We start from the raw sequence: 144,179 nt of genomic DNA, 5'->3' as shown, positions 1-144,179 counted from the left end.
CATCACAAGACACCACAGCACAGACCGAGTAATCCACAAAGACTACAGGCCAGTCAAATCAAGCTACACACCTTTCAGAACGACTTTACCTGTGAAAGGAAATTCCAGACGATAATCAGTAAAAATATATGTGGAACTACAGCAAAATTTGTTGTCAGCAACAACAGAATCAACTCGGCTTCACGTTCAATTCAGTTCAATTCAGTATATAACTTTATTATCCCATTAAAGGGAATTACTTTGGCCTTTTTGCACACGTAAAACAAATGTAAATTACAAATACAAACTTTAAGTGTCAATAGTTGATAGCTACATACTAAAAACCTTACTAATACTATATGACAAACTGATCACTATACAACATTAAAAGTTATAAACAGAGAACGACGAAACTCCAACCAGATGACTTCCTTGCCAAAACGAATGACCTTCGGATTTCAGACAAGAGTGTCACGACAATCACCAGCACGCTACATACAGCACAACACTACACACAGAAATTGACTAGGAAATACTAACATGTACTTCGGAGTGAAAGCCTGACCTAGGATATTAAGAATGACAAACAAATCTTTGTCAAATTCGGCATGAAACCAGAAGCAATACAATTTGCCCAGAAGCTGTTGCCAATCTTCAGAAATACAGTGGTAGGCCTTATGTATCGAGGGAGGCAACTTTGAGACAGTTATCGAGGCGAGCCAGCGACACGGTGTTCCCCACTCGTTACGCAATCAAAGCCGGCATTCAGAAGGACGTCGAGAGATGACCTAGCCTAGACATAGTCAGAGCCAGTGTCGATCTACGCAATCCAAACAAATTCATTTAATGGAAAATGATCACTAAAGGGCTAGTTGTTGAGGATTTCAAGTATACGTTCCACGACTGCACAGTCTTCTCTCATCTTGAGATAAAATAGGTCTAGGCCTATGTCACGAGCACTTGACACAAAATCGGTAGGAGTAGTAACCTTTAGCCCACCACTGGGAGGGGAAATCTGAAAAATCTTTTGTGCCAAGTCATTTCAAGTCCTCTTCGATGAAACAACCTTCAAAATTTATGGGTACATTCCAAAATCAGCTAGACAACATTCTATAGGGGGGGACAAAACATCGACAGATTCACGAAACTACAAGCAAGCTTGCAGAGAGCCCAACACCTGGGTATTACCTTCAGCCTTATCTCCTTACACCAATTGTGGTCTTAAAATAATTGGCATAAGACTTCCTTTGGACTTCCACATCGGTTGTCTGTGCCTAAGGCTAGGACTGATCTTTTGGCTGTGGCTTGAAAATAATTAAAAGGAAAATAAATAAAAGGAAAATTTCATGAATTGAAACTAGGCCCTTGTCTAATTGCTGGCAGTCAGCTATAATCTAACTGGGCGGACACAGTAGCAAACATTTGGTATCACTTGACAGTTCTTAAAGAATTACTGGACATGTACATGTACTGTAAAAGTGTAGTGGTACACATGGAAATTGTTATGGCATAATAAACAGTACGTGCGTACGTGTATTTGTAACTCAAGCGAGTTAAACTCATCTGTCTCAAATTATAAGTCTTCAGTTGATGCCAGGCCCTGTTTACTTTTTACAGTGAGATGAAATAAGGCGCAACTTACCTTGTAGACTTGAAGGAAAAGACATGTGGCTTGTTTTTTTATGGACCAAACTAATTTTCGACTTGAATTGTGACTAGACAAAATGACTTGTGACTTGGTTTAGTTTGCAACAATTTACAAGTGACTTGACTTGGACTAACAAATACTGACTTGCTACCACCTCTGCCACAAACCCCAGATACCTGTGTTAGGGATAAAGCGGCCAAACTCTCTATCTGAAGCAGGAAGTGGGAGAAAATGACACAGATGTCAACTTTGAAGTGGTCTATGAACCAGTCTAGACGAAGCAGCTCTCCTTGACACTTTTCCAGCCACCCCTGGCTGGAGACTGGAACAGATGGCCCTATGAAGAGGATATAGAAAGTCCTAGAAGCAGACCCTGCAGTTGTCATTGACCAAACGAAAGAAAGGAAAAAATCCAGAAACTGCGTCAAAAAAAATATGCGCTTAAGTTTGGAAAAACCCCACAAGGGACCTACATTTATCCATTCGTAACCCAAAAGGGGCTCTACAGGCTTTGATTTAGATTTGGCTGTATTGACACGCCTTATTGCTACAAAAAAGCGACAAAGGGCCCTTCTTCTGTTCAGAGTAAACAGAGAAGCTGAAAATGTCTCGAAGTTGCTGAACAAAGCAGAGGAGATCGCCCGTCTCCAGATGAGTTAGGGAAACACCATCATCCAGGAGATGCTTATAGGATACCATTCATACCCACACCCAGCGATTAACACCACACCGTGCGAAGCGCTAATGAGCAGACCATGTCGAACAAATCTTGGCCGTTAACCTGGAAAACAACCCAAAATATTTTGGCATAAACAGCACAGTGAAAGGCAACAATAGAATATTGAAAACAAGAACAGAAATTAGCTCTAACTTCGTTGTTAGAGATGACGTCTCTCTCACACAGACAGATTTTAACGATGAAGTTGAAAACGAACAGGTAATCTACATCGCATACGTGTACATCAGAACATCACATGGGTGACGTTCTGCTTTTTAGCACACGTGGAAATTTCTCTGTTATGTATTAATCACAGTCCATCCCTTTGTAGAGATGACCTACCATGCATTATTTTAAGACGTAATGTTGGTTCTCGTCCTATTCCAGAAGCAATTAAAGGCCTTTGGCTTGCCCTTCCCTGGCACTCATACGTTGTGGATCTCTATTTTTCCCAAGAGGATGAGCTTCGTAGTTATCTGCAATATTTCTCTACGGAAAATGGCCTGCAAAATATCAATTTTCTTTCCAACTTTGCATTTAATACTTTTTCACTAATTTTCAATGATGTTACCCCTTAATTTGGCAGGTTCCTGCTAAACGCTAACATCGGTAACATTGAGTCCAATGCGTTCAGTGGGATGTCTTCTCTCGTATTTATGTAAGTTTTCGATTTTGATTTTGAGCGATTTTTGTATGTATTTTGTCATTTTTGTCGTAGAGAAGACCGGTGTATGCTTCTTTCCACAACGAGCCAATCGTTTTCTCAGTGCAAAAAGTCCTATCTCGGTTTGGAGTACTTTTGATAAAAACGCATTAAATGGTTTCTTTCCTCACAGTAATTGTGTTTTGCTGAATTACTCTATACAGGGAAATGTAACTTGTGGTAGATAACATATTTAAAATCATTTTTTTCTGTCTGAGCTTTGGTATCTTCATCGAGTTTCAGTGAATGAGGTTTTTTAATGGAACCACAATTAGCATAAACGGCGCGCTATGCATATTCCGGTCAATCATCATAACCTACAGGCTGAGATACGACATTGTATGTCCCATAGACACAACACGATGCCTCTTTACTAATAATTTAGGAGATTATTCTCGTTAAATCACCAATTAATATTGAAGCCCCTAATCAGCTCGAAGTTAAATGGAACTTCCCTCTTGCATTTAAAGCTTGTTGTTTAAAAGCGTTTGAAAGCAAATGCCACTGTGTTCAATATTCTTGTTTTTTCCGCAAAGTTTGCGTTTTTTCTCATAATATTCTCTACACTTGAGCATTTTTCAATTGTAAAAAATAAACGATATTAAGCAAGTATTTAATCTTGATCATTAGGCTTGACTTAGGGGCTTTCCGAATAACGTTCTTCAAGTTGTTTCATCGCAAAGAAATGAACTCTGACGAATTTTGAGATTCAACGTTTTGAACCAAGAAGGCTTTAAATGGCAATTTGCGTTACGTTCGCCCAGATAACGACGTTTTAGCACAAACTGGAAGGCGAGTTTTTTCTGAACACAAAGAGACTGTATTCATGTATCAGGCTACTTTGAATTGAAAAAGATGCAGAAGTTTGCAGTTCGGGGACATGATGAGAATAAGGATAAATCAACGTAATAAACGTTCATACAAATTCATGCCAGTTTTGGTTTAGAATAATTGAGAATTTGTGATCAATGATTTCTGAATGTTTAAAGCCTCATAAAAAGTTAAAAGTAAGATTTTAATTCCAAAATAGCCTGACACCGACCCACTGTAATAGATTACATCGGATACTATAAATCTCAGGCGATAAGAAAAAAAATGCCTTCTCTATGGCTTGTACTCAGTATATATCAATGAAATACGCCAGTAATCATTAGGTGAATCTTGAAAACCGCACATTTAAATTAAGAAAATGGAGTTATGGTGTTTTTGCTCTAACGACGCATCGACATCAACGCTAGTCCCATGGCGATTTGTTTAGTTTCGCATGGCTGCCAATTTTATTATCTGGGACAAATCTATAAGCTCCCATATCTGCCACGTAGTGGATTTTACTTGATTCATTCTTATATTTTGATTTGTCTGTTGTTTGATTTTGTTCGGTTTATCTGTAAGTTGAGTACACAACGGCTACATGCCTTGTTTCGTTGAGCGGACTGGATGCCCTTATATTCCTTATCTACGGTTTTGATATAATGCAACACGGATCAGAGATGTTTTTGCTTTTCTTAACTATTAGTTGGCTGTCCCCCGCAGTGTGATCTTTAATTAAAATATACGTTACATCTTTTCACTGATTTCTCGATTGTGTTACACTCTTTTTGTTTGACAGGAACCTGGAAGCCGTGAACATCGGTAACATTAAATCTAATGCGTTCAGTGGGCTCTCCTTGATTTTTTTTTGGTAAGTTTACTGTGATCATTGATTTGTGCTATTATAGAAAGCAATGGAATCCGAACACCAGCTCTCATAGGGATTTCTTGGTGCTAAATGTAGTCACAAAGAATAAGCATGAGGCTCCACGTTCAGAAAGCTGAATATAGCCTTTTAAAAGGAAGAATCCCAAAAAACGGAAGTTCTTAAGATCATGTAATTTTGTCACCACTGCAGCATGCATGCAATGTTGTTAATAGCATCTGCATTGTTTTGTGTGGGGCATCTCTGAATTGAAGTCAATACCAAAATCGATACGAAATTTTTTTGTCGACATAAACGTTACAGTGTTTTGTCCCTCCAACGATTAATTTCTCAAATACACTCGCAAATCCAGTTGATTGAGCATGCATCTTTCCCCTCTCTTTGAAAAGGGGGTGGCCCGTTTAATCAAGGCACCTGTGTTTTGTTTTGCGATAAACTAGAAAATGTGCCCTGAAAAGTTCACGAACATAAGCCTGTAATGAAATACATTGAGATATATGCATCCGTATCATGAACCGTTGTTCACTATTTCATCCTCTTGTTATGTCAGCTGAGTGTTTCTTCTTCTTGTCAGCCAAACTTGGTCAGTTCCATAGACCAAGACCATAGACCAAGCCTCGTGTAGGGTTTACACAGAATTTGGTTAAACGTTACCTGTCGGTGACGAACGGTCATTTGGTGAAATGTCTGGAGCGGCTTCCTCATGCTGATTTGAATTGCTAATTATAACAGAATATTAGCGTTAGTTGTTCCAACTCTGAACGAATTGAACCCGGCAGTGAGGAGTATTCAATCATGCGAGTGTCGTGGCTGTATACATGTAACGCTGATGAAAAACTGCTGCATTTCTACATTTGCTGCGTCCTTGATTTTTGACGGCAGGCTTTCATAAACCAAGATCTTCTGCCAAGTACATTTAAAGTACAAATATTTTGTTACCATTTTGGGCTCATGTGTCTGGTCCAATTCTCCATGCTATTGCATGCTTTTTGGTGAATTAAGTGATCACGCCGACCAGATCTGCTGGCGCAGCAGAGTTTTTTAACAAACGGTCCACGGAGAGGTATCACATTAACATAGACAATTTGCATATCTGTGACGCTCATTTGAGAAGACATAGTTGTGTGCCGCGAGCGAGTCAATGTTTCCCATGGGTCCAGTTTAGAACATTCCTACTAGCTTTTTGGTGAATTAAGAGATCACGCCGACCAGATCTGCTGGCGCAGCCTGCGGCAACACCTAGAAAGATGAGACAAGCCTGCCTTACTTTCCAACTAAAAGCGAAATTTTGGCTAAATTGGCGATTGGAAGTCAGGGTGACCAGGGCCAAATAGTCAGGACCGACAGCGAGCTCCAAACTGTTCAGTCTACGTGTCGAGCCATATTTATAACTCGTTTGGGGTCAGATTTGCACGATTGCTGAAGCCAGGCGCAACGCTCCCGATCTTTGGGACATCAAAGAAAGCCCGTGAACAAAGACGGAGAGGATAGGAAAATGTTAGGAAAAGATAGGAAATGCTTCCAAATTGGCCAAGGGCTATTCCTTTCATTATACATGTCTAGTGGGTATTACAGTAAGTTCAGTTGGATATGGGATATTGGAGAATGAGCATTCTCCTAGGTTTCTACAGCGAATGTCTCGATTAGGAGAGATTGAACATTCCTATGCGTTTCTACAGCTAATGTCTCGGTTAGAGAGATTGAACTTTCCTTTTGGTTTCTGCTTCGAATGTCTCGGTTTGGAGAAATTGAACATGGATGGGTTTCTGCAGCGCATATCCCGGTTATAGAGAGATTGGACATTCCCTTTGGTTTCTGCAGCGAATGCGTCGGTTTGGAGAAATTGGACATCCCAAAGGATTTCTACAGCGAATGTGTTGATTTCTTAGAGATTGGGGTCATGGTGTCCACAAATGTCATATAGGCAATCACATTCCCTTCTATTTGTTAATTAAGACATAAGCTCTTTAGTCCAAGGTTTGGCAATAACTTATAGGTGCAGATTTGCCACTTCATATGCGGAAATACCGTGGCAAAACAGGGTAACTGTGTAGACTTGTGTTAAGTCTGGGCTATTAATAATTCATGCCCGTGGAAATCATAAGGCGCAACTTACCTTGTAGGCCTACTTGAAGGAAAAGACATGTGGCTTACTTTTTTATGGACCAAACTGATTTGCAACTTGACTTGTGACTGGACCAAATGACTTTTGACTTGGTTTAGATTGCAACAATTTACAAGTGACTTGACTTGGACTTACAAATACTGACTTGCTACCACCTCTGTCACAAACCCCAGATAACCGTGTTAGGGATATAGCGGCCAAACTCTCTATCTGAATCAAGAAGTGGGAAAAATGACACAGATGTCAACTTTGAAGTGGTCTATGAACCAGTCTAGACGAAGCAGCTCTGCTTGACACTTTTCCAGCCACCCCTCGCTGGAGACCGGAACAGATGGCCCTAAGAAGATGATATAGAAAGTCCTAGAAGCAGACCCTGCAGTTGTCATTGACCAAACGAAAGAAAGAAAAAAAATCCAGAAACTGCGACAAAAATATGCGCTTAAGTTTGGAAAAACCGTACAAGGGACCTACCTTTATTCATTTCTAACCCGAAAGGAGCTGTACAGGCTTTGATTTAGATTTGGCTGTATCGACACGCCTTATTGCTACAAGAAAGCGACAAAGGGCCCCTCTTCTGTTCCACAGAACTTTCTGAATTTTCCAACCAAGACGCATTTTCCAACCCTAGATCCTCATTGGATAATGCTAGAGTAAACAGAGAAGCTGTAAATGTCACGAAGTTGCTGAACAAAGCAGAGGAGATCGCCCGTCTCCAGATGAGTTAGGGAAACACCATCATCCAGGAGATGCTCATCGGATACCATTCATACCCACACCCAGCGATTAACACCACACCGTGCGAAGCGCAAATTAGCAGACCATGTAGAATAAATGTTGGCCGTTAACCTGGAAAACAACCCAAAATATTTTGGCATAAACAGCACAGTGAAAGGCAACAATAGAATACTGAAAACAAGAACAGAAATTAACTCCAACTTCGTTGTTAGAGATGACGTCTTTCTCACACAGACAGATTTTAACAAATGAAGTTGAAAACGAACAGGTAATCTACATCGCATACGTGTACATCAGAACCTCACATGAGTGACGTTCTGCTTTTTTAGCACACGCGGAAATTTCTCGGTTATATATTAAACACAGTCCATCCCTTTTTAGAGATAACCTTTCATGCGTTATTTTAAGACGTAATGTTGGTTCTTGTCCTATTCCAGAAGCAATTAAAGGCCTTTGGCTTGCCCTTCCCTGGCACTCATACGTTGTGGATCTGTCTGTGTTTTTGCTAACCCAAATGTCATTTAAGTCACAAGGAATTGCTGTTAACATATACATTTGGTGTCACTGATGACTTCTATATTAATATTGTTAGAAATGTTATTTATATTCCCTGGTGCATTCGACACCTTTACGCGAGGAAACTTGTTTTGGGAGACCCTGTCATATCAATCGTGAATCTATTTCTTCGAACCAAAAGGGAGCTGAGTGCAATAATACTGGCCCGTGTAAATGGGAAGTAACGAAGAGGAATTCATCACCGTTTGTGTTTTGAAAACGGAAGGGAGTTGTGAGCATGTCTAGATTAAATACAGACAAATAAAGAGGCATACAGATTTAGAAACCGATCCGTCAATGCATCCCGTATACAAAAAGAATATGTTTAATTGCTGATGCCCAGCCCTGTCTTAAGATACTTAGCCTGGAGCCTCAGCCCTTCGACGCGCCTTTCTATACCAAGTTGTGCCATCACAGCGCAACGGAAGTGTCTTTCTCCTTCCATAAATTTCGTTTAAAGGTGCTCATTTCCCCTCTATTTTGCCCAAGAGGATGAGCTTCGTAATTATCTGCAATATTTCTCTACGGAAAATGGCCTGCAAATTATCAATTTTCTTTCCAACTTTGTATGTAATACTTTTTTCACTAATTTTCAATGTTGTTACCCCTTAATTTGACAGGTACCTGACAAACGTTACCATCGGTAACATTGAGTCCAATGCGTTCAGTGGGATGTCTTCTCTCCAAGAAATGTAAGTTCTCTGCGATTTATTTATGCATTTTGTCACTTTTTGTCGGAGAGAAGACATGTGTGTGCTTCTTTCCACAACAAGCCTATCGTTTTTTCAGTGCAAAAAGTCCTATCTCGGTTTGGAGTACTTTTGATAAAAACGCATTAAATGGTTTCTGTCCTCACAGTAATTGTGTTTTGCTGAATTACTCTATACAGGGAAATGTAACTTGTGGTAGATAACATATTTAAAATCATTTTTTCTGTCTGAGCTTTGGTATCTTCATCAAGTTTAAGTGAATGAGGTCTCTTAATGGAACCACAATTAGCATAAACGGCGTGCCGGTAAAACATCATAACCTGCAGGCTGAGATACGACATTGTATGCCCCATAGACACAACACGATGCCTCTTTACTAATAATTTAGGAGATTATTCTTGTTTAATCACCAATTAATATTGAAGCCCCTAATCAGCTGGAAGTTAAATGGAACTTCCCTCTAAGCCGTCGTCGGGAAACAACATCTCCTTGAGAGGATACGTTTCAAAGGGCCGATGAAAAGTGGTTTTTATTTTTTAAAATCGAAAAATTACCGTTTTAAACGATATATAGTATGTAAAAGTTGCTGCTTTTGAAGAATAAAAGGGAGGGAAAAATGTTAAGTTTTTAACAAACGGTCCACGGAGAGGTATCACATTAACATAGACAATTTGCATATCTGTGACGCTCATTTGAGAAGACATAGTTGTGTGCCACGAGAGAGTCAATGCTTGCCATGGGTCCAGATTAGAACATTCTTTCTAGCTTTTTGGTGAATTAAGAGATCACGCCGTCCAGATCTGCTGGCGCAGCCTGCGGCAACACCTAGAAAGATGAGACAAGCCTGCCTTACTTTCCAACTAAAAGCGAAATTTTGGCTAAATTGGCGATTGGAAGTTAGGGTGACCAGGGCCAAATAGTCAGGACCGACAGCGAGCTCCAAACTGTTCAGTCTTCATTTCGAGCCACGGTGTTTTCTCCCAAATATCTATAACTCGTTTGGGGTCAGATTTGCACGATTGCTGAAGCCAGGCGCAACGCTCACGATCTTTGGGGCATCAAAGAAAGCTCGTGAACAAAGACGGAGAGGATAAGAAAATGCTAGGAAAAGATAGGAAATGCTTCCAAAATGGCCAAGGGCTATTCCTTTCATTGTACATGTCTAGTGGGTATTACAGTAAGTTTAGTTGGATATGGGATATTGGAGAAAGAGCATTCTCGTAGGTTTCTACAGCAAATGTCTCGATTAGGAGAGATTGAACATTCCCATGCGTTTCTACATCTAATGTCACGGTTAGAGAGATTGAACATTCCCTTTGGTTTCTGCAGCGAATGTCTCGGTTTGGAGAAATTGGACATGGATGGGTTTCTGCAGCGCATATCCCGGTTATAGAGAGATTGGACATTCCCTTTGGTTTCTGCAGCGCATATCCCGGTTATAGAGAGATTGAACATTCCCTTTGGTTTCTGCAGCGAATGCGTCGGTTTGGAGAAATTGGACATCCCAAAGGATTTCTACAGCGAATGTGTTGATTTCTTAGAGATTGGGGTCATGGTGTCCACAAATGTCATATAGGCAATCACATTCCCTTCTATTTGTTAATTAAGACATAAGCTCTTTAGTCCAAGGTTTGGCAATAACTTATAGGTGCAGATTTGCCACTTCATATGCGGAAATACCGTGGCAAAACAGGGTAACTGTGTAGACTTGTGTTAAGTCTGGGCTATTAATAATTCATGCCCGTGGAAATCATAAGGCGCAACTTACCTTGTAGGCCTACTTGAAGGAAAAGACATGTGGCTTACTTTTTTATGGACCAAACTGATTTGCAACTTGACTTGTGACTGGACCAAATGACTTTTGACTTGGTTTAGATTGCAACAATTTACAAGTGACTTGACTTGGACTTACAAATACTGACTTGCTACCACCTCTGTCACAAACCCCAGATAACCGTGTTAGGGATATAGCGGCCAAACTCTCTATCTGAATCAAGAAGTGGGCAAAATGACACAGATGTCAACTTTGAAGTGGTCTATGAACCAGTCTAGACGAAGCAGCTCTCCTTGACACTTTTCCAGACACCCCTCGCTGGAGACTGGAACAGATGGCCCTAAGAAGATGATATAGAAAGTCCTAGAAGCAGACCGTGCAGTTGTCATTGACCAAAAGAAAGAAAGAAAAAAAATCCAGAAACTGCGACAAAAAAAATATGTGCTTAAGTTTGGAAAAACCGTACAAGGGACCTACCTTTATTCATTTCTAACCCGAAAGGAGCTGTACAGGCTTTGATTTAGATTTGGCTGTATTGACACGCCTTATTGCTACAAGAAAGCGACAAAGGGCCCCTCTTCTGTTCCACAGAACTTTCTGAATTTTCCAACCAAGACGCATTTTCCAACCCTAGATCCTCAGTGGATAATGCTAGAGTAAACAGAGAAGCTGTAAATGTCACGAAGTTGCTGAACAAAGCAGAGGAGATCGCCCGTCTCCAGATGAGTTAGGGAAACACCATCATCCAGGAGATGCTCATCGGATACCATTCATACCCACACCCAGCGATTAACACCACACCGTGCGAAGCGCAAATTAGCAGACCATGTAGAATAAATGTTGGCCGTTAACCTGGAAAACAACCCAAAATATTTTGGCATAAACAGCACAGTGAAAGGCAACAATAGAATACTGAAAACAAGAACAGAAATTAACTCCAACTTCGTTGTTAGAGATGACGTCTTTCTCACACAGACAGATTTTAACGAATGAAGTTGAAAACGAACAGGTAATCTACATCGCATACGTGTACATCAGAACCTCACATGAGTGACGTTCTGCTTTTTTAGCACACGCGGAAATTTCTCGGTTATATATTAAACACAGTCCATCCCTTTTTAGAGATAACCTTTCATGCGTTATTTTAAGACGTAATGTTGGTTCTTGTCCTATTCCAGAAGCAATTAAAGGCCTTTGGCTTGCCCTTCCCTGGCACTCATACGTTGTGGATCTGTCTGTGTTTTTTGCTAACCCAAATGTCATTTAAGTCACAAGGAATTGCTGTTAACATATACATTTGGTGTCACTGATGACTTCTATATTAATATTGTTAGAAATGTTATTTATATTCTCTGGTGCATTCGACACCTTTACGCGAGGAAACTTGTTTTGGGAGACCCTGTCATATCAATCGTGAATCTATTTCTTCGAACCAAAAGGGAGCTGAGTGCAATAATACTGGCCCGTGTAAATGGGAAGTAACGAAGAGGAATTCATCACCGTTTGTGTTTTGAAAACGGAAGGGAGTTGTGAGCATGTCTAGATTAAATACAGACAAATAAAGAGGCATACAGATTTAGAAACCGATCCGTCAATGCATCCCGTATACAAAAAGAATATGTTTAATTGCTGATGCCCAGCCCTGTCTTAAGATACTTAGCCTGGAGCCTCAGCCCTTCGACGCGCCTTTCTATACCAAGTTGTGCCATCACAGCGCAACGGAAGTGTCTTTCTCCTTCCATAAATTTCGTTTAAAGGTGCTCATTTCCCCTCTATTTTGCCCAAGAGGATGAGCTTCGTAATTATCTGCAATATTTCTCTAAGGAAAATGGCCTGCAAATTATCAATTTTCTTTCCAACTTTGTATGTAATACTTTTTTCACTAATTTTCAATGTTGTTACCCCTTAATTTGACAGGTACCTGACAAACGTTACCATCGGTAACATTGAGTCCAATGCGTTCAGTGGGATGTCTTCTCTCCAAGAAATGTAAGTTCTCTGCGATTTATTTATGCATTTTGTCACTTTTTGTCGGAGAGAAGACATGTGTGTGCTTCTTTCCACAACAAGCCAATCGTTTTTTCAGTGCAAAAAGTCCTATCTCGGTTTGGAGTACTTTTGATAAAAACGTATTAAATGGTTTCTGTCCTCACAGTAATTGTGTTTTGCTGAATTACTCTATACAGGGAAATGTAACTTGTGGTAGATAACATATTTAAAATCATTTTTTTTCTGTCTGAGCTTTGGTATCTTCATCAAGTTTAAGTGAATGAGGTCTCTTAATGGAACCACAATTAGCATAAACGGCGTGCCGGTAATAAAACATCATAACCTGCAGGCTGAGATACGACATTGTATGCCCCATAGACACAACACGATGCCTCATTACTAATAATTTAGGAGATTATTCTTGTTTAATCACCAATTAATATTGAAGCCCCTAATCAGCTGGAAGTTAAATGGAACTTCCCTCTAAGCCGTCGTCGGGAAACAACATCTCCTTGAGAGGATACGTTTCAAAGGGCCGATGAAAAGTGGTTTTTATTTTTTAAAATCGAAAAATTACCGTTTTAAACGATATATAGTATGTAAAAGTTGCTGCTTTTGAAGAATAAAAGGGAGGGAAAAATGTTAAGTTTTTAACAAACGGTCCACGGAGAGGTATCACATTAACATAGACAATTTGCATATCTGTGACGCTCATTTGAGAAGACATAGTTGTGTGCCACGAGAGAGTCAATGCTTGCCATGGGTCCAGATTAGAACATTCTTTCTAGCTTTTTGGTGAATTAAGAGATCACGCCGTCCAGATCTGCTGGCGCAGCCTGCGGCAACACCTAGAAAGATGAGACAAGCCTGCCTTACTTTCCAACTAAAAGCGAAATTTTGGCTAAATTGGCGATTGGAAGTCAGGGTGACCAGGGCCAAATAGTCAGGACCGACAGCGAGCTCCAAACTGTTCAGTCTTCATTTCGAGCCACGGTGTTTTCTCCCAAATATCTATAACTCGTTTGGAGTCAGATTTGCACGATTGCTGAAGCCAGGCGCAACGCTCACGATCTTTGGGGCATCAAAGAAAGCTCGTGAACAAAGACGGAGAGGATAAGAAAATGCTAGGAAAAGATAGGAAATGCTTCCAAAATGGCCAAGGGCTATTCCTTTCATTATACATGTCTAGCGGGTATTACAGTAAGTTTAGTTGGATATGGGATATTGGAGAATGAGCATTCTCCTAGGTTTCTACAGCGAATGTCTCGATTAGGAGAGATTGAACATTCCTATGCGTTTCTACAGCTAATGTCTCGGTTAGAGAGATTGAACTTTCCTTTTGGTTTCTGCTTCGAATGTCTCGGTTTGGAGAAATTGAACATGGATGGGTTTCTGCAGCGCATATCCCGGTTATAGAGAGATTGGACATTCCCTTTGGTTTCTGCAGCGAATGCGTCGGTTTGGAGAAATTGGACATCCCAAAGGATTTCTACAGCGAATGTGTTGATTTCTTAGAGATTGGGGTCATGGTGTCCACAAATGTCATATAGGCAATCACATTCCCTTCTATTTGTTAATTAAGACATAAGCTCTTTAGTCCAAGGTTTGGCAATAACTTATAGGTGCAGATTTGCCACTTCATATGCGGAAATACCGTGGCAAAACAGGGTAACTGTGTAGACTTGTGTTAAGTCTGGGCTATTAATAATTCATGCCCGTGGAAATCATAAGGCGCAACTTACCTTGTAGGCCTACTTGAAGGAAAAGACATGTGGCTTACTTTTTTATGGACCAAACTGATTTGCAACTTGACTTGTGACTGGACCAAATGACTTTTGACTTGGTTTAGATTGCAACAATTTACAAGTGACTTGACTTGGACTTACAAATACTGACTTGCTACCACCTCTGTCACAAACCCCAGATAACCGTGTTAGGGATATAGCGGCCAAACTCTCTATCTGAATCAAGAAGTGGGAAAAATGACACAGATGTCGACTTTGAAGTGGTCTATGAACCAGTCTAGACGAAGCAGCTCTGCTTTACACTTTTCCAGCCACCCCTCGCTGGAGACCGGAACAGATGGCCCTAAGAAGATGATATAGAAAGTCCTAGAAGCAGACCCTGCAGTTGTCATTGACCAAACGAAAGAAAGAAAAAAAATCCAGAAACTGCGACAAAAATATGCGCTTAAGTTTGGAAAAACCGTACAAGGGACCTACCTTTATTCATTTCTAACCCGAAAGGAGCTGTACAGGCTTTGATTTAGATTTGGCTGTATCGACACGCCTTTTTGCTACAAGAAAGCGACAAAGGGCCCCTCTTCTGTTCCACAGAACTTTCTGAATTTTCCAACCAAGACGCATTTTCCAACCCTAGATCCTCATTGGATAATGCTAGAGTAAACAGAGAAGCTGTAAATGTCACGAAGTTGCTGAACAAAGCAGAGGAGATCGCCCGTCTCCAGATGAGTTAGGGAAACACCATCATCCAGGAGATGCTCATCGGATACCATTCATACCCACACCCAGCGATTAACACCACACCGTGCGAAGCGCAAATTAGCAGACCATGTAGAATAAATGTTGGCCGTTAACCTGGAAAACAACCCAAAATATTTTGGCATAAACAGCACAGTGAAAGGCAACAATAGAATACTGAAAACAAGAACAGAAATTAACTCCAACTTCGTTGTTAGAGATGACGTCTTTCTCACACAGACAGATTTTAACAAATGAAGTTGAAAACGAACAGGTAATCTACATCGCATACGTGTACATCAGAACCTCACATGAGTGACGTTCTGCTTTTTTAGCACACGCGGAAATTTCTCGGTTATATATTAAACACAGTCCATCCCTTTTTAGAGATAACCTTTCATGCGTTATTTTAAGACGTAATGTTGGTTCTTGTCCTATTCCAGAAGCAATTAAAGGCCTTTGGCTTGCCCTTCCCTGGCACTCATACGTTGTGGATCTGTCTGTGTTTTTGCTAACCCAAATGTCATTTAAGTCACAAGGAATTGCTGTTAACATATACATTTGGTGTCACTGATGACTTCTATATTAATATTGTTAGAAATGTTATTTATATTCCCTGGTGCATTCGACACCTTTACGCGAGGAAACTTGTTTTGGGAGACCCTGTCATATCAATCGTGAATCTATTTCTTCGAACCAAAAGGGAGCTGAGTGCAATAATACTGGCCCGTGTAAATGGGAAGTAACGAAGAGGAATTCATCACCGTTTGTGTTTTGAAAACGGAAGGGAGTTGTGAGCATGTCTAGATTAAATACAGACAAATAAAGAGGCATACAGATTTAGAAACCGATCCGTCAATGCATCCCGTATACAAAAAGAATATGTTTAATTGCTGATGCCCAGCCCTGTCTTAAGATACTTAGCCTGGAGCCTCAGCCCTTCGACGCGCCTTTCTATACCAAGTTGTGCCATCACAGCGCAACGGAAGTGTCTTTCTCCTTCCATAAATTTCGTTTAAAGGTGCTCATTTCCCCTCTATTTTGCCCAAGAGGATGAGCTTCGTAATTATCTGCAATATTTCTCTACGGAAAATGGCCTGCAAATTATCAATTTTCTTTCCAACTTTGTATGTAATACTTTTTTCACTAATTTTCAATGTTGTTACCCCTTAATTTGACAGGTACCTGACAAACGTTACCATCGGTAACATTGAGTCCAATGCGTTCAGTGGGATGTCTTCTCTCCAAGAAATGTAAGTTCTCTGCGATTTATTTATGCATTTTGTCACTTTTTGTCGGAGAGAAGACATGTGTGTGCTTCTTTCCACAACAAGCCTATCGTTTTTTCAGTGCAAAAAGTCCTATCTCGGTTTGGAGTACTTTTGATAAAAACGCATTAAATGGTTTCTGTCCTCACAGTAATTGTGTTTTGCTGAATTACTCTATACAGGGAAATGTAACTTGTGGTAGATAACATATTTAAAATCATTTTTTCTGTCTGAGCTTTGGTATCTTCATCAAGTTTAAGTGAATGAGGTCTCTTAATGGAACCACAATTAGCATAAACGGCGTGCCGGTAAAACATCATAACCTGCAGGCTGAGATACGACATTGTATGCCCCATAGACACAACACGATGCCTCTTTACTAATAATTTAGGAGATTATTCTTGTTTAATCACCAATTAATATTGAAGCCCCTAATCAGCTGGAAGTTAAATGGAACTTCCCTCTAAGCCGTCGTCGGGAAACAACATCTCCTTGAGAGGATACGTTTCAAAGGGCCGATGAAAAGTGGTTTTTATTTTTTAAAATCGAAAAATTACCGTTTTAAACGATATATAGTATGTAAAAGTTGCTGCTTTTGAAGAATAAAAGGGAGGGAAAAATGTTAAGTTTTTAACAAACGGTCCACGGAGAGGTATCACATTAACATAGACAATTTGCATATCTGTGACGCTCATTTGAGAAGACATAGTTGTGTGCCACGAGAGAGTCAATGCTTGCCATGGGTCCAGATTAGAACATTCTTTCTAGCTTTTTGGTGAATTAAGAGATCACGCCGTCCAGATCTGCTGGCGCAGCCTGCGGCAACACCTAGAAAGATGAGACAAGCCTGCCTTACTTTCCAACTAAAAGCGAAATTTTGGCTAAATTGGCGATTGGAAGTTAGGGTGACCAGGGCCAAATAGTCAGGACCGACAGCGAGCTCCAAACTGTTCAGTCTTCATTTCGAGCCACGGTGTTTTCTCCCAAATATCTATAACTCGTTTGGGGTCAGATTTGCACGATTGCTGAAGCCAGGCGCAACGCTCACGATCTTTGGGGCATCAAAGAAAGCTCGTGAACAAAGACGGAGAGGATAAGAAAATGCTAGGAAAAGATAGGAAATGCTTCCAAAATGGCCAAGGGCTATTCCTTTCATTGTACATGTCTAGTGGGTATTACAGTAAGTTTAGTTGGATATGGGATATTGGAGAAAGAGCATTCTCGTAGGTTTCTACAGCAAATGTCTCGATTAGGAGAGATTGAACATTCCCATGCGTTTCTACATCTAATGTCACGGTTAGAGAGATTGAACATTCCCTTTGGTTTCTGCAGCGAATGTCTCGGTTTGGAGAAATTGGACATGGATGGGTTTCTGCAGCGCATATCCCGGTTATAGAGAGATTGGACATTCCCTTTGGTTTCTGCAGCGCATATCCCGGTTATAGAGAGATTGAACATTCCCTTTGGTTTCTGCAGCGAATGCGTCGGTTTGGAGAAATTGGACATCCCAAAGGATTTCTACAGCGAATGTGTTGATTTCTTAGAGATTGGGGTCATGGTGTCCACAAATGTCATATAGGCAATCACATTCCCTTCTATTTGTTAATTAAGACATAAGCTCTTTAGTCCAAGGTTTGGCAATAACTTATAGGTGCAGATTTGCCACTTCATATGCGGAAATACCGTGGCAAAACAGGGTAACTGTGTAGACTTGTGTTAAGTCTGGGCTATTAATAATTCATGCCCGTGGAAATCATAAGGCGCAACTTACCTTGTAGCCCTACTTGAAGGAAAAGACATGTGGCTTACTTTTTTATGGACCAAACTGATTTGCAACTTGACTTGTGACTGGACCAAATGACTTTTGACTTGGTTTAGATTGCAACAATTTACAAGTGACTTGACTTGGACTTACAAATACTGACTTGCTACCACCTCTGTCACAAACCCCAGATAACCGTGTTAGGGATATAGCGGCCAAACTCTCTATCTGAATCAAGAAGTGGGAAAAATGACACAGATGTCGACTTTGAAGTGGTCTATGAACCAGTCTAGACGAAGCAGATCTGCCTGACACTTTTCCAGACACCCCTCGCTGGAGACTGGAACAGATGGCCCTAAGAAGATGATATAGAAAGTCCTAGAAGCAGACCGTGCAGTTGTCATTGACCAAAAGAAAGAAAGAAAAAAAATCCAGAAACTGCGACAAAAAAAATATGTGCTTAAGTTTGGAAAAACCGTACAAGGGACCTACCTTTATTCATTTCTAACCCGAAAGGAGCTGTACAGGCTTTGATTTAGATTTGGCTGTATTGACACGCCTTATTGCTACAAGAAAGCGACAAAGGGCCCCTCTTCTGTTCCACAGAACTTTCTGAATTTTCCAACCAAGACGCATTTTCCAACCCTAGATCCTCAGTGGATAATGCTAGAGTAAACAGAGAAGCTGTAAATGTCACGAAGTTGCTGAACAAAGCAGAGGAGATCGCCCGTCTCCAGATGAGTTAGGGAAACACCATCATCCAGGAGATGCTCATCGGATACCATTCATACCCACACCCAGCGATTAACACCACACCGTGCGAAGCGCAAATTAGCAGACCATGTAGAATAAATGTTGGCCGTTAACCTGGAAAACAACCCAAAATATTTTGGCATAAACAGCACAGTGAAAGGCAACAATAGAATACTGAAAACAAGAACAGAAATTAACTCCAACTTCGTTGTTAGAGATGACGTCTTTCTCACACAGACAGATTTTAACGAATGAAGTTGAAAACGAACAGGTAATCTACATCGCATACGTGTACATCAGAACCTCACATGAGTGACGTTCTGCTTTTTTAGCACACGCGGAAATTTCTCGGTTATATATTAAACACAGTCCATCCCTTTTTAGAGATAACCTTTCATGCGTTATTTTAAGACGTAATGTTGGTTCTTGTCCTATTCCAGAAGCAATTAAAGGCCTTTGGCTTGCCCTTCCCTGGCACTCATACGTTGTGGATCTGTCTGTGTTTTTTGCTAACCCAAATGTCATTTAAGTCACAAGGAATTGCTGTTAACATATACATTTGGTGTCACTGATGACTTCTATATTAATATTGTTAGAAATGTTATTTATATTCTCTGGTGCATTCGACACCTTTACGCGAGGAAACTTGTTTTGGGAGACCCTGTCATATCAATCGTGAATCTATTTCTTCGAACCAAAAGGGAGCTGAGTGCAATAATACTGGCCCGTGTAAATGGGAAGTAACGAAGAGGAATTCATCACCGTTTGTGTTTTGAAAACGGAAGGGAGTTGTGAGCATGTCTAGATTAAATACAGACAAATAAAGAGGCATACAGATTTAGAAACCGATCCGTCAATGCATCCCGTATACAAAAAGAATATGTTTAATTGCTGATGCCCAGCCCTGTCTTAAGATACTTAGCCTGGAGCCTCAGCCCTTCGACGCGCCTTTCTATACCAAGTTGTGCCATCACAGCGCAACGGAAGTGTCTTTCTCCTTCCATAAATTTCGTTTAAAGGTGCTCATTTCCCCTCTATTTTGCCCAAGAGGATGAGCTTCGTAATTATCTGCAATATTTCTCTAAGGAAAATGGCCTGCAAATTATCAATTTTCTTTCCAACTTTGTATGTAATACTTTTTTCACTAATTTTCAATGTTGTTACCCCTTAATTTGACAGGTACCTGACAAACGTTACCATCGGTAACATTGAGTCCAATGCGTTCAGTGGGATGTCTTCTCTCCAAGAAATGTAAGTTCTCTGCGATTTATTTATGCATTTTGTCACTTTTTGTCGGAGAGAAGACATGTGTGTGCTTCTTTCCACAACAAGCCAATCGTTTTTTCAGTGCAAAAAGTCCTATCTCGGTTTGGAGTACTTTTGATAAAAACGTATTAAATGGTTTCTGTCCTCACAGTAATTGTGTTTTGCTGAATTACTCTATACAGGGAAATGTAACTTGTGGTAGATAACATATTTAAAATCATTTTTTTTCTGTCTGAGCTTTGGTATCTTCATCAAGTTTAAGTGAATGAGGTCTCTTAATGGAACCACAATTAGCATAAACGGCGTGCCGGTAATAAAACATCATAACCTGCAGGCTGAGATACGACATTGTATGCCCCATAGACACAACACGATGCCTCATTACTAATAATTTAGGAGATTATTCTTGTTTAATCACCAATTAATATTGAAGCCCCTAATCAGCTGGAAGTTAAATGGAACTTCCCTCTAAGCCGTCGTCGGGAAACAACATCTCCTTGAGAGGATACGTTTCAAAGGGCCGATGAAAAGTGGTTTTTATTTTTTAAAATCGAAAAATTACCGTTTTAAACGATATATAGTATGTAAAAGTTGCTGCTTTTGAAGAATAAAAGGGAGGGAAAAATGTTAAGTTTTTAACAAACGGTCCACGGAGAGGTATCACATTAACATAGACAATTTGCATATCTGTGACGCTCATTTGAGAAGACATAGTTGTGTGCCACGAGAGAGTCAATGCTTGCCATGGGTCCAGATTAGAACATTCTTTCTAGCTTTTTGGTGAATTAAGAGATCACGCCGTCCAGATCTGCTGGCGCAGCCTGCGGCAACACCTAGAAAGATGAGACAAGCCTGCCTTACTTTCCAACTAAAAGCGAAATTTTGGCTAAATTGGCGATTGGAAGTCAGGGTGACCAGGGCCAAATAGTCAGGACCGACAGCGAGCTCCAAACTGTTCAGTCTTCATTTCGAGCCACGGTGTTTTCTCCCAAATATCTATAACTCGTTTGGAGTCAGATTTGCACGATTGCTGAAGCCAGGCGCAACGCTCACGATCTTTGGGGCATCAAAGAAAGCTCGTGAACAAAGACGGAGAGGATAAGAAAATGCTAGGAAAAGATAGGAAATGCTTCCAAAATGGCCAAGGGCTATTCCTTTCATTATACATGTCTAGCGGGTATTACAGTAAGTTTAGTTGGATATGGGATATTGGAGAAAGAGCATTCTCGTAGGTTTCTACAGCGAATGTCTCGATTAGGAGAGATTGAACATTCCCATGCGTTTCTACAGCTAATGTCACGGTTAGAGAGATTGAACATTCCCTTTGGTTTCTGCAGCGAATGTCTCGGTTTGGAGAAATTGGACATGGATTGGTTTCTGCAGCGCATGTCCCGGTTACAGAGAGATTGAACATTCCCATTGGTTTCTGCAGCGCATATCCCGGTTATAGAGAGATTGAACATTCCCTTTGGTTTCTGCAGCGAATGCGTCGGTTTGGAGAAATTGGACATCCCAAAGGATTTCTACAGCGAATGTGTTGATTTCTTAGAGATTGGGGTCATGGTGTCCACAAATGTCATATAGGCAATCACATTCCCTTCTATTTGTTAATTAAGACATAAGCTCTTTAGTCCAAGGTTTGGCAATAACTTATAGGTGCAGATTTGCCACTTCATATGCGGAAATACCGTGGCAAAACAGGGTAACTGTGTAGACTTGTGTTAAGTCTGGGTTATTAATAATTCATGCCCGTGGAAATCATAAGGCGCAACTTACCTTGTAGCCCTACTTGAAGGAAAAGACATGTGGCTTGCTTTTTTTTATGGACCAAACTGATTTGCGACTTGACTTGTGACTGGACCAAATGACTTTTGACTTGGCTTAGATTGCAACAATTTACAAGTGACTTGACTTGGACTTACAAATACTGACTTGCTACCACCTCTGTCACAAACCCCAGATACCCGTGTTAGGGATAAAGCGGCCAAGCTCTCTATCTGAATCAAGAAGTGGGAAAAATGACACAGATGTCGACTTTGAAGTGGTCTATGAACCAGTCTAGACGAAGCAGATCTCCTTGACACTTTTCCAGACACCCCTGGCTGGAGACTGGAACAGATGGCCCTAAGAGGATGATAAAGAAAGTCCTAGAAGCAGACCATGCAGTTGTCATTGACCAAAAGAAAGAAAGAAAAAAAAATCCAGAAACTGCGACAAAAAATATGCGCTTAAGTTTGGAAAAACCCCACAAGGGACCTACCTTTATTCATTTCTAACCCGAAAGGAGCTGTACAGGCTTTGATTTAGATTTGGCTGTATCGACACGCCTTATTGCTACAAGAAAGCGACAAAGGGCCCCTCTTCTGTTCCACAGAACTTTCTGAATTTGCCAACCAAGACGCATTTTCCAACCCTAGATCTACAGTGGATAATCCCAGAGTAAACAGAGAAGCTGAAAATGTCTCGAAGTTGCTGAACAAAGCAGAGGAGATCGCCCGTCTCCAGATGAGTTAGGGAAACACCATCATCCAGGAGATGCTCATCGGATACCATTCATACCCACACCCAGCGATTAACACCACACCGTGCGAAGCGCAAATTAGCAGACCATGTAGAATAAATGTTGGCCGTTAACCTGGAAAACAACCCAAAATATTTTGGCATAAACAGCACAGTGAAAGGCAACAATAAAATACTGAAAACGAAAACAGAAATTAACTCCAACTTCGTTGTTAGAGATGACGTCTTTCTCACACAGACAGATTTTAACGAATGAAGTTGAAAACGAACAGGTAATCTATATCGCATACGTGTACATGAGAACATCACATGAGTGACGTTCTGCCTTTTTTAGCACACGAGGAAATTTCTCGCTTATATATTAAACACAGTCCATCCCTTTGTATAGATAACCTACCGTGCGTTATTTTAAGACGTAATGTTGGTTCTCGTCCTATTCCAAAAGTAATTAAAGGCCTTTGGTTTGCCCTTCCCTGGCACTCATACGTTGTAGATCTGTCTGTGTTTTTTTGCTAATCCAAATGTCATTTAATTCACAAGGAATTGCTGTTAACATATACATTTGGTGTCACTGATGACTTCTATATTAATATTGTTAGAAATGTTATTTACATTCCCTGGTGCATGCGACACCTTTACGCCAGGAAACTTGTTTTGGGAGACCCTGTCATATCAATCGTGAATCTATTTCTTCGAACCAAAAGGGAGCTGAGTGCAATAATACTGGCCCGTGTAAATGGGAAGTAACGAAGAGGAATTCATCACCGTTTGTGTTTTGAAAACGGAAGGGAGTTGTGAGCATGTCTAGATTAAATACAGACAAATAAAAGAGGCATACAGATTTAGAAACCGATCCGTCAATGCATCCCGTATACAAAAAGAATATGTTTAATTGCTGATGCCCAGCCCTGTCTTAAGATACTTAGCCTGGAGCCTCAGCCCTTCGACGCGCCTTTCTATACCAAGTTGTGCCATCACAGCGCAACGGAAGTGTCTTTCTCCTTCCATAAATTTCGTTTAAAGGTGCTCATTTCCCCTCTATTTTGCCCAAGAGGATGAGCTTCGTAATTATCTGCAATATTTCTCTACGGAAAATGGCCTGCAAATTATCAATTTTCTTTCCAACTTTGTATGTAATACTTTTTTCACTAATTTTCAATGTTGTTACCCCTTAATTTGACAGGTACCTGACAAACGTTACCATCGGTAACATTGAGTCCAATGCGTTCAGTGGGATGTCTTCTCTCCAAGATATGTAAGTTCTCTGCGATTTATTTATGTATTTTGTCACTTTTTGTCGGAGAGAAGACATGTGTGTGCTTCTTTCCACAACAAGCCAATCGTTTTTTCAGTGCAAAAAGTCCTATCTCGGTTTGGAGTACTTTTGATAAAAACGCATTAAATGGTTTCTGTCCTCACAGTAATTGTGTTTTGCTGAATTACTCTATACAGGGAAATGTAACTTGTGGTAGATAACATATTTAAAATCATTTTTTTCTGTCTGAGCTTTGGTATCTTCATCAAGTTTCAGTGAATGAGGTCTCTTAATGGAACCACAATTAGCATAAACGGCGTGCCGGTAAAACATCATAACCTGCAGGCTGAGATACGACATTGTATGCCCCATAGACACAATAATATTGAAGCCCCTAATCAGCTGGAAGTTAAATGGAACTTCCCTCTTGCATCTAAAGCTTGTTGTTTAAAAGCGTTTAAAAGCAAATGCCATTGTGTTCAATATTCTCGTATTTTCCGCAAAGTTGAAGTCAATACCAATATCGATACGAAATTTTTCGTCGACATAAACGTTACAGTGTTCCGTCCCTCCAACGATTAATTTCTATATATGCATATATTAATTTCTATATGCAAGATATATGCATCCGTATCATGAACCGCTGTTCACTATTTCGTCCACTTGTTATGCCAGCTGAGTGTTTCTTCTTCTTGTCAACCAAACTTGGTCAGTTCCATAGACCAAGACCAAGACCATAGACCAAGCCTCGTGTAGGGTTTACACAGAATTTGGTTAAACGTTACCTACCGGTGACGAACGGTCATTTACTGAAATGTCTGGAGCGGCTTCCTCATGTTGATTTGACTTCCTAATTATAACAGAATATTAGCGTCAGTTGTTCGAACTCTGAGCGAATTGAACCCGGCAGTGAGGAGTGTACAATCATGCGATTGTCGTGGCTGTATACATGTAACGCTGATGAAAAACTGCTGCATTTCTAAATTTGCTGCGTCCTTGATTTTTGACGGCAGGCTTTCAGAAACCAAGATCTTCTGCCAAGTACAAATATTTTCTTACCATTTTGCGCTCACGTGTCTGGTCCAAAATAAATTTTGAAAACTCCATGCTATTGAAACCGCCACTTTGCATGAAATAGGTGAACAAACGCAGGAAAGATGGAGAAAATAATCAGTGTCACCACAAAAGCAGGATATCATGACGCGTCAAACTAAGACTGTCACAAAAGTGATTCTACGCCATTTAGTCTCATGCTTTTCTTCAACTATGCCCGGTTTCTATAAGCCGTCATCGGGAAACAACATCTCCTTGAGAGGATACGTTTCAAAGGGCCGATGAAAAGTGGTTTATATTATTTAAAATCGAAAAATTACCGTTTTAAACGATATCCAGTATCTAAAAGTTGCTGCTTTTGAAGAATAAAAGGGAGGGGAAAAATGTAAAGTTTTTTAACAAACGGTCCAAGGAGAGGTATCACATTAACATAGACAATTTGCATATCTGTGACGCTCATTTGAGAAAACACAGTTGTGTGCCGCGAGCGAGTCAATGCTTGCCATGGGTGCAGTTTAGAACATTCCTTCTAGCTTTTTGGTGAATTAAGAGATCACGCCGACCAGATCTGCTGGCAACACCTATAAAAATTGGACAAGCCTGCCTTACTTTCCAACTAAAAGCGAAATTTACGCTAAATTGGCGATTGGAAGTCAGGGTGACCAGGGCCAAATGGTCTACATTTTAAGCCACGGTGTTTTCTCCCGAATATCTATAACTCGTTTGGGGTCAGATTTGCACGATTGCTGAAGCCAGGCGCAACGCTCACGATCTTTGGGACATGAAAGAAAGCCCGTGAACAAAGACGGAGAGGATAGGAAAATGCTAGGAAAAGATAGGAAATGCTTCCAAATTGGCCAAGGGCTATTCCTTTCATTATACATGTCTAGTGAGTATTACAGTGAGTTTAGTTGGATATGGGATATTGGAGAATGAGCATTCTCGTAGGTTTCTACAGCGAATGTCTCGATAAGGAGAGACTGAACATTCTTATGCGTTTCTACAGCTAATGTCACGGTTAGAGAGGTTGAACATTCCCTTTGGTTTCTGCAGCGAATGTCTCGGTTTGGAGAAATTGAACATGGATGGGTTTCTGCAGCGCATGTCCCGGTTATAGAGAGATTGAACATTCCCATTAGTTTCTGCAGCAAACATTGGAGAAATTGGACATCCCCATGGGTTTCGACAGCGAATGCGTCGGTTTGGAGAAATTGGACATCCCAAAGGATTTCTACAGCGAATGTGTTGATTTCTTAGAGATTGGGGTCATGGTGTCCACAAATGTCATATAGGCAATCACAGTCCCTTCTATTTGTTAATTAAGACATAAGCTCTTTAGTCCAAGGTTTGGCAATAACTTATAGGTGCAGATTTGCCACTTCATATGCGGAAATATTGTGGCAAAACAGGGTAACTGTGTACACTTGTGTTAAGTCTGGGCTATTAATAATTCATGCGCGTGGAAATCATGCATTAAACATGCACGGCAACTAATCAGGAGAGCGCGTTATCTTAGTTCCTGGTGCTGGCTGCCTGCGAGGGTTGCCGGGACTTCGTAAGATGACAACGTGCCGATAGGAGTTTTGCAGGGTTGTATCGTCCTGTTGACAAAATCAGGACAGACGTACTGCCGCTGCTGGTGGGGCCCCATCCTGAGTGCGCTTGGTGCGTGTTTGGTGTTAGTTCTTTAATTCCCGACCTTGCCAGCAACAGCAACATAAAGCCTCAGAACTCCGGCTGGTCGGGGCCGTGCTGTCTCTTCAAACTAGTTGGATGAATCCTCGTATTCCCCAGTTGGTCAATGTACTATGGAAGAGGTTGGCGTCTTAGGAACCGACATACATGTATATCTCTGGTATAAACAAACAATCAAACCTAAATCAGGCAGGTAATAGAAAATATGTTTTGCTGCCAGAACAGGGGGCAAAGGTCGCTAAGTGGTCAGTCAGTAGCTGTAATTTCCTGGAAAATGGACATCATTACATCATGTCCTCACTTTTTCACCAATTCAAGCCGAACTTTATCATTCTGGACCTTTTTTTTGCAGACTTGGGGCAAAGGGTACCTCTTGGTCTGTGTGGGAATCTTCATACAAAACACGGGAGAAGCTTCGTTTTGATGGCTTTTAAAGCGAATCATTATAAATGTTATCAGTTACAGCCCTCAAAAGCACCTGAAAGTGACTTTGCAAAATTCACGTAAAAATTGTCAGCAGTATCATTTCCCAATAAACATTCAAATGTTGGTACAGCGCATTGATTGGGCACCAGTATTTTTCAGTGAATTCAACATCGAATGAACATTATTTGTAGACAGAGGTCGATGTTTACCAAATTTCTATTGGTGGCATAGGTACCGTCGGCTATATTACTTAATTGAATGTTAATTAAGTATTTGATCAATTTATAAAATGATTCTTTCGGTCGAATTTTAAATATATCAGTTTTGTACTTTCTTTCATTTGCCAGGAATATGAAAAGTGTAAGCATCGGCACCTTAGAATCCAATGCCTTCAGTGGGCTTAACAGTCTCAAAACACTATAAGTTTTCTGTAATCCCTCATTTGCGTTGTCACAGAGAGCACTGCAAGCTGTTTTTCCATGACAAGCTATGTAATTTAATACCAATGTCCAGGGAAAGTGCTCGAATCGGGAGTTTTGGGTACCAGTTTTGTTGTCAGAGAGAACACCGTAACTTGATGTATGCCACAACTTGTATGAATTAACAACATCAGGTGCCCTATCAATAAAGTTGCTCTGATCCTTGTAAAATGAAAAAGACTTAAAAACTTTGCGAGTTCACGTCATTTTTCAGCATAAATGCAATGTCTTGAGCGACATCTCTGTGGATTTCACTTGCAAGATTATATACGTTGCGTCTTCCTTAAAGTCTTTAGGTAGTCAAAACTAATAATTCTTGTGTTACAAAAAATTTTTTTCAAAAAAGCAAAGAAAAGAAACTCTGTGGTTTCCGTCCTTCCAACGTTTATTTTTCATACAAAATAATACATTGCGGTAAATCTGGAAGATGGGTTTTATGTCATTCCTCCATAGTTTACAAGAAGTGATCCATTTAATCATGCCATACCTGTGCTAGTTGTCAATTTATAACACCCTGAAAGTGCACCTTTGATGCCTATTAGCATAAAAATTCTGAACCATATCGGACTATAAATAGTTCTCTCGTTATATATAAGTCCTTTGAATATGCAGCTTTAAACCGACGTAACGTTACTATGTTGACGTCATCACGATTTCGTTTTAATATTTACCTACAACACTTCCCGTCTATCCACTTTCTAAACGTGGACCCATTCGAACCGACAGTTCTCTGGTTAAAGAGTCACCATGCACCGTTAAGATAAAGCCACGCGTCTTTATATGATAATAACGTAACGTCAAGGTAACCACTATTTTACAGCCTACAAGTTTTATTTTTGTCACAAAACAAGCTTGCCAATAGTCAAACACTCCGCGAGGAATTCGAGACTCTAAGACCGCCACATTCATGAGGAAACGGCATGATTAGGCCTAGCCTTGCACAATGGTAGTAGGCCTACTACTAGTAGGCTTGAACTACATGTAGCCTAAGCCCGACCTAGGGCTAGGCCCGACCTAAATAGTGTCAGTGTTTGCGTAAATAACTGAGCTTCAATTAAATATGAGCTAAGTAACGTTTAGGGAAAGGTGAGTTTTTCAATATTCATGGAAGGAGAAGAATGCACTCTTAATTCCACACTCACCTTGGTATATTCAGCCTGGAAGTTCAAGAACAGAATTAATGACGGACGGGACTACAGCTAGTTGTTGCTAGACGCCATATTGCTTATTTGACATCGTTCCCATATGCTATGCATGCACGCGGCATTACATGACTGGTCATGCGCGCCTTTACTTATCGTACTGTACGGGAACTAAAACCATACGCTAAACATTGCTCTCGTTGATCTTCATGAGCGCAGAGAAAAAGGTTGAAGTGCCTTTTCGTGAAAACCTTGACCCATGGGCTTGCGTTTTCACGAAGGGGCGAATTTAAATTCACCCCTTCGTGAAAACGAAAATTGGCACTTTTGGACAAATCTACAAATTTGCCATTTTCATTTTACGGATTTCTGATGATTTTTTTATATTTTACTTTCACCGTATTGTAGATGTTGCACTATTTGATCGTTTTCACAAAAAAAATAAAAATCGACAGAGACACGATTTTTCATGAAATTCGCCTCTTCGTGAAAACGCTAACAGATTCTGTTGTTCTGTACTGTTGTGAAAATCACTAAACCACTGAATATGGGCGTTTCACAATAGCGCGCCATCAAGAGTTTGCAACGTACTGGCCAATCACAATGCACGAAATCTGTCGACCATTTCCAAACGCACATTGGGTCGACAGATTTCGGGTATTGTGATTGGCCAACGCGTTGCAAACTCTAGGAGGCACGCTCTTGTGAAACGACCCTATTAGATCAGTTTATCTGGTCTAATTGTTTTCTTTGGGATTCAAATTTAAATTTCTCTTGTCTAGGATTTCCCACCACTACTATCGATATCTAAAGTCATCATCATCATCATCATCATGACTATGTCAGTGAATCTGAAGTGTTTTAATTAAAGTAGGGTCAGGGTGAGGCTGCTGTGGGATGAATTTTCGCAGGTAGTGTATTAAAGGGTTAGGGCTAGGCTAGGGTTAGGTTGACCGTGGAATGAATCGGCTAGGGTTAGGATTAGGGTTAATGTTAAGGCTAGTCCGATCGTTGGATGAATCTCACGGGGAGGGTTAGGGTAAGGCTGATCTGGGATGAGTTTGCCAAGTAGGGTTAGGCCGACCTTCTGATGAATAGAACGGATAGGGCTAGGCTGATTGTGTAGGGATGAGGGTTAGGTCGATCAGGAGATGAATCTAACGGGAGGGGTTAGAGTAGGGTTAGGATTAGGCCAACGTTATATGAACTGAATGGGTGGGGTTAGGGTTAGGCCGACAGTCAGAGGAATTGAAACAGTCATCTTTCTATTTTCTCAATTTATGTGACGGAATGTTTCAATACATGTACATGTATATTAAACGAGTTTCCTCAGACTGGCCAATTTTTCTGTTATCATAGGCTCAAATACAAGTTGGGGCAAGGTGGTCGTGCTTTTCTTACCGAAAACGTGAAAAAAGCGCCTCCCGTGCCAAACTATTGGTCGCGCTCTATAACCTCCGTTTCCAACTTCTGTCTATATCGTACATTGCATAGTGTATTTCATGTGTTTTCCTGTACCCTTTATTTAACAGTGGCATAGACAAAGGTAGCGTCAATACCATCAGATCCCATGCCTTCAGTAATCTCTCACATCTCCAGCAGCTGTAAGTTTTTTTGATAAACATTTTCAACTAAGTGCTAAGAAACAAACCATGAACCACACGAAATTCTTATTATCACCATTGTGTGTTTCAAGAAAAGGTATTGGTAATTTATCACTTATTTGACCGTTTACAAATTCTCGAGTTATGATCATCGTTTTAATGTGAAAATTAAATGATTTAGAGTCATACTTTTTTAAATTAATAATACCCTGACAAGTGAAATGGGATAACTATCCGCATATTTCTGTTTATTGACTTGGGTTTTGTAATATGAAAGGGGAAGGCGTTGGCTTAATACTGTCACCCTGTGTGGGACCAACGGTCAGATTGGCGAAGTGTTTCGATGCATATTTTCCCCAGAGTTGACCCAATGGTAAAGTGAACTGGTATGAACCATATGCGACGGATTTAAGGATTATAAAGTGTAAACCCATTTGACAATGCACATTGTCCTAGTTCAAACATGATTTGTGTATTTCTGTTATGTTACAGTTTCATCAAAGATGCTGACATTGGCTCCATTGAAACTGATGCATTCCATGGAATGTCTAATCTGCAACATCTGTAAGCGTGTGATGGCCTTGCAGTTGTGTTTTTATGTGTTGTCTTTGTTCTTGATGTGTTCTTTGCTTTATGAAGGCGATACATCAGGTGTATTATTATTTTGAACCATTAATACGCAACTGTGCAGGTTACATAGCTGTACTTAATCGTTTCATTGAATTTTGCAAGCGAAATTTTCTTTCACGAGAATATTTTTACAGGTGTTTGAATAGTACAGTTCAACTTGAGGATTAAATAAAAATGAAATCTGACGTGCCAACAGAATGATGCCACGTGGAATTATGAGATTAGATTAAAAACGCACAAATACAACTCCAGGTTATATCACGAAGCCATTACGAAGTTAATGAGCAGGCGGTGCGATGTATTCTACACGCAATATTTCTTAGCCTATGGCAAATGATAAATTCCAGACAGTGCTCTGATGTGCAGATTAGGGAGAATATCAAAATCGCTGCAAATTTCCTTTGTTTATGTTCTCATTAATGTAGATATTGCAAACTACCAAATGATGTAGAATAAATTGCTTTCTCTTTATGGGGAGCAGCGCTCCCTAGAGAAGACGCTTATCCGAAGAGTTCAATCGATCCACCATATACAAGCTCTTGAAACCCTTCGTATGTCTACTTTTCATGCTAATCATGATGTGGAACTTTTGAATTTAACTGAATTTGTGTTGGGTCATTTTGGTCGAAACTCTCGTTTTAGTTAAAATGGTTGGGACATTCATATTTTAGATATCGACACGAAACTTGCGTCTTTTGCAGAGGTCCATTTCAGACCAAATTGGTACTCTGTGATGTTGCAGTTTATATTTTAAGATTACTCAATATACAATGAGATTTCACATAATGTTTCAATGAAAAAAAAGGCGTTTTGACATCTGTGGAGCATGTCCTGACCGGGAAAGTAGTTATAGAGGCCATACAACATCTGATAAAATACACCAACAATCCTGAAACACCATGGAAGTGGTGAACGGGGATTACTAAAGAGGATACGGCTTTTCAGACATAAATGTCGACCAAACCATGTAAGTTTGGATGCTTGCAATATTGATCTTTTTATCAATTTCAAAGATGAACAATGTGATCGGAATCCGACACACCATAAATCCTCCAGAACACTCCACTGGCGCTCTACTGACTGAGATATCCGGTCGTATATTGGCGACCCCACTCATTTGTCAATATTTTGAATGGGCAGTGGACAGAAACCATAAAACCCAAAACGCCATAGCAGGGATTACGTCGCTAATACGTAATAAAGTTATCATTCACTTGATTTGACAGTTTGGTGGCAGGTCTGACAATTGATCATATTCCACTCAACGCCTTCAGCGGACTTTCCAACCTCCAGTCGCTGTAAGTATGAGGTTTTCTCTGTTTTGTGTTAGTTTTATGCTGTTTTGTGGTAAATATCTAATCTGCCTGTTTCATTACACATTTTTGTGGTAAATATTTAATCTGCCTATTTCATTACACATAATACATCAAAAGACCTCTGGAGGGTCACAGACTTCTAACCTTGGAGCTGCAGTGGCAAACCGAAGTAGGGGGGTGAAACCTGCCCGCTGATGTTTTTGTGCATCAGCAGCTGTTTTACGAGGGGAAGGGATGAATTTAGGTTCAAGCTCCTACCCTATAGACAAAAAATATTGGATGTGGAACTACTTTTGCAGATATAATTTTTGCCTATGATTGCGTGCTTTAGCAGCCGAAAAAAAAAACAAAAATGCAGGGAAGGTTTTGGTATGAGTTGCCAATGACTTGGAAAGTGCGGTGCTCGTACTGGTCATTTCGACAAATGTGACTTGCAATGTTATTTCTGCAATTGCTTAAAAATAATGTTGATCTATGTTGTCAATATATTCAGTATGCTGTTAAATGTGTCGGGAAAGACCAAGACCAAGACAATTTCAAACATCGAAAAGGGTGCTTTTGGAGGGATACGGACTTCACACCTGAAGTGAGTCGTTAAATTTCTTTTCTGTGCGAAATATATCAAATTGAATAATTTTGCTGACCCTGTGTTTAATTTCAGCCTTTTTGATTTGTTTCAGACGCGCATGTTTTAGCCGTATGAGATCCACTTGTGGTAAACATATAGAGGAATCAATTATTTTTGTGAAATTGACAAGGGTTTTACAGTAAAAATTGACAAGGGTTGTACATTATTTTCCTGGATCAGCGAAACTTAAAAAGAAAAACAAAAGGGAAAAAAGCTCCAGGTCGATTTGCACCCAAACAACTGAATAACAGCACTTTCTAGCAGTTTCTAGGTGCATGAGGTAATTTCTCATGTACCACGGTGGACGTCGCTTATGTTCTTGTGATCCGGAACATATTGTAATATGTGGTATACAAAGTGACCATTTCCCAACTGATAAAATCGCGATCTGTTACCATGGAAAACAACCGGTCATAACTGCTTCAATCTACTTAGGTAACACCAATGTGACATAAAGTATGCCCAGAAATGGATTCGAATGACACAGTATGTCATGGAATATCTGGGTTATGCTCATCAATGGATTTGCTCTTTGAATTAGAAGATAGGATAAAATTTTTGAATTCGTTAGAGAGTTGCCATGAGAGTTGTCTAAACTCTTTTAACCCTAAAGGACCTCGGGGGAGGAATCCACCATCCATGATGATACCTTTACCAATATTGTCGAAGTGCTTGGGTATTTCGACACCAGTTTTGTGAAAATCAAACACATGAATGAGGCGCAGTACCCGTTGTCCGAGACAGGTCAGCCAAAAGTGTATGTGGTGCTCAGTGCACGCGCTGTGGCACGCATCCTTGAATGTTTAAGGAATCGTAACAACAAAACCATTTATTTCTGCTCGAGTTCAAACTTCCGATTTACAATGAGGTGAGCATCTGTAGGTTTATGCCAAGATTCAAAAAGGTACCTCAACTGGATGGGAGGGATCCCCCACACAGCTATGAAAGGGGGCCAACATAACTGGTAACCCGGCTGTTTTGGTGTTAAAATAATTAAACATTGATACCAAGTGCTTTCTGTGTCGCGCAAGACAAATTGTTGCTTCCTTGGGAGTGACTGCTAATTTGATTAATATCAACGAAAGCAGTAGTGTTTTCCTCAAACGATGTCGGTGCTTTTATATTATTTTGTTTGTACTTTTGTATTTTTCTTATCAAACCTAAGACAACTTATGTTTAGAATTCTTCAAAGTGCATTAAGATGTGTCTTTTTGATCAACATTGCAGTTGGACGATCGTTGATGATTACCGCCTGTGCTGTGTCGTTTCTGAGCTACCGAATTTTTCCATCGAGGACGACTGCCTGACAACAAAGGTTAAACCAGCTTTGAACCTGTGCGACAGCCTTATGCCAAACGTCATATTGCGAGTGGCATTATGGGTATTAGGAATAAGCGCCCTCATCGGTAATTTTTCTGTGCTGATTTGGAGGCTTAAGCGGAAAGGGAAAGAAGGGACAAAAAAGACATTGTCACTTATGGTTTGCAATCTGGCCGCAGCAGACTTTCTGATGGGTGTTTACATGTTAATCATAGCAGGGGCAGATCTAATGTATGGCGACCAGTACTATCTCTATGCCCCAGACTGGCGCGTCAGCATACCGTGCAAAGTCGCTGGAGTTTTGTCAGTTCTGTCGAGTGAGGCTTCGGTGTTTTTCGTTACACTTATCAGCATTGACTGTTTTCTTGGCATTGTCTTTCCGTTTAAAAAAATCGGTTTCAAGGACAAAACAACTAAAATCCTCGTTGTTGTCTCATGGTGTTTGGCGCTTTGTTTGAGTTTAGTGCCAACACTTTCTGTTGGGACTGATTCGGACGTATATGGACTTTCGGATGTATGTATCGGACTTCCTCTCACTACCAAGGCAGCATACGACCAATATGAGCCCCCACCTTTTCCTATCCTGATGGAGCTTTTCGGGTTTGAAAACATTCCTAAACCTGCAGGAGAGAAACCGTCTTGGATCTTGTCAATCGTTCTCTTTCTTGGCGTAAATCTGGTTGCTTTCCTGATTGTGCTATTTTGCTACGTAGCCATTTTCATCAGTGTGAAGCGGACAGCAAAAACTGTCCGAGTAAATGCACACAGGGAGCGTGAAATCAAAATGGCAATCAAGATGGCGTCGATCATTTTAACCGATTTCAGCTGTTGGATGCCAATAATAATCATGGGGATTCTGTCTCAGACAGGGAGGGTCAAACTATCATCTAGCATTTACGCGTGGACCGCCGTTTTGATTGTGCCAATCAACTCGTCGCTCAATCCTTACCTGTATACGTTTTTCACCGTGTGTTGCGCAACTAAATCCTAAGCAAACAACTTGCAAGTGTAAGCAAAACACGCAGAAAACAAAACCATGTGTACAAAGCAGAAGTTCAGACTCACAGAATAAACAGATTTCTGTCATATCAAAGTGAGGCGGAATCAATGGTTCGGAAAATGGTCATTTTTAACCTACACAAATGGTCGTGCAATTTGACCCTACCGAGGCCATGAGTTACGCAAAAAGCTTGGTAACCTTTCGTCTTACCGAGGCCATGAGTTACGCAAAAAGCTTGGTAACCTTTCGTCTTAATATTGAAGTTTAAAAAAAAAATTTTTTTTTGTAAGAGTTTGAATGCCTGTCTTGCAAAATACATATCTCAATTGAGCGGTAATTGAATATATTTATTTTAATCTAAGCCATACTGGGAGCTTAATTGTGTCTTAAACCGACTTAAACTTCAGGCACTGTAAGATGATAACGTATTGAGTGGTATATTTGTCACTAGTTCAGACATCACAGCATACATGCACTTGTATGATACTTGGAGTAAGTTAAAACAAATAACATAAGGGATGGCCTACTGCAGGCGGTGCACATTACTTGACATATCCTTGCCTAACTGGACATCCGATGACACAAGGTTTGGTTATTTGTGGCTATTTAGAAATAAGTTTATGGTGTCTTCTCCACTTATAAACATTACTCGCAATTCAGGATCAGTGCTGACATGACCCAGATATGGTACATCTGACGATTCATTCTTTCATTCATTCTTTATTTCCACCTAATTACAAACAGTACAGGTATAACAGAAAGGAAAATGGTTGTGGATTGGGCCCCATAGAAGCAGTGCTTGTCGAGTAGGGATACTATTAGGAATAAGCAGGGCTTATTTTCATTAGTGATTAATCAGAAAAGGTTTTTAAAGTTAGTAATAAAGCAATCAAGTTTGCATCGGGGGGTTTATATACAATCCCAGTTATAAGGTTCTTATGATTTTGGGGTGTGAAAATATCAATAAAAATGCATTCAAAAGATTTGTCTGAATAAGCGTTCAGGTCAGGTCTGGATACATATTGAAGATTTGTGGATAAATATGAGGCAACCCCTCCACCGCTCTGCCAACTCTGATTTTAGTCTGATGAGTATATCCAAGTATGGTTAAACTATTTATATAGGAATTTCCATTCAGCCAGCTCTCACAAAATCCGATGACAGAGAAATCATAATTAAGTGCACATAAAAGATATTTTAGGTGGTAAATTGCGGTAAATTACGTATATTTAAAGAAAGAAGTGAAAAATTATAATTATCTGTGGGGAATTGATTTTTAAAAAGTCCACAAACTTATCATATGAATAGTAACTAGAATGATTTACAATTTGATAACGATTATCTGGATCACTGACAAGGGGCAGTTCAAAAGAGTTAAGATAGTGAGTAATTACATATACTACGTTAGTAAATGGTGAATTCGTTAGCTCAAGACTGAATTCGCGGCCGCAAATTCCTCAGAATCCAAGGAATTGAAAGGAAAGATATTGTAAGACAGATAGGGCAAAACCAATTATCATCACTGTATGTTCAGTTATAATAGTCATTTAAGGTGGGTCCACAATTTACAGGAGTCACAGAAAATCCCATTTTAGTTTGTTCTCAACGGGTTACAACATACACTACATGGATACTTAACAGGCATTTATAACGGAACAATTTATACACATACCAATAAAAAATTCCATATAACAGGATGTGAATAACCATAACAGGGAAGGTCTAAGTACTCAACGAAAGGAAAACACTTTACACGTGTGCTAGGGGTGTCAATTAACGCAATTCTAAGAAAGGCAGAACATATCAAAGTCCTATCAGATGAAAAAAGGTACAAATATCATCACCACTTAACCTTGACATGATTAATCCAAGCTATGATTTATATATGTATTGGGCTATTCATGGGGGAGGGATTTTCACACCATTAATGTACAGGTTGCATTGCTTCATGATGTCACGGAGAAATCTTTTGGTTCTGAAATTTTTCGACGGGAGATCTCACATGACAAAGATTCCTAGGTTCGTAAAGGCTGCCTTGACAGTTTGCCCAGTTTTGCCCGACAGTTTTTATTTGTAGACGATAGGCAAATCAAGCAGAGATATATCTCGGTTTGTCGGTGGACTAATCAGGCTTACGACCAGTTCTGTGAGCGTTTTCAATTTCGGCGTCGGGCATTCTGAGTTTTTCAGCGAGAATCTTGTTCACCTCATTACAGGGATAAGCAGGATTCTCGGATCTGGTTTCAGGGTTACAAGCAAATCGGAGATTATAACTGTGGGAATGCCGTTCCGGCCTAAGGGCTGCTTCCTTTAAGTTTGTGACATTTATCGTCGTCGTTTGCAATTCGACAGTCATCTTGGAGATCTTGTCTATCAAGGATTCATTTTTCGCCTGTAGTTCTTCCATAGATTTGGACGAGAAGACAGAGATTCCTCCATTTCCCTCGGTTTGTTCTCAATACCAGTTATTCTACTCATGAGTGTTTCTTGGTTGAGGATTGCTTTGTCAGGCTCGGAAGTTGGATCGTTTGCCAGCCCCCTGATTTCTCGTTGTAGCGCTGCAATTGCGTTAGACTCGCGCACCGCACAGCGTCTGGTGATTGGTCGGACGGATCACGTGATGTTAGTGGCGCGGTTCCTGGATCCTCTGGATCTTCTGGACCTGCAGCCGAATGTTTCCGATCATTTCTAGGCATTTTTTAAAGGAACTTCAGCAGAACGTGAGACACCCCATTCAGTTTATCGATCAGAGGGCTGGCAGAGGCTTGTTTTCAGGTGATTTTTAGATGGTTTTGTGGGTCAACGATTATAGGTCAAATCGCGGACTTCCGCTTAGGGGGCGACTGAATCATCTGAACGCAAGTTTATTGAATAATTCTCAAGGTGAACTCTTCAATATCCCACCTTCTGAAGGACACATAGAAATGTAGATGTCCAAAGCAGTGAACTCTCCTCTGAGGGGGCGACTTGGTCAGGAGGCGAGTTTGCCAGGGGGCGACTTTGTATGGGGGAGACTCAGTTGGGGGAGTTGGCAAAGGGGCGAGATGGTAAGGGGGCGATTTGACGAGGGGGCGAGTTGACCTGACTCCCATCTGACTGGCGTGTTTTACAGAGTGCACCACTAGCACTCTCATTGAGAAATGTCTTTAGTCTGTCCTTCTCCACTCTCCAATTCAAGTCTGCAACTATTTGAGCATTGCGTTGTCCTGTTCTGATACTGACTACAGGAAAGTCACCTGACCTAACTCTTAATTATCAGCTTTGGCCCATGAGTTTGACAAGCAATCTAAGGTCCAGAGTTAGGGGCCGTTTTGGCTGAACTATACCACCGATTGTTAATTGGTTGGGTGACCTGGTCGACTGACACAATGAGCATGTTTGGGCAAATGAAATAACGGCAAGTTTAACTGAACTTATTAAATATACTTTTCTTTATCTTATATAACCAATAAATTTCAACACTTGAAATTTGTTTTATATTGTACAAAAATAACACAAAAGGCAATTACAAAAGAACACTTGAATAACCGGCACTCCACACATCGCAGAGTGCCGCGTATAGTTCGCACTCCGCAACCTATAACATGTATCCGCAACTGGGCACTCCTCACTCGAGTGACTGCACACAAGATATATCCGCCAATTGCGGGCGCTAACTAAGTCAACATAAAGGGTAACTCTTGGCGTTTGCTGACACTCTGGCTGTCCAGTATTTCACCACCTTCCTAGACGGTGATCTTCGGGCAGACCTCTGCAACTCTGCCCACAACCCTACCCACACGTCAGTGATGTTCTATTCACGATCCTTTCTTACCGATACTAAGAACAGTACACGTGATTAATAAGTCAACTACTGCGGATACGTTACGGTTACTTAAAGGGTAGCTGCAATCAGTGTTTTTGATTAACAAACATCTAAAATTTACCTTTATTCCTCAATAAACCTTATTTTCAAGGGTATTTTAATGCCTTTTGGTTTTTTATGGTAATGAGTATTTCCATATTCACGAGCAAACTGTGATGACATCTCAGGAAGAAGCTTCAGTGTAACATTTGTTTGTACACAAAATGCAGTCATGCGTTTTAGTAGATTTTCCTGGACTACGTTTTCTCTAGGACACACACAGTGCTGTTCACGCACCAGACCAGGCTACACCAGCCAGACACCGATTACACCACGCGCAGCATGGCATAGTCTAGACAAAACATAAAGTTGCACCAGTGGAGAACTACGTAACCAAATATGTAAATGTCGCTTGGATACCAGCACACTTGTCCCGCATTCTTTGCGCCCCTACATAAGTTAGATTATGTAATTTTTTACTGCAACCCTAACTTGTGTAAGCCATTCTGTTAAACACTTATTGCATTATCTGAAAAGAGGGGGCCAGTCCAAAGAAAACAAGGAAGCCAGCCGTGTAGATGGACATGATTTCACTGAGACATTCATTTCAGGTCTGTGTAAAGCTTCCTATGCTTGAAACATCATGTTTCTCACTTGTTTTTTTGGAAGTACATTATGGTTTTCCCTTTTCAGACGGATGGTTTGGCGGGGCACACTGAGCACATGCATTGCACATGCGTAGCACATGCATTGTCATCACGTGTTATCACTCAGAGTTTTGCATTTTATGCCAAACATCGAGTTTTCAGTCTTTTTGCACTTGTAGGAGGTAAACGAAAAAGCATTACCTGAAGAAAAAGGGAACAGTGGCCTCTAAGGGTTGGATGGAATTGTTACCAGTGAGGGTGCTGATATTAATTGTTAATTTCAAGATGAGATTTGTCCTTTTACGACCTTTTCTGGTCGAGGGATGCACGTGAGCTTATGAGCTTGAGTCCAAAGGAGTCGAATGTATGAGTGCTTGTACTATAAATTCAAACGTTGACAAGAATTAGTAGGCATTACTATAATACTTTCCACATCCACCATACGAGCACTAGGCCGCTCAGAAGTTTATAACCCGTGCGTGAGTCTGAACAACGACTCCCCAGATTTGTCTGTATGTACTTACAATTGTATAATCTTTGGATTAAATTATATTAGAAACCAATTTAATTGTTAACTGATGTTAATTCCTGTATTGTAGTGGCGTAGATCTGTGCAAGATATTGGGAGGGATTGGAGAAGGAGAAAGTTGTGGGGAGGAAAGTGGCATTAAAGTATGAAAAGGGGGAGGGGTTGACACATAAAGAGGTTGATGCGTTTATGATATTAATGTACATCTATAATATGTATTCTAAATGGTATATTTATGACTTTTGAAATTGTTTACATTGTTTGCGTGATATTGATTGCATTTTAGTCGTTGGAAGTCTAAAAAATTCTTTACAATCTACTTATTTTTTTGCTCACCACAAACTCGGGGTGTGATTCAGTAGCTCATCCCCCACCTTAACAAGTGTGTGGGGGATGTATCCCCCCCGGATGGACACACAATGTTGTGTGGGTTCAAGTTTGTAATGGTAACAGTAGTGCTGATATTAAAATACGAGTGACGCATGATGGTATATTCCGCTGCAGAGTCTTCTGAAAAAAAACAAGAAGGAAAAAATAATTTAAAAAACGGTCACACAAGAGTATTGTTTGAATCTATTGCAACAAGTGAGCAAGACACTATTGAGATAATTTACTGTATCTTAAAAACCCATTTTGAAGGCGATTCATGGCGTTGGGGTTTGGAATCAAAACTGCTAGCATGTAAACAGCTTGTCACAAAATCTCTTGACAATTATGCATTTGTTTAAAGCAGATTAAGAAGACAGTCAGAAGAATTACCATTGTTCGTACCTGCCTTAATTCCATCTATTCGGGCATTTGTTTCTGAAGAACCAATGAAATGGCATAATGTTCCTCGTAAATATAACTCTTGGGAGTCGGCAAAAAATCTGAATGCCACATGCACTGATAATTTAAAGACAAAGAAACGTTAGAATTTGAATTAAAACTCCAGTGTGTTACTGTGTACCAATATTTGGTTATACAGTTGAAACAAATATTGGTACATATATTGAAACTGGACGCATGTTGTGAAGAAAAGTATTTTTTTTAATTCACGCTGTATGTTGCCGGCGTCACTGCGAAGTATTATAAAAAAGAGGTCTTAATAATAAGCATTATAATTATAAGTAATCAATTTCCTCGGAATTAAATATAGACTCTTGAACCTTGCCGAGTATAGGCCTTATCAAAGTAGAAATAGATAACATTATTGTGGCTCTTAGTTGTGTTTTCAATTTGTCGGATATTTATACTGAATTGCATTAATCTGAAACAAGAAGGCATCTAACCTTTTGAATTGAAAGCAATATTAAGGACGCAGCCACCTTTTTGCCCCAGACAAAAACCGACTGACGTCAGTACAAAACCGTCTTTTCAGGAAATGTGCATACGGACAAACAGCAAGCTCATCCCCAGAGTTTACCTCTTATAATGCACTGCTCGACTAGGGAAAAAAGATTGGACACACAGACTTCACAGTTAAGCGTACAATTTGGTGCACAGTTCTTCACGCGTCTCGTAACAAGACGCTGTTTAATTTTGCATTACTATGTCATATATAGCTAAACTGCTCAGTCAGCTTATGAGCTTGAGTCCAAAGGAGTCGAATTAATGAGTGCTTGTAGTATAAATTCAAACGTTGACAAGAATTAGAAGGCATTGCTATAATACTTTCCACATCAAACATACGAGCACTAGGCCGCTCAGAAGCTAATAACCCGTGCGTGAGTCTGAACAACGACTCCCCAGATTTGTCTGTATGTACTTAAAATTGTATAATCTTTGGATTAAGTTATATTAGAAACCAATTTGAATTGTTAACTGATATTAATTCCTGTATTGCAGTGGCGTAGATCTGTGCAAGATATTGGGAGGGATTGGAGAAGGAGAAAGTTGTGGGGAGGAAAGTGGCATTAAAGTGTGAAAAGAGGGAGGGGTTGACACATAAAGAGGTTGATATGTTCATGATATTAATGTACATCTATAATATGTATTCTAAATGGTATATTTATGACTTTTGAAATTGTTTACATTGTTTGCGTGATATTGAATGCATTTCAGTCGTTGGAAGTCTGAAAAATTCTTACGCTCTACTATTTTTTTTGCTCACCACAAAAGTGGGGTGTGATTCAATAGCTCATCCCCACATTAACATGTGTATAGGGGGATGTATCCCCCCCGGAATGGACACACAATGTTGTGTGGGTTCAAGTTTGTAATGGTAACAGTAGTGCTGATATTAAAATACGAGTGACGCATGATGGTATATTCCGCTGCAGAGCCTTCTGAAGAAAACAAGTAGGAAACAAAATAATTAAAAAAATGGTCACACAAGAGTACTGTTTGAATCTATTGCAACAAGTGAGCAAGACACTATTGAGATAATTTACTGTATCTTAAAAACCCATTTTGAAGGCGATTCATGGCGTTGGGGTGTGGAATCAAAACTGCTAGCATGTAAACAGCTTGTCAAAAAATCTCTTGACAATTATGCATTTGTTTAAAGCAGATTAAAAAGACAGTCAGAAGAATTACCATTGTTCGTACCTGCCTTAATTCCATCTATTCGGGCATTTGTTTCTGAAGAACCAATGAAGTGGCATAATGTTCCTCGTAAATATACTCGGAGAGTCGGCAAAAAATCTAGATGCCGCATGCATGGATAATTTAAAGACAAAGAAACGTATGAATTTGAATTAAAAGTCCAGTGTGTTACTGTGTATAACCAAATATTGGTACATATATTGAAACTGTACGTATGTTGTGAAGAAAAGTATTTTTTTTAATTCACGCAGTATGTTGCCGGCGTCACTGAGAAGTATTATAAAAAAAAAGGTCTTAATAATAAGCATTATAATTATAAGTAATCAATTTCCTCGGAATTAAATATAGACTCTTGAACCTTGCCGAGTATAGGCCGCATCAAAGTAGAAATAGATAACATTATTGGGGCTCTTAGTTGTGTTTTCAATTTGTCGGATATTTATACTAAATTGCATTAATCTGAAACAAGAAGGCATCTAACCTTTTGAATTGAAAGCAATATCAAGGACGCAGCCACCTTTTTGGCCAAGACGTCAGTACAAAACCGTCTTTTCAGGAAATGTGCATACGGACAAACAGCAAGCTCATCCCCAGAGTTTGCCTCTTATAATGCACTGCTCGACTAGGGAAAAAAGATTTTTAATTTTCAATATGTCGGATATTTGTCGGATATTTATACTGAATTGCATTAATCTGAATCTGAATCGAAAGCAATATTAAGGACGCAGCCACCTTTTTGGCCCAAACATAAACCGACGGACGTCGGTACAAGACTGTCTTTTCAGGAAAATTCTATTTGATGCAAATATTCCAGGTTATCTGTCAGTTAAATTTATTCGGACACAGGAGTCAGTATTTTTAAGACTATGGCAAGCCTTCCTGAACAAAAGTCAATAATTTTAAAGGCAAACTGTTACTACTTCCACTACATGGTTGACTGAATAATGGCCCAACGGCCAAGCCTGTGTAATGGCAAGGCTGCTGTTTTGCCACCTGTTGTCAAGTCTGGTTAGTTTCCACAGTAGGTCTAAATGGTAAATAAGAGACCTGACGGCTATACGGCTACAGAGTTAAACGTTGAAGTTACTACTCTACTCCTGGATAACCCTCATCCAGGAAGGCTTATCGCCGACTCAAAACTTGTTGATTCCTAAATTGAATCATGTAAAACAGCAGATTTGCAATACTTAAATCTAAATATCTTGTTTCACCCCAAGCTGCACTGAGCAAACATCCGTGGATCATTACTACAAGGTACTGCTCTGGATAATGCAAAGGGTTTGGTTGGATGAACAGAAGTTTCTCACTATAAGAGTAGAATTCTCTGGAGTCAGCTCACGCCCCACTCACCATGTTTTGAGCCTAGTCTGTACGTGGGATTTCTGAAGTTAAAAAAAATCTGAAACACCAAGTAAGAGTTTGAAAAAGGGAGGTTTTCAAAACATACATTATTTTCAATGTGTAACCTTGGTACCTTGGTTGAACATTTTTGACTACATTTCCATGATTTGACATGTTAACAGTCTAATATTCAGTGTGCCCTCCCTTATTTCTGTTCGCTTAAACTGCTTTTTTTTACCCAAGCTGCCTTACAGACAAAATGTCATACAAGACCTGCCTTTGCAAAAGCATTTCATTCAAGTTGGTATGTAGCACCACACTGATGTTATGCACCACTGTAAAATTATGTTAAGTTATCATTCAGTGAGACAGTGTAATGTAGGCCCAGTGACAGAAATACCAATAAAATTCAAGGTGGCCTTCAACTTTTGCAAATGACTGTAAAATCCAGCACGGCTTCGGCTTCTCCAGGATAGAGCTACTGGCATGAGTGAGAATTCTGTGGGATGGGGATATATTATCCCCAATCAAAATGTATTCACTGACACTCAAAAGGGAGAAAAAAACACACCAGTAAGCCACGAGTACCTACTTTGGATGTCCTGTTTGCAGGACTACGAGTCATAGGCCTACATCGCCCTCTATAGTGTCATATGGTAATCCATGGCCAGACAGGTAACCCCTTAACAATTTTCCAATCCCATTCCCCCAATTCGCGCCAGTGGCTATTGGTGTTGACCAGTAAGGGCCCCTATTTGCCCAAACTGCAGGCAGACAGCAGTATCTCGGGGGAGGGTTGACGGATTTTATTAATATATATTGTTTTTTTGTTACAAAGAATTTACTTAGGCCTATCAGATATTACCTCCAAATCCCTACGAAAATATCAACATGAAATGAAAGCAAGGATGTTGGGACCATGAATAAGACTTTTGATTTTTCTCCCAAACAACATGTTGAATGAGCCAAATAGCCACTACGCCATCAAAAGCTAGACAGGGCCTACACTGCTAAACAAGCCTTCGGTTAGTTTGCATCATGACCACTAGTACATTTCCCAAACGTAGGGAATGTATTCGCGTTTTCGAATCCGCTTCAATTTCGTGTCGGCTCAATGTGAGGAACAGCTAAAGGATACCTTTCAGTGAATTTGATTATAGGCTACACAAACTCTCTTGTTCACTTTACAAGCTGATCAAATCATCGTCATCGGAGTCTTCACAAGCACACAGATAGTTCAATATCCATATGAAGTGAATGCCGTATTGAAAAAAAGTCTTTATTTGATAAGTCATTGGGAAGTGACTAAAGCCATGTTTGCATGTTTCCAGTAGTGTAGTTGGGGGTGGAAAAAATGTGAGGCAAACTGCAGGAAAGGGGTGCCTGATCAAAGAAGACTCCACATATTTGATTATAAATGACCTGAAAATTTTCTAAATCTGTCCACCACGGTTGCATCTGGAAGAGCATATTTTTATCCAATGATGTAATGTTAATATCCATATTTCAGTAACTATCAGCGAGAAAAGGCTAGGGTTCTTGACCCACTGTTTTCTAATTTTGTACAATTCAACCTTTATCTACACTTCAGGTCCTTTTGGCGCGCAAAGAAGTCTCCAGCATAAATAACCTAACAATTGTCCAGGTCTGTCAGTCGACGTCATCTGAAAGGGCACATGTTATTCTATAGAATGATGAACGTTTAATATCGTTATTTCATGTAGTGAGGGAAATATCTGCGAAAGAAGGAGAGACTTCTTGACCTACCGCTTGCTGTTTTTGTGCAATTCCACATTTCTCCGGTCCTATTACCGCGCAAAAAAGTCTGCATATATTCGAGTATAAATGACCTGAAAATTGCCTTACATAGTCAATCATGGTGGCATCTGAAATTGCACTTTCCAAAAGTGTGAAGGCGAGAGTTCTTGACTTAAATTTGTACAATTCAATCTTTATCTACACTAGTTGTTGGGTGTCTTCAAGGTGTCATGGCTCTGTAGTTGAGTTTTTGAGTAACTAGTAAGTATTTACCATAAGCTTATATAAGTTTAATTTATTTTGAAAGCTCTTTCTTTCCTCTTTCACCGATTACCAGCAAGTTGATGTCCATTTCACATAACAAACTGGTATTTAAAGTCAAATTAGCCCTGGTGTTCTTTAACGCGTCCCCTGATTCTTCCCAACAAGCTTGGCATGAGAAAAACATGGAGTCTACATGCACATCTAGGGATTTAGTGCCCTGAAATCATTAGCTTCTCTCAACCCCTAAAGAATCCACATACCCGCAGTGCAGTGTATTTTTCCAAGGGTCAAGCCATGGTTTTTGTAACAACATTTGACCCGTCATTTTGCCACCTGATGCCAATTATTGTAAAATCAAACATACCGCTTTCCCATCTGTTCCGTTGGACAGCTCAGTCAAAATGTAGACAAATTTTCCACCAACGTCCCGGATGTACTTTGATCGCCATGCGTGAGGCTGTGAAACTCAACTCATACATCACAATGAGTTGAAATAGAAGTGCGTCCCTGCATAAAAAGAGACGAGAACCATAGAATAAAAACATTGACACCCTGATGAGTTTTTTTGTACATGCATGATGCCAAAAAAGATCAGGCATAGGACGCCTGAGTGAGATTCAGGTTGTGCGAAAAATATCCCGCCTCTTTTTAGTGGGTTTTGGTATATAATCATGTGTATTACATGTAGTTAAGGTTAAAATGCTTAATAATATTTTTTGTAAAGGTAAATGTATGATATGATCTTTTTTGGTAAAATCATTGAATAATTACATGGAGGGAGTTATGTTAAACGAATCAAATCGGTTAGATGATACGATAAATACTGGACTCTCTGTGAAAATGAGAAAAAGGACAATTGGTAAAGCCAAAGTAAATTGAAAATGCCAGTTTTATGTTGTGTGAAGTAGAATAGAGGTTCAAATTTAGTGCATATGACGTGTCCTTTGTTGAAGTCATCTTATGTAGCGGTGTCATCATGATCCCTGATGATAATGCTGTACCCCTTGTGAGATAATAATTAATCTGGTTGGTTGAAAATAGGCTTCACATGAATCCCTGGGGCTACGACACCTTGTTTGTTTTATCACTTTTGGTGCCTAATTTATTTCCTTAATGTACTAATTGGCACGTATTTATTTCCTTAATAGTATTAATTTGATGAAGTGAGACGTACTTGTTATGGACAGAGTCTTTAGGAAAACGGTGTATCAGATTTAATCTTGACTTGAAGACCATACATTCCACATTATGCTCGTTGCGCGTACTCAGCGTGCTCCGCGTCAAATGGGCATGAACTCGCGCACCTATGCACTGAGTGCGTAACATCCGGTTCGTAAGTGACTTCGTCATACACGCGCACGCACCGCTGTTGCAAGCTTCCATTGGGCGAACAATCAAGTTGCACATTAACTTCCGGTTCCATGGTTCCATGTAACTCTATATGCAGTGGGCGTGGTTTAAACTGAACTGACGACACAATTACGAATTGGAGAGAGATCACAGCAAAGCTAGAGGTGTCAGGCCTATTCTTGTTCGCTACGCCAAGTTTGCACAAGAACTCGTAAGCACGTGTGTGTTACATGCATGTCATCCTGCGCTTATACATCGGGCCTTGTGGGGTACCGGAACAATGGGAAGTACCCGACAAGGCCAGTTTCTCCCTTGTGGGGTACCAATTTTGGTACCCCACAAGAATTTCACGAAACTTATATTTGGAAATAACTCAAAAAGGGGAAATTTTTGATGGGTAAAAATCTGTCGCAAATTGAAGTGCACTATATCTGGGACATACGGTCGAAATTTCAACCCAGGAGTTTTCTACACGAGAACAAAGGAAATACCCCACAAGTATAGCTGTGTAAGGGTGGGTGAACACACGTGCGCCTAAGTGTCGGCCAGGTTCCAAGTTGTTGGTGCATAATGGTGCAATTTATTTTTCGTGCCCTGCGTCACCTCTTCTTACGGTGTACTGTTTAGTGTGGCGCGCGTAAGTGACATTTATTCAAGTTAAAGTGGTCTCTTTTGATTATTTCAAGGTATCCTGAAATGGATATGGATTTTAAAAAATAGTATTTGAGATAGCTTGAAATCCATTTTACGATATCTCAAATTCATTTCTAGATATCTTATAATCCATTTGAAGATATCTCTAATTTATTTGGAGATATCTTGAAATGGATGTACAGATATCTGAAAACTGTTTTTACAATATCTGACAAATGGATTTCAAGATATCCTGAGATCGAATTGTAGATATCTTGAAAGTAATTTAAACACATCTTGAAAACGATTTCAATGTATCTTGAAAACGATTTCAAGATGTCTTGAAAACGAAGATATCTTAAAAGGCATTTATTTAAAGATGTCTTGAAATAAATTTAGAGAGGACTTAAAATGATTTGAAAATATCTTGAATATGAGCTCAAGATATCTTGAAATTGATTTTAAGATATCTTGGAATCAATGAAAAGACATGTCAAAAGCCTAAGATATCTTGAAATAATCTAACCGCTTTAACTTGAATAAATGTCACTTATGCATGGCATAATTTATAAATTCATAAATTTGAATTTAGTAGCGTAGGCCTATATCATATTTTATTAAAAAAAAAGAAAAAAACCAGAGCAAAGTTTACATATGGGAACTGCTCTTACATAATAAGTATAATCCTAGAATTTCTAACTCTTTAATTATCTGGCCGACCCTTCTTCCAATTTCTGACCAATTTCTTTTTAAGACTGTTGATGAAGTTCCCATTTGTGGTAGATTTGTAACCTTATAGATATTTCTCTGTGGTCCATCCGGCAATCTCCAAGCAGTACTCCCACCCCTCCAGGCAATATTTGTCAATAATTTTACTACTGCAAGTTTGACCACGGATTTTGGTAGTTACCACCCAGCCTGCATTAAATTATTACTCTCAGAATATTCCATCTTCAGTCTTCCTTCGGTCCAGTCTTCCTCGGTTACCATCACACTTTCAGTGATATCAGTCTGTGTTTCTAAAATAAAGCACTAGTGCTGTAGATCCTACTATCATTGTGACAGTGCATTTTCTTCAACTCAGTTTGGCCACTCGCATTTCCCATCAGATCCGCATATTACTTTAGCAAGCTTGTACAAGTCTATCGGCTCTTAGCGGAACAAAAGAAGGCGTGTTTTAAATTAAATTGAAAGTCTTTTCATTTTCTTTTCAAACTTCTGTTCATTAATCGACGACCTCTGAAGATACTTATTTCCACTTAAGGTCAACCCTGAAATGCAGTTTTGAGGCCCCTCGCCATTTTGAAATATTGATGCCTACACTTCCCGAAAAATAGACCGTTTTCAGACACAGATATCTTCCAAATATCACTGAGACGCTAGCTTGTATACTCTTTACCCGTCTAAATTTGACTTTTCTACAAATCTTCAAGTTCCTGGGCCGCAAAATGCTCTATTTCGTTGAGGATTTGCGTGCACACAAATTGTGATTTGGCTAGCGAGAGCAAGCAGTTTTCGGCCTATTTACTCTCCTGCATCCTTTAGAAAACGCCAGTTTTGACAATTTTCCCCAAAACGTGTAAAACAGAGGGGGAAAAGGTTCCAATATCGGTTTGGGGTGAAAAATTAGGAAAGGTTGTCTCTCATCCAGGTTATGGGCCTATGACCTAAGGGCTTATAGTGCAAAACTGCGTAGTTTGGCCGTTAGGCTAACGTCTGTGAATTTCCAACTTTTTCAACTGCTGGAAATAATCGCATGTGACTGCAAGCTAGGGTCAATTTCTGCTGCGCTGATGAGCGTCAGGGTTTTGCCGACTGTTGGTTCGAAATTCGCAAACAAGGTTTGCCCTTGACCGGGGTTGGGCGCAGTCCAGTACTCATGTTTTGAAACTTAAACTCTATGCTGGACCAATCAGGCCTTTGAGTTTCAAAATTCAAGGCAGCCTATCGCTCTCCTATCTTGTAATAGCACATTACACCCACCAGTCAAAATATTTAAATCGACCAAACGTTTTCAGACAAGCCAGTGGTTGTTTCCCAATCCATCAGCCTTGAATATGGAAATGAAATTTGCTCAAGTTACTAAATGGCGTTGACTTGAAAAAAAAAAGAAGACTTTCATCTATAATTGTACGTTTTTAGAATAGAATAAAAGATTTCAAAACATTTCACATGCATGAGGAAAGGTATTCTGAGCGGTTTCTCAACTTGGTTGAGTGCCAGTACTATCAAAAACAAAGCTGTCCGTTATATGTACGTGATTACTTTACTCCGCCCAACTGTGCCACCCTTGGATCTGTTACTTCTTAACCATAAACAATCACTAGATACGCTACTGCTTTTATATTGAGATTACTTATAATAGAAGAAATGTAACCCGAACACGGTTGGGATCCATTTTCATTTTCTATGTAGGAGATTAAGATTACAAATGAAGCCTGAAAACAGCATCCATCCCTTTGGTCACTGTATTCAAACCTACAAAATTGCCTTGTGGGTTCTGGGTCCCCAGGGACGTGAAAAGAAATGCGGCCAGGGGGGGGGGGGAAAACAAAAGTTATGCGGTGTTGACCAAGCATTCAGGCGCACGGACTCCTGAAATTCGCTACGAATCGCAGTTACCGGTTTCCATATAGGACTCTTCTGGGTCTCGGGTTCCCATCCCACTGCACTTCCTCCCTGCCCATCAATTTAACCCAAAAGGGTTTGAGCGACCATGCAAGGGAGGAAACGAGACAAGCCCCTAAGCCCTGGCGGCCGAGTCGGCCGTACGTCTCGAACCTGTATTAAGGCGCTCACCTGGACTTCGCGGACAGTCTCAAGAGCTTACCCGCTAGGCTAAGGTACTGATGGTATTTGACAGGGTGAATTTAGCGTCTCTTATAGTTACTGTCTGACAGCAAGCGCTGGGAAAATAAAAAGATACCGCTGGGATTCGAACCCACCGACTATCGATGTGAAAACCGCGCCTTTAACCATTTGGCCATTTCAAAGAAGTTGCGTTTGCTGTTCATATCAACTTAAGGAGATAACAAAACCATTAACCTTACTGTATAGAGCATGTTTCTGCGTAAAGACTGAGTGACGAAAACTCTACAGTAGTGAATCACGTAGCCAAAAATACATATAAAACAATGGTCGTCAAAATGAAATGTTTTTCCTGACAGCCTCTCAGTATTTCATAAACGCATTAACACGGGCAAGTGCCCGTACCGTGCACGTCTGGACACCCGTCTCCACGCATGAACTATTATGTTAATGCACGCGATTTTTTCTCCTTTGGGGGGGGCGTTTTCTTTATTTGCACAAAATGACAGCCGAAGGTTGGATCATGACCCCATCGTCTCGTCATGTTATAATTCCTTTTTAACATGTGGACCTTAAGTTGTCGTATTTTCAGTAGTGTGAAATGTCAGTGCGCTTCTTCCTATCAATACTATCTTGCGTTGAGGATTTCTCCCGAGGTAGCATCACAGTTGTGCCATGAATATGGAAAAACTCGTAGCATGAAAAAAAAAAGCAATAAAACACCCTTTGAAAATCTTGAGACAAAGTTGAAAGTAAGGTTAACTGAGACAGAAAGGTGCTCGTTGAAGTTTTACATTAAAGAAATTGATTGTAAGCTGTCCTTTGTTGCAAATTCAAATTGTCAAAATGTAACTTGATGCAAGATAGGTTGTCACTGAATATTCAAATTGTATACATCACATGATCGCGTCATCGTTTTATGCCATTTCGCACGTCAGTCTGAGTACATGCCAGTGTTGGAGCAAAGGGTTTGATCCTCAAGGCCAAGACTTTGACCCACAAGCCTTACGTCCAAGGCTTTATTAACCCTGAAGGTCAAGGTCCTGCATTGTACTACGTCTGTAAATCATGTCACATCATATCATGACTTGAGTATCGCCGGATTGGCAGTTGTTCTCAATGCCAGCCAAATTAGATTTATTATTTTATTACAGTGATATCAAATCGTCGGTTGTCGCCATGCTATGTGACTGTTATGCAGCATATAATTGTGCCGTCGCGTCGTGCCGTTGCATCGTATTATCCTGCCGTCGTGTCGCACTTTGGCGTCCGATCAAGCCTTGCGTCGTGCCGTCTTGTTTGCACATTGTGCTGTTGCGTTGTGCCGTCGCAACGCACGTTTGCGTCATGCCGGCGAGCTGTTGCGTCGTGCTATTGTAGTGTCGAGTCTTTGTCCTGCTGTCGCCTCACATTTGTGGAAAATAGACGCACCCTTACAGACGTCGCCCTGTTCCTACAGACTCATTAAAAATGTCTGTAGACCGACAATAGAGGCTGCAAGAACGTAGTCTCTATGCTCGAGTTCGGGTGTCCTGTTCTTCGCGTTCTCGCGCTCGAACGGCGGGAACACGACTCAAGAACAATGTTCTCGGAACAGAAGCACACACCACCTTGTCGTCAGGTTTTTACAGGAACACACGGAAGAACTCGTGAGATTTTTATTTTTGAACCAGCCGCCAAAAATAGCGAAATGGTTCACAAAGCCAGAGACACTTCTTTGTTATTTTCCATAACAAAGAAATGAATGTTCCTTTTTAAACAGAAAAAACTCTGTCCAATTTTCTAAAGTTTACTTTGAAAGAACGTACATGGATGCCGCCATGTTGCATGCAACAGCCAGCGATGACTGGTTGTACATTCCCGGCGTTCGAGCGTCCGACTAACGAGCACCAAATTGAGCTGTTCGTGAACATACAATGAAGCCTCCCGAACTCAGCCTCTGGTTGCACTCACAGGTTATTTATGTCTATGGTTGCGATACAGCAAATACGTGCCCATAAAAAACAGCGCAAAATCGGACCGAAACGGTGCCGCGCCGCCTGTTGACTCTCGTGGAGAGGTTGGCCTCCATTTTTCAGCAGCAAAACTATGCGCTCAGCTCTGAATGTAGCCGCCCGCCTCTATCCAAAATAGGCCCGCAATTTTGGGCTTTTTGTGAAAGAAATTCCCCGAACAGTAAACTATTAGTCCCAAATTCGCGATCTGTAGAAATATTTCCACGTTCCCTCCTGATTATGGCATGTCTTTTTGTAATATCTTCGTGGGATCACAAAATATTGATGAGCTCGCGCGCAGAAATACATGGAACATGGTGGAATAGATAAATACCCTAACTTCAAAACATCAGGAAAAATATTCACGAGAATCTCAGGCGTTTTAAATGCACTTCAAATTAAAGCCCAGTTCGTGATTTTCAAATTTCCATTCATTAACCGATGACCTCTGAAGATATTCATATGAATTTTATCGCTGGAATATTCTGTAACTGTGCATCATTAAATTCCTTATACCGAGGGGTGAATTTGGCCACACTTTTTGTTTTAGTCACGGGCCATCTATTGCACAGACATATAAACGCATAGACCACCAGGTCCTATCAAAACTACAGGGGTTTTTCGCGACCTGCGCGGCGCCCGTCTAAAATCAAAACTATGAAGCAAACTCACCCTTTGATATAGGGAATTTACGCACATTTAAAGAATTCCAGCCATAACATTCTACGAAGCCATTTTGATTGCAAAAAAACCTCTTACTTAATCTGGCCCAGAGGGATTCAAAACAACAGTGCGGTTGGAGCAGTTGAAAAGAAGAGATAGCTGTACCCGGCCGGGAAGAGCAAAAAAGGCGAACGTATTTGGGAGCACGTGTAAAAAAGTACCGGCACTGAACGTGCTGCCATCTATCATTTCGCCTTTGTTTGGCCATACTAGTTTTTTTAAAATCATGGGTATACGACCAAGACTTGGCGGTCTAGACATGCGTTTTTGTCTGCGGTCTATGGTACCAATCATAGACTTAACCAACGGGTTGTCAATAACGCCCTCTTTTGATATGCACGGAGAGGATAATGATCAACCGTTGCAAACGAGCGTGGGAACGGTTGCTATGTGTAAATAAAGAGCGTCCTCAATTGACAATATTGAAGCATTCACCTTGTACGAAGTTATACGTGTACGGTGTAGGCCTAGATTTCTTTCCCGGACTTTTGAAAAAGTTCTACAACATGTCCAAGAATACCGCCCCGAGTGTTGACAGTCACCAGTCAAACATGTATGAGATCAACATGCAACGAGAATCGTGGTGCACAGTGGAGATGAATAGTCGGCAGGACTGGTGCAGAGCCGAGCGGAAACACAGCAAGAACGCTTTCAAAAGCACCGTGTTCAGCGAGGGACAGTCACAGCCCGAAAGCGATTCCCGCTGTACCTTTGAAGTTAACGACAAGACGCACAAGGAGCGGAGGCATTTCCCGAACAAATCATGTAAGTTCTTGTGGGACATTGTGAACTCGATTACCACACAATGGAAAAAAAAAGAGCAAGCATTGCCCCTTTTTCCTTCCCACAATGCCTTTCTACTATTGTGCAAAATCACCCATGCAGTATTTGCGATAAGACTTAGACCTGGGCCTGTGTAGGCCGACAGGGTGTTGGTCACCTTGCCCCATTTGAATCTGAAAATTGCCTTTTGCCTTGTTTTTCTGGCCACTACATGTAGTACAAGCTTTCCGTGTCCACTTTGGCCCACTGAGTTGTCAGGTTGTGCTTGATTGTTTTTGAAAATGTTGATAGCAACGAGCAGCCCCCAACAGAATTAGGCCCCTACGATGATTTCAGATGTAAAATCACTAAATGACAAATTTGGCATAACCAATGCCCCTTCTGTATAGATGGTGTGGATTAACACGTTAGAATTGCACTACACCAAATATGCCCCATAGAAAACATTGATAGCGCCACCTGTTGACTCTTGGGAAGAGGGTGCCCTCCATTTTTTCACTGGAAATTCAGTTATGGCCAGATGATCACTTTTGTTTCAATTTTATGGGGGTCAGCCACAATTTTTATTTTACTTGCCTTTCCTCAAAGATACCCCTAAAATAGTAGTAAACTATACTGTACGGTACGTGTATGTGCTTAGCTCTGAATGTAGCTGCCTGCCTCTATCCAAAATAGGCCCGCAATCTGGGGCTTTTTTTGTGAAAGAAATACCCCAAACTGAAAACTGGAAATCAATCCCAAATTTGGGATTTATAGAAATATTTCTATGACTCTTCCTGATTTTGACATGTCTTATTGTAAACACCCCGTGAGATGATGAAATATTAATGATTTTGCATGCAGAAATACAATGATTTGGTGGAATTCACCCTTAGCCATGTGACAGTGGATTTGACAATAAAATGGAACTAATGAAAGAAAGGATATAATTGATTTCAACTGTCATCAAACTTTCCCCCATAGTCTCTCATGGATCGACCCCGGTCTTTTCTTCCATTTCAGTCCTTCCATTTGAAACATTTCACTATAGGAGCAGTAAAGTTTTTGGAATCCGTTACCAACAAACTTGACTTGTAAATTAGACAGGAACACAAAATTGAATTTTAATTAAAAAAACACAACAAAGACATCACCAGGCAGCGAGAGATCATCTTACCAGTGTGCACTGCCTGATACTTGAGATTGCTTGACATCACAAATGCAATATTCACATTATGTGATCAATAAAGAGTTGAAGTAAACCAAAGGTTTCGATAACTAGTATATTTTGATGCAACTAAGTATGTGCATTACAACTCTTTTCAACATAACTTCGCTCCTAAAGGCAAAGACCATCGCTGACTTTGCCTAATCGAAAGAATTAGATAAATTTGTTGCCTGGCCATGTTACTCTGTATTGCATTACTTTGCATAGGCTTGTAGGCAGAGATCTTATGGACCATTATGTACATGTAAGCTTTTCTTTGGCAAATTTCCTAAATTGGAATCTTTTGGGCATTAACCGTCCAGGTTGCAGCATCTGCCTATAAGTTCAAACCAAAACTAAAAGTAATGAAGTTTACACTGGGGGTGAAGTGGTGACCTCTAGGGTGAAATGGGGCAAACTGGGTATAGTGCAAATTAATTGAGCATAAGTGGCATGTCTGGGGGGCACACATTTTTCAGGGCACAACGAGAAAAGAAGTTACAGCTACATAGCTATTATTCACAGATTCCAAATGGAGGGAGCACATGCATCCACTTGGCAACCCCCTCTCCCGTTAGGGCAAAGTGAAATGGGGTGAAACTGTAAAGTCAGGTACTTCACCCACAGCTCAAGCCCCGTTGTCTCTATGATTTAATTGATTTGGGTAATGCTTATCAAAATACATGTAATTGCTTATTCTACAGACTACAGCCATCTAGACATTTAACTGCCAAAGAAACAGTGGGCCATGTGCAACACTTAAGTGAATGGGCAAGCTTCAAGTCATCTTCACTGGACACTGGGCTGACGAACTGGTGACGAACTATGCTGGTGTGTGCTGACGCAGAATTAAACTTTCTGCTGGCCTCAGGGTTAGTTTTTTGGTCAGTTTGTAGTCAAATCATCACAAGGCCTCATGAGACCATCAAAAGACTTCCAAAAATTCCACTCAGGCTATTTAAGCGCACTGCAACAAGGGCATCATTTATTTTACTTGTAACTGTTCATGTGGACATCTTGACAATACTAATTTTGGTTAATTAAGGGGGTAATACCTAATCTCTGTTTACTGCTGTATTATTATTGGAGGTCGGCTTTTATGACTTTAAGTCTATCACATGTATGTAGCTCTGGCCATACATAAGCACATGTACAGGGCGTACATTACTAGAAACTGGTTTCACTATAATTTTTTGTAATGCTTTGAAACACTGCATAACCATGATACAATCAAAGTGTACATATATTTTGTATATAAATTGCTTTTCATTTGTGTTTATTTTCTTTAAAATGCTTCTGAGAAGCCATGTAAGGGGTGAGATTTGTCCAGAATTTTCTTGAATTCCAAATTTCTTAGCAACATTTTCCTGATTTTGGACTTTTCAACCAATCTTAATATCTTGAAAATCCTGAGTTGATCACTAAGGCATCTTAGAAACTTAATATATAAGCTGATGTGGAATACAAGATATGGGTGTTTTTAGGACGCTTTCAGGCAAACAAAAATGAATACTACAGACTCTATGAGACCCTAAAAACTTCTGGTTATTATTTTGTAAAGATTTTATTTCCTACAATACAATGTGTAAACAATGTACACATCAATAGCTGACCTTACAAAATCTACATACATTGTACATTGTTTAAGCAAGATTGTGACAAGAGCATAGTATTTATTCAAATGCTGTAACTAATGTCTATCAGGAAGCCAATCAGCAGGCCTATTCTACATACATGGAGCAAAAGCTTAGCTACCATGCCGCAATTTATTAATGTTTTTAAAACGCATAGACCGCCAAGCCTTGGGTGTATCCCTATGATTTTAAAAAGTATGGCCAAACAACGGTGAAACGATAGATGGCAGCACGTTCAGTGCCTGTCCTTTTTTTACACGTGCTCCCAAATATGTTCTCCTTTTTTGCTCTTCCCGGCCGGGTACAGCTATCTCTTCTTTTCAACTGTTCCAACCGCATTGTTGTTTTGAATCCCTCTGGGCCAGATTAAGTAAGAGGGTTTTTTACAATCAAAATGGCTTCGTAGAATGTTATGGCTGGAATTCTTTAACTGTGCGTAAATTCCCTATATCGAGGGGTGAATTTGCCCCGTAGTTTTGATTTTAGACGGGCGCCGCGCAGATCACGAGAAACCCCTGTATTTTTGAATAGGACCTGGTGGTCTATGCGTTTATATGTCTTTGCAACAGGCAGCTCGTGACTATATCAAAAAGTGTGCCCAAAATAAACCCTCGGTATAAGGAATTTAATTATGCACAGTTAAAGAATATTCCAGCGATAACATTCAAGGAAGCCATTATCGATTGTGAAACTTCCTCTGTTTACTTACTAAATTTTGCCCATGCAGATTCGAAACAATTTTGCGGCTGCAACATTTGAAAAGAAGAGATCATATCAGCATTAAAGACGGAAGGTATTTTGAGAGCACATGTAAACAAACACATGCTATCTAACTGCACCACACGCAATTTACACTTGACACACTGGTGGACTTTGCGTTATGTCTGTAAATGGTATGCACCATATTAATACATCATAAGTAAAACTTATTGTGTACTATTTATGACACATTTCTGCCCCTCTCGCTGTAGGCAACGCAACTGTACGACGAAACGGTATAACGGCTTCCTTGCGTCGTGCCATCGCGTCGCATCGTCTCCGCGTCTTTGTTGCCATTACGCGGTTTGTGTACACGACGTCGCCTGTCACGTCGTACAGTGAGCCAGCTCAAGGTCAAACTGCGCCAAAATTGTTTGGCGTATTTATTTGTGCTAATATGAAGGTATTGGGGGTTTTATGACCAGCCAAAGACTATAGACATAATTCCAACACGCTGTGACGTCATTTAGATGCTGGATTTTTATTGGCTGAAATATGAGTGCGTCTTGTATTGTGTTTTTGACGAGAATTTGAAAATGTCTTCTTTGATTAAGTTTTTAGGTATTTTAATTGTTATACAAATGTATGTCAATGGTTTACAATCTCATTTGAAGCAATGTTCATAATATTTTATAACCATTATAATTTTGATTTTGTATTACCACCCGATCGTTGTTTTCAAAATGAAAACAATCAGAAGTGAACAAATTAACAAATTTTACTCAACACTATGACAAAATATTTATTTTGTCAAGGTATGAAACCAAAAAAATAAAGAAAAATTGATTCTAAGTAAACATAAGAATTAACCAATAATCATTCATTTTGCGGCGTAACTCATTTCTACCTGTTTGTGTTTGTTATTTAGTAGTTCAAATTAACACTTATATACTAAGCGCGTCAAAACAAAATATAGTTTTAGGCAATATCGGTTAGATAGCTGAATTATGCATGTTCACTTTATTTCCAGTCACATAGCATGGCGACAAGCGACGATTTGATTTCAATGTAATAAAATAACAAAAAGGCTCTCATTGAGAACAACTCCCAATCCGACGATACTCAAGTCATGATTGTTACTGAACGTAATCGTCAGTGCACTGGTATTAGACCTTACTTTTTAAAAGAATATTGCTACTATCCCTGAATGAACCAGGTTTTTCTTTTCGGACCATCTCACAGGCGGTGTTTGTGTATGTGGGGGATAAGCCCCAAGAACTCGGCCGTCCCATGCTAGATCAATCTAAAACTCGTGGTGCATTCAAAAACATGGCGTTTGAGTGCATCTGATTTTTTTGGTGAAGTTTTTTAGAAGCTGTATTTCAACACAACGTGATGTTTGTTGTTATGGTTCGCAACCTCAAAAGCGTCGGAAAGTGTCCGTTGAACACGTCATTGGAAAAGTTCACATTAAATTTTGGTGGACATATCTCGGGGGAAAAGGTGGTTTGCGAAAATTGTGAGTCCAATTTTCATAAAATTGAAATCGATGGGTTTTACAAAAATGTATTTGCAACAATATCAATGAAAACGTGGGGAATGGGTCGGGTTCTAACCCGGCTGTGTAAAGGTTAAAGGGATTGGCGTTTACTTATTTTGCTATACGGTAAACCTCGGCTAATAGGTCGGAATTGTAAACCCAGAAAAAACTTGAGAATATGCTTATTGTGTCATGCATGCACATTACAATGCAGCTATACTTTTAATGGCATGAGTTGTGTACCATTATTATGAAAATTCTCACAATAACCGGACCCTCTAGTTTCAAGTCACTAGGCATTTGTCAACCCACTTCTTGGTCCGTCCCATTACAAAATTCGATGAAAATAATTACAAATACATGTATTGTCAAAATACCGGTACGTGATCAGCGAGAGTTAAATTATAAGGGTGCTCTGGTCAAGTGAAGATCATGGACATTTCGGCTCTGAATTTGAAAATGGCACAAAGAACTCCGTATCAAAAACAGCAAGACTTTGGATATTCCCCAGCAATAATATCTTACATTTCTCTAGTTCTTACTTTAATTGTAGCTTTGGTACCTTGTATGTGTATTTGTTTTTTCGGGGGAGGGGGTGTAAACTTGTGGCTCAAAAACGGTCAGAAAGTGAAGGGAGTCGGGATGCATCGCCCATCTCAAGTTATATAAGCATACATGTGTATTGAGCAATATTAAAAATAAGGCAGCACTTTAGGATAGGTTAAAATAGGCCCAAGTATCTAGCCAAAACCTCCACACCCGGCAACGGTTTTGGAATCAATCATTTTCGTATACAGTCTAGCCGAAATTCAGTGGTTATGTCGGGGGTGGGTAGGACCGAATGGTATTGCTGATTCCAAATGTCCGATTCCGGGTATCAAAACGGGCCAAATTGCTCGTTCCTATGACGACTGATAAAATCAACGACAAGCAGACCTAAGGAGGGCCGTCATCATCGAATCCTCAATTGCATTTGGGAGCAAGGAATTAAAAAATCAGAAGCGACCACGGTATGTGGTAAAATGTTATGGACGAGCTTGAGGGTGCATCCTTATAGTTTGAAATTTTGTGTATGTATGCATTTAAAAAGCATTTTGAAAACAACATAAAAACGGTGAAAGCAATGGGTGGCTTTCGACATGACTGACAAAACAACCACGGTATATACATACAATGTATGTAGATTACAAGATAGTGGTCGTTAATGGAACTTTTAAAAGTCTCCAATTTTAATGTATGCGTTTGTAGCATGTGTCCTCTACAGTCACTTGTAAAACGGAAGGATGCAAAAAATTTATCTTCTTTTCCAGTTTTGATGATTGGTGATTGAAGTTTTAATGCTAATTAACAAAAGACAAATGCTTTGGCAAACGTTTCATGCACAACGGCTGTTGTTACGGGGTCCTGTCCGTCTCATCTGAACTATTACATGTATACATTTTTTATCGAGAGTTAACTTGATACTTGAAATAAACACCACACTATTATACACAAGCGGTATTGAGATTGTAAAAGGTTTATTTACATCATTTTGTAGACAATTTTGTAAAAAGGCTGTACACAGGCTGACACTGCCTGACTGAAAACATAACATGGAAATTCGTTTATAAAGTAAGTTTAATGACAAGGAACGAGGTTGATATTTTCAGCCAATGTTTATATTGTGTAGACAATTTCAGCTACGTCTGGCAGTTTATTGCACGATACTGCATGCATTAATATACCATATAATATGTTATTAATATAAGAACATGTAAGCACAACCTTTTTAAATAGTCATGCAATGCCACGTTGGATGCTGTTCCTACAAATGGATATTTTTACCGTCGCAAATTTTGTTTACTTTGGTAAATTGGTGGCGCTGAAATAAATCTTTTCCATTGTGCACATTTTGGATGCACCAATTAGATAATGACATCACAGCTGCAGTATCCTCATTTGGCAGGGAAGACGTGGGCAATTTCAAATTTGTTGAAGTGCACTTTTAATTTATAGGGCAACCTAAGTGATGGCACATAGCTTTCTTATACGTCTAAGAGTTGTGACAAGTTGCACAGAACATAAAGTTCCTGGTGAAAGCTCATCATCAACTCTTTTTTAACGGGCGAGAGTGTGTAACTTCATAAAGTAAAGAAGCAGAGGTGAAGTGTGGTTGACAGGTTTGGTGCCCTTTTTTGAAAGTGGGTATCTTTGTATGTAATGCATAGGCCTCATAAAGTGTATAATGTGTTAACCTTATTGTAACGTCCTTTAACGGATATTTGTAGGTTCCCAACTTTCCCTGAAAGTTTGATGGCAACATGGCAGACTTGTAATTATGGCGATACTACACGCTTTTTCGGTAACACACGCTCTATAAAGTATATTTAGATCGAGAAAATAATAAAACATACCTTTGTTATATGAAAGTATAGTTACAGTGACATTTGACACTCAATGCGTCTTGTCTTTGTTTTTCACGGGCCTCAACCCGCAAATTTGAACCTGTGCAGTAACGACATTAGACGAAGTTTTGATGTTGTCAGCAAGCATGTATTTCTGCCAAAACTGGTTAAAACCTGAAATGGAGTTTGATCTAAATAATTAGAAAAAAAAAGAACGCGCTCGAGACCACTGTAAGTTTTTGTGAATACTTGAAGATGGCGCAGTGTTGAAAGTGGATAACAGGGGGTTGGGGATTTTTCCTTGCGGGAAGATCAAACGGAACGACCGGCAGCAGAAATGGGAAAACCGATTTGTGGCAGCCATAACATTCTTTATACGTTCTTTTGAAGGGGAACTTTCGAGTACAAAAAAAAAACAAAAACAAAATTGCATGGCATTTTATACGGTATGCACTAAATTAACCCATTAGCACCTGTACATATACACAATATTGATATCTGCTCATTAGAGAATATTGTGAAAAATAGGAACTAAAGGGTTAAATGGATATAAATACTTTCTGCAGAACAGCTTCAGGGGAAAGGTGTGCGAATAAAAATTTGAAAAGCTTTCAAAACGTTCCTCAATGGGCTGTCCCTTAATGTATCCTTAAAATCGCCCGAAATAAATTTTAATGGTCTTAGTAGCAGGAAGGATTATGGCTCAGCGACTTGATATGCGACAGTGTAACTCAATTATCAAACCCACTAGAAGTCTGAAATGCGATGACGGGGATATCCAGCGGGAAGGGGGCAAACCGTTTTGTGAAAACTGAAAACTCCAGCACTTTAGAAGTATGGTAATGGCCCTTTTGTTGAGGATGTATTTGATCATTTAGTTAAAAAAGAACAATCATTCAAGAAAAAGAATCCCAATTTTACTCCCATGGACTAGAGAATGGTTTCCGCATCGATGTAAGAAACGCAGAGAGCAACGCAATCAAGACGCAAACCGCAACGCAGACAAATGGAAACATTTGGTGCGTTCGATTAGCTTCCCTGAATACACCAGTGTTAAACGCAAAGGAAGCCTCGAAATGAGGGTTATCGACCGCTACAGTGTACTCGCCAAAGCATTCTGGGAAAAGGTCAAGTCCTCGCCACGTTCTATCATGGACGTCCATGCACGAACAGTCCATCCGTAACGTCATTACGCTCCGGCAACCTCCAGAGACCCGCTCGCCAGCCGGGGTAGTAGTGGCTGACACCAGGGCAAGCACGAGGATCACGTGATGGCTGAACGAACGCTCACGTGTAAGTTTGATTTACACGTGTAAGCTAATCGGATGCATCCATGATGTTGGTCTCGCCGACAACTCAGACAAACACAAACCAGCTCGCGCACGATCGGCAAAGTTCAGTTAGGTTCAACTTTGCTGACTGTCTGCGTCGAGTTGCCGTGGTATTCCCATACAAACACGCCTGCTGACTTGACCGGCATACAACGATGTCCCTCTTCCTTTGTTTCACGAATTTTGCCCATTGTTCTCCTCGGTGCTTAAATATTACACCCTTATGATCAACTAAATAGCTGAAGATCAATGAAATGCATGAAACTGGAGTACAGGTTTGGCATCATGAGGCCGTACTGTCAATCTATGAGCACATTTTTCGCAAAGAATCGTGGAGTTTCAGACGCCATTTTGTTCAACTTTTAGGTGTACATGTAATGACATGCACCGTCTCTTCCGTTCGTGTCTGCGTCTTCATGTCCTGGGGACCGTCTGCGTTACAAACGACCATATGGAAACCAGACCTTAAACCTAAACATGTACATTACCACTACTGAAATGAATTATCGATTGGAAAGTACGATTAAACGGATGGGATTCGGAAAGAAAGCGTACACATTTCTGCATAAAAAGATAGAATGGATCCACAGCGAAAAGACAATGCCAGAATAAAAAGCGGCACTGCTGATCAATGCTAGACTGTTATTTTACTAGGAAAGTTAATGCTAGAAATTTGAAATTTATACTTATTCACACTTTCAAATATAAGTAAAAGCAAAAACTGGAGCTGCCCCTCAATTAGTCAGTAACTATCTTGGCCTTTTTCGCATCTTCCTTAGTATGAACCATGCGGACTTCTTCTTGCAGTTTCTCTGGACCGAGTCCTGTGTAAAATATGGGCACTCTCTCCCCTTTCGCTTCCCCCGTCTCATCGCTGGGTTCTGCCCCAGTCCCCTCACCGCGAATTAGAGGTGCATAAGGGGTCCTTGAGAGTGATTTGACAGCGGGGAGTTCCGTGGCGGATCCGCTGCACCCCGCTTGGTCCGTTCCTTCGTTTTTTGGCAAGCTATCGGGTGCTGAATTGGCGGTTGATGGATCGTCAGGCTTTGTGACCTCGTCTCTTCCACCTCTGACCGATTGGAGTTGCTGCTGTCGGTGAGTCAGGAGCAAGCTCTGCTTGGCCCACAGAAGTGCAGGCGTAGTGACGACCTCAGCAATGTGGCGCAGCAAACCACTTCGGTGTCGGTCCAAGCTCTCCAGTGACTTCTTGAACTGTCTCTTCTGGCGGTCCATGACGGCGGTGCTGTAGGCCCGCTCCCCGTCGATGCGCCGCATGACGTTGCTCAGCCGGCTGCGCTCCTCGTCGTTCAGCACGGAGACACGTGACGCAGTGGGTCTGGTCTGACGCACAATGTTCATGTACTTGCTGTACGTGGCCGACTCTGATTTGCCGATGTTCACGCCGCTTTCACCACTAAGCGCGCAGGCCTTTAGAGGATCCAGATACGTTTCTGTAATATGAAAAGAGAACAATCTTGTTTCATATCGGTGCTCACAAAATTGAATGTTTCGATCGTGTGATGCCAACCTTCAACAAAATGGATCCCCTTTTACCCTGCACAACCTCTCGAAAAACACGTAATGATGAGTATAATACGAATAATGGCGACAGATGCTTAAGTACCGTATATATGTACACGTGTGTATTTGGGAAGCCTGCAGGATATGGGTCGGATATACCGCAAGATCTATACTCGAGCTCCACATGAAAAAGAAGTTACAGGTATAAAGAAATAATGGCTTTGCAAATCACATATGTGGTCTTCACCTTTTTTAACTTTCAGTCTCAAATTCAACTTTACCATCCAGTAACAGATTTCTCCTAACCCTTACAACACAAGCAGGGGCATAAATCTGAGTTTCGGAGGTGGTGGCAATAATCCTGAAACTTGCCAAACGTGGAAATTTCCCCGGAAATGTGTATGTAATGGGGGGGGGGGGGCTCTAACGCTGGGGGCGCTGTCGTCTGTGTGCATGTCGGTGTATGCAGTAGTTGCCTGCGCTGTTTTGTCAATTATGCTCTACCTGTTATTTTCCATGACGTTGGCATTTTCGTATTAATTCCTAGCTTCCTCTTTCATTCTTCATTTCTAAAATTTTCACTCTACAAATCTAGAGAATGGCCCTTTGGTACACCCTGTCAAAATTGCATAGAGATAAACCCCAATCTCCTCGTGAAATACGCCATTCATCAAACACACGTTAAGATTATTACAATAAAACTCACAGAGACGACAGCACACACGACAGAAAGCAGAAGGGTGGATGACGATTTGTAAAACACAAGAGGCGACTCCTGCAATGGGCCGTGCTCTGCTCTCTTGTATCGCTGTTCTTAAAATGTTAATCGTTTAGCTGGAAGAGTTTGGTCACCACATGCGATGGAGGATTTGCCTCTTCATTCCCGAGACATGATTTATGATCAATTCACTAATGTCTCTGCATATCTCATCACAACGCTCCTGTTACACCATTAAATCTATTTATGCTGCGTACAATCAAGGATGTACATTTATTGTTACTAAAGAGGCTTTTCACTCTAACGGTTTAGCAGATGTCGTCTGAAATGCAATTGACTTGTACTTGGTATGTATTCTATTCACCTGTTCGGCAAAGTTCAGCTAGGCTCAACTTTGCCGACTGTCTGCGTCGAGTTGCCGTGGTATTCCCATACAAACACGCCTGCTGACATGACCGGCATACAACGATGTCCCTTTTCCTTTGTTTCACGAATTTTGCCCATTTTCTCCTCGGTGCTTAAATATCACACCCTTATGATCAACTAAATAGCTGACCATCAATGAAATGCATGAAACTGGAGTACAGGTTTGGTTTCATGAGGCCGTACTGTCAATCTATGAGCACATTTTCCGCAAAGAATCATGGAGTTTCAGACGCCATTTTGTTCCATGTTTTGGGTGTACATGTAATGACATGCACCGTCTCTTCCGTTTGTGTCTGCGTCTTCGTGTCTTGGGGACCGTCTACGTTACAAACGACCATATGGAAACCAGACTTTAAACCTAAACATGTACATTACCACTAATGAAATGAATTAGCGGTTGGAAAGTACGGTTAAACGGATGGGATTCGGAAAGAAAGCGTACATATTGCTGCATAAAAAGATAGAATGGATCCACAGCGAAAAGACAATGCCAGAATAAAAAGCGGCCCTGCCAATCAATGCCAGACTGTTATTTTACTAGGAAAGTTAATGCTAGAAATTTGAAATTTATATTTATTCACACTTTCAAATATAACTAAAAGCAAAAACTGGAGCTGCCCCTCAATTAGTCAGTAACTATCTTGGCCTTTTTCGCATCTTCATTTGTATTAACCATGCGGATTTCTTCTTGTAGTTTCTCTGGACCGAGTCTTGTGTAAAATATGGGCACATTCTCCCCTTTGGCTTCCCCCGTCTCATCGCTGGGTTCTGCCCCAGTCCCCTCACCGCGAATTCGCAGTGCATAAGGGTCCGTGAGAGCGATTTGACAGCGGGGAGTTCCGTGGCGGATCCGCTGCACCCCGCTTGGTCCGTTCCTTCCTTTTTGGAAAGCTATCGGGTGCTGAATTGGCGGCTGATGGATCGTTAGTCGGCTTTGTGACCTCGTCTCATACACCTCTGCTGTCTGTGAGTCAGAGGCAAGCTCTGCTTGGCCCGCAGATGCGCAGGCGTAGTGACGACCTCATCGATGAGGAGCAGCAAACCACTTCGGTGCCGGTCCAGGCTCTCCAGTGACTTCTTGAACTGTCTCTTCTGGCGGTCCATGACGGCGGTGCTGTAGGCCTGCTCCCCGTCGATGCGCCGCATGACGTTGCTCAGCCGGCTGCGCTCCACGTCGTTCAGCACGGAGACACGTGACGCAGTGCGTCTGGTCTGACGCACAATGTTCATGTACTTGCTGTACGTGGCCGACTCTGATTTGCCGATGTTCACGCCGCTTTCACCACTAAGCGCGCAGGCCTTCAGAGGATCCAGATAAGTTCCTGTAATGTGAAAAGAGAACAGTCTAGTTTCATATCGGTGCTCACAAAATTGAATGTTTCGATCATGTGATGCCAACCTTCAACAAATTGGATCCTCTTTTGCCCTGCACAATCTCTTGAAAAACACGTAACAATGAGTTTAATTCGAATAATAGCGACAGAAGCTTGAGTACCGCATATATGTACATGTGTGTATTTGGGAAGCCTGCAGGATATGGGTCGGATATACCGCAAGATCTATACTCGAGCTCCAAATGAAAAAAGAGTTACAGGTATAAAGAAATAATGGCTTTGCAAATCACATATGTGGTCTTCACCTTTTTTAACTTTCAGTCTCAAATTCAACTTTACCATCCAGTAACAGATTTCTCCTAGCCCTTACAACACAAGCAGGGGCATAAATCTGAGTTTGGGAGGTGGTGGCAATAATCCTGAAACTTGCCAACCGTGGAAATTTCCCCGGAAATGTGTATGTAATGGGGGGGGCTCTAACGCTGGGGGCGCTGTCGTCTGTGTGCATGTCGGTGTATGCAGTAGTTGCCTGCGCCGTTTTGTCAATTATGCTCTACCTGTTATTTTCCATGACGTTGGCATTTTCGTATTAATTCCTAGCTTCCTCTTTCATTCTTCGTTTCTAAAATTTTCACTCTACAAATCTAGAGAATGACCCTTTGGTACACCCTGTCAAAATTGCATAGAGATAAACCCCAATCTCCTCGTGAAATACGCCATTCATCAAACACACGTTAAGATTATTACAGTAAAACTCACAGAGACGACAGCACACACGACAGAAAGCAGAAGGGTGGATGACGATTTGTAAAACGCAAGAGGCGACTCCTGCAATGGGCCGTGCTCTGCTCTCTTGTATCGCTGTTCTTAAAATGTTAATCGTTTAGCTGGAAGAGTTTGGTCACCACATGCGATGGAGGATTTGCCTCTTCATTCCCGAGACATGATTTATGATCAATTCACTAATGTCTCTGCATATCTCATCACAACGCTCCTGTTACACCATTTAATCTATTTATGCTGCGTACAATCAAGGACGTACATTTATTGTTACTAAAGAGGCTTTTCACTCTAACGCTTTAGCAGATGGCGTCTGAAATGCAATTGACTTGTACTGGGTATGTATTCTATTCACCTGTTCGGCAAAGTTCAGCTAGGCTCAACTTTGCCGACTGTCTGCGTCGAGTTGCCGTGGTATTCCCATACAAACACGCCTGCTGACATGACCGGCATACAACGATGTCCCTTTTCCTTTGTTTCACGAATTTTGCCCATTTTCTCCTCGGTGCTTAAATATCACACCCTTATGATCAACTAAATAGCTGACCATCAATGAAATGCATGAAACTGGAGTACAGGTTTGGCTTCATGAGGCCGTACTGTCAATCTATGAGCACATTTTCCGCAAAGAATCATGGAGTTTCAGACGCCATTTTGTTTCAAGTTTTGGGTGTACATGTAATGACATGCACCGTCTCTTCCGTTTGTGTCTGCGTCTTCATGTCTTGGGGACCGTCTACGTTACAAACGACCATATGGAAACCAGACTTTAAACCTAAACATGTACATTACCACTACTGAAATGAACTAGCGGTTGGAAAGTACGGTTAAACGGATGGGATTCGGAAAGAAAGCGTACATATTGCTGCATAAAAAGATAGAATGGATCCACAGCGAAAAGACAATGCCAGAATAAAAAGCGGCCCTGCCAATTAATGCCAGATTGTTATTTTACTAGGAAAGTTAATGCTACAAATTAGAAGTTTATATTTTTTCACACTTTCAAATATAACTAAAAGCAAAAACTGGAGCTGGCCCTCAATTAGTCAGTAACTATTTTGGCCTTTTATGCATCTTCCTTTGTATTAACCATGCGGACTTCTTCTTGCAGTTTCTCTGGACCGAGTCTTGTGTAAAATATGGGCACATTCTCCCCTTTGGCTTCCCCCGTCTCTTCGCTGGGTTCTGCCCCAGTCCCCTCACCGCGAATTCGCAGTGCATAAGGGGTCCTTGAGAGCGATTTGACAGCGGGGAGTTCCGTGGCGGATCCGCTGCACCCCACCTGGTCCGTCCCTTCGTTTTTTGGCAAGCTATCGGGTGCTGAATTGGCGGCTGATGGATCGTTAGTCGGCTTTGTGACCTGGTCTCTTACACCTCTGACCGATTGGAGTTGCTGCTGTCGGCGAGTCAGGGGCAAGCTCTGCTTGGCCCGCAGATGCGCAGGCGTAGTGACGACCTCATCGATGTGGCGCAGCAAACCACTTCGGTGCCGGTCCTAGCTCTCCAGTGACTTCTTGAACTGTCTCTTTTGGCGGTCCATGACGGCGGTGCTGTAGGCCCGCTCCCCGTCGATGCGCCGCATGACGTTGCTCAGCCGGCTGTGCTCCACGTCGTTCAGCACGGAGACACGTGACGCAGTCTGGTCTGACGCACAATGTTCATGTACTTGCTGTACGTGGCCGACTCTGATTTGCCGATGTTCACGCCGCTTTCACCACTAAGCGCGCAGGCCTTGAGAGGATCCAGATAAGTTCCTGTAATGTGAAAAGAGAACAATCTAGTTTCATATCGGTGCTCACAAAATTGAATGTTTCGGTCATGTGATGCCAACCTTCAACAAATTGGATCCCCTTTTACCCTGCACAATCTCTTGAAAAACACGTAATGATGAGTATAAACCGAATAATGGCGACAGATGCATAAGTACCGTATATATGTACATGTATGTATTTGGGAAGCCTGCAGGATATGGGTCGGATATACCGCAAGATCTATACTCGAGCTCCAAATAAAAAAAACAGTTACAGGTATAAAGAAATAATGGCTTTGGAAATCACATATGTGGTCTTCACCTTTTTTAACTTTCAGCCTCAATTTCAACTTTACCAGCCAGTGACAGATTTCCTCTAGCCCTTACAACACAAGCAGGGGCATAAATCTGAGTTTGGGAGGTGGTGGCAATAATCCTAAAACTTGCCAACCTTGGAAATTTCCCCCGAATTGTGTATGTGTATGTAATGGGGGGGGGGGCTCTAACGCTGGGGGCGCTGTCGTCTGTGTGCATGTCGCTGTATGCGGTAGTTGCCTGCGCCGTTTTGTCTAGTTGCTCTACCTGTTATTTTCCATGAGGTTGGCTTTTTTGTATTAATTCCTAGCTTCCTCTTTCATTTGTCGTTTCTTAAATTTTCACTCTACCAATCTAGAGAATGACCCTTTGGTACACCCTGTCAAAATGGCATAGAGATAAACCCAAATCTCCTCGTGAAATACGCCATTCATCAAACACACGTTAAGATTATTGCAATAAAACTCACAGAGACAACAGCACACACGACAGAACGCAGAAGGGTGGATGACGAATTGTAAAACGCAAGAGGCGACTCCTGCAATGGGACGTGCTCTGCTCTCTTGTATCGCTGTTCTTAAAATGTTAATCGTTTAGCTGGAAGAGTTTGGTCACCACATGCGATGGAGGATTTGCCTCTTCATTCGCAAGACATGATTTATGATTAATTAACTAATTAATAATAATAATAAAGTTGTGATTTATCACTACTATCTCTGTATATTTCATTAAAACGCTCGTGTTACACCATTTGATTTATTTATGCTGCGTACAATCAAGGGTGTACATTTGTTGTTACTAAAGAGGCTTTTCACTCTAACGGTTTAGCAGATGGCGTCTGAAATGCAATTGACTTGTACTTGGTATGCATTCTATTCACCTGATCGGCAAAGTTTAGCTAGGCTCAACTTTGCCATACTGTCTGTGTCGAGTTGCCGTGGTATTCCCATACAAACACGCCTGCTGACATGACCGGCATACAACGATGTCCCTCTTCCTTTGTTTCACGAATTTTGCCCATTTTCTCCTCGGTGCTTAAACATTACAACCTTATGATCAACTAAATAGCTGACCATCAATGAAATGCATGAAACTGGAGTACAGGTTTGGCATCATCAGGCGGTACTGTCAATCTATAAGCACATTTTCCGCAAAGAATCATGGAGTTTCAGACGCCATTTTATTTCAATTTTGAGTGTACATGTAATAACATGCACCGTTTCTTCCGTTCGTGTCTGCGTCTTCATGTCTTGGGGACCGTCTATGTTACAAACGACCATATGGAAACCAGACTTTAAACCTAAACATGTACATTACCACTAATGAAATGAATTAGCGGTTGGAAAGTACGGTTAAACGGATGGGATTCGGAAAGAAAGCGTACATATTGCTGCATAAAAAGATAGAATGGATCCACAGCGAGCAGACAATGCCACAATAAAAAGCGGCACTGCCAATCAATGCCAGACTGTTATTTTACTAAGAAAGTTAATGCCAGAAATTTGAAATTTATATTTATTCACACTTTCAAATTTAACTAAAAGCAAAAACTGGAGCTGCCCCTCAATCAGTCAGTAACTATCTTGGCCTTTTTCGCATCTTCGTTTGTATTAACCATGCGGACTTCTTCTTGTAGTTTTTCTGGACCGAGTCCTGTGTAAAATATGGGCACATTCTCCCCTTTGTCTTTTTCCGTCTCATCGGTGGGTTCTGCCCCAGTCCCCTCACCGCGAATTTGCAGTGCATAAGGGGTCCTTGAGAGCGATTTGACAGCGGGGAGTTCCCTGGCGGATCCGCTGCACCCCGCTCTGTCCGTTCCTTCGTTTTTTTGGAAAGCTATAGGGTGCTGAATTGGCGGCTGATGGATCGTCAGACTTTGTAACCTCGTCCCATACACCTCTGCTGTCTGCGAGTCAGAGGCAAGCTCTGCTTGGCCCGCAGATTTGCAGGCCTAGTGACGACCTCAGCAATGTGGCGCAGCAAACCACTTCGGTGCCGGTCCAAGCTCTCCAGTGACTTCTTGAACTGTCTCTTCTGGCGGTCCATGACGGCGGTGCTGTAGGCCCGCTCCCCGTCGATGCACCGCATGACGTTGCTCAGCCGGCTACGCTCCACGTCGTTCAGCACGGAGACACGTGACGCAGTCTGGTCTGACGCACAATGTTCATGTACTTGCTGTACGTGGCCGACTCTGATTTGCCGATGTTCACGCCGCTTTCACCACTAAGCGCGCAGGCCTTGAGAGGATCCAGATAAGTTCCTGTAATGTGAAAAGAGAACAATCTTGTTTCATATCGGTGCTCACAAAATTGAATGTTTCGGTCATGTGATGCCAACCTTCAACAAATTGGATCCTCTTTTATCCTGCACAATCTCTTGAAAAACACGTAATGATGAGTATAATTCGAATAATGGCGACAGATGCATAAGTACCGTATATATGTACATGTGTGTATTTGGGAAGCCTGCAGGATATGGGTTGGATATACCGCAAGATCTATACTCGAGCTCCAAATGAAAAAAAAGAGTTACACGTATAAAGAAATAATGGCTTTGGAAATCACATAATGGTCTTCACCTTTTTTAACTTTCAGTCTCAATTTCAACTTTACCATCCAGTGACAGATTTCTCCTAGCCCTTACAACACAAGAAGGGGCATAGATCTGATTTTGGGAGGTGGTGGCAATAATCCTAAAACTTGCCAACCTTGGAAATTTCCCCCGAAATGTGTATGTGTATGTAATGGGGGGGGGGGCTCTAACGCTGGGGGCGCTGTCGTCTGTGTGCATGTCGGTGCATGCAGTAGTTGCCTGCGCCGTTTTGTCTAGTATGCTCTACCTGTTATTCCATGACGTTGGCTTTTTTGTATTAATTCCTAGCTTCCTCTTTCATTTGTCGTTTCTAAACTTTTCACTCTACAAATCTAGAGAATGACCCTTTGGTACACCCTGTTAAAATTGCATAGAGATAAACCCCAATCTCCTCGTGAAATACGCCATTTATCAAACACACTCTAAGATTATTACAATAAAACTCACAGAGAGGACAGCACACACGACAGAAAGCAGAAGAGTGGATGACGATTTGTAAAACGGAAGAGGCAACTCCTGCAATGGGCCGTGCTCTGCTCTCTTGTATCGCTGTTCTTAAAATATTAATCGTTTAGCAGGAAGAGTTTGGTCACCACATGCGATGGAGGATTTACCTCTTCATTCGCGAGACATGATTTATGAGTAATTAATTAATTAATAATAATAATAAAGTAGTGATAAATCACTACTATCTCTGTATATTTCATTACAACGCTCGTGTTACACCATTTAATTTAATTTATGCTGCGTACAATCAAGGATGTACATTTGTTGTTAGTAAAGAGGCTTTTCACTCTATCGGTTTAGCAGATGGCATCTGAAATGCAATTGACTTGTACTTGATATGCATTTTATTCACCTGAAACAACATACAATCCAAAGGTCGAAGTTTAAGGAATGATTTGTTTGAATTTCATTTTATACATGTGTAGAGGGGACTCTTTTCACTTAGTTGTTTTTGCTTTACCTGCTTGTGTATAGGAGTTGCCCCCCTGGTTTTAACATTTAATTTCTTGTTACCTTGCCCTGAATTTGCTAGGAGTGGTTTCCCCCCCTTTCCAAAATAATCCATAGAGTAAATATCCTGTCATGCCCTATTGCACAAGACCTGATGCATGTGAGTTCCTTAGATATAGTCAGATGCGGACCGGCAGCAGGAGAGACCACAGCATCCACCTTAACCTCTCTTTGTACTATGCAACTTCTGCCTTCAGCTTTGGTTTGCTGTAAACTTGGTGAGTTGAATTTGTAGATTATAAATTCTCAGGACTTTCTTACCTTGTATCTTGATTGTACTATTTTTGATGTTTTCGAACAAATGGAGTATTGAGATGAAAACTTCGATGGAACTCTTGGTTTTGTAAAGTTTTGAGTTTTTTTACATGTACGTACGCGGTACGTACTAGGTCAGCGAGCAGCTAATGCGCGCTGCGCTGCGACGACTGACAAACGCCTTGACCAAGGCTATATTCTCCTGGACGTGCTGTTGCAAAGCCGCCAGTATAACGCTTGACCTGACTCATGTCACAAGAAGCAGTCACAGTCACTGATGATGTAATATTTTTCCCCATTGTGTTGCATTTTCAAAAAATAAACCAGTAAACTGGTTTAAAGTTTAAAAACGAATCAATATTGTGATTTGTGAAGCTTTAAAAAGCAACTTCAAAACTGCGCCAGAGATCCGATGTTCAACCCTTTCAGACAGCCATTGCAGATCAAAATTGTTCCCTCGATCTTTGTCTTCCATCTTTGAGATGTCAACGTCTGCGTTTCTTGAACAAGAACTGCTATTCAGTGCTGGAGATGGTTCACTGATTTCAAACTCAACTTCTGTATCTTTGCCAGGCAAAGATTTCAAGCATGGGTTAACCTGCATTTTAACTAGCAACTTCCTGCGGGGAATGAATGGTATATGTGCCGCGTGTGAACAGAACAATAATAATACATTACCATGCAGGCCTTAAAACAGACCGAAAACTGCCTGATTTGCATATTAGAACATTTTGTGGCATTTGAACTGCGTGGTTTGTTAATGCTTTGCAAATGGTTTGCAAATGGATTGCCAGTTTGTATTCCCGAAATAAATTGGGGCACTCCTTTTGATTCCATTTCGCACTGGAGAGTGGGCATTGATTTTCGAAATGGTGATGGGCTTCACGCCTTTTTTTCTAGAAAGATCATCCAGTTTGCATGGGGGGTAGAAATATCTTTATAGGTCGTCAGCCAAGCCTGCTCTAAAATTCAAAAGAAAACGAAAGATTAAGAAATTAGCTCTTCTAGTTTGATTTGTGCTTTCAAAACTAGCGAAACTTCTTTGTATTTTTCCAGAGTGTTTGAGGCACTTGTCACTGTCTTCTACAGCAGCTTACAGAGTGGTCTTGAAACACATGTTTACATGCTGTTGGTAGAGGCAGGACAAAACTAGGCTTACGACATGAAGCATACATCACAGAAGCGCTGCGGGATACGTTGTACGTTGTGCGTTTTATAACAACACTATCAAAACATCTCGTTTAACGAAGCGCTGTTGTAAAAATGTACGAAACAATTAGGAGTCACGGAGAGATTCCTTTCACGTTTTGATAAATGCATCATTTGCAACTGACATCGTCCCAACAACCCGCCGGGAAGCAGAATCGATTTGTGACTGCGCGGCCTGAGTTGGCATAATAAACCATACGGAGTTTTGACGGCAAAACGCTCCAGTCGGCACTTCCCCCCTTTTATTCCAAAGGACCCGTGTGGAGAAATGTAGTGTGCATATGTTGTTACGGCCAATAATGTTACAATCGGTCAATAATGTAATACCGGCCGATAATGTGATAACACGGGGACCGATAATGTAATAACTGTAGATTTGCTAATTTCTTAGAAAGCTTTGGGGGACTTTGGTTTTCTTCGAGTTTACACTGCAGATCCCTCTTAGGCCCTATACTAAAGAAACTATAGAAAGCTCAAAAAACAAGCTATGTGTACATGAGAACGATGAAGAACATAATAAGGTGGAAAAGGAGTAGCTTGAGCCAGGATGAGATTTTGACAGGTTTGTACAAGGATATTTTTCACTTTCATCTATTTTCGAGGTTAGAGGGTAGGAATCACAGTAATACTGCTGAACTGAGAGTTTGGATGCTGACCTGCTGGGGGACACTCTGGCTTGCTTCTTAGGGAGTATTATATTCATTCTGACGTGATGAGCTCCTCATTAAATTGAGCTAATGTTCGTATACAACACAACAGTTTCGCACTACCCGCAAAGAGTCAAGCCAGTCGGACATGACATACTTCAGAAGATGCAGGGCTTTAAGAGATACATCTTCAAGGGCGCACCGCTACAAATAAATTCCCATAGACTGCAATGATAAATCCCCACACTTTGCAATAATTTTAAAAATACTCACAACTCTCACAAGTGTCCAGGCTGCACAGAAATACGATGATCGACATGTCCCCTTTCATTTTCCTTTCAATTTTCGGGGGGTTGACCAATGAATTTTTGAGAAATTTTCACCAGAAGCAGACCACCCCTAAAATGAAGAAAATGTCCCTGCCCAGAAAAGTAACCATTTTGAAAAACCATCCCTCTGCAAAACGGCCAAATAGTGGCATTTTCGGACCCAACTGCATCCAAATTACTCAGAATTTGAAGCCCAGAGTCCGGGCCAGGGGTTCAGTGCCATATTTCTCCAATTCCCCAATTTCATGGCTCTCAGGACTCTCTAATATAGAATATTTTGAGTGTATAACTTTTATTAATGAGCTCGGCGGACATATTTAGGGCCTTTTTGCAAGGGTGCACCCTTTAACAGCAGGCAACTTTCATATTTTGGCATGAGAGTCCAATCAGTGGAAGCAGAATGATCTGGAAAGTAATTTTCTGCAAAAAAAATTGAAAAGTACTGTTCCTCTGAGAAACCACAGGGCTTAAGGTGTAGGGGTGTGGCTATGGTGTTTCCCAGTTTTTTCAATGGGAATGCACGACTGCTGTGCATGTCTTGGGCATCCTGAGGGCACTCAATTTTGTCCTTTCCACGTCCAATTGAGAGAAGAATTCCCTCATTTACGCATGCATGTTATTTTTGGGGCCATCTGGGTTCATTTTGATATGGTTTTTTTTCCACTTTAGGGGCGGAGGGAATTTTTGAGAAATTTTCACCAGAAGCAGACCACCCCTAAAATGAAGAAAATGTCCCTGCCCAGAAAAGTAGCTATTTGAAAAACCATCCCTCTGCAAAACGGCCAATAGTGCCATTTTCGGACCCAACTGCATCCAAGTTACTCAGGATTTGAAGCTCTGAGTCCGGGCAAGGGGGCCAGTGTCATATTTCTCCAACTCCTCAATTTCATGGCTCTCAGGACTCTCTAACATAGAATACTTTGAGTGTATAACTTTTATTAATGAGCTTGGCGGACATATTTAGGGCCTTTTTGCAAGGGTGCACCCCTAATGTCACCCGACATACTGATAACGTCATCGTGACATGAGGTCAATTTTCGTCTATAGCATATCCCTTTTGTGATGTCTGCAAAGTCTTTACCCAACTTGACACGTTTTTAGAAAATATATGGGGCTTTAACTAAAGGGAGCACCTTTCATGTCACGCGATTTGTCAACTGATGACGTCATCATGACATGATGTCAGTTTTCTTCCTCAACACTTCCCTTTCTAGCTACATGTATTTGCAAAATCTCAACCCAGTGGGACATGTACTTAAGGGGATAGATGCATAGAGTTTGGAAGTTTGCACATTCAATGCTTATCAAGCCCAATGGGTGACTGTGCTGTTAATAGAAATCACCTAAACACTAAAAACAACATTTATGTAATGAGCCACCATAATTCATCTGAGTGTTTTATATACCTTGGGAAAAGATTATTTCTATTCAGTTATAATTTGACCAAAAAAAATGAAAAAAAATTGTCACTTCAAAAGCAATAAGGAAGGATATTCAAGGAAAATTCGAAGTAAACTTAAGTCCCCAAAGCCTTCTACGAAACAAGCAAATCCATGGTTATTACATTATCACCCTCCATGTTATTACGTTATAGGCCAGTTTTAGGTTATTATATTATCGGCCGATTGTTATTACATTATCAGCCGGTATTACATTATTGGCTGATTGTTACATCTGCCGTAACATGTGTACCACTTAATTAATGTGCATGTGGGAGACAAAACGCAGGAAGTGAAAATGAGTGGACTCCGCCTCTTTCACACGAAGTTCCACTCTCTCTGAAGAGGTTTAGAGCATTACTGGGTATGGGAAGGAACATTCAAGGAAACTGTCAACAAAAATCCAACAAAAAAGGTCGGTGATCAAGTGGTGAAGACATCCGTACCAGCAAGCAGGAAATTGTGACTTTTTTACATAAGCTGTCAGAGAAGCACTGAGTATACACCGTGCAGTGTTAATGAATATAGGCCTACTCCGGTGTAAGGGTAAACTCAATAAAAATCCATTTCAAACGTAGTGTTCAAAAGTCAAAACGAGTTCGTTCACCATAGTTTCTTCACTATACACTATACGAAAACACGGAATGTCCACAACAGAATGTATGCAAAGATGTGCAGGCGTGGCATACACAGTGTGGACCTCTGCACAAAAGAAGTCCACATAATGTAGGGTATGGGGGCGTTGTGTGAATGGGTGTGTGCGCGGTGGGCGGCAACAGCAAGCACTTCTGCATTCAATCAATATGAACTAAAACATTACAGATATGTAAATCGCTTACTTCGTAAATCGGCTTTTCAAAACGACTTCTACCTCTTTCACCCAGATTTGGGACGAACGTCCCAGATTCATATCTAAGGAAGATGACGTGCGCCAGACCAAGCCTTAGGCCTACGCATGACTGGACATTAAGTTCAGATTAATTACTCTTCCCTCGAAAAATACTAATTTCGGCTCCTTTAATCGAAACCTCACGTCTCCCCCAGTTTCTTCAATCAGAACAAGAACCTTTCAGCCTTGTCTTGTTCAAACGAACATGAGATGACACATGCCGGAGATTCCAGTTTTCAACCGTGTCCGGTAAAAAAATTCAAAACGGTCCACGTCAACCTCTCAATTCGGTGTTAAACAATTACAAAGTGCTCACTTCTAGGTTTCGAAGTTGCATTTATGGCATTTGTGCCTCCGTCCGATGACGTTTCCATGGCGATGCGTGTCTGTTAGATCCCTATCACCCGCGAGGTTTAGAAACCGTCCCGCACACTTCGTCCTCAGAGGCCCCGGTGTGTTCTGTTCGGTAAATATGGAGATTTTGGATAGTGAAACTGTTGAACGCACACCCTTCCTGCACTAGCATATCAGCCGCAAACCAAGGTAAAAAGTGCAGTCTGTCATACTAGGCCTGTCATGTCTGCGTGCATCTGTCCACTGCAGAGTTGATACAGATGTTCCTTCCTCCGTGATCCAATCAGCACCGTCATGGGTACAGTACGTGTACGTTGATATGCATACCGGGTACTATTCGCGATACCCAACGTAGCTTACACGCTTGACGTGTCTGATAGAATGCTGAACAAAACAGGGCACAATACTCCCAATCATTTTCATTTTGATGGCCTGCTCCCTCAATAAACCCCAGCAATGAATAAAAGGGGGGGGGGTATTTAGACGGTAACCCGTGGTGACGTTTGGCATGTTTGGAGAGGAAATAATGCACCCAGATCATTTTTATCAACGCTGTCGGGTTATGTGTCAGGCGCTTGTACTTGACGACTGAATCACTTAGTTGATTGACTGGGTTATTTATTTATATGCAAACCTACAGATGTATTGTACACGGTGCAATACTGGACAGGCCATTGCAAGGACTAACAAAAACACACGCGCGTTGACCAGTTTCCATGTTCAGAGCGCGCCTTAACTGTGAATTATGCAGGTAAACAGAACCAAGCGGTATCTGTTAAAGGGATACATGTAATATAAATGGATTACTAAAATCCTTGAAATTACACTTCAGTGTTTCAGTTAGCCTTATTTTCAATTTTTGTTTTGCTTCTTTTTTATCTGTACTGGAAAACTTTTTAAAATGTGAAGAGCCCCATTTTCACATCTTTAAATGTGTTGGCTTTCAACGGCACTCCCTCAGCCTGAGTCTCTTTTTTAGTCCTTTTTGGAAGCAGCACGTTGGAGACATTTCGTATTTTAATAATAAAAATAATATAGATTTATATTACACAGAAAACCAATCAAGGCGCAATTCTGTACTCGGTGTGTTGGTTCGCTTACTTGGATTAACCGGATAGATCTCTAATACAGTTGTCTAACTTACGCATTTTCAACATTTTATGAAGCCCGCCCCGTACAGTTTGGTTTTGATCAAAACAGCGAGTCTGAGGAAACCCGAAGCATGCATTCTCAGGACGTAACCACAAGTGCACCTGAACTCGGTCAGGCATGTACCAATGAAGCAGGTTTGAGTGGAGGTTTTGATACGCATAAACAGGACTACAGGAAATGACACGAAAACTCCTTTGCCTAACGGAGGAACAAGTACTTGAACTTCAAAGCAAAGATGTCACCGTGCTGTAAATAAACAGGAATTTCCATTATTTTGATTACAAATGCTACAGGCGTATTTCCCACGAATGCAATTTGACTTCACTTAGGTGGTACATTAAGATCGAATGAATTGAACGAGTATCCAAAAGAAACAACTGGAGTGGAATAGCATTCCCATCCATGAAATTCACTCTAGACAGTCTTATCCCTAGATTCAACCGCAACGTTGTGAAGAAGAAAAAAATTAACTATTTGGAAATAACAGACCGCTTTATACTTACAAACACTTCGATACCTATAAATGTCAGATTGCAATCTTGACCTCGCTCACCTCACAACGCAGAAATTCACAGTATACAGGTCTCAACTTCTAAAACCATCCACGGATAAATATGAATGTTCGGCCATTCAGCTTAAAACTGTATGTTCAGGTATACTTCCAGAATTAAGTTCTACAGCCATTCAGTATCTGATTTCATCCCTGCATCGTATCTGCTAGGAAACAACAACGAACCCGCTTTATCTCTGAGCTACATTTCAAGTGCAAAGACTGAACAGTTACATATCCACATGAATATATACACGTAGGTTGAAATAGGCATTCGATACGGTTTGACTGTTTGACAAAGGGTCAAGAGATATTGAACTATCCCTCGTCCTTAATAACAGACAATGCACAGAGAGTATAGCTTCCAAACTCCAAAGGTTGGCCATGCACTTAACCTGCTCCTCGGCAATGGAGTGTCAGTAACCATTTTTTAAAAAAAAAGCGGCTCTTTTAAAAAAAATAAGTTAATGGGTCGTTGGCTTCGAAGCGCGTGGGCAAGTGAACAGCCTGTCGCTCATATTCCATGAAACGGTTGCTTGATAATGCAATTTGTCATGGCCAGTTTCGTCAAATTTATATTTTCAACAGCAACGGCGGAGAAAAGAACGACCAGTGGCTTTGTAACAGACGACGAAGATACTCGCAAAACTTGACATGCCCTGAAGCCAAAACCATCAATGTCGCTGCAATGAATTTTTCAAGACACACTTATTCTTCAACTTTATATTTTTCTTCATTGTATGAAAACGGTTTTACTTTCCAACGTGGTTAACTGCTTTGAAATTGCATGTTTTTATACAACCAAAATTATCCATATTTTTTCCAACAGCTAAGGGCGTTTTAGTCATCTGGGAAAGACATAGTTCAGAGCACGGTGTTTTTATTCAAATTGTGATCCCAGAAGTACCACATTTCTGAGAAAGGGACTGGTGCTTTCTTATCGCTATGCACATAAACAGCACTGAGAGAGAAAACTGGGTCCAGGAAAATCTATAAGAATGCAGGACACCCTCTCTACAAACCAATGCAACATTGAGACTTCTTCCTAATATGACGTCACAGTTTTGTTCATGAATAAGGAAATCTCATCAGCATAAACACCAAGACGGCCGTAAAATATCCCGTGAAAATCAGAATAAGTGAGACGCAAAGGTTTGTATTCGACAAATTGATTCATTGTAGCCACCCTTTAAATGATATTTTTCTTCATCTTCCCGTCTTTGCTGTGAATACGGACGCAGAGTCACAGATTATAAGTCTATTAAATACAGGTAGTTGCCCGCTTGTACTGATAGACTCTGGGGGAAGGAGAGTTGGATAGGCATTACGACTCCCCCAAATATTAATGTTTTAAATGGAAGTCAACTCGGGGACCATTTTCATATCTTTTTCGAAAGCGTATAAAAGTCCCCAAATTTTGACTCACACCTCGGAGAGGCCACACAAATTCCATAAATCTTCCATTTTTGCCTCCCCGGAAATTAAAGCCTGACGTTTGGTCCATCTTTGCTCGATATGTTTTTACCATTCATTGCCAGCCAGCATCAGTGGATGGTTGTGTGATTTTCTAGTTTGCATTTTGGTTTACAAATAGGGCAAGCATGTATGATATGGAAATACATGTAGAGGAGTACACCTCAGTGAGTTGGTCAGTCAGTCCCAGCAGGTGCCCATAGCCTGCCTGGTTAATGTTTGGGTATTGTCGTATGTGCACACGGAAATTCAGGAAATTTCATAGCGACCATGGGGACACGCCGAGTAACCCCGCCGCGACGGCTCCCTTGCGTCATGCCGCCGGGTCGCACCGTCGCCTTCTTGCCATTACGTTTGTACACACACGACGCGTCGAGTCGTGCCGTCACCCGTCTCGTCGTGCTGCCTTAGGTCCTTTCCATGTTGCATTTTTCTCGTCTAAACGTCGCCCCTTCCGTCGCCCGTCGCGTCGTACCATCGTGCGTCGCGTCGTACGTCGTGTCGTGTGTCGCGTCGCCTATTACCTCACCTAAAGCACGACGCGACGCACGACACGACGGACGAATATTTAAACCTCAAAGGATGTTTCTTTTGTTTCTGGCACCATTTCTCTACTCTCCATCCACTCCACATCCCTCCATGAAAATTACTGCGAAAAGGAACCATAATTAAAGCCCTTTACTTAGAACCAGGTACGTTTCACCACTGACCTCAATTTACAGAGTAAAAACAACATGCAGTATGGAATGGCAGTTGAAATTGAATCAGCATATTACAGACAGGCTTTTCTTCGTGTACTTGTGCAACAAACTGTAACATGTCGTCTGTCCTAATGTAAGTCCTTCACAGTTACAGAAACCTACATAGAAAAATATGCCGTATATGCAGAATGCACATGTACTACACATGGATTCGTTTCAATTCTTATAACAGCAACATTTAAATTAAACTTGTTTTTATTTTTGTACTAAACATGAAGACATTCATGACAGAAACAATCATTCATGCCTCATGCCTTATTGCCTTCACGTTACCAGTACAGTTGAAATCCCAAAGACTCGACATGATGGACTTAGGCAGGCGAAAAGCCTGTCACTGGGCCAAAGAGTTCCATGGCTCTCCTAAATTCTAAAGTTGGACAATTTGCATCACTGTTGCAGAGATGATCTCAGCCAACCTGTCACTCCACGTGCTCGTCTCAAATCCGAAGTCCTTAGTGGAAGCAGAGGCATTCCTAATTTAGAAATACAACTTGGCAGAATTAACAATAACATGTTAAAGAATGAACAACTTAACATCCAAAAGGAAAGAATTTTAGGTTAAATCACTTTGGGTCTAATTAACAATTTTTGAAGGCACTGTGATTCTTGTCCCCTCTCAGTGTAGATAGGTAAATTCCAGAGGAATAGAACAAGACATTCGGTGTAACTTTCCAAAGAAGTTCAAATAATTTGAATAAATTTGAACACAATCCCCATCCTTCACGGTCACAGTCCCGACGCGAGCCTCTCACAGAGGTTCTGTTCATTTTTGGAGACTCTATAGAATATTTTTCTCCAACGTATTCCTGACTCATTATTGAGATATTGCACTCTCCGTGGCTTACTTATAAGCTTCCTGGAGGGGGAAGGCAAAGAAAGTGGCCTAGTGATAAGGGTTCAAGACCAGTTGGGTCGCTCAACGAACTGACTGCTAGTGGTCCACTGTTAGAGATGGCCAGTGCTTCCATTAGGAAAGATGCAGAGACTCATCATTGAACCGATGGCTACAATCCTGGGCAAAGTTGTTGGGACTCGTGTCCATGGCCACGCCCTCCCCGGGTTGCACAGACCATAACCAATGCACGTTTCATAGGAAAATTATTAACTGCGCATGTCTTATTTTTAGGGCCATTTGCATACGTAATGATCATTCTTGCCAGGCAAGCAACTGCTTCATTTCATGAAATGTACCTCTTGTTTTCACTTTTCGGAAATAAAAATACCTGACAAAAATATTTTCATGGTAAGATAAGGCCTTTTCCTAACGTGTTTTGTGAAAATGAAATTGAAAAATAGTACCTGAGTGGTCAAAACTAGTGATTTTTGTGGAAAGCGTTTTGTAAGAAGTAGTTTCGATTTTTGAAGGCTTGAAGCACAGAATTTGAAGTTTTCCTGAGGTTTTCAGAAGTGGGCTGTGGTGGAGAAAGGTGTGAAGCTTTTAGATTTACTGACGGTTTTCCACTAGATGTTTTTTCTCTTCCCAACCGGATGCGTTTTGCATATAGACCTGACTCAGCACCGATTCCATTTATCCCGCATAATCTATACGTGCTTGCGAGCGTAAGATCCAGTGACTCTGGAACGAAGGACGAATGCAAAACTACAGTAAGTTAAAATGAAAGCAAGTTATTGAAACCAAGGTCTATCTGTCATTATGGCATTGCCCGGAAATGTTGAAATTCACGATATAATCACCGGCTCCGATACGCGCGAGACAGGCTGTTGCTCGCAGTGTACCGTATGTACCGTGCACGGTACGTGGCTTGATCGGTTTTGCGCACGTAAAGCACGTAGATCGTGCTGCGTGGAAGTGTCTGTATTTTTAACTCAGTTTTAGTCAAAAACATCTAGCTAGACAAAACCAACTGTATTGTGTGGTTGAGATTCTGGCCTGTCGCACGCGGTGTCTTGTTGTTCTGGGTAGACTTCTAAAATTGAGAAATTTAGTGGAAAAAAGACCAAGAGATCGAAGTTGAAAATGGAAATATTTTATTACCTTAGCAACTAGTTTGGGGCTAAGTTTCATTTTTATGTTTTATGTTTATGTTCTTTTCATTATTCTCTGGTGTTTTATTTGGTGTAAGCCTGGTAGAGCACATACAATGGGTTTCAATCGTTTGTTCATGTCGTACACACGAAGTTTTCAAAACGAAAAGGCTCAACAGAGGATCAGCAAGTTACTAAGGACATGTCCGCATGGTTCACAAGGGTCTGGTCAAGTAACTGCCGCGCACGGTCGATGCCGTTAATTTCCACACGTCGAATGGGAGTGCGGAATTGACACTAGCATCGAACAGTTTCCACTGGCGAAAAGGTCATCAACATGCAGTCAGCTCCGCTGTAACCTACCCCATGGCAACAACTTAAGCTTGATTTTTTTGGCCAGTTGAGGTAGCCCCAGCCAATCAGCTTTGCCTCGTGGTGCTGCATGACAAGCACTCCATACGGCCAGAGATCTCTACAAGTGCAAACACGTCTGCCACTGTGATCATTATCCATTTTATGTTCGTAAAATGAGGCCATCTATAACTCTTAACTGCCAATAGGCCACCGTTTGTATCTTACCAGTTTGCCCACTTCCTCACCAAGCATAGTATTGAGGACTGTGTAACTACCCGATCCAATCAACAGAAGACCACATTCTACAGTAACACTAAGCGTCGACTGGTGAGTGGGCTAGAATTAAACAACGAATAAAACACACTCAAGAAGGACAGTTACACTCGTCTCTTTTGTTCAGATTCGTTTCGCAAACCAAACAGACAAGGGCACAAGAAACATTAATAAATAAAACATTAATTTATTAAAAAAAATAATAAGCCGGTGCTCAGGGAGTGCAAATGTTTGTCTGTGACAAACATTTGAAATCTCGGTTCACAAACCTAAAAAAGCATACTTTTTCGATATCCTGTAAAATCTTTTTCCCATTCTTCTTGCATTCAGAAGCTGACGTACTGGTTTCAGCACCTCCACGATGGCGCCAGCTTTACTGATGGTTACCATCGCATTAACCTGGTGCTCCGTTAATGGTGTATACTCTACGAGTCCTAGTATCGGTAAGTGATGCATACCGGTACGCAACTATGATTGTTATTGTTATTAGGCCTATTAGATCGGATATCTCCAGCATTTTCATTCCGCTTGAGAGCGCAGAAGCGCCAAATTATTGATGATTCTGACCGAAACATTTCGACTAACACATAAGAAATATATATTCAAAACAAGAACAGTCGGATGTTTTGAGTAAAATGCTCATACAGCTCATTTCTCCTTTGAAGTGCGTTGAATTAAATGTCGAGTAAGCTAATTTTTCTCCTCTTAAGTGCAAACCTTTTACTACAGCACTTGAAGATACAGATCTTGTTTCAATAAACATTTTGTCCAGTTGTTTGGCTATATAAAGGGTTTTGGGTGCGTTTTTGGTTTTTATGCTATTACGGGATGCTTTTTCTGCATTTAACAACTTACTGAAAATACGTCAACTAAGAAGCGGATCCACGGCGGAACTTACCGTCCGTTTGCTGGAATTAATTATGCACGCTGCTTTATCGTCTTGATGAAAAATTGATGATTCATCAATTTGTTTACTTACAGATACAATATAACTTTTAACCACATTATCTTCCTCCTTATAACTGAGGGCTTTGTGAAGTAACAGAAAATCTTCAAGCAATCTGTGTAAGTCGTTTCATTATTATCTGATCTGTTCATAGATGTATGTGGTGAGAGGATCATAAACGTCGACAGAGGCCAGTTTGTGTCTCCAGGATACCCATACAAATACCCACCAAACCTTGACTGCCAGTGGCAAATTCAGGCAAATTCATCTTTGTCTAGCGCAATATCTATTGACATTCTGGAATTTGGAACGGAGAGGTGGTATGACTTTGTAAAATTTGAAAGTCGAACTTTTTATGAAGATGTTCCTGGTCCGTTATTACTGGACGGCGCAACGAAGGTTCGGGGCATAATTTTCAACTCATCTGAGGTGAATGTGTCAATGAGATCTGACTCAACTGACGAATATATCGGGTTTCAATTCTCGCTACAAAGCTGGGCCGTTGGAGTTAGTAAGTATTTTCTACATCAATTTCTTCTTGGTCTGTGTCCTGTTGCAGTTGATAAATAAAGTTTATACTAATCGATGCAGCAACAACGAGGAAACGATTTGTCTCATGTATTTGGTTTTTATCATTTTAACCTGTTTTCTTCACGTTTCGTGTAAATGATTCCTCCACGTTTTGTTAAACCAGTCCCCTCTCTTTTCATTTTGACTTTTATAAAATACAAATGTGATATTTCTATTGGGGAGACGAGATTTAAACCTTCGTCTTTGAAAAATTGAGCTCCCAGATACAACACTGCTCAAATAATAGGCTCTGTGTTAATAGCAAAACTAACCGACAGAGGCAAGAGAACTCATGTCCCGTAAATTATTGAGAACAGTTACCTGGTGACCTTACCAAAAGATGGAAATAATCAGTGTTTATATTGTTATCGTTAAATTAAGAGGGCAAAAAATGCACCATAAAAATCACTTAAATGAAAATGAATAAAATACGAAACTAACCCCCAAAAAGAAATAAATTAAAGGATTTTGCATCTTGCCTTTATTTCTATTTAGTGTCCAGTTGAATGGAAATCGTTCTTAAAAACGTTGACCAATAGACCCCTAAATTGAAAGATCTCTGAAAACGGAGTGCGTGCACTTTTAACTTATGATACATTCAAAATGAAACTCTGTCCTGTTGAAACAAATATGTATGCAAGAAGTATATTATCAGCGATGGCAACAACATCAAGGAGCAAAATAATGGTCTCAAATCTGACTATCAATGATCATTAGGTGAGACGAATGTTTCAAACTTCTCCACAAAAACATTTAAATTACTCCTTATGAACAAGTTTTCAAAGGTAAGGGAAAATCTATATTGCTCTAAGAATATTATAATTTTGTTTCACAGGTCAATTGTCATGTGAGGTATTTGACGGAGGGTTGTTTGACTGCGAAGACGGGTCTTGTGTGACTCCATACGCTAGATGTAACGGGTTCCAGGATTGCCTCAGCGGAAAAGACGAACACGATTGTGGTAAACAGTTTCGTGTGTAACGCCTTACCCAGATATTGTGCATCTTAATTGTCTGAAAGCTAGTTGCATGGCTCTCACTATTTTGCTGTATGGCCAAAAGTATCCGTGGCAACCAAAGAAATATCCGGTGTTGCGTCACCTTAGTTTAAACCACGCTTACTGCGCAAAGGAAATTACTGCACAAAAGAGAACCAGAACCACTATACCAGGCACGAAATGGGACAGAGGGGTACCCCCCCCCCTAACAAGTCCAATCCCCATACACACTCCAGCCTATTGTCACTTAGCATGTCCTCCTTGACGTCTGTCCCATAGTTTGCTTCATATGAAAACCACTGGAACTTAAAGTTAACGTACCTTGCGTGTAATCTGCAGTGCATGAGCATGTCCATGTATGGCAAACGAACCGAATGTGCATGACCACCGACATTGTATCTAAATGCTACTGGGGTTACTGATGCCACAGCTGTCAAAATTACGAGCAAGTAATTAAAATGAGATCTTTTATCTCTGGAAAACCAATAGTGAGATCCCTCATCTTTTTATTAGTGGCAAGTGATTGAGTAAATGTCAGTCTCACTTTTTTCATTAGGTCTTTGGTTGAAACTGAGAAGTATTGATGACGTCATCATTTGGCACCCAGTGTCACCTTAAAGGTCCACATTTTAAGGTTTCTTCGTCACAGAACTACGACTTTGATTGGAATAATATTGGCATATGACTACGTTTGTGTTAAGGAATTGAGAAGACGTAATCGATACCCTTATCGAAGGGCACATGACATCATCTTAAAATGGCACTTTTAAGGTTTCATAACAAGAGAACTGATTGAGTTCAGTCCTTGTAGAATAAGATGTGTCACATCTATACGTGAAAGTGAAATTGAGTTAACGGCATGATATTTTCATCGCTGGCTACGTGACGTCATCTGAATTGTGCCTATAAGTAGAGGTTGTGCAAATGTTGGTTTATGATTGTCATTTGGATTTATTTGAAGGATTCCAAGCGAAGTCGTGTTTGATGGTATTAAATGCATTTTTAGGTCTGATTACTACGCAAACCATTTCCACAGATGACTTAAAATGGAGACCAAGACCGGTCTGCTTTCGACATTGTCTAGACAATGTTCTAGACATTGTTCTAGACAGCTGAATACAGCTTTTCCACTATTACTCGAAGTTAACCCAAGTTGCTTCAAGACGTTTCACACGATGGGACACAGAGTTAACACCGTGACGATTTACGGTCTACTAAGAGGACCGTGGCAGCAGCAACAATCTAATAACTATTCCATGAACAGCCTCTGAGGAAGTTTCCTGTTATAACCTATTCCATTAAAGCTTTTTAACACGTATTTTATAATCAGAAAGGCGAACGTTTTTTTTTATTTCTTTTTTTTCAGAAAGCGTCCTTTGTCCGTCTGTCTGCAGATGTACGTATTCGAGAAGTCAGTGTTTTCAGGGCTGGAATATTCAAACCATTCGTAGTCTCGACAAGGCAACCCTTAGGCTGTAAGTTTCACTTGTTTCTGCACAGAAAAGGTCTAGTGGCCACGTCATTATACCTCGCTTATTGTACTTTAATAATTTCTTTAGAATACTTTTTAAAACAATTGCGGATTAGCCGGTGGACTGTCATGAACAGTCAGTTGCATTGTACTTACATAACCTTGTTTGTTGGACGCAATACCTCAATTTAATACCTTGAAAAGGTTTAAAAGAAGTTCTCGAGGGACGCCTGTGACAAACTGAATCACTTATCAGCCATCTTACCTGTTGGTTTACCAGTGATTTGCGAACAATGATGTATGCAGAGATCCAACCCCAAAATCCATCCCACAAACGTAGCCCACAATCAACCCCCACGCACTACTGAACACTGCCGGCCAGCCAGCCAGCAAGTCCTGAGACTGTTTTTTGGGTCTGGATTAGCTTTTGTTTGCCTTTAGATGTTGATGAAGTGATAGTGATTGATTGACAACCAAAATATCAACGGCAAGAATATCTAAACAAGAAAGATCGGGTTTGTACACACTCGAATAAGGCTTCCCTGGAATGCCAGGTTTCTGTGGATTGGTGTGGTCTGTGGATGGCTACCACATCGAAGGTGTTCGCACAGGCTCAAAATAGGTGGGGTGAATGAGGATTATATAATAGTCTCAGATATGAGTTTTTTATTAATATCAATTTTGTTTTTATTTTTGAATTGGGATAGAAATGGAAGGTAAACCTACAACAGTGCAAACAGTAACTGAAAACTGTAACATTTGGCGATTACACGGTAAAGTGCATGAAATCAAATTCAAAAGTTAGATTGTTTTGTTTGCCCTTCGTGTTTATTCTATAAACGTGTGCGTTAAATATATAGAAGCGGGATTTTATGCAAATACTTACTGCTCGCTGTTTTGCCAAAAAGGGGATTATTTGTAGGTTTTGAAAATGCTATTATGGCCAAGTTCCAAGTTTAACGAGTAAAGAGCATGTGAACGTTTAAGCAACACTCAACGTGAGCTCAAAATGACATTATTAAAAATGGGTCAGAGATTGCCGTCGTTGGGTCGGAGTTGGTCTGGGTCCGACTTGGTCTGGAAACAGGAATCGTGAAAAAGCAGCCAACACATTTTGTGTTTTTTTGTGATGTATACAGGGATCTGCTGAACGGTAACATCTCGGATTTAGAGCCCGGCATTTTCCAAGGATATTCCGCCCTGCGCGATCTGTGAGTAATAATATTGTGTGCTTGCGTTCTGTGTATTTGTACGACAACTTACATTAACTATAACACCAGGCATTGTTTCCTCAGTTGGAATCAAGCTACTTATGAAGTTCGAGATTCTTCCCCTCCCTTTACCAAAGTTTGTTACATACACGCAGTCTACAACAAAGAAGATCTTACTTTTTGCATTTACTAAAAACACTCCAAAGATAGTTTGGTACTTGTTTGCAAAGATGACACCCACACCGTATGGACACGTGCCAGGCCCCTGACAAAACAAGCATTGTGGTCCAGGTGGCATTTCATCAGCCACAATACAAGAAGGAATCAACTGAAGGACAATATGGAAGTTACAATTCCGTATAGATCACAACCGTGCGCTCACTTTGGCCTGACCGACAACCACCCGCAGAGTAAAAACGCCCAGCCCACGGCAAGACTTTCAACAAACCCCGGAAATAGAACCACTTTTCCGCTTGCCAAGCTGATCGACCACGCGAACAAAGCAACCAGTCATCCCACCCCCCCCCAAAAAAAATCTACGAAAACAAAAAGACGAGCATGAAAATAAGTAAATGTCGTCTGGCGACGAGATTTCAATAGTCGCCTTAATACAGCTAAAACAAACGCAAAAAGCATGCATGTTGGCAGCGCAGTCACTTGTTGACAACGATGATGTACGCATTGACCCAGAGCGTAGAGCAGACGTTAACATCATAGACGAACACCATCACAAGACACCACAGCACAGACCGAGTAATCCACAAAGACTACAGGCCAGTCAAATCAAGCTACACACCTTTCAGAACGACTTTACCTGTGAAAGGAAATTCTAGACGATAATCAGTAAAAATATATGTGGAACTACAGCAGAATTTGTTGTCAGCAACAGCAAAATCAACTCGGCCCCACGTTCAATTCAGTTCAATTCAATATAACTTTATTATCCCATTAAAGGGAATTACTTTGGCCTTTTTGCACACATAAAACAAATGTAAATTAAAAATACAAACTTTAATTATCAACAGTTGATAGCTACATAATAAAAACCTTACTAGTACTATACGACAAACTGATCACTATACAACATTAAAAATTATAAACAGAGAACGACGAAACTCCAACCAAATGACTTCCTTGCCACAACGGATGACCTTCGGATTTCAGACAAGACTGTCACGACAATCGCCAGCACGCTACATACAGCACAACACTACACACAGAAATTGACTAGGAAATACTAAAATGTACTTCAGAGTAAAAGCGTGACCCAGGATTTTAAGAATGAGAAGCTGTTGTCAATCTTCAGAAATACAGTGGTAGGCCTTATGTATCGCGGGAGGCAACTTTGAGACAATTATCGAGGCGAGCCAGCGACACGGTGTTCCCCACTCGTTACGCAATCAAAGCCGGCATTCAGAAGGACGTCGAGAGATGACCTATATAGCCTAGACATAGTCAGAACCAGTGTCGATCTACGCGTTCCAAACAAATTCATTTAATGGAAAATGATCACTAAAGGGCTAGTTGTTGAGGATTTCAAGTATACGTTCCACGACTGCACAGTCTTCTCTCAGCTTGAGATAAAATAGGTCTAGGCCTATGTCACGAGCACTTACTTGACGCAAAATCGGTAGGAGTAGTAACCTTCAGCCCACCACTGGGAGGGGAAATCGGAAATTTTTTTTGTGCCAAGTCATTTCAAGTACTCTTTGATGAAACAACCTTCAAAATCTATGGGTACATTCCAAAATCAGCTAGACGACATTCTGTGGGGGGGGGGGAGAAACATCGAAAGATTCACGAAACTACAAGCAAGCTTGCAGAGAGCCCCACACCTGGGTATTACCTTCAGGCTTATCCTCTTACACCAATTGTGGTCTTAAAATAATTGGCATCAGACTTCCTTTGGACTTCCACATCGGTCGTCTGTGCCCAAGGCTAGAACTGATCACTTGGCTGTGGCTTGAAAATAATTACACCATAAAAGGAAAATTTCATGAATTGAAACTAGGCTCTTGTCTAATTGCTGGCAGTCAGATATAATCTAACTGGGCGGACACAGTGGCAGACATTTGGTATCACTTGACAGTTCTTAAAGAATTACTGGACATGTACTGTAAAAGTGTAGTGGTACACATGGAAATGGTTATGGCATTATAAACAGTAGGCCTAAGTGCGTACGTGTATTTGTAACTCAAGCGAGTTAAACTCATCTGTCTCAAATTATAAGTCTTCAGTTGATGCCAGGCCCTGTTTGATTTTTACAGTGAGATGAAATAAGGTGCAACTTACCTTGTAGGCCTACTTGAAGGAAAAGACATGTGGTTTGCTTTTTTTATCGACCAAACTGATTTGCGACTTGACTTGTGACTGGACCAAATGACTTTTGACTTGGTTTAGATTGCAACAATTTACAAGTGACTTGACTTGGACTAACAAATACTGACTTGCTACCACCTCTGTCACAAACCCCAGATACCTGTGTAAGGGATAAAGCGGCCAAACTCTCTATCTGAATCAAGAAGTGGGAAAAATGACACAGATGTCGACTTTGAAGTGGTCTATGAACCAGTCTAGACGAAGCAGCTCTGCTTTAAACTTTTCCAGACACCCCTCGCTGGAGACTGGAACAGATGGCCTTAAGAAGATGATATAGAAAGTCCTAGAAGCAGACCCTGCAGTTGTCATTGACCAAAAGAAAGAAAGAAAGAAAAACAGAAACTGCGACAAAAATATGCGCTTAAGTTTGGAAAAACCCCACAAGGGACCTACCTTTATTCATTCGTAACTCGAAAGGAGCTCTACAGGCTTTGATTTAGATTTGGCTGTATCGACGCGCCTTATTTCTACAAGAAAGCGACAAGTGGCCCCTCTTCTGTTCCACAGAACTTTCTGAATTTGCCAACCAAGACGCATTTGCAACCCTAGATCTACAGTGGATAAAGTCAGAGTAAACAGAGAAGCTGAAAATGTCACGAAGTCGCTGAACAAAGCAGAGGAGATCGCCCGTCTCCAGATGAGTTAGGGAAACACCATCATCCCGGAGATGCTCATCGGATACCATTCATACCCACACCCAGCGATTAACACCACACTGTGCGAAGCGCTAATGAGCAGACCATGTCGAACAAATCTTGGCCGTTAACCTGGAAAACAACCCAAAATATTATGGCATAAACAGCACAGTGAAAGGCAACAATAGAATACTGAAAACAAGAACAGAAATGAACTCCAACTTCGTTGTTAGAGATGACGTCTCTCTCACACAGACAGATTTTAACGAATGAGTGACGTTCTGCTTTTTTAGCACACGTGGAAATTTCTCTGTTATATAATAAACACAGTCAATCCCTTTGTAGAGATGACCTACCATGCGTTATTTTAAGACGTAATGTTGGTTCTCGTCCTATTCCAGAAGCAATTAAAGGCCTTTGGCTCGCCCTTCCGTGGCACTCATACGTTGTGGATCTGTCTGTGTTTTTTGCTGATCCAAATGTCATTTAAGTCACAAGAAGTTGCTGTTAACATATGCATTTGGTGTCACTGATGACTTCTATATTGATATTGTTAGAAATGTTATTTGCATTCCCTGGTGCATTCGACACCTTTACGAGAGGAAACTTGTTTTGGGAGACCCTGGCATATCAATCGTGAATCTATTTCTTCGAACCAAAAGGGAGCTGAGTGCAATAATACTGGCCCGAGTAAATGGGAAGTAACAAAGAGGAATTCATCACTGTTTCTGTTTTGAAAACGGAACAGGAGTTGTGAGCATTTCTAGATTAAATACAGACAAATAAAAAAAGGCATACAAATTTAGAAACCGATCCGACAATGCATCCCGTATACAAAAAGAATATGTTTAATTGCTGAGGCCCACCCCCTTCTTAAGATACTTAGCCTGGAGCCTCAGTCTTTCGACGCGCCTTTCTATACCAAGTTGTGCCATCACAGCGCAACGGAAGTGTCTTTCTCTTTCCATAAATTTTGTTTAAAGGTGCTCATTTCTTCTCTATTTTTCCCAAGAGGATGAGCGTCGTAGTTATCTGCAATATTTCTCTACGGAAAATGGCCTGCAAATTATCAATTTCGTTTCCAACTTTGCACGTAATACCTTTTTCACTAATTTTCAATGATGTTACCCCTTAATTTGACAGGCACCTGACAAACGTTACCATCGGTAACATTGAGTCCAATGCGTTCAGTGAGCTGTCTCATCTCCAAACAATGTAAGTTCTCTGCGATTTTTTATGTATTTTGTCTTTTTTGTCGGAGAGAAGACAAGTGTGTGCTTCTTTCCACAGCAAGCCAATCGTTTTTTCAGTGCAAAAAGTCCTATCTCGGTTTGGAGTACTTTTGATAAAAAACATTAAATGGTTTCTTTCCTCACAGTAATTGTGTTTTGCTGAATTACTCTATACAGGGAAATGTAACTTGTGGTAGATAACATATTTAAAATCATTTTTTTCTGTCTGAGCTTTGGTATCTTCATCAAGTTTCAGTGAATGAGGTTTTTTTAATGGAACCACAATTAGCATAAACGGCGCTATGCATATTCCGGTCAAACATCATAACCTACAGGCTGAGATACGACATTGTATGCCCCATAGACACAACACGATACCTCTTTACTAATAATTTAGGAGATTATTCTCGTTAAATCACCAATTAATATTGAAGCCCCTAATCAGCTCGAAGTTAAATGGAACTTCCCTCTTGCATCTAAAGCTTGTTGTTTAAAAGCGTTTAAAAGCAAATGCCATTGTGTTCAATATTCTTGTATTTTCCGCAAAGTTTGCGTTTTTTCCTCATAATATTCTCTACACTTGAGCATTTTTCAATTGTAAAAAATAAACGATATTAAGCAATTATTTAATCTTGATCATTAGGCTTGACTTAGGGGCTTTTCGAATAACGTTCTTCATGTTGTCTCATTGCAAAGAAATGAACTCTGACGAATTTGAGATTCAACGTTTTGAACAAAGAAGGCTTTAAATGGCAATTTGCGTTAAGGTCGCCCAGAAAACGACGTTTTCGCACAAACTGGAAGGCGAGTTACTTTTGAACATAAATAGACTGTATTCATGTATCAGGCTACCTTGAATTGAAACTGATGCAGAAGTTTTCAGTTCGGGAACATGATGAGAATAAGATTTCTCGATTATGTAACACTCTTTTTGTTTAACAGGAACCTGGAAGCCGTGAACATCTGTAACATTAAATCTAATGCGTTCAGTGGGCTCTCCTCGCTTCGTAGATTGTAAGTTTACTGTGATGATTGATTTGTGCTATTATAGAAGACAATGAAATCCGAACACCAGCTCTCATAGGAATTTCTCGGTGCTAAATGTAGTCACAAAGAATAAACATTAGGCTCCACGTTCAGAAAGCTGAATATAGCCTTTTACAAGGTGGAATCCAAAAAAAACGGAAGTTCTTAAGATCATGTAATTTTTTTCACCACTGCAGCATGTACGCAATGTTCTTAATAACATCTGCATTGTTTTGTGTGGGGCATCTCTGAATTGAAGTCAATACCAATATCGATACGAAATTTTTCGTCGACATAAACGTTACAGTGTTTCGTCCCTCCAACGATTAATTTCTCAAATACACTTGCAAATCCAGTTGATTGAGCATGCATCTTTCCCCTCTCTTTAACTTTGAAAAGGGGGTGGCGCGTTTAATCAAGGCACCTGTGTTTTGTCTTGCGAAAAGCTAGAAAATGTGCCCTGAAAAGTTCACGCACATAAGCCCGTTGTGAAATACATTAAGATATATGCATCCGTATCATGAACCCCTGTTCACTATTTCATCCACTTGTTATGTCAGCTGAGTGTTTCTTTTTGTCAGCCAAACTTGGTCAGTTCCATAGACCAAGACCAAAGACCAAGCCTCGTGTAGGGTTTACACAGAATTTGGTTAAACGTTACCTGCCGGACACGAACGGTCATTTGGTGAAATGTCTGAAGCGGCTTCCTCATGCTGATTTGACTTGCTAATTTTAACAGAATATTAGCGTGACTTGTTCGAACTCAGAGCGAATTGAACCCGGCAGTGAGGAGTATACAATCATGCGAGTGTCGTGGCTGTATACATGTAACGCTCATGAAAAACTGCTGCATTTCTAAATTTGCTCCGTCCTTGATTTTTGACGGCAGGCTTTCAGAAACCAAGATCTTCTGCCAAGTACAAATATTTTCTTACCGTTTTGCGCTCACGTGTCTGGTCCAAAATAAATTTGGAAAACTCCATGCTATTGAATCCGCCAATTTTCACGAAATAGGTGAACAAACGCAGGAAAGATGGAGAAAATAATCAGTTTCATAACAAAAGCAGGATATCGTGACGCGTCAAACTAAGAATGTCACAAAAGTGATTCTACGGCATTTAGTCTCTTGCTTTTCTTCCATCATGCCCGTAGGCCTATTCTATAAGCCGTCGTCGGGAAACAACATCTCCTTGAGAGGATACGTTTGAAAGGGCCCATGAAAAGTGGTTTTTATTATTAAAAATCGAAAAATTTCCGTTTTAAACGATATCCCATAAGTAAAGGTGGCTGCTTTTGATGAATAAATGGGAGGGAAAAAATGTAAACTTTTTTAACAAACGGTCCACGGAGTGGTATCACGTTAACATAGACAATTTGCATATCTGTGACGCTCATTTGAGAAGACATAGTTGTGTGCCGCGAGCGAGTCAATGTTTGCCATGAGTCCAGTTTAGAGCATTCCTTCTAGCTTTTTGGTGAGTTAAGAAGATCACGCCGACCAGATCTGTTGGCGCAGCCTGGGGCAACACCTATAAAGATGGGACAAGCCTGCCTTACTTTCCAACTAAAAGCGAAATTTAGGCTAAATTGGCGATTGCAAGTCAGGGTGACCAGGGCCAAATGGTCAGGACCGACAGCGAGCTCTAAACTGTTCAGTCTACATTTCGAGCCACGGGTGTTTTCTCCCGAATATCTATAATTCGTTTGGGGTTAGATTTGCACGATTGCTGAAGCCAGGCGCAACGCTCACGATCTTTGGGACATCAAAGAAAGCCCGTGAACAAAGACGGATAGGATAGGAAAATGCCAGGAAAAGATAGGAAATGCTTCCAAATTGGCCAAGGGCTATTCCTTTCATTATACATGTCTAGTGGGTATTACAGTAAGTTTAGTTGGATATGGGATATCGGAGAATGAGCATTCTCGTAGGTTTCTACACCGAATGTCTCGATTAGGAGAGATTGAACATTCCCATAAGTTTCTACAGCTAATGTCACGGTTAGAGAGATTGAACATTCCCATTAGTTTCTGCAGCAAATATCTCGGTTTGGAGAAATTGAACATTCCCATGCGTTTCTACAGCGAACGTGTTGATTTTTAAGAGATTGGGGTCATGGTGTCCACAAATGTCATATAAGCAATCACATTCCCTTCTATTTGTTAATTAAGACATAAGCTCTTTAGTCCAAGGTTTGGCAATAACTTATAGGTGCAGATTTGCCACTTCATATGCAGAAATATTGTGGCAAAACACGGAACTGTGTAGACTTGTGTTAAGTCTGGGCTATTAATAATTCATGCCCTTGGAAATCGTGCATTAAACATGCACGGCAACTAATCAGAAGAGCGCGTTATCTTAGTTCCTGGTGCTGGCTGCGCGCATGGGTTGCCGGGACTTCGTAAGATGATAGGATAGGATGATAGGAGTAAGCCGATAGGAGTTTTGCAGGGTTGGGTTGTATCGTCCTATTATCGAAATCAGGACTGATGTACGACCGCTACTGGTGGGGCCCTATCCTGAGTGCGCTTGGCGCGTGTTTGTTCTTAGTTCTTTAATTTCGACCTTGCCAGCAACATTTTTCTCCACTGATAAAGCCTCAGAACTCCGGCTGGTCGGGGCTGTGCTGTTTCTTCAAACTAGTCGGATGAATCCTCGTATTCCCCAGTTGGTCAATGTATTATGGAAGAGGTTGGCGGCTTAGGAACCGGCATAGGGAACCTACATGTATATCTCCGGTATAAACAAACAAACCTGAATCAAGGAGGTACTAGAAAACATGTTTTGCTGCCAGAACAGGGGGCAGAGGTCACTAAGTGGTCAGTCAGTAGCTGTAATTTCCTGGAAAATGGACATCATCACATCATGTCCTCACTTTATCACCAATTCAAGCCGAACTTTATCATTCTGGACCTCTTGCTTTGCAGACTTGGGGCAAAGGGTACCTCGTAGTCTGTGTGGGAATTTTCATGCAAGACACGGGAAAAGCTTTGTTTTTGTGGCTTTTAAAGCGAATCGTTATAAATGTTATTAGGTACAGCCCACAAAAGCACCTGAATGTGACTTTGCAAAATTCACGTAAAAAAGCGTCAGCAGTATCATTTCCCAATAAACGTTCAAATGTTGGTGCAGGGCATTGATTGGGCACCAGTGTTTTTCAGTGAAATCAATATCGAATGAACATTATTTGTAAACAGGGGTCGATGTTTACCAAATTTCTATCGGTGGCATAGGTACCACCGGCTATATTACTTGATGGAATGTTAATTGAGTATTTGATCAATTTATATAATGATTCTTTCTTTCGAATTTTAAATATATCAGTTTTGTACTTCCTTTCATTTGCCAGGAGAATGAAAGGTTTAAGCATCGGCACCTTAGAATCCACTGCTTTAAGTGGGGTCTACAGTCTCAAAACACCGTACGTTTTTTTTTTGTAATCCCTCATTTACGTTGCCACAGAGAGCACTGCAAGCTGTTTTTCCATGACAAGCTATATAATTTAATACCAATGTCCAGGGAAAGTGCTCGATTCGGGAGTTTTGGGTACCAGTTTTGTTGTCACAGAGAACAGCATAAACTTGATGTATGCTACAACTTGTATGAATTAACAACATTATTATCAATAAAGTTGTCCTGATCTTTGTAAAATGAAAAAAGACTTAAAAGCTTTGCGAGTTCGCGTCATTTTTCAGCATAAATGCAATGTCTTGAGCGACATCTCTGTGGGTTTTACTTGTAAGATTATATACGTGGCGTCTTCCTTGGACGTCTTTAAGTAGTCAAAACTAATAATTCTTGTGTTACAATTTTTTGTTTCAAGAAAGCAAACAAACTCTGTGGTTTCCGTCCTTCGAACGTTTATTTTTCATACAAACTAACACATTGCAGTAAATCTGGAAGATGGGTTTTATGTCATTCCTCCATATTTTACAAGAAGTGATCCATTTAATCATTGCATACCTGTGCTAGTTGTCAATAGGCACCTTTGATGCCTATTAGCATAAAAATTCTGAACCAGATCGTACTTTAAATAGTTCTCTTGTTATAAGTCCTTGAAATATGGAGCTATGAACCGACGTAACGTTACTATGTTGACGTCATCACAATTTCATTTTAATATTTACCTACAACACTTTCTGTCTATCCACTTTCTAAACGTTAACCCATTCGAACCGACAGTTCTCTGGTTAAAGAGTCGCCATGCACCGTTAAGATGAAGCCACGCGTCTTTATATGATACTGACGTAACGTCAGTTTTCATCAAGACCTCATCACCGTTTGTATACCTTTACTCCAAAAGAAAACCCAATCAAACTCAAAGTTTTTAGTCACTAAAAAATTATGTACCTTTTAAGATCACGTCCAAGGACCCCTGATTACATCATCCAAACATTTCTCCCAACTTCCTACTGTAACACATTACTCTTTGAATCCGTGTGCCCCTATTACGTAACTGCAGAAGAAAAAGGGATGTTCAACAAATATTAAACATCATGCTCAGTCACATAAGTATCACGTCACGTAACATAAGTGCCACAAAATTTGATATCACGTCTTGAATCAAATTGACCTTTTATACCTGAGTGCTAAGAATGGATGTTTGCCTGGGCGCAAATGCTGTTCTCTGACTGCTATCTTCTTAACTTTTAATAATCATGCTATAAATACATTTTTTTTTGGAAAAGGCTTCATTATCCTGTAAAGGATTCTAAAACTAATTACCTTCCCTCGAATTTTAAATACCGTCATGAACTTTTCAGTGTGTTTCAATTAAGTTATTGGTTTCGCTTTTTGAAGGACCATTGCTACTGTTAGCATCGACTCCATTGAATCAAATGACTCTACGGGACTCTCCAGTCTTCTAAGTCTGTAAGTGTCGCGTGGCTCCAGGTTTTTCTCATATTGAGCAACATCCCAATGTGTAACGTAACCATCGCAAACGCACTATTTTAATAAGCATCGTCTTTCGTCATAAAACTGTGCTGAGCTGCTTTTATTAGAAGGAAAGATTTTTCATGATTGAAAAAGAAAGAAATTGAAAATAAAGCAATTTGTTTGGACTATCTATTTGGATTTCACTAATTGCCAGATTTTGCGAGATTTCTTCTTGAGCAATCCAAAAAAGGTAATAATCTTATAAAGTTCGGCAAAGACCACAGCTTAATGGTATTTTGATTCAACCAATTTTAATTTTCATTGGGAAAATGTTAAAACTAACAATAGATTCCAGGATTACGCAATGATGACATCAGTGACCATGAAACACGTTGTTCAAAGAACCATGTTATTACCCTGCGTCGAAAAAGACACAAGCACAAGAATTTGCTTATCGCCGTTTGGACGCCCCTCCGACAATCTTTAAGAATTCCGTATATCAAGTTTTTGTCCGAGATTTTGCCTGTGTATTGTGTGTATCATTTGACTGGACAATTACCTTTATTTCGAAAGCTACTTGATTCTGTTTCAGTTGGTGATATGATTCACCGTTCGGAAGGATTGCCGTACAATTTTCTCTCCTGTTAGTATTAAAGGAGAACAAAAAATTGTTGGCCTAGTTAAAACCATCGAACTAAGGAATTTGATTAGGGGCTGGTGTCAAGTTAACCTATTCAGGACGTCTTGTTTCCTCAGCACACACAATGCGAGTTATGCTACAGTTCTTCCATCCTTTTTTTAGGTTCAAGACGACTGCTCACAACATCTCCATTGATTCAAATTTCCTCAGTGGACTCTCCTCTCTGGAGGAACTGTAAGTGTTCAGTAATTTATGATCCTTGTCGTTACAGAGAACAATGACAGCTGATTTGAAATAAATTATTTGATTATACGGCTTTTTGAACATATATTATGAAAGAAACTATATAGGGGGAACTGACTAGGTGCTTATAAATTATAATAAAGATGAACAAAGAAAATGACTGGAGCGGGATTTGAACCTGCGTACCAGTGCTCTACCAACTGAGCTATCCAGCCCTATGTTGGTGGCTCTTCCCAATTACCAATATCTCTGTTCGGGGGCTGCTAGTCAGGAGCCATTAAACCTGAAACTCTATGTAGCCAGGGATCATACTCCAGTAACACGATACAACCTGGGAAGTGGTGAACAGGCCTCACTCAAAGAGGATACGGCTTGTTGAACATATATTATGAATTTATATAGGGAAACTGATAAGGTGCTTATAAATGATTGTAAAGCACCCCCTTTCTTTCAACAAATTATTTGAATTAACCCTATTCTCCCTATACCGGATTAAAGGTGGCGTCAGCAATATAAGCTTAAGTGGAAGTAACATTTTGTTGGTAATAAACAAGTGTTACTTTTTGGCATTGTACCGTAAATTTGGACATCATTTGCAAGATTTTCGGGTCCCCTTCCTTAGTTGGTTATATTTATTAGGCCTGCAATCTGCAATCGTTCGTCGAAAAAGCAGATTTCAATGGTATTTCAATAATTTTTGATAATTGATTGATAGCGCAGATATGCATCCTAATGAATTCATTAATAAAAAAGCGGAGAGTGACTCCTACGAAGCTCTGCCAAGTAGTCCAATTTCTTTTATTTTCTTCACTGTCAGTAAAAGGTTGACGCTGCAGTTCGATATCGTATCTATGTACTGATCAATCCCTAAATTGTTAAATATTCAAATATATAAGGAGAAAAATTACGTCAACTCCCTTCTCCACTTAGAACAGCTTCGCCACGGGTGGTACTCCGCCCACCCCGCCCTTTGATTTTTGATTGAATGGCAACTCTTCCTTTACCATCAGTACTGATGATGAATTCTTCAATTTTACCCCCCCTGTCAATATGACTTTGCCAAGTCAGTGGACGATTCCTTTGTTGAATGCACTGTCATAAATCAAGCCAGATGAGAAATTGGCAAGAGGTGGTTGTTGGCAATATAGAAATAAAGCTGTTTAAAGCCTTTAGGGATTCCTTTTTGAAATGAGCTGGCCACTTAACTCTCGTTGGCTGGATGCTTTCGGACAAGTGACGTGTGGTCAATAAAAAGCAAAATATTTTGCTTGAGATTCGTGATAAATCGAGAAAATAACTTGTGTGATATAGATATTGTTTAACTTAAGTAGCTGAAGTAGGGTGCTAATTCTGCAAAAGGAGATCGATTACAGGAAATCTCTTTACAAATATACTGAACACAGAACAATGGGCTTAAAACTAAACGTAATTAGAAAACAGATCACCAAAAAGTAGTGCAACCACATTATTCTGACTTGCAACAAAACACAGTATTTGGTTTCAATGTGACTGAGTTCAATTTGACTTTTGCATGATGTGTCCCGTTTATTAGGGCCTGACCCAAGTAATCGACCCGCTGACTTGGTTTCTTGTTCAAGAATCCCACGGGGGCAGAGCTTATTAAACATGATCGATTAGTTAATCGATGCAAAGGAAACTTAATGCCATAATAAACAGTTCAGCAAAGATTGTGCATAATGCTTCATAGGTAAGAAAGGTGTGTGTCGCTGGCGCGATAGGATACGTTTCACAGGAAGCATTGTAATTTCTGGAAGGGGATCCTCAGGATCTTAACTACTTCGTTCTCATGAAGTAAAAGGTAACACAACCACCACGGCGGACGAACACGTGATTTTTCCCTTTTTTTTTCTTAATGGGGCATGGCCTCTAATGAAAAACGAGGTGCCTCCACCCCTACACTAGTCACGCCTGTAGAGTGCATGGGTGGCCGTTGTTTATATGGAAGTTGGAGTTCATGCTGAAATTTTAATATCTGCACTAGTTTGATCCATTTGGGTTAGCCCACCCCCAAACGTCTCCGGTTTCGGGTCAGGAGCTGTTTCCAAGCATGGTGTGGCAACGCGCCTTCTTTTACCCTCATGTAAATGCGATGTCCATCGCAACTGCTTGCGCACGTAACGCCGGCCGCTAAAATAGACTGTCCCCCACACTTTTTACTTCGTAAAAGCTTTTCAGCTTGTACATGTACACAGGACATAAGAGCATCTTGCTTGTCTGGTTTCCAGATGCAAATGAATTATACAGAAACGACGTCATCTGAAAAAAGAGAGCCACCACTAAATGTTTGGGGAATTAGAGAGATTCCTTTACTTTTCATATTACTCAAGGCTTCCCCCTGAAAACTTGTTAAAGTTACGCAGTAGCCGGATTCCAGTCGATTTAGCAAGTTTAATAGCTTCGGAGATCGTTTCGTACCAAATTAACGTCAACGTTCACCGAACGGTTAACAATAAATGTTTACTGGCAAATTGACCAGCGGCTTATTTCTTTCCAAATTTAAATACCAGAATTCCTTTTTTCCATTTATTTGACAGGTCCCTGAGAGGCGTCAGCATCGGTAGCATTGAGGCAAATGCTTTCAGTAGGCTCTACAATCTCCAAACGCTGTAGGTTTTTTTGTACTGTCTAATTCGTGTTGTCATATCTAGAACACTGCAAGCTGAATATCCATAGCAAGCTATGCACATTAACACGAATTTCCATTGGCTTCGCTCTGGTCCCGACGCTCCCTTGGTTAGCAATTTTGGTGTCACGGAAAACAAAACTTATCGCAGTTTTGATGTTTACGGAGGGTAGATATGTATTAAATAGTCATCTTGTCCTAATTCCGAAAGGGTTTCTAACAGATGGGGTGAAATTCATTTGATCCACTCAACAGCGAGTATCTAAGGAGTCGGTTCATTTTTGGCGAGTGATGAGGTTTTAGAAGCCTGAAAAACACGAACAAATTGATTCTGACGCAAGGTGCAGTTTAAGGCCAATAAAATTACACTTTGGATGTGAATGATCCTTTTGCATGCCTTCCCTGCATGTCAGCCCATCTGACTGATTGCAGTCTCAGAGTAGTTAGGTTAAAATGTGGGACAACCAGGGGGGTGGGGAGCCTTTGTGGCAGTAGTGACGTCGATGTGGCGATATTTAGTGAACCGTCTGTTCAAATTGGGTTCGAGAAGAACAAATGGAATGTATTCCTCTCTCTAAGATGCCCTGATATTAGGTTGAGTGAACAAATGGAATGTATTCCTCTCTCTAAGATGCCCTGATATTAGGTTGAGTGAACAAATGGAATGTATTCCTCTCTCTAAGATGCCCTGATATTAAGTTGAGTGAACCATCATTTCATCAGCCACAATACAAGAAGGAATCAACTAAAGGACAATATGGAAGTTACAATTCCGTATAGATCACAACCGTGCGCTCACTGTGGCCTGACCGACAACCACCGCAGAGTAAAAACGCCCAACCCACGGCAAGACTTTCAACAAACCCCGGAAATAAAACCGCTTTTCCGCTAGCCAAGCTGATCGACCACGTGAACAAAGCAATCAGTCACCCCCCCCCAAATCTACGAATACAAAAAGACGAGCATGAAAACAAGTAAATGTCGTCTGGCGACGAGATTTCAATAGTCGCCTAAATACAGCTAAAACAAACGCAAAAAACATCCGTGTTGGCAGCGCAGTCACTTGTTGACCACGATGATGTACGCATTGACCATAGACCTGAAGGAGACAATACAATGGACTGCCAACTCCAGCGGGCGCACGTCGATCTTGCGTCAACCGGAAGTGCCAAAGTTACCGGCACAGACAACTTCCGTTTTACTGTCGTTCGTATACATGATCGTACTGCGCCGATAAGGTGTTGATATTTCCTCCTCAAAATGGCATAAAGTTTCAGGTAATGATTGTGCAGTTGCTGACAGCAGCACCCAAAGAACACCATGTAGGCCTAGTTAGGAATCGTCAGATCTGAAGATAACATTGTTTTGTAGTAGGCATGATAGGTGAGTTCATAAAATGTGACTATCGGTACATTAGGGTTTTAATACCAAAGTCTTTTTCTTCTTCAGCTTGGTTGAAATATCGTCAGCTTATCACAAACATGTAGAAGTAGTGCCAAAGAGTGGGGTGATAATATTAACATTATAAAAATAAATAAATAAATAAAATTAATAAGAAAAAATGAGTTGGTTTGCTTGTGGTTTGGTCCAGTATTCTTTTTCACTTCACAGTAATTCTCCTTATATTTCATTTTGTGGTATGTGCAGGTGCCAACTTAGCCTACCCACTGAATTTCTGCCCGCACCATAAGTTTAATCATTCTGGTTCTGGTAAGTGCATTGAGTTGCTTGTTTTTGAGTTGGTCGTTGACTTGAGTTTTCCTGTGTTAAATATTTGAAATTTGATTTCTTAAATTGCAATTTTAACAAGTTTCATTTTTTTGCATTTTCTTGCGTCTGGCTCCATGTTTGGATGTTAAATCCACATTGCACTGCAATGCATCCTTTTCTGTTGATGTTCACATGTATTAAAAGCCCTCCTGTTAACCGCTCTGTAAATGTTTGTTGTGTAGTAACCAGAATTGTATGCATGCTATAACCATTCAAAAGTAAAAAGTCAGATTTTAACTCTTGTTCAAAAGTAATTCTTGGCCAAATGCCAGATCTTAGGTTCATATCATCAAATTGGGCCAATCCAACCAAGCAGATCTCAACCCCTTTAGTTTTTATTTATTTTTAAGGGTAGTTATGAAAGCATTTTTGCATAGTTTAATATTTTTCTGTAAATTATGAATAAAATGTTACTGTTAATGAACATCTTGTGAATGACTAATGTACGTTCCTTCACACTAATTGGAACATGGTCTTTTGGTGATCCTTCAAAACTGGCATTTGAAATGAAAAAAAAAAAAACCATGCAAGTGCAATACATTCTTGAATGTGATAAAAGAACATTGGGTTTGAACCCCATTCAAGCGGGCTTTTATTCACTCAAACTTCGTCGAATCCCAGTCCTTTAGGTTGTGCCAGCATCAATTACACCATCCCCTGACTTGGTGGCTCACATGGACTTGAACAATGTACGAAGGGGCGCCACAATGTTGAGGACACAACAGCTACTGACAGCAGACTGCAAGCAGGAAACTGATTGATCTTTTCAGCACTTGCAACACCCATAAGGAGCATAAAACTTTAGCAGGCCACATGCTTTAACCGTATATGCAGGATGTTGTGTGCTTGATCCCAGCCTGGCACACTGTGGCATTTTTCCTCAGGGAAGCAATATTTATTGATGATAAAGTTATGTTGCAGGAAAGAAATCACAAGCTTACTTTACATTGCAATTTCCTCATTCGTTTCATCTTACCTCCTTGAAAACTGAAGTAGTTGATTTTAAAGAATGAAGATTTTAGGAGGCGTTCTTTAATCACTTATATTAGTGTCAGAGTCCAAAGGTCAAGTATCATGGTGACTAGTGCACATTACACATTTCAAATGTGTCACATAATGTTGTACATGAGTACCTGCAGAATCTTTAAGAACTCTGCTCTATTCCATATCTTTGGGATACCACTGCCCTCAGTTACGCCACCTACATAAAAGCCTGTCGTGAATATGGACAAATTCAACTAATAAAGAAAGACGTCTTACAGGATGTTTTAAGGAAACCTCAGTTTTATTTGACAAAATTGATAGAGACAACTTTGAAACTATTATATAATAAATGGGGTGCTTGAAAAACATATAATGTTTGTATGTGTACATTGTAAATCTGTTTATTTACATTTTGTAATTCAGAATTTTGGGGGATTTGATCATTTACAAACCAATTTGAGTAATGTTTAGCAGTTTTGCTTGCTCCTCTGACCAAGGGAAGCCAGAAACCCGTCATTAATATTCTGCCTGAAAATCTACCAAGCCGATGCATGTTGTCACTTTTTTTTTGCCTCAAAACAATTCTGACTGTATAAAATCAGCTTATAAAGATCCTATTAGTATTACATACAGTTATGAAGTATGGCATGTACATGTACGAAGTCATTGGGGAAATTATGCTGTAACCTCTTAAATTACACAAGGAACGCAAGTGTGAACACACTGATAAAAAACTTGGCCCGTGGAACAGCTCTCTCCAGAACTTGAACTTGAACTGTTTATTCGCTACCCTTAATGATGGCAGCCCATTCCAAGTCCCAAGTCAGCGGTTCGCTACAATGGATAGAGAAATAGAAGTACAACTTATGTAGCAATACATGTACATAAACCTTAGTCAAAATCCGTTATGATGAAATAAAGAAACAGTTGACAACACATCCCTATGAATAAATTTACACTTACTATGTGCCCCATAAACTGTCTTACTGTGTAAATGCCAAATGACCACGTGACTTATGATATAAGTACCTGTACATGTAAATCCGAGCAGTAGTGTAATACATGAACCCAGTATAATAACGGCCCTTCATAATTTACTAGCGTTACAACGTCCCATTATTCCTCCCAAATTAACCCTTATTCTCCAGATGACCCTTAAGCTTATTCTAATATCCCTTTATGACACATAATATGGGAGAATTCCTTTGTCTTACCAACTGTTGCATTCCTGGCGGTTTACTTAATCGAAAGGAAAGATGTCGCTCATGTACGTAGCGGATCATCGGGTGGAAGAACCGAACGGTGCATTTCACTAATCACCCGAAAGAGGGCGCTATAACAGTTTTACGCCGCTACATATGCTATGGGCCTTCATGTTTCCCACTCATTTTTCTAATATAACACGATGTCCCTTAAATTTAAATCTTGTAGAAAAACACAAATTTGCTCATAGCCCTAGCATTGAAAATATTTTTTAAAGACTTGAACATGAACGGGGAAACATTTACTATGTTTTCCCCTTGAAAAATCCGACAACCCCACCAGATGAGTATTTATAACTCTAAAAATTGCTTTTCGAGTCAGAAAAATAGGTTTTGCTGGGTCAAGCCAACCAGACCTGGTAGTGTCGGTGGGGCTGAGAGTACTCGATCATGTTTGCCGATTGTCACGATCGGGCATGAGAAAAGACTACATACACAGCTTTCCCTGTCTAAAGGCTCACTAATTGTCATTAATGCTTACGTTAATATACTTATAATTATCACAATGTCATAACACACTTGTATGTTGTCTATCTCGTCCATTTTGCGATTGTTTTTCCACAAAAAAGAAAAGTTCCGAGGCAAAATTACGAGCGCAGCGCCTGTCGCTATCGTTCATCGCGCGTGAACAACGCTACAAAGGTAAACCGGAAGTTTCCTGTGCCGGCAACTCCAGAGCTTCCGGCTGACGGAACACGCGCAATGCTCGGTGCGCCCGCTGGAGTTGGCAGTCCATTGTATTTTCTCCTTCAGGTGTATGCATTGACCCAGAGCGTAGAGCAGACGTTAACATCATAGACGAACACCATCATAAAACACCACAGCACAGACCGAGTAATCCACAAAGACTACAGGCCAGTCAAATCAAGCTACACACCTTTCAGAACGACTTTACCTGTGGAAGGAAATTCCAGACGATAATCAGTAAAAATATATGTGGAACTACAGCAAAATTTGTTGTCAGCAACAACAAAATCAACTTGGCCCCACGTTCAATTCAGTTCAATTCAGTATATAACTTTATTATCCCATTAAAGGGAATTACTGTGGCCTTTTTGCACACGTAAAACAAATGTAAATTACAAATACAAACTTTAAGTGTCAATAGTTGATAGCTACATAATAAAAAACCTTACTAATAATATACGACAAACTGATCACTATACAACATTAAAAGTTATAAACAGAGAACGACGAAACTCCAACCAGATGAATTCCTTGCCAAAACGAATGACCTTCGGATTTCAGACAAGAGTGTCACGACAATCGCCAGCACGCTACATACAGCACAACACTACACACAGAAATTGACTAGGAAATACTAACATGTACTTCGGAGTAAAAGCCTGACCCAGGATATTAAGAATGACAAACAAATCTTTGTCAAATTCGGCATGAAACCAGAAGCAATACAATTTTCCCAGAAGCTGTTGCCAATCTTCAGAAATACAGTGGTAGGCCGTATGTATCGAGGGAGGCAACTTTGAGACAGTTATCGAGGCGAGCCAGCGACACGGTATTTCCCACTCCTTACGCAATCAAAGCCGGCATTCAGAAGGACGTCGAGAGATGAACTAGCCTAGACATAGTCAGAACCAGTGTCGATCTACGCGTTCCAAACAAATTTATTTAATGGAAAATGATCACTAAAGGGCTAGTTGTTGAGGATTTCAAGTATACGTTCCACGACTGCACAGTCTTCTCTCAGCTTGAGATAAAATAGGTCTAGGCCTATGTCACGAGCACTTACTTGACGCAAAATCGGTAGGAGTAGTAACCTTCAGCCCACCACTGGGAGGGGAAATCTGAAAAATCTTTTGTGCCAAGTCATTTCAAGTCCTCTTTGATGAAACAACCTTCAAAATCTAAGGGTACATTCCAAAATCAGCTAGACGACATTCTAGGGGGGGAGAAACATCGAAAGATTCACGAAACTACAAGCAAGCTTGCAGAGAGCCCCACACCTGGGTATTACCTTCAGCCTTATCTTCTTACACCAATTGTGGTCTTGAAATAATTGGCATAAGACTTCCTTTGGACTTCCACATCGGTCGTCTATGCCCAAGGCTGTGGCTTGAAAATAATTAAAATGAAAATAAATAGAAGGAAAATTTCATGAATAGAAACTAGGCCCTTGTCTAATTGCTGGCAGTCAGCTATAATCTAACAGGGCGGACACAGTGGCAGACATTTGGTAGCACTTGACAGTTCTTAAAGAATTGCTTGACATGTACATATACTGTAAAAGTGTAGTGGTACACATGGAAATTGTTATGGCATAATAAACAGTACGTGCATACGTGTATTTGTAACTCAAGCGAGTTAAACTCATCTGCCTCAAATTATAAGTCTTCAGTTGATGCCAGGCCCTGCTTACGTTTTACATTGAGATGAAATAAGACGGAATTATCTTGTAGACTTGAAGGAAAAGACATGTGGCTTGCTTTTTTATGGACCAAACTGATTTGCGACTTGAATTGTGACTGGACAAAATGACTTGTGACTTTTATATTGCATATTGTTTGCATATATTGTTTATATTGCAACAATTTACAAGTGACTTGACTTGGACTAATAAATACTGACGTGCTACCACCTCTGTCACAAACCCCAGAAACCTGTGTTAGGGATAAAGCGGCCAAACTCTCTATCTGAAGCAGTAAGTGGGAAAATGACACAGATGTGGACTTTGAAGTGGTCTATGAACCAGTCTAGACAAAGCAGCTCTGCTTGACACTTTTCCAGTCACCCCTCGCTGGAGACTGGAACAGATGGCCTTAAGAAGATGATATAGAAAGTCCTAGAAGCAGACCCTGCAGTTGTCATTGACCAAAAGAAAGAAAGAAAAAAATCCAGAAACTGCGACAAAAAATATGCGCTTAAGTTTGGAAAGACCCTACAAGGGATCTACCTTTATTCATTCGTAACCCGAAAGGAGCTCTACAGGCTTTGATTTAGATTTGGCTGTATCGACACGCCTTATTTCTACAAGAAAGCGACAAAGGGCCCCTCTTCTGTTCCACAGAACTTTCTGAATTTGCCAACCAAGACGCATTTTCCAACGCTAGATCTACAATGGATAATGTCAGAGTAAACAGAGAAGCTGAAAATGTCACGAAGTCGCTGAACAAAGCAGAGGAGATCGCCAGTCTCCAGATGAGTTAGGGAAACACCATCATCCAGGAGATGCTCATCGGATACCATTCATACCCACACCCAGTGATTAACACCACACTGTGCAAAGCGCTAATGAGCAGACCATGTCGAACAAATCTTGGCCGTTAACCTGGAAAACAACCCAAAATATTAAGGCATAAACAGCACAGTGAAAGGCAACAATAGAATACTGAAAACAAGAACAGAAATGAACTCCAACTTCGTTGTTAGAGATGACGTCTCTCTCACACAGACAGATTTTAACGAATGAGTGACGTTCTGCTTTTTTAGCACACGTGGAAATTTCTCTGTTATATAATAAACACAGTCAATCCCTTTGTAGAGATGACCTACCATGCGTTATTTTAAGACGTAATGTTGGTTCTCGTCCTATTCCAGAAGCAATTAATGGCCTTTGGCTTGCCCTTCCCTGGCACTCATACGTTGTGGATCTGTCTGTGTTTTTTTGCTAATCCAAATGTCATTTAAGTCACAAGGAATTGCTGTTAACATATGCATTTGGTGTCACTGATGACTTCTATATTAATATTGTTAGAAATGTTATTTACATTCCCTGGTGCATTCGACACCTTTACGCGAGGAAACTTGTTTTGGGAGACCCTGGCATATCAATCGTGAATCTATTTCTTCGAACCAAAAGGGAGCTGAGTGCAATAATACTGGCCCGAGTAAATGGGAAGTAACAAAGAGGAATTCATCACTGTTTGTGTTTTGAAAACGGAACAGGAGTTGTGAGCATTTCTAGATTAAATACAGACAAATAAAAAAAGGCATACAAATTTAGAAACCGATCCGACAATGCATCCCGTATACAAAAAGAATATGTTTAATTGCTGAGGCCCACCCCCTTCTTAAGATACTTAGCCTGGAGCCTCAGTCCTTCGACGCGCCTTTCTATACCAAGTTGTGCCATCACAGCGCAACGGAAGTGTCTTTCTCTTTCCATAAATTTTGTTTAAAGGTGCTCATTTCCCCTCTATTTTTCCAAGAGGATGAGCGTCGTAGTTATCTGCAATATTTCTCTACGGAAAATGGCCTGCAAATCATCAATTTTCTTTCCAACTTTGCATGTAATACTTTTTTCACTAATTTTCAATGAATGTTACCCCTTAATTTGACAGGCACCTGACAAACGTTACCATCGGTAATATTGAGTCCAATGCGTTTATTGGGCTGTCTCACCTCCGAAAAATGTAAGTTCTCTGCGAGTTTTTATGTATTTTGTCACTGTTTGTCGGAGAGAAGACAAGTGTGTGCTTCTTTCCACAGCAAGCCAATCGTTTTTTAGTGCCAAAAGTCCTATCTCGGTTTGGAGTTCTTTTGATAAAAAACATTAAATGGTTTTTGTCCTCACAGTAATTGTGTTTTGCTGAATTACTCTATACAGGGAAATGTAACTTCTGGTAGATAACATATTTAAAATCATTTTTTTTTTTGTCTGAGCTTTGGTATCTTCATCGAGTTTCAGTGAATGAGGTTTTTTAATGGAACCACAATTTGCATAAACGGCACTATGCATATCCGGTCAAACATCATAATCTGCAGGCTGAGATACGACATTGTATGCCCCATAGACATAACACGATGCCTCTTTACTAATAATTGAGGAGATTATTCTCGTTAAACCACCAATTAATATTGAAGCCCCTAATCAGATCGAAGTTAAATGGAACTTCCCTCTTGCATCTAAAGGTTGTTGTTTAAAAGCGTTTAAAAGCAAATGCCATTGTGTTCAATATTCTTGTATTTTCCGCAAAGTTTGCGTTTTTTTCTCATAATATTCTCTACACTTGAGCATTTTTCAATTGTAAAAAATAAACGATATTAAGCAAGTATTTAATCTTGATCATTAGGCTTGAATTCGGGGCTTTTCGAATAACGTTTTTCAAGTTGTCTCATCCCAAAGAAATGAACTCTGACGAATTTTGAGATTCAACGCTTTGAACCAAGAAGGCTTTAAATGGCAATTTGCGTTAAGTAAGTCCGCCCAGATAACGACGTTTTAGCACAAACTGGAAGGCGAGTTACTTCTGAACATAAATAGACTGTATTCATGTATCAGGCTACCTTGAATTGAAACTGATGCTGAAGTTTTCAGTTCGGGAACATGATGAAAATAAAAATAAATCAACGCAGTATTCGTTCGTACAAACTCATGCCAGTTTTGGTTTAGAATAATTTAGAATTTGTGATCAATGAATTCTGAATGTTTAAAGCCTCATAAAAAAGTTAAAAGTGAGATTTTGATTTCCAAATAGCCTGACACCAACCCACTGTAATAGATTACATTGAAAACGATAAATCTCAGGCAATAAGATAAAAAAATGCCTTCTCTGTGGCTTGTACTCAGTATATATCAATGAAATACGCCAGTAATCATTAGGTGAATCTTGAAAACCACACATTTAAATTAAGAAAATGGAGTTATGATGGTTTTGCTCTAACGACGCATCGACATCAACGCTAGTCCCATGGCGATTTGTTTAGTTTCGCATGGCTGCCAATGTTATTATCTGGGACAAATCTATAAGCTCCCTTGTCTGCCACGTAGTGGATTTTACTTGATTCATTCTTATATTTTGATTTGTCTGTTGTTTGATTTTGTTCGGTTTATTTGTAAGTTGAGTACGCAACGGCTACAGGCCTTGTTTCGTTAAGCGGACTGGATGCCCTTATATTCCTTATCTACGGTTTTGATATAATGCAACACGGATCAGAGATGTTTTTGCTTTTCTTAACTATTAGTTGGCCGTCCCCCGCAGTGTGATCTTTAATTAAAATATACGTTACATCTTTTCACTGATTTCTCGATTGTGTTACACTCTTTTTGTTTTGACAGGAAGCTGACAGCCGTGAACATCGGTAACATTAAATCTAATGCGTTCAGTGGGCTCTCCTTGCTTCGTATTTTGTAAGTTTACTGTGATGATTGATTTGTGCTATCATAGAAGACAATGGAATCCGAACACCAGCTCTCATAGGAATTTCTCGGTGCTAAATGTAGTCGCAAAGAATAAGCATGAGGCTCCACGTTCAGAAAGCTGAATATAGCCTTTTACAAGGTGGAATCCAAAAAAACGGAAGTTCTTAAGATCATGTAATTTTGTCACCACTGCAGCATGTACGCAATGTTCTTAATAACATCTGCCTTGTTTTGTGTGGGGCATCTCTGAATTGAAGTCAATACCAATATCGATACGAAATTTTTCGTCGACATAAACGTTACAGTGTTTCGTCCCTCCAACGATTAATTTCTCAAATACACTCGCAAATCCAGTTGATTGAGCATGCATCTTTCCCCTCTGTTTGAAAAGGGGGTGGCCCGTTTAATCAAGGCACCAGTGTTTTGTTTTGCGAAAAACTAGAAAATGTGCCCTGAAAAGTTCACGCATATAAGCCTGTAGTGAAATACATTAAGATATATGCATCCGTATCATGAACCGCTGTTCACTATTTCATCCACTTGTTATGTCAGCTGAGTGTTTCTTCTTCTTGTCAGCCAAACTTGGTCAGTTCCATAGACCAAGACCATAGACCAATCCTCGTGTAGGGTTTACACAGAATTTGGTTAAACGTTACCTGCCGGTGACGAACGGTCATTTGGTGAAATGTCTGGAGCGGCTTCCTCATGCTGATTTGACTTGCCAATTATAATAGAATATTAGCGTCAGTTATTCGAACTCTGAGCGAATTGAACCCGGCAGTGAGGAGTATAAAATCATGCGAGTGTCGTGGCTGTATACATGTAACGCTGATGGAAAACTGCTGCATTTCTAAATTTGCTGCGTCCTTGATTTTTGACGGCAGGCTTTCAGAAACCAATATCTTCTGCCAAGTACAAATATTCTCTTACCGTTTTGCGCTCACGTGTCTGGTCCAAAATAAATTTTGAAAACTCCATGCTATTGAATCATCCACTTTGCGTGAAACAGGTGAACAAACGCAGAAAAGATGGAGAAAATAATCAGTTTCATCACAAAAGCAGGATATCGTGACGCGTCAAACTAAGACTGTCACAAAAGTGATTCTACGGAATTTAGTCTCTTGCTTTTCTTCAATTATGCCCGGACTCTATAAGCCGTCGTCGGGAAACAACATTTCCTTGAGAGGATACGTTTCAAAGGGCCCATGAAAAGTGTTTTTTATTATTTAAAATCGAAACATTTCCGTTTTAAACGATATCCAGTATGTAAAAAATGCTGCTTTTGATGAATAAATGGGAGGGAAAAATGTAAAGTTTTTTAACAAACGGTCCACGGTGAGGTATCACATTAACATAGACTATTTGCATATCTGTGACGCTCATTTGAGAAGACATAGTTGTGTGCCGCGAGCGAGTCAATGCTTGCCATGGGTCCAGTTTAGAACATTCCTTCTAGCTTTTTGGTGAATTAAGAGATCACGCCGACCAGATCTGCTGGCGCAGCCTGCGGCAACACCTATAAAGATGAGACAAGCCTGCCTTACTTTCAAACTAAAAGCGAAATTTAGGCTCAAACCTGAATCAGGGAGGTAATATAAAATATGTTTTGCTGCCAGAACAGGGGGCAAAGGTCGCTAAGTGGTCAGTCAGTAGCTGTAATTTACTGGAAAATGGAAATCATTACATCATGTCCTCACTTTATCACCAATTCAAGGCTAACTTTATCATTCTGGACCTCTTGCTTTGCAGACTTGGGGCAAAGTGTACCTCGTGGTCTGTGTGGGAATTGTCATGCAAGACACGGGAAAAGCTTTGTTTTGATGGCTTTTAAAGCGAATCATTATAAATGTTATCAGGTACAGCCCTCAAAAGCACCTGAAAGTGACTTTGCAAAATTCACGTAAAAAAGCGTCAGCAGTATCATTTCCCAATAAACGTTCAAATGTTGGTGCAGCGCATTGATTGGGCACCAGTGTTTTTCAGTGAAATCAACGTCGAATGAACATTATTTGTAGACAGAGGTCGATGTTTACCAAATTTCTATTGGTGGCATAGGTACCACCGGCTATATTACTTGATGGAATGTTAATTAAGTATTTGATCAATTTATAAAATGATTCTTTCTTTCGAATTTTAAATATATCAATTTTGTACTGCGTTTCATTTGCCAGGAGAATGAAAGGTTTAAGCATCGGCACCTTAGAATCCAATGCCTTCAGTGGGCTGTACAGTCTGAAAACACTGTGCGTTTTCTGTAATCCCTCATTTACGTTGACTCAGAGAGCATTGCAAACTGTTTTTCCATGACAAGCTATGTAATTTAATACCAATGTCCAGGGAAAGTGCTCGAGTCGGGAGTTATGGGTACCAGTTTTGTTGTCACAGAGAACACCGTAAACTTGATGTAGGCCACAACTTGTATGAATTAACAACATTATTATCAATAAAGTTGTCCTGATCTTTGTAAAATGAAAAAGACTTAAAAAGTTTGCGACTTCACGTCATTATTCAGCATAAATGCAATGTCTTGAGCGACATCTCTGTGGATTTTACTTGCAAGATTATATACGTGGCGTCTTCCATGACGTCTTTAGGTAGTCAAAACTAACAATTCTTGTGTTAAAAAATTGTTTTTCAAAAAAGCAAAGAAACTCTGTGGTTCCCGTCCTTCGAACGTTTATTTTCCATACAAACTAATACATTGCAGTAAATCTGGAAGATGGGTATTATGTCATTCCTCCATATTTTACAAGAAGTGATCCATTTAATCATTCCATACCTGTGCTAGTTGTCAATTTATAAAACCCTGAAAGTGCACCTTTGATGCCTATTAGCATAAAAATTCTGAACCAAATCAGACTATAAATAGTTCTCTTGTTATAAGTCCTTGAAATATGCAGCTTTAAACCGACGTGACGTTACTATGTTGACGTCCTCACAATTTCATTTCAATATTTACCTACAACACTTCCCGTTTATCCACTTTCTAAACGTGAACCCATTCGAACCGACAGTTCTCTGGTTAAAGAGTCGCCATGTACCGTTAAGATAAAACCACGCGTCGTTATATGATAATGACGTAACGTCAGTTTTCATCAAGACCTCATCATCGTTTGTCTACCTGTACTCCAAAAGAAAACCCAATAAAACCCAAAGTTTTTAGTCACTAAAAAATTATGTACCTTTTAAGATCACGCCCAAGGACCCCTGATTACATCATCCAGACATTTCTCCCAACTTCCAACTGTAACACATTACTCCTTGAATCCGTGTGCCCCTATTACGTAACTGCAGAAGAAAAAGAGATGTTCAACAAATATTAAACATCATGCGCAGTCACATAAGTATCACGTCACGTAACATAAGTGCCACAAAATTTGATATCACGTCTTGAATCAAATTGACCTTTTATACCTGAGTGCTAAGAATGGATGTTTGCCTGGGCGCAAACGCTGTTCTCTGACTGCGATCTTTTTAACTTTTAATAATCATGCTATAAATACAGGTTTTTTGGAAAAGGCTTCATTATCCTGTCAAGGATTCTAAAACTAACCACCTTCCCTCGAATTTTAAATACTGTCATGACCTTTTCAGTGTGTTTCAATTAAGTTATTGGTTTCGCTTTTTGCAGGACCATTGATACTGTTAGCATTGACTCCATTGAATCAAATGACTCTATGGGACTCTCCAGTCTTCTAAGCCTGTAAGTGTCGTGTGGCTCCAGGTGTTCTCATATTGAGCAACATCCCAATGTGTAACGTAACCATCGCAAACGCACTATTTTAATAAGCATCGTCTTTCGTCATAAAACTGTGCTGAGCTGCTGTTATTAGAAGGAAAGATTTTTCATGATTGAAAAAGGAAGAAATTGAAAATAAAGCAATTTGTTTGGACTATGTATTTGGATTTCATTAATTGCAAGATTTTGCGAGATTTCTTCTTGAGCAATCCAAAGGAGGTGATAATCTTAGAAAGTTCGGCGAAGACCACAGCTTAATGGTATTTTGATTAAACCAATTTTAATTTTCAGTGGGAAAAATGTTAAAACTAACAATAGATTCCAGGATTACGCAATGATGACACCAGTAAGCATGAAACACGTTGTTCAAAGAACCATGTTATTACCCTGCGTCGAAAAAGACACTAACTTGACTAAGATACGCCCCTCCGACAATCTTTAAGAATTCCGTACATCAAGTTTTTATCTGAGATTTTGCCCGTCCCGCGTACATTGTGGGCATCATTTGACTGGACAATTACCTTTATTTCGAAAGCTACTTGATTCTGTTTCAGTTGGTGATATGATTAAGCATTGTTCGGAAGGATTGCCGTGCAGTTTTCTTTCCTGTTAGTATTTAAGGAGAACAAAAAATTGTTGGCCTAGTTAAAACCATCGAACTAAGGCATTCGATTAGGGGCTGGTGTCAAGTTAACCTATTCAGGACGTCTTGTTTCCTCAGCACACACAATGTGAGTTATGCTACAGTTCTTCCATCCTTTTTTAGGTTCAAGATGACTGCTCACAACATCTCCATTGATTCAAATTTCTTCAGTGGACTCTCCTCTCTGGAGGAACTGTAAGTGTTCAGTAATTTATGATCCTTGTCGTTACAGAGAACAATGACAGCTGATTTGAAATACATTATTTGATTATACGGCTTTTTGAACATATATTATGAAAGAAACTATATAGGGGGAACTGACTAGGTGCTTATAAATGATAATAAAGATGAACAAAGAAAATGACTGGAGCGGGATTTGAACCTGCGGCCTCTGGAATACCGTACCAGTGCTCTACCAACTGAGCTATCCAGCCCTATGTTGGTGGCTCTTCCCAATTGCCAGTATCTCTGTTCGGGGGCTGCTAGTCAGGAGCCATTAAACCTGAAACTCTATGTAGCCAGGGATCATACTCCAGTAACACGATACAACCTGGGAAGTGGTGAACAGGCCTCACTCAAAGAGGATACGGCTTGTTGAACATATATTATGAACTTATATAGGAAAACTGATTAGGTGCTTATAGATGATTGTAAAGCACCCCCTCTCTTTCAACAAATTATTTGAATGAACCCTATTCTCCCTATACCGGATTAAAGGTGGCGTCATCAATATAAGCTTAAGTGGAAGTAACATTTTGTTGGTTATAAACAACTGTTACTTTTTGGGCATTGTACCGTAAATTTGGACATTATTTGCAACATTTTCGGGTCGACTTCCTTGGTTGGTTATATTTATTAGGCCTACAATCTGAAATCGTTCGTCGAAAAAGCAGATTTCAATGGTATTTCAATCATAATAGATAACTGATAGATAGCGCAGATATGCATCATAATGAATTCATTAATAAAAAAGCGGAGAGTGACTCCTACGAAGCTCTGCCAAGTAGTCCAATTTCTTTTATTTTCTTTACTGTCAGTAAAAGGTTGACGCTGCAGTTCGATATTTTATCTATGTACTGATCAATCCCTAAATTGTTAAATATGCAAATATATAAGGAGACAAATTACGTCAGCTCCCTTCTCCACTTAGAACAGCTTCGCCACGGGTGGTACTCCGCCCGCCCTTTGATTTTTGATTGAATGGCAACTCTTCCTTTACCATCAGTACTGATGATGAATTCTTCAATTTTACCCCCAGTCAATATGACTTTGCCAAGCCAGTAGACAATTCCTTTGTTGAATGCACTGTCATAAATCAAGCCAGATGAGAAATTGGCAAGAGGTGATAGTTGGCAATATAGAAATAGAGCTGTTTAAAGCCTTTAGGGGTTCCTTTTGAAATAAGCTTGCCTCTTCGTTGGCTGGATGCTTTCGGACAAGTGACGTGTGGTCAATAAAAAGCAAAATATTTTGCTTGGGATTCGTGATAAATCGAGAAAATAACTTGTGTGATTTAGATATTGTTTAACTGAAGTAGCTTAAGTGGGTGCTAAATCTGCAAAAGGAAATCGATTACAGGAAATCTCTTTATAAACATACTGAACACAGAACAATGGGCTGAGAACTAAACGTAATTAAAAAACAGATCACCAAAAAGTAGTGCAACCCCATTATTCTGACTTGCAACAAAACACCGTGTTTGATTTCAATGTGACTGAGTTCAATTTGACTTTTGCATGATGTGTCCCGTTTATTAGGGCCTGACCCAAGTAATCGACCCGCTGACTTGGTTTCTTGTTCAAGAATCCCACGGGGGCAGAGCTTATTAAACATGATCGATTAGTTAATCGATGCAAAGGAAACTTAATGCCATAATAAACAGTTCAGCAAAGATTGTGCATAATGCTTTATAGGTAAGAAAGGTGTGTGTCGCTGGAGCGATAGGGTACGTTTCACAGGAAGCATTGTAATTTCTGGAAGGGGATCCTCAGGATCTTAACTACTTCGTTCTCATGAGATAAAAGGTAACACAACCACCACGGCGGACGAACACGTGATTTTTCCCTTTTTTTTTCTTAATGGGGCATGGCCTCTAATGAAAAACGAGGTGCCTCCACCCCTACACTAGTCACACCTGTAGAGTGCATGGGTGGCCGTTGCTTAAATTGAAGTTGGAGTTCGTGCCGAAATTTTAATCTCTGCACTAGTTTGATCCATTTGGGTTAGCCCTCCCCCAAACGTCTTCGGTTTCGGGTCAGGAGCTGTTTCCAAGCATCGTGTGGCGACGCGCCTTCTTTTACCCTCATGCACGCGCAATGTCCATCGCAACTGCTTGCGCACGTAACGCCGGCCGCTAAAATAGACTGACCCCCACACTTTGTACTGTGTAAAAGCTTTTCAGCTTGTACATGTACACAGGACATAAGAGCATCTAGTTTGTCTGGTTTCCAGATGTAAATGAATTATACAGAAACGACGTCATCTGAAAAAAGAGAGCCACCACTAAATGTTTGGGGAATTAGAGAGATTCCTTTACTTTACATATTACTCAAGTGTTCCCCATGAAAACTTGTTAAAATTACGCAGTAGCCGGATTCCAGTCGATTTAGCAAGTTTGATAGCTTTAGAGATCGTTTCATACCAAATAACGTCAACGTTCACGAACGGTTAACAATAAATGTTTACTGGCAAATTGACGAGCAGCTTATTTCTTTCCAAATTTAAATACCAGAATTCCTTTTTTCCTTTCATTTGGCAGGTCCCTGAGAGGCGTCAGCATCGGTTGCATTGAGGCAAATGCTTTCAGTAGGTTCTACAATCTCCAAACGCTGTAGGTTTGTCTAATTCTTGTTGTCATATCTAGGACACTGCAAGCTGAATATCCATAACAAGCTATGCACATTAACACGAATTTCCATTGGCTTCGCTCTGGTTCCGACGCTCCCTTGGTTAGCAATTTTGTTGTCACAGAAAACAAAACTCATCGCAGTTTTGATGTTTACGGAGGGAAGATATGTATTAAATAGTCATCTTGTCCTAACTGCGCAAGGGTTTCTAACAGATGGGGTTGAATTCCTTTGATCAACTCAACAGCAATTATCTAAGGAGTCGGTTCATTTTTGGCGAGTGATGATGTTTTAGAAGCCTGAAAAACACGAACAGATTGATTCTGACGCAAGGTGCAGTTTAAGGCCAATATAATTACACTTTGGATGTAAATGATCCTTTTGCATGCCTTCCCTGCATATCATCCCATCTGACTGATTGCAGTCTCATAGTAGTTAGGTTAAAATGTGGGACAACAGGGGGTTGGGGAGCCTTTGTGGCAGTAGTGACGTCGATGTGGCGATATTTAGTGAAACGTCTGTTCAAATTGGGTTATAGGAAGAGCAAATGGAATGTATTCCTCTCTCTAAGATGCCCTGATATTAGGTTGAGTGAACCATCATTTCATCAGCCACAATACAAGAAGGAATCAACTGAAGGACAATATGGAAGTTACAATTCCGTATAGATCACAACCGTGCGCTCACTTTGGCCTGACCGACAACCACCGCAGAGTAAAAACGCCCAGCCCACAGCAAGACTTTCAACAAACCCCGGAAATAAAACCGCTTTTCCGCTTGCCAAGCTGATCGACCACGCGAACAAAGCAACCAGTCACCCCCCCCCAATCTACGAAAACAAAAAGACGAGCATGAAAACAAGTAAATGTCGTCTGGCGACGAGATTTCAATAGTCGCCTTAATACAGCTAAAACAAACGCAAAAAACATCCATGTTGGCAGCGCAGTCAATTGTTGACCACGATGATGTATGCATTGACCATAGACCTGAAGGAGAAAATACAATGGACTGCCAACTCCAGCGGGCTCACGTCGATCTTGCGTCAAGCGGAAGTGCCGAAGTTATCGGCACAGACAACTTCCGTTTTACTGTCGTTCGTGTACATGATCGTGCTGCGTCGATAAGGTGTTGATATTTCCTCCTCAAAATGGCATAAAGTTTCAGGTAATGATTGTGCAGTTGCTGACAGCAGTGCCCAAAGACAAAAATAGGCGGGTTGAGTTTCTATGGTGTACCGAAGAGGCCAGATTCAGCCCAAAAACAGCGAAAAGACGACAATGGAGGCAACACCATGCAGGCCTAGTTAGGAATCGTCAAGATCTGAAGATAACATTGTTTTATAGTAGGCATGATAGGTGAGTTCATAAAATGTGACTATCGGTCCATTAGGGTTTTAATACCAAAGTGTTTTTCTTCTTCAGCTTAGTTGAAATATCGTCAGCTTATCACAAACATGTAGAAGTAGTGCCAAAGAGTTTGGTGATAATATTAACATTATAAAAAAATAAAGAAAAAAATAAAAATTGATAAGAAAAAATGAGTTGGTTTGCTTGTGGTTTGGTCCAGTATTCCTTTTCACTTCACAGTAATTCTCCTTATATTTCATTTTGTGGTATGTGCAGGTGCCAACTTAGCCTACCCACTGAATTTCTGCTCGCATCATAAGTTAATCATTCTGGTCCTGGTAAGTGCATTGAGATGGTTGTTTGAGTTGGTCGTTGACTTGAGATTTCCAGTGTTAAATATTTGAAATTTGATTTCTTAAATTGCAATTTTAACAAGTTTCATTTTTTTGCATTCTCTTGCGTCTGGCTCCATGTTTGGATGTTTAATCCACATTGCACTGCAATGCATCCTTTTCTGTTGATGTTCACATGTATTAAAAGCCCTCCTGTTAACCGCTCTGTAAATGTTTGTTGAGTAGTAACCAGAATTGTATGCATGCTATAACCATTCAAAAGTAAAAAGTCAGATTTTAACTCTTGTTCAAAAGTAATTCTTGGCCAAATGCCAGATCTTAGGTTCATGTCATCAAATTGGGCCAATCCAACCAAGCAGATCTCAACCCCTTTAGTTTTTATTTATTTTTAAGGGTAGTTATGAAAGCATTTTTGCATAGTTTAATATTTTTCTGTAAATTATGAATAAAATGTTACTGTTAATGAACATCTTGTGAGTGACTAATGTACGTTCCTTCACACTAATTGGAACATGGTCTTTTGGTGATCCTTCAAAACTGGCATTTAAAATGAAAAAAACAATGCAAGTGCAATACATTCTTGAATGTGATAAAAGAACGTTGGGTTTGAACCCCATTCAAGCGGGCTTTTATTCACTCATACTTCGTCGAATCCCAGTCCTTTAGGTTGTGCCAGCATCAATTACACCATCCCCTGACTTGGTGGCTCACATGGACTTGAACAATGTACGAAGGGGCGCCACAATGTTGAGGACACAACAGCTACTGACAGCAGACTGCAAGCAGGAAACTGATTGATCTTTTCAGCACTTGCAACACCCATAAGGAGCATAAAACTTTAGCAGGCCACATGCTTTAATCGTATATGCAGGATGTTGTGTGCTTGATCCCAGCCTGGCACACTGTGGCATTTTTCCTCAGGGAAGCAATATTTATTGATGATAAAGTTATGTTGCAGGAAAGAAATCACAAGCTTACTTTACATTGCAATTTCCTCATTCGTTTCATCTTACCTCCTTGAACACTGAAGTAGTTGATTTTAAAGAATGAAGATTTTAGGAGGCGTTCTTTAATCACTAATATTAGTGCCAGAGTCCAAAGGTCAAGTATCATGGTGACTTGTGCACATTACACATTTCAAATGTGTCACATAATGTTGTACACGAGTACCTGCAGAATCTTTAAGAACTCTGCTCTATTCCATATCTTTGGGGATACCACTGCCCTCAGTTACGCCACCTACATAAAAGCCTGTCGTGAATATGGACAAATTCAACTAATAAAGAAAGGCATCTTACAGGATGCTTTAATGAAACCTCAGTTTTATTGGACAAAATTGATAGAGACAACTTTGAAACTATTATATAATAAATGAAGTACTTGAAAAAATATAACTTTTGTATGTGTACATTGTAAATCTCTTTTTTTTACATTTTGTAATTCAGAATTTTGGGGGATTTGGTCGTTTACAAACCAATTTGAGTTATGTTTAGAAGTTTTGGATGCTCCTCTGACCAAGGGAAGCCAGAAACCCGTCATTAATATTCTGCCTGAAAATTTACCAAGCCGATGCATGTTGTCACTTTTTTTTGCCTCAAAACAATTCTGACTGTATAAAATCAGCTTATAAAGATCCTATTAGTGTTACATATATACAGTTATGAAGTATGGCATGTACATGTACGAAGTCATTGCGGAAATTATGCTATGGGCCTTCATGTTTCCCACTCATTTTTCTAATATAACACGATGTCCCTTAAATTTAAATCTTGTAGAAAAACACAAATTTGCTCATAGCCCTAGCATTGGCAATATTTTTTAAAAGACTTGAATATGAACGGGGAAACACTTACTATTTTTTTCCCCTTGAAAAATCCGACAACCCCACCAGATGAGTATTTATAACTCTAAAAATTGCTTTACGAGTCAGAAAAAAAGGTTTTGCTGGGTCAAGCCAACCAGAACTGGTAGTGTCGGTTGGGCTGAGAATACTCAATCATGTTTGCCGATTGTCACGATCGTGCATGAGAAAAGACTACATACACAGCTTTCCCTGTCTAAAGGCTCAGTAATTGTCATTAATGCTTACGTTAGTATACTTATAATTATCACAATGTCATAACACACTTGTATGTTGTCTATCTCGTCCATTTTGCGATTGTTTTTTCCAGGAAAAGAAAAGTTACGAGCGCAGTGCCTGTCGCTATCGTTCATCGCACGTGAACAACGCTAAAAAGGTCAACCGGAAGTTTCTTGTGCCGGCAACTCCAGAGCTTCCGGCTGACGGAACATGTTTACGCGCAATGCTCGGTGCGCCCGCTGGAGTTGGCAGTCCGTTGTATTTTCTCCTTCAGGTCTATGCATTGACCCAGAGCGTAGAGCAGACGTTAACATCATAGACGAACACCATCACAAGACACCACAGTACAGACCGAATAAACCACAAAGACTACAGGCCAGTCAAATCAAGCTACACACCTTTCAGAACGACTTTACCTGTGAAAGGAAATTCCAGACGATAATCAGTAAAAATATATGTGGAACTACAGCAAAATCTGTTGTCCGCAACATGAGAAACAACTCGGCCCCACGTTCAATTCAGTTCAATTCAATATAACTTTATTATCCCATTAAAGGGAATTACTTTGGCCTTTTTGCACACGTAAAACAAATATAAATTACAAATACAAATTTTAAGTGTCAATAGTTGATAGCAACATAATAAAAACCTTACTAATACTTTACGTCAAATTGATCACTATATTACATTAAAACTCATAACATAGAACAACGAAACTCCAACCAGATGACTTCCTTGCCAAAACGAATGACCTTCGGATTCCAGACAAGAGTGTCACGACAATCACCAGCACGCTACATACAGCACAACACTACACACAGAAATTGACTAGGAAATACTAAAATGTACTTCGGAGTAAAAGCCTGACCCACGATATTAAGAATGACAAACAAATCTTTGTCAAATTCGGCATGAAACCAGAAGCAATACAATTTGCCCAGAAGCTGTTGCCAATCTTCAGAAATACAGTGGTAGGCCGTATGTATCGAGGGAGGCAACTTTGAGACAGTTATCGAGGCGAGCCAGCGACACTCGTTCCCCACTCGTTATGCAATCAAAGCCGGCATTCAGAAGGACGTCGAGCGATGAACAAGCCTAGACATAGGCAGAACCAGTGTCGATCTACGCATTCCAAACAAATTCATTTAAGGGAAAATGATCACTAAAGGGCTAGTTGTTGAGGATTTCAAGTATACGTTCCACGACTGCACAGTCTTCTCTCATCTTGAGATAAAATAGGTCTAGGCCTATGCCACGAGCACTTACTTGACGCAAAATCGGTAGGAGTAGTAACCTGCAGCCTACCACTGGGAGGGGAAATCGGAAAAAATCTTTTGTGCCAAGTCATTTCAAGTCCTCTTTGACGAAACAACCTTCAAAATCTATGGGTACATTCCAAACTCAGTTAGACGACATTCTATGGGGTGGGGTGGGAGAAACATCGAAAGATTCACGAAACTACAAGCAAGCTTGCAGAGAGCCCCACACCTGGGTATTACCTTCAGCCTTATCTTCTTACACCAATTGTGGTCTTGAAATAATTGGCATAGACTTCCTTTGGACTTCCACATCGGTCTTCTGTGCCCAAGGCTAGGACTGATCACTTGGCTGTGGCTTGAAAATAATTAAAAGGAAAATAAATAAAAGGAAAATTTCATGAATAGAAACTAAGCCCTTGTCTAATTGCTGGCAGTCAGCTATAATCTAACAGGGCGGACACAGTGGCAGACATTTGGTAGCACTTGACAGTTCTTAAAGAATTACTGGACATGTACATGTACCTTAAAAGTGTAGTGGTACACATGGAAATTGTTATGGCATAATAAACAGTACGTGCGTACGTGTATTTGTAACTCAAGCGAGTTAAACTCATCTGTCTCAAATTATAAATCTTCAGTTGATGCCAGGCCCTGTTTACTTTTAACAGTGAGATGAAATAAGGCAAAACTTACCTTGTAGACATGAAGGAAAACACATGTGGCTTGCTTTTTTATGGACCAAACTGATTTGCGACTTGAATTGTGACTGGACCAAATGACTTGTGACTTGGTTTAGATTGCAACAATTTACAAGGGACTTGACTTGGACTTACAAATACTGACTTGCTACCACCTCTGTCACAAACCCCAGATACCCGTGTTAGGGATAAAGCGGCCAAACTCTCTATCTGAATCAAGAAGTGGGAAACATGACACAGATGTCAACTTTGAAGTGGTCTATGAACCAGTCTAGACGAAGCAGCTCTGCTTGACACTTTTCCAGACACCCCTCGCAGGAGACTGGAACAGATGGCCTTAAGAAGATGATATAGAAAGTCCTAGAAGCAGATCATGCAGTTGCCATTGACCAAACGAAAGAAAGAAAACAAATCCAGAAACTGCGACCAAAAAAATATGCGCTTAAGGTTAGAAAAACCGCACAAGGAACCTACCTTTATTCATTCGTAACCCGAAAGGAGCTCTACAGGCTTTGATTTAGATTTGGCTGTATCGATGCGCCTTAATGCTGAAGGAAAGCGACAAAGGGCCCCTCTTCTGTTCCACGGAACTTTCTGAATTTGCCAACGAAGACGCATTTTCCAACCCTAGATCTACAGTGGATAATGCCAGAGTAAACAGAGAAGCTGAAAATGTCACGAAGTCGCTGAACAAAGCAGAGGAGATCGCCCGTCTCCAGATGAGTTAGGGAAACACCATCATCCCGGAGATGCTCATCGGATACCATTCACACCCACACCCAGCGATTAACACCACACCGTGCAAAGCGCTAATGAGCAGACCATGTCGAACAAATCTTGGCCGTTAACCTGGAAAACAACCCAAAATATTTTGGCATAAACAGCACAGTGAAAGGCAACAATAGAATATTGAAAACAAGAACAGAAATTAACTCCAACTTCGTTGTTAGAGATGACGTCTCTCTCACACAGACAGATTTTAACGAATGAAGTTGAAAACGAACATGTAATCTACATCGCATACGTGTACATCAGAACATCACGTGAGTGACGTTCTGCTTTTTTAACATTTCTCTGTTATATATTAAACACAGTCCATTTCCTTTGTAGAGATAACCTACCATGCATTATTTTAAGACGTAATGTTGGTTTTCGTCCTGTTCCAGAAGCAATTAAAGGCCTTTGGCTTGCCCTTCCCTGGCACTCATACGTTGTGGATCTGTCTGTGATTTTGCTAATCCAAATGTCACTTAAGTCACAAGGAATTGCTGTTAACATATCCATTTGGTGTCACTGATGACTTCTATATTAATATTGTTAGAAATGTTATTTACATTCCCTGGTGCATTCGACACCTTTACGCGAGCTAACTCGTTTTGGGAGACCCTGGCATATCAATCGTGGATCTATTTCTTCGAACCAAAAGGGAGCTGAGTGCAATAATACTGGCCCGAGTAAATGGGAAGTAACAAAGAGGAATTCATCACTGTTTGTGTTTTGAAAACGGAACGGGAGTTGTGCGCATTTCTAGATTAAATACAGGCAAATAAAAAAGGCATACAAATTTAGAAACCGATCCGACAATGCATCCCGTATACAAAAAGAATATGTTTAATTGCTGAGCTCCAGCCCTGTCTTAAGATACTTAGCCTGGAGCCTCAGCCCTTCGACGCGCCTTTCTATACCAAGCTGTGTCACCACTGCGCAACGGAAGTGGCTTTCTCTTTCCATCAATTTGGTTAAAGGTGCTCATTTCCCCTCTATTTTTCCCAAGATGATGAGCTTCGTAGTTATCTGCAATATTTCTCTACGGAAAATGGCCTGCAAATTATCAATTTTCTTTCGAACTTTGCATGTAATACCTTTTCCACTAATTTTCATTGATGTTACTCCTTAATTTGACAGGCACCTGACAAACGTTACCATCAGTAACATTGAGTCTAATGCGTTTAGTGAGCTGTTTCATCTCCACACAATGTAAGTTCTCTGCGATTTTTTTGATATATTTTGTCTTTTTTGTCGGAGAGAAGACAATTACAAGTGTGTGCTTCTTTCCACAACAAGCCAATCGTTTTTTTTAGTGCAAAAAGTCCTATCTCGGTTTGGAGTACTTTTGATAAAAACGCATTAAATGGTTTCTGTCCTCACAGTAATTGTGTTTTGCTGAATTACTCTATACAGGGAGATGTAACTTGTGGTAGATAACATATTTAAAATCATTTTTTTCTGTCTGAGCTTTGGTATCTTCATCGAGTTTCAGTGAATGATGTTTTTAATGGAACCACAATTAGCATAAACGGCGCGCTATGCATATTCCGGTCAATCATCATAACCTGCAGTCTGAGATACGACATTGTATGCCCCATAGACACAACACAATGCCTCTTTACTAATAATTTAGGAGATTATTCTCGTTAAATCACCAATTAATGTTGAAGCCCTAATCAGCTCGAAGTTAAATGGAACTTCCCTCTTGCATCTAAAGCTTGTTGTTTAAAAACGTTTAAAAGCAAATGCCATTGTGTTCAATATTCTCCTATTTTCCGCAAAGTTTGCGTTTTTCTCATAATATTCTCTACACTTGAGCATTTTTCAATTGTAAAAAACTAACCATATTAAGAAAGTATTTAACCTTGATCAATTGGCTTGACTTAGGGGCTTTTTGAATAACGTTCTTCAAGTCGTCTCACTGCAAAGAAATGAACTCTGACAAATTTTAAGATTCAACGTTTTGAACAAAGAAGGCTTTAAATGGCAGTTTCCGTTAAGTTCGCCCAGATAACGACGTTTTAGCACAAACTGGAAGGCGAGTTACTTTTGAACATAAATAGACTGTATTCATGTATCAGGCTACCTTGAATTGAAACTGATGCAGAAGTTTTCAGTTCGGGAACATGATGAGAATAAGAATAAATCAACGCAGTAAATGTTCATACAAATTCATGCCAGATTTTGTTTAGAACAATTTAGAATTTGTGTTCAATGATTTCTGAATATTTAAAGCCTTATAAAAAAAAGATATTGATTCCCAAATAGCCTGACACCAACCCACTGTAATAGATTACATTGAATACGATAAATCTCAGGGGATAAGATTAAAAAAATGCCTTCTCTGTGGCTTGTAATCAGTATATATCAATGAAATACGCCAGTATTCATTGGCTGAATCTTGAAAACCACACATTTAACTTAAGAAATGGAGTTATGATGTTTTTGCTCTGACGACGTATCAACATCAACACTAGTCCAATGACGATTTGTTTCGTTTCATTTGGCTGCCGATTTTACTATCTGGGACAAATCTATAAGCTCCCATGTCTGCCACGTAGTGGATTTTACTTGATTCATTCTTATATTTTGATTTGTCTGTTGTTTGATTTCGTTCGGTTTATCTGTAAGTTGAGTACGCAACGGCTACAGGCCTTGTTTCGTTGAGCGGACTGGATGCCCTTATATTCCTTATCTACGGTTTTGATATAATGCAAAACGGATCAGAGATGTTTTTGCTTTTCTTAACTATTAGTTGGCTGTCCCCCGCAGTGTGATCTTTAATTAAAATATACGTTACATCTTTTCACTGATTTCTCGATTGTATTACACTCTTTTTGTTTGACAGGAACCTGGAAGCCGTGAACATCCGTAACATTAAATCTAATGCGTTCAGTGGGCTCTCCTCGCTTCGTAGTTTGTAAGTTTACTGTGATGATTGATTTGTGCTATTATAGAAGACAATGAAATCCGAACACCAGCTCTCATAGGAATTTCTCGGTGCTAAATGTAGTCACAAAGAATAAACATGAGGCTCCACGTTCAGAAAGCTGAAAATAGCCTTTTACAAGGTGGAACCCAAAAAACGGAAGTTCTTAAGATCATGTAATTTTGTCACCACTGCAGCATGCATGCAATGTTGTTAATAACATCTCCATTGTTTTGTGTGGGGCATCTCTGAATTGAAGTCAATACCAAAATCAATACGAAATTTTTCGTCGACATAAACGTTACAGTGTTTCGTCCCTCCAACGATTAATTTCTCAAATACACTCGCAAATCCAGTTGATTGAACATGCATCTTTCCACTCTCTTTGAAAAGGGGGTGGCCCGTTTAATCAAGGCACTTGTGTTTTGTTTTGCGAAAAACTAGAAAATGTGCCCTGAAAGGTTCACGCACATAGGCCGGTAGTGAAATACATTGAGATATATGCATCCGCATCATGAACCGCTGTTCACTATTTCATCCACTTGTTATGTCAGCTGAGTGTTTCGTCTTTTTGTCAGCCAAACTTGGTCAGTTCCATAGACCAAGACCATAGACCAAGCCTCGTGTAGGGTTTACACAGAATTTGGTTAAACGTTACCTGCCGGTGACGAACGGTCATTTGGTGAAATGTCTGGAGCGGCTTCCTCATGCTGATTTGACTTGCTAATTATAACAGAATATTAGCGTCAGTTGTTCGAACTCTGAGCGAATTAAGCCCGACAGTGAGGAGTATACAATCATGCGAGTGTCGTGGCTGTAGATATGTAACGCTGATGAAAAACTGCTGCATTTCTATATTTGCTGCGTCCTTGATTTTTGACGGCAGGCTTTCAGAAACCAAGATCTTCTGCCAACTACAATTTTTTTCTTATCGTTTTGCGCTCACGTGTCTGGTCCAAAATAAATTTTGAAAACTCCATGCTATTCAATCCGCCACTTTGCATGAAATAGGTGAACAAACGCAGAAAAGATGGAGAAAATAATCAATTTCATCACAAAAGCAGGATATCATGACGCGTCAAACTAAGACTGTCACAAAACTGATTCTACGTCATTTAGTCTCATGCTTTTTTTCGATTATGTCCGGACTCTATAAGCCGTCATCGGGAAACAACATCTCCTTGAGAGGATACGTTTCAAAGGGCCCATGAAAAGTGGTTTTTATTATTTAAATTCGAAAAATTTCCGTTTTAAACGATATCCAGTATGTAAAAGTTGCTGCTTTTGATGAATAAATGGGATGAAAAAAATGTAATTTTTTTTAACAAACGGTCCACGGAGAGGTATCACATTAACATAGACAATTTGCATATCTGTGACGCTCATTTGAGAAGACATAGTTGTGTGCCGCGAGCGAGTCAATGCTTGCCATGGGTCCAGTTTAGAACATTCCTTCTAGCTTTTTGGTGAATTAAGAGATCACGCTTGGACTTACAAATACTGACTTGCTACCACCTCTGTCACAAACCCCAGATACCCGTGTTAGGGATAAAGCGGCCAAACTCTCTATCTGAATCAAGAAGTGCGAAACATGACACAGATGTCAACTTTGAAGTGGTCTATGAACCAGTCTAGACGAAGCAGCTTTGCTTGACACTTTTCCAGACACCCCTCGCAGGAGACTGGAACAGATGGCCTTAAGAAGATGATATAGAAAGTCCTAGAAGCAGATCATGCAGTTGTCATTGACCAAACGAAAGAAAGAAAACAAATCCAGAAACTGCGACCAAAAAATATGCGCTTAAGTTTAGAAAAACCGCACAAGGAACCTACCTTTATTCATTCGTAACCCGAAAGGAGCTCTACAGGCTTTGATTTAGATTTGGCTGTATCGACGCGCCTTAATGCTGAAGGAAAGCGACAAAGGGCCCCTCTTCTGTTCCACGGAACTTTCTGAATTTGCCAACGAAGACACATTTTCCAAGCCTAGATCTACAGTGGATAATGCCAGAGTAAACAGAGAAGCTGAAAATGTCACGAAGTCGCTGAACAAAGCACAGGAGATCGCCCGTCTCCAGATGAGTTAGGGAAACACCATCATCCCGAAGATGCTCATCGGATACCATTCACACCCACACCCAGCGATTAACACCACACCGTGGAAGCGCTAATGAGCAGCCCATGTCGAACAAATCTTGGCCGTTAACCTGGAAAACAACCCAAAATATTTTGGCATAAACAGCACAGTGAAAGGCAACAATAGAATATTGAAAACAAGAACAGAAATTAACTCTAACTTCGTTGTTAGGGATGACGTCTCTCTCACACAGACAGATTTTAACGAATGATAAAATACTTTTGATAAAAACGCATTAAATGGTTTCTGTCCTCACAGTAATTGTGTTTTGCTAAATTACTCTATACAGGGAGATGTAACTTGTGGTAGATAACATATTTAAAATCAATTTTTTTCTGTCTGAGAATTGGTATCTTCATCGAGTTTCAGTGAATGAGGTTTTTTAATAGAACCACAATTAGCATAAACGGCGCGCTATGCATATTCCGGTCAATCATCATAACCTGCAGTCTGAGATACGACATTGTATGCCCCACAGACACAACACGATGCCTCTTTACTAATAATTTAGGAGATTATTCTCGTTAAATCACCAATTAATGTTGAAGCCCCTAATCAGTTCAAAGTTAAATGGAACTTCCCTCTTGCATCTAAAGCTTGTTGTTTAAAAGCGTTTAAAAGCAAATGCCATTGTTTTCAATATTCTCGTATTTTCCGCAAAGTTTGCGTTTTTTCTCATAATATTCTATACACTTGAGCATTTTTCAATTGTAAAAAACTAATAACGTTCTTCAAGTTGTCTCACTGCAAAGAAATGAACTCTGACGAATTTTAAGATTCAACGTTTTGAACAAAGAAGGCTTTAAATGGCAGTTTGCGTTAAGTTCGCCCAGATAACGACGTTTTAGCACAAACTGGAAAGCGAGTTACTTTTGAACATAAATAGACTGTATTCATGTATCAGGCTACCTTGAATTGAAACTGATGCAGAAGTTTTCAGTTCGGGAACATGATGAGAATAAGAATAAATCAACGCAGTAAATGTTCATACAAATTCATGCCAGATTTTGTTTAGAACAATTTAGAATTTGTGTTCAATGATTTCTGAATGTTTAAAGCTTTATAAAAAAAAAAGTGAGATTTTGATTCCCAAATAGCCTGACACCAACCCACTGTAATAGATTACATTGAATACGATAAATCTCAGGGGATAAGATTAAAAAAATGCCTTCTCTGTGGCTTGTAATCAGTATATATCAATGAAATACGCCAGTAATCATTGGCTGAATCTTGAAAACCACACATTTAACTTAAGAAATGGAGTTATGATGTTTTTGCTCTGACGACGTATCAACATCAACACTAGTCCCATGGCGATTTGTTTCGTTTCATTTGGCTGCCGATTTTACTATCTGGGACAAATCTATAAGCTCCCATGTCTGCCACGTAGTGGATTTTACTTGATTCATTCTTATATTTTGATTTGTCTGTTGTTTGAATTTGTTCGGTTTATCTGTAAGTTGAGTACGCAACGGCTACAGGCCTTGTTTCGTTGAGCGGACTGGATGCCCTTATATTCCTTATCTACGGTTTTGATATAATGCAAAACGGATCAGAGATGTTTTTGCTTTTCTTAACTATTAGTTGGCTGCCCCCCGCAGTGTGATCTTTAATTAAAATATACGTTACATCTTTTCACTGATTTCTCGATTATGTAACACTCTTTTTGTTTGACAGGTACCTGGAAGCGGTGAGCATCGGTAACATTAAATCTAATGCGTTCAGTGGGCTCTCCTCGCTTCGTAGTTTGTAAGTTTACTGTGATGATTGATTTGTGCTATTATAGAAGACAATGAAATCCGAACACCAGCTCTCATATGAATTTCTCGGTGCTAAATGTAGTCACAAAGAATAAGCATGAGGCCCCACGTTCAGAAAGCTGAAAATAGCCTTTTACAAGGTGGAATCCAAAAAACGGAAGTTCTTAAGATCATGTAATTTTGTCATCACTGCAGCATGCATGCAATGTTCTTAATAATATCTGCCTTGTTTTGTGTGGGGCATCTCTGAATTGAAGTCAAAATCAATATCGATACGAAATTTTTCGTCGACATAAACGTTACAGTGTTTCGTCCCTCCAACGATTAATTTCTCAAATACACTCGCAAATCCAGTTGATTGAGCCTGCACCTTTCCCCTCTCTTTGAAAAGGGGGTGGCCCGTTTAATCAAGGCACTTGTGTTTTGTTTTGCGAAAAACTAAAAAATATGCCCTGAAAGGTTCACGCACATAAGCCTGTAGTGAAATACATTCAGATATATGCATCCGCATCATGAACCGCTGTTCACTATTTCATCCACTTGTTATGTCAGCTGAGTGTTTCGTCTTTTTGTCAGCCAAACTTGGTCAGTTCCATAGACCAAGACCATAGACCAAGCCTCGTGTAGGATTTACATAGAATTTAGTTAAACGTTACCTACCGGTGACGAACGGTCATTTGGTGAAATGTCTGGAGCGGCTTCCTCATGCTGATTTGACTTGCTAATTATAACAGAATATTAGCGTCAGTTGTTCCAACTCTAAGCGAATTGAACCCGGCGGAAGGGGAGTATACAATCATGCGAGTGTCGTGGCTGTAAACATGTAACGCTGATGAAAAACTGCTGCATTTCTAAATTTGCTGCGTCCTTGATTTTTGACGGCAGGCTTTCAGAAACACAGATCTTCTGCCAACTACAATTTTTTTCTTACCGTTTTGCGCTCACGTGTCTGGTCCAAAATAAATTTTGAAAACTCCATGCTATTCAATCCGCCACTTTGCACGAAATAGGTGAACAAACGCAGGAAAGATGGAGAAAATAATCAGTTTCATCACAAAAGCAGGATACCATGACGCGTCAAACTAAGACTGTCAGAAAAGTGATTCTACGTCATTTAGTCTCATGCTTTTCTTCAATTATGCCCAGATTCTATAAGCCGTCGTCGGGAAACAACATCTCCTTGAGAGGATACGTTTCAAAGGGCCCATGAAAAGTGGTTTTTATTATTTACAATCGAAAAATTTCCGTTTTAAACGATATCCAGTATGTAAAAGTTGCTGCTCTTGATGAATAAATGGGATGGAAAAAATGTAATTTTTTTTAACAAACGGTCCACGGAGAGGTATCACATTAACATAGACAATTTGCATATCTGTGACGCTCATTTGAGAAGACATAGTTGTGTGCCGCGAGCGAGTCAATGCTTGCCATGGGTCCAGTTTAGAACATTCCTTCTAGCTTTTTGGTGAATTAAGAGATCACGCTTTGACTTACAAATACTGACTTGCTACTACCTCTGTCACAAACCCCAGATACCCGTGTTAGGGATAAAGCGGCCAAACTCTCTATCTGAATCAAGAAGTGGGAAACATGACACAGATGTCAACTTTGAAGTGGTCTATGAACCAGTCTAGACGAAGCAGCTCTGCTTGACACTTTTCCAGACACCCCTCGCAGGAGACTGGAACAGATGGCCTTAAGAAGATGATATAGAAAGTCCTAGAAGCAGATCATGCAGTTGTCATTGACCAAACGAAAGAAAGAAAACAAATCCAGAAACTGCGACCAAAAACATGCGCTTAAGGTTAGAAAAACCGCACAAGGAACCTACCTTTATTCATTCGTAACCCGAAAGGAGCTCTACAGGCTTTGATTTAGATTTGGCTGTATCGACGCGCCTTAATGCTGAAGGAAAGCGACAAAGGGCCCCTCTTCTGTTCCACAGAACCTTCTGAATTTGCCAACGAAGACGCATTTTCCAAGCCTAGATCTACAGTGGATAATGCCAGAGTAAACAGAGAAGCTGAAAATGTCACGAAGTCGCTGAACAAAGCACAGGAGATCGCCCGTCTCCAGATGAGTTAGGGAAATACCATCATCCCGGAAATGCTCATCGGATACCATTCACACCCACACCCAGCGATTAACACCACACCGTGGAAGCGCTAATGAGCAGACCATGTCGAACAAATCTTGGCCGTTAACCTGGAAAACAACCCAAAATATTATGGCATAAGCAGCACAGTGAAAGGCAACAATAGAATATTGAAAACAAGAACAGAAATTAACTCTAACTTCGTTGTTAGAGATGAAGTGTCTCTCACACAGACAGATTTTAACGAATGAAGTTGAAAACGAACATGTAATCTACATCGCATACGCGTACATCAGAACATCACATGAGTGACGTTCTGCTTTTTTAGCACACGTGGAAATTTCTCTGTTATATATTAAACACAGTCCATCCTTTTGTAGAGATAACCTACCATGCGTTATTTTAAGACGTAATGTTAGTTCTCGTCCTATTCCAGAAGCAATTAAAGGCCTTTGGCTTGCCCTTCCCTGGCACTCATACGTTGTGGATCTGTCTGTGTTTTTTTGCTAATCCAAATGTCATTTTAGTCACAATGGATTGCTGTTAACATATGCATTTGGTGTCACTGATGACTTCTATATTAATATTGTTAGAAATGTTATTTACATTCCCTGGTGCATTCGACACCTTTACGCGAGGAAACTTGTTTTGGGAGACCCTGGCATATCAATCGTGAATCTATTTCTTCGAACCAAAAGGGAGCAGAGTGGAATAATACTGGCCCGTGTAAATGGGAAGTAACGAAGAGGAATTCATCACTGTTTGTGTTTTGAAAACGGAAGGGAGTTGCGAGCATTTCTAGATTAAACACAGACAAATAAAAAAGGCATACAAATTTAGAAACCGATCCGACAATGCATCCCGTATACAAAAAAAATATGTTTAATTGCTGAGGCCCAGCCCTGTCTTAAGATACTTAACCTGGAGCCTCAGCCCTTCGACGCGCCTTTCCATACCAAGTTGTGCCATCACAGCGCAACGGAAGTGGCTTTCTCTTTCCATAAATTTTGTTTAGAGGTGCTCATTTCCCCTCTATTTTCCCAAGAGGATGAGCTTTGTAGTTATCAGCAATATATCTCTACGGAAAATGGCCTGCAAAATATCAATTTTCTTTCCAACTTTGCATCTAATACTTTTTTCACTAATTTTCAATGATGTTACCCCTTAATTTGACAGGTTCCTGCTAAACGCTAACATCAGTAACATTGAGTCCAATGCGTTCAGTGGGATGTCTAGTCTCCACGAGATGTAAGTTCTTTGCGTTTTTAAATGCATTTTGTCACTTTTTGTCGGAGAGAAGACAAGTGTGTGCTTCTTTCGAAAACAAGCCAATCGTTTTTTCAGTGCAAAAAGTCCTATCTCGATTTGGAGTTCTTTTGAAAAAAAACGCATTAAATGGTTTCTGTCCTCACAGTAATTGTGTTTTGCTGAATAACACTATACAGGGAAATGTAACTTGTGGTAGATAACATATTTAAAATCATTTTTTTTCTGTCTGAGCTTTGGTATCTTCATCGGGTTTCAGTTAATGATGTTTTTTAATGGAACCACAATTAGCATAAACGGTGCGCTATGCATATTCCGGTCAAACATCATAACCTGCAGGCTGAGATACGACATTGTATGCCCCATAGACACAACACGATGCCTCTTTACTAATAATTTAGGAGATTATTCTCGTTAAATCACCAATTAATATTGAAGCCCCTAATTAGCTCCAAGTTAAATGGAACTTCCCTCTTGCATATAAAGCTTGTTGTTTAAAAGCGTTTAAAAGCAAATGCCATTGTTTTCAATATTCTCGTATTTTCGGCAAAGTTGAAGTCAATACCAATATCGATATGAATTTTTTCGTCGACATAAACGTTACAGTGTTTCGTCCCTCCAACGATTAATTTCTAAAATACACTCGCAAATCCAGTTGATTGAGCATGCATCTTTCCCCTCTCTTTAAAAAAGGGGGGCCCGTTTAATCAAGGCACTTGTGTTTTGTTTTGCGAAAAACTAGAAAATATGTCCAGAAAGGTTCACGCGCATAAGCCCGTAGTGAAATACATTAAGATATATGCATCCGTATCATGAACCGCTGTTCACTATTTCATCCACTTGTTATGCCAGCTGAGGGTTTCTTCTTCTTGTCAGCGAACTTTGGTCAGTTCCATAGACCAAGACCATAGACCAAGCCTCGTGTAGGATTTACACAGAATTTAGTTAAACGTTACCTACCGGTGACGAACGGTCATTTGGTGAATTGTCTGGAGCGGCTTCCTCATGCTGATTTGACTTGCTAATTATAACAGAATATTAGCGTCAGTTGTTCCAACTCTGAGCGAATTGAACCCGGCAGTGAGGAGTATACAATCATGCGAGTGTCTTGGCTGTAGACATGTAACGCTGATGAAAAACTGCTGCATTTCTAAATTTGCTGCGTCCTTGATTTTTGACGGCAGGCTTTCAGAAACACAGATCTTCTGCCAACTACAATTTTTTTCCTTACCGTTTTGCGCTCACGTGTCTGGTCCAAAATAAATTTTGAAAACTCCATGCTATTCAATCCGCCACTTTGCACGAAATAGGTGAACAAACGCAGGAAAGATGGAGAAAAATAATCAGTTTCATCACAAAAGCAGGATATCATGACGCGTCAAACTAAGACTGTCACAAAACTGATTCTACGTCATTTAGTCTCATGCTTTTCTTCAATTATGCGCGGATTCTATAAGCCGTCGTCGGGAAACAACATCTCCTTGAGAGGATACGTTTCAAAGGGCCCATGAAAAGTTGTTTTATTATTTTAAATCGAAAAATTTCCGTTTTAAACGATATCCAGTATGTAAAAGTTGCTGCTTTTAATGAATAAATGGGAGGGAAAAATGTAAAGATTTTTAACAAACGGTCCACGGAGAGGTATCACATTAACATAGACAATTTGCATATCTGTGACGCTCATTTGAGAAGACATAGTTGTGTGCCGCGAGCGAGTCAATGCTTGCCATGGGTCCAGTTTAGAACATTCCTTCTAGCTTTTTGGTGAATTAAGAGATCACGCATTGACTTACAAATACTGACTTGCTACTACCTCTGTCACAAACCCCAGATACCCGTGTTAGGGATAAAGCGGCCAAATTGTGATCAATGATTTCTGAATGTTTAAAGCCTTATAAAAAAATAAAAGTGAGATTTTGATTCCCAAATAGCCTGACACCAACCCACTGTAATAGATTACATTGAATACGATAAATCTCAGGGGATAAGATAAAAAAAATGCCTTCTCTGTGGCTTGTAATCAGTATATATCAATGAAATACGCCAGTAATCATTGGCTGAATCTTGAAAACCACACATTTAACTTAAGAAATGGAGTTATGATGTTTTTGCTCTGACGACGTATCAACATCAACACTAGTCCCATGGCGATTTGTTTCGTTTCATTTGGCTGCCGATTTTACTATCTGGGACAAATCTATAAGCTCCCATGTCTGCCACGTAGTGGATTTTACTTGATTCATTCTTATATTTTGATTTGTCTGTTGTTTGATTTTGTTCGGTTTATCTGTAAGTTGAGTACACAACGGCTACAGGCCTTGTTTTGTTGAGCAGACTGGATGCCCTTATATTCCTTATCTACGGTTTTGATATAATGCAACACGGATCAGAGATGTTTTTGCTTTTCTTAACTATTAGTTGGCTGCCCCCCGCAGTGTGATCTTTAATTAAAATATACGTTACATCTTTTCACTGATTTCTCGATTTTGTTACACTCTTTTTGTTTGCAGGAACCTGGAAGCCGTGAACATCCGTAACATTAAATCTAATGCGTTCAGTGGGCTCTCCTGGCTTCGTATTTTGTAAGTTTACTGTGATGATTGATTTGTGCTATTATAGAAGACAATGAAATCCGAACACCAGCTCTCATAGGAATTTCTCGGTGCTAAATGTAGTCACAAAGAATAAGCATGAGGCTCCACGTTCAGAAAGCTGAAAGTAGCCTTTTACAAGGTGGAATCCAAAAAACGGAAGTTCTTAAGATCATGTAATTTTGTCATCACTGCAGCATGCATGCAATGTTGTTAATAACATCTGCATCGTTTTGTGTGGGGCATCTCTGAATTGAAGTCAATACCAAAATCCATACGAAATTTTTCGTCGACATAAACGTTACAGTGTTTCGTCCCTCCAAAGATTAATTTCTCAAATACACTCGCAAATCCAGTTGATTGAGCATGCATCTTTCCCCTCTCTTTGAAAAGGGGGTGGCCCGTTTAATCAAGGCACCTGTGTTTGGTTTTGCGAAAAACTAGAAAATGTGCCCTGAAAGGTTCACGCACATAAGCCTGTAGTGAAATACATTCAGATATATGCATCCGTATCATGAACCGCTGTTCACTATTTCATCCACTTGTTATGTCAGCTGAGTGTTTCGTCTTTTTGTCAGCCAAACTTGGTCAGTTCCATAGACCAAGACCATAGACCAAGCCTCGTGTAGGATTTACATAGAATTAAGTTAAACGTTACCTACCGGTGACGAACGGTCATTTGGTGAAATGTCTGGAGCGGCTTCCTCATGCTGATTGGACTTGCTAATTATAACAGAATATTAGCGTCAGTTGTTCCAACTCTGAGCGAATTGAACCCGGCAATGAGGAGTATACAATCATGCGAGTGTCGTGGCTGTAGACATGTAACGCTGATGAAAAACTGCTGCATTTCTAAATTTGCTGCGTCCTTGATTTTTGACGGCAGGCTTTCAGAAACACAGATCTTCTGCCAACTACAATTTTTTTTCTTACCGTTTTGCGCTCACGTGTCTCGTCCAAAATAAATTTTTAAAACTCCATGCTATTTAATCCGCCACTTTGCACGAAATAGGTGAACAAACGCAGGAAAGGTGAAGAAAATAATCAGTTTCATCACAAAAGCAGGATACCATGACGCGTCAAACTAAGACTGTCAGAAAAGTGATTCTACGTCATTTAGTCTCATGCTTTTCTTCAATTATGCGCGGATTCTATAAGCCGTCGTCGGGAAACAACAGCTCATTGAGAGGATACGTTTCAAAGGGCCCATGAAAAGTGGTTTTTATTATTTACAATCGAAAAATTTCCGTTTTAAACGATATCCAGTATGTAAAAGTTGCTACTTTTGATGAATAAATGGGAGGGAAAAAATGTAATTTTTTTTAACAAACGGTCCACGGAGAGGTATCACATTAACATAAACAATTTGCATATCTGAGACACTCATTTGAGAAGACATAGTTGTGTGCCGCGAGCGAGTCAATGCTTGCCATAGGTCCAGTTTAGAGCATTCCTTCTAGCTTTTTGGTGAATTAAGAGATCACGCTTTGACTTACAAATACTGACTTGCTACCACCTCTGTCACAAACCCCAGATACCCGTGTTAGGGATAAAGCGGCCAAACTCTCTATCTGAATCAAGAAGTGCGAAACATGACACAGATGTCAACTTTGAAGTGGTCTATGAACCGGTCTAGACGAAGCAGCTCTGCTTGACACTTTTCCAGACACCCCTCGCAGGAGACTGGAACAGATGGCCTTAAGAAGATGATATAGAAAGTCCTAGAAGCAGACCATGCAGTTGTCATTGACCAAACGAAAAAAAGAAAACAAATCCAGAAACTGCGACCAAAAAATATGCGCTTAAGTTTGGAAAAACCCCACAAGGGACCTACCTTTATTCGTTTGTAACCCGAAAGGAGCTCTACAGGCTTTGATTTAGATTTGGCTGTATCGACACGCCTTATTGCTACAAGAAAGCGACCAAGGGCCCTTCTTCTGTTCCACAGAACTTTCTGAATTTGCCAACCAAGACGCATTTTCCAACCCTAGATCTACAGTGGATAATGTCAGAGTAAACAGAGAAGCTGAAAATGTCACGAAGTCGCTAAACAAAGCAGAGAAGATCGCCCGTCTCCAGATGAGTTAGGGAAACACCATCATCCCGGAGATGCTCATCGGATACCATTCACACCCACACCCAGCGATTAACACCACACTGTGCGAAGCGCTAATGAGCAGACCAAGTCGAACAAATCTTGGCCGTTAACCTGGAAAACAACCCAAAATATTTTGGCATAAACAGCACAGTGCAAGGCAACAATAGAATATTGAAAACAAGAACAAAATTAACTCCAACTTCGTTGTTAGAGATGACGTCTCTCTCACACAGACAGATTTTAACGAATGAAGTTGAATACGAACATGTAATCTACATCGCATACGCGTACATCAGAACATCACATGAGTGACGTTCTGCTTTTTTAGCACACGCGGAAATTTCTCTGTTATATATTAAACACAGTCCATCCCTTTGTAGAGATAACCTACCATGCGTTATTTCAAGACGTAATGTTGGTTCTCGTCCTATTCCAGAAGCAATTAAAGGCCTTTGGCTTGCCCTTCCCTGGCACTCATACGTTGTGGATCTGTCTGTGTTTATTGCAAATGTCCAAATGTCATTTAAGTCACAAGGATTTGCTGTTAACATATCCATTTGGTGTCACTGATGACTTCTATATTAATATTGTTAGAAATGTTATTTACATTTTCTGGTGCATTCGACACCTTTACGCGAGCAAACTCGTTTTGGGACCCTGGCATATCAATCGTGAATCTATTTCTTCGAACCAAAAGGGAGCTGAGTGCAATAATACTGGCCCGTGTAAATGGGAAGTAACGAAGAGGAATTCATCACTGTTTGTGTTTTGAAAACGGAAGGGAGTTGTGAGCATTTCCAGATTAAAAACAAACAAATAAAAAAGGCATACAAATTTAGAAACCGATCCGACAATGCATCCCGTATACAAAAAGAATATGTTTAATTGCTGAGGCCCAGCCCTGTCTTAAGATACTTAGCCTGGAGCCTCAGCCCTTCGACGCGCCTTTCTATACCAAGCTGTGCCATCACAGCGCAACGGAAGTGGCTTTCTCTTTCTATAAATTTTGGTTAAAGGTGCTCATTTCCCCTCTATTTTTCCCAAGAGGATGAGGTTCGTAGTTATCTGCAATATTTCTCTACGGAAAATGCCCTGCAAATTATCAATTTTCTTTCGAACTTTGCATGTAATACCTTTTCCACTAATTTTCATTGATGTTACCCCTTAATTTGACAGGCACCTGACAAACGTTACCATCGGTAACATTGAGTCTAATGCGTTCAGTGAGCTGTCTCATCTCCAAACAATGTAAGTACTC

General features: G+C 40.3%; 5 protein-coding genes, 2 long non-coding RNA genes, 1 other non-coding gene and 2 pseudogenes across 9 annotated transcripts; 4 read left to right on the top strand and 6 right to left on the bottom strand.

Moving 5' to 3' along the window:
• The first annotated feature begins 34,110 nt into the window (after positions 1 to 34,110).
• On the top strand, positions 34,111 to 35,246 carry LOC147800421 (G protein-coupled receptor GRL101-like). Its single transcript, XM_087146897.1, has one exon. The coding sequence runs from the start codon at positions 34,111 to 34,113 to the stop codon at positions 35,218 to 35,220; it is 1,110 nt and encodes a 369-aa protein (XP_087003023.1). The 3' UTR covers positions 35,221 to 35,246.
• An 18,841-nt stretch (positions 35,247 to 54,087) lies between these two features.
• LOC147800420 (protein SPATA45 homolog) lies at positions 54,088 to 58,559 on the top strand. The gene is made up of 2 exons (XM_087136107.1): positions 54,088 to 54,411; positions 56,320 to 58,559. The coding sequence occupies exons 1-2, from the start codon at positions 54,153 to 54,155 to the stop codon at positions 56,340 to 56,342; spliced, it is 282 nt and encodes a 93-aa protein (XP_086992233.1). The 5' UTR covers positions 54,088 to 54,152; the 3' UTR covers positions 56,343 to 58,559.
• A 1,511-nt stretch (positions 58,560 to 60,070) lies between these two features.
• LOC147800419 (uncharacterized) lies at positions 60,071 to 65,539 on the bottom strand. The gene has a single exon (XM_087136083.1). The coding sequence runs from the start codon at positions 64,560 to 64,562 to the stop codon at positions 63,942 to 63,944; it is 621 nt and encodes a 206-aa protein (XP_086992209.1). The 5' UTR covers positions 64,563 to 65,539; the 3' UTR covers positions 60,071 to 63,941.
• A 142-nt stretch (positions 65,540 to 65,681) lies between these two features.
• Positions 65,682 to 67,098, bottom strand: LOC147800418 (uncharacterized). Its single transcript, XM_087136091.1, has one exon. It carries the CDS (start codon positions 67,096 to 67,098, stop codon positions 66,793 to 66,795), a length of 306 nt encoding a protein of 101 aa, XP_086992217.1. The 3' UTR covers positions 65,682 to 66,792.
• Positions 67,099 to 69,024: 1,926 nt separating this feature from the next.
• On the bottom strand, positions 69,025 to 70,328 carry LOC147800417 (uncharacterized; annotated as a pseudogene).
• Positions 70,329 to 71,210: 882 nt separating this feature from the next.
• On the bottom strand, positions 71,211 to 79,411 carry LOC147800416 (uncharacterized; annotated as a pseudogene). The gene is made up of 2 exons (XR_015425060.1): positions 78,741 to 79,411; positions 71,211 to 72,307 (listed from the first exon to the last, which is right to left on the bottom strand). The product of XR_015425060.1 is annotated as an uncharacterized LOC147800416 (transcript).
• On the top strand, positions 73,348 to 107,496 carry LOC147800415 (low-density lipoprotein receptor-related protein 12-like). Its single transcript, XM_087136061.1, has 14 exons — positions 73,348 to 73,874; positions 85,283 to 85,381; positions 85,658 to 85,770; positions 86,428 to 86,784; positions 87,679 to 87,804; positions 89,207 to 89,315; positions 90,451 to 90,522; positions 94,680 to 94,751; positions 95,711 to 95,782; positions 100,593 to 100,664; positions 101,473 to 101,544; positions 104,109 to 104,180; positions 105,845 to 105,907; positions 106,589 to 107,496. The coding sequence occupies exons 3-13, from the start codon at positions 85,689 to 85,691 to the stop codon at positions 105,885 to 105,887; spliced, it is 1,149 nt and encodes a 382-aa protein (XP_086992187.1). The 5' UTR covers positions 73,348 to 73,874; positions 85,283 to 85,381; positions 85,658 to 85,688; the 3' UTR covers positions 105,888 to 105,907; positions 106,589 to 107,496.
• A 211-nt stretch (positions 107,497 to 107,707) lies between these two features.
• Positions 107,708 to 108,809, bottom strand: LOC147800414 (uncharacterized). The gene is made up of 2 exons (XR_015425074.1): positions 108,166 to 108,809; positions 107,708 to 107,785 (listed from the first exon to the last, which is right to left on the bottom strand). It is a non-coding gene; the product is annotated as an uncharacterized LOC147800414 (long non-coding RNA).
• Positions 108,810 to 114,235: 5,426 nt separating this feature from the next.
• LOC147800412 (uncharacterized) lies at positions 114,236 to 124,544 on the top strand. Its single transcript, XR_015425069.1, has 6 exons — positions 114,236 to 114,301; positions 117,945 to 118,016; positions 118,819 to 118,890; positions 121,454 to 121,525; positions 123,164 to 123,225; positions 123,899 to 124,544. It is a non-coding gene; the product is annotated as an uncharacterized LOC147800412 (long non-coding RNA).
• On the bottom strand, positions 119,057 to 119,129 carry Trnat-ggu (transfer RNA threonine (anticodon GGU)). Its single transcript has one exon. It is a non-coding gene; the product is annotated as a tRNA-Thr (tRNA).
• Positions 124,545 to 144,179: the final 19,635 nt, after the last annotated feature.

This window comes from Acanthaster planci, linkage group LG01 (genome assembly GCF_054643075.1).
Source record: "Acanthaster planci isolate LZ-2023a linkage group LG01, COTS_SCS, whole genome shotgun sequence".
Classification (NCBI taxonomy): Eukaryota; Metazoa; Echinodermata; class Asteroidea; order Valvatida; family Acanthasteridae; genus Acanthaster; species Acanthaster planci.
Note: the sequence above shows the minus strand (reverse complement) of the source record. Positions and strands in the feature narration are given on the sequence as shown.

What these genes read in the sequence shown, in the direction of transcription:
- LOC147800421 (XM_087146897.1), top strand. Translation starts at nt 34,111, where the DNA reads ATGTGTCTTTTTGATCAACATTGCAGTTGGACGATCGTTGATGATTAC.
- LOC147800420 (XM_087136107.1), top strand. Translation starts at nt 54,153, where the DNA reads ATGTCCAAGAATACCGCCCCGAGTGTTGACAGTCACCAGTCAAACATG. An exon ending in GCATTTCCCGAACAAATCAT is followed by an intron (nt 54,412 to 56,319) that starts GTAAGTTCTTGT and finishes CTTATTCTACAG; the next exon opens with ACTACAGCCATCTAGACATT.
- LOC147800419 (XM_087136083.1), bottom strand. Translation starts at nt 64,562, where the DNA reads ATGAACATTGTGCGTCAGACCAGACCCACTGCGTCACGTGTCTCCGTG.
- LOC147800418 (XM_087136091.1), bottom strand. Translation starts at nt 67,098, where the DNA reads ATGAACATTGTGCGTCAGACCAGACGCACTGCGTCACGTGTCTCCGTG.
- LOC147800415 (XM_087136061.1), top strand. Translation starts at nt 85,689, where the DNA reads ATGGCGCCAGCTTTACTGATGGTTACCATCGCATTAACCTGGTGCTCC. An exon ending in AAGCTGGGCCGTTGGAGTTA is followed by an intron (nt 86,785 to 87,678) that starts GTAAGTATTTTC and finishes TTTGTTTCACAG; the next exon opens with GTCAATTGTCATGTGAGGTA. An exon ending in CTCTCCAGTCTTCTAAGTCT is followed by an intron (nt 100,665 to 101,472) that starts GTAAGTGTCGCG and finishes TCCTTTTTTTAG; the next exon opens with GTTCAAGACGACTGCTCACA.